Genomic DNA, 124,192 nt, shown 5'->3' on the forward strand with positions numbered 1-124,192 from the left:
TCAGACTATTTAACTGCAGCATTATTTAACACAGCACTGTGCCGATGTTGTTTTCCATTACAGCATTTTGCTAACATATGCTAATATCCATTACAACTTGTGTTTCATATTTTTTACTGCGCTGCATTTTTTTTTGATACTGTTAAACACTATGGAGTAGTACTTTTCATGGCAACAGTATTCTTATACTTTTGTATATTCTTATACTTTTGCACAAAGTTTAAGAAATATTAGAATTATTTCCAAAAATGGAGGCTCCATTGGCCGTAAAGGGTCAGTTCACCCAAATTACAGACACAAAACACACGCATTAAAACACATGTGCATGCACACTGCAGGGACGGCTAAAATAAAGAGTGAATTAATCATTTCTCACTCGTTCCTTCTCTTGTGGTTTTTATCCATCCACAGTTTTGGTGTTGAGGTTCAAAGTTCATTCGTTCCCGTGGAAGCAGCAGTTGAGGAAACACCATAAGGTCCATTTGGTTGCTGTTCTGTGGATTTTGATCATATCACATCACCAGCCGGCGCATCGGCAGATGGAGAGCTGTATTTCATCTTTTCTGAGCACTTTCTGCCTGCCGATGATGGAAAACTCCAGAAGGTTTGCGTTTATTTTTCCAGGTCATGATTTATGTTGCCACGCTAATTCAATTGAGGTGGATGAAGTTTTCCTTTCAGAAACCTGTCAGTCAAGATAATTCCCAGACCTCAACGTGAATTGTTTTCAGGGACCACCTTCTTCTGAAGAACTGCATCTTCTATCCATTAAATTAGTATAATGGAAAACATCTCTGGACAAAAATCTATGAGTAGAGCCACTGGAGATCAGAAAATGTTTTGTAATTTTGGTGATCTGACACTTTAATACACAGCGCTGTTTGGGCGAGGGACATCATCAACGCTCAGAGGTCTCAGCCGCCTTAAAGACCGTGAGTGTAATCGGTTATTGATCCCTGTGCTGCACGCCCTCACGACTCCTCTTTGTCTTTTGCCTGCAGTGGCGTGTGGGCGGTGCTGGATGAACCTCCTGTTAATGAGGTTGTAAGCACTGTAATTGACAGGAGCAGGAGATCATTTCTGCTCAGAGGTTTGTCTCTTGGCCAAACGTGTGATGGGGCCGGTCGAGAGTTCAGATGACTCATCTTGTGAGGACGTTAAGGATGGGGAGTGTGTGAAGTGTTGGGATGGAACACAGCCAAGAGCTGAGAGAGGAGGCAGACGGTGAGAATATACAAGGAACACGGGACTGACAGCAGAGACCAACCAAGAGAGTGAAGATGTGGGTAAAAGCAGGGCTGCAACTCACGGCTACTTTCATTATTGATTCATTGACAAACACACTGACTTTACACTTTAAGATCAGTGCAATTATTGCGTGGAGAGCTATTACTCAGCCTGTGCAGATAGATGTAGAACGTCTGGCAACAGCTGACGTCAGCAGGGTTATTGGCTCTGAGGCGGGACATTGGTAACAGGAAGCCTGCGCCACAAACCGGGGATGTAGGGACTGAAGAAAGTGGATGTTTCCCAGGCAAGGATGGATGAAAAGAAGCTCTCAAGTTGCATTTTGAGTGTTGTAGGAGCCAGTGTTTTTTTTTGGAGCTAAAGCCATTTAAGGATTGAAAGTCAGGAAATCCGAACATTCTTATTTAAAAACCAGCTTCTTTGCAGAGGTTCAACGCTAAATTGTTGTTCTTTTTTCATCTAAATACTCTTTTAAATGTGAAAAATGCATTTCACAATTTCACATTGTTTTGGCCACTCAGTCCCCAATGCAAATATTTAAACATTTCAATGATAACACACAGAGAAATGCATGAAATGATTGCATTTGGAGATGAGTGCCACCATGAGGTCAGAGTTTGTGGTCTCAGATTCGTACACATGACCTGGATTCATCAGTAGAATCAAAAAAAGAAAAATCCCTCAGGTGTGTTGTGTGTACGACTCAAGGACTTCAATGACGAACATGAAGTGTGGTTTAAATAAAAGCTGAATCTTGTTAAAAAAAAAAAAAAAAAAACTTCTTTCATGTGATGCCACTGACATTCAGAGCAAGGAGGCATACAAGAGACCTCTTTATTGAATTTATTAAGTTGTATTCAGACACTCAAAACTGATCAGCCCATCACTAGTAATGCTGTTTTATCATTAAAATTCATTGAGCTGTAAGAGAGACCACCAGTAAGGTTAATTATGCTACCTGCTTATAGCTGTAGGTTAGCAAGTCCAAGACAGTCTGTCATATAAAATCGAAGGGCAGTCATTAATTAAAACATGACCAACACTGTGCAATGCAATAAAAGTTCCTTTCAAACATGACCATGGACCATTTCTGAGAAAAGTAACAAGACACCAGAGAGGGAGTTTGTTAATAACACTACATATACCTAAAAAGACCACCACTGCTTAACATTTGACCTGTTTGTGACAAGGCCGAGGAGGAAAATGAAATAAAAATAAAATAAAAAGCAGACCTATATTGAACTGTACAATTGTTCGGAATCTCTAAATAATTTCCTGGTGAGCTCATCAGCTCTGCAAGCTGTACTAAAGGAGGAAGAAGACAACATTGCAACATTGCACCCTATAACAACATTAGAGTATATTTTTCCACAGACTTGTGATAATGGTAGTAGTCCAAATTTCTGTGTGTGCCGTCTGAACTCTAGTCTAGAAACAATCCCCCCTTTGATTGAGATCCCCCGAATTGATGCAGGTCGACTACTGGCCTGAACAGAAACAGAGCAGGTTAACAAAGACAAGAGTTTAACACAGAAGTATGTTCAAGTCTTTGCAAGACATCTCACAAAGCACGATGTTCAACAGTCGTCAAGTTTCCTGTTGGTTTTCTCTTCCACGCGAGGCCAAATCAGGGTCAGAATTTAACGTGGGACTTCTGTGATGGACTCGACGAAAATAAATAGCAAGGCCAAATCTAAAAATCCTGTCCTACCGGCCTCGTGTTGGCCTGAAGGTGTTGGTTCCTGATGTTCCCATGCTTCCAGAACTCGCTGTTCAATATGATGTATGGCAGCGTGACAAGCCCGTATCGCTCTACAGATGACCGCACATGATGGGAAGCCAGACGCGGTTTGTCTTCAATCCTCTCAAAAAGACTTTTTTTTGTGTGCATTTTCCAACCTTTCCAAAAAAACTGGACAGTGCCACATTTATTTTCCGCACTTTCCGTTAAGAGCCTTGGATGAAGATGCCGTCTTGTGTAACAGATGTGAGGAGGGAGGGATTCTTGGTTTGCGCAGCAGTCCTTTCCTGGCACCTTCTCCACGCACTGATGCCTCACGACAGACGGTCCGGGAAGCCAGGCGTCTCAAGATGGGAACAATTTGCTTTGCTCCTGATTGCGGGCATAATTTAACCCGCACGCAAAGAGTATCAGGCAACATCCAGCCGACCCTGTGAAGTGACAAATGAGGCTACACCTTCTCATCAGCAAATCACGCTTGGAAATTCGCACGCGACACAATCACACGTTCACAGGCGTCTCGCTCGCTCATCTTTCTGACATGGGGTTAGTCTCACAACTGAATAAGAGATAAAAATGTGTTGTTTTAGGCGTTGTAGTGATACATGCATCCATTATACTGATATACACTTCTTAAAAAAAGTTTAAAAAAAAAAAAAAAACATCAACAAAAAACAAAAACAAAAGGTATTAGAAATGCAGCTATACAGAGTCTTTTAGCTATTCCAGGGGAGTGAGGGTGACGGTCAGGTCTGACGTCAGGAAGCCAAGATGTCCAGATGCTGTTCAGCTGAGAGGAGGGTGGGGGGGGGGGAGCAGAGGGCGTGTGTGTGCGTGTGTTTATGTGTGTGTGTGCGGGGGGGGGGGGGGGGCGATGAGCAGGAAGAGCTGGGTTAGTTACTGCAGCAGGGACGGCTGGTGGGCTGAGCCGTCTCTGTCAGGTCCACCCCCCGGTTCCGCCCGCTGCTGGCTCCGGCCGCCTGAGGCTCATTCTTGGGTAACTTCTTTGCTGCAGTGACACGGCGACAAGATCAGTGGTGGCGAAATTCATTCTAAAGAGCAGCATCACACTAAATCCTTTGTTTGAGTCACTTCCTGACACTCTTCACTGACCCTGGACCCAGTCTGCAGTGTTCATTACTCGCAGTTTCAGTATCTTTGCCCTCTAAACTCCCCGTGACAAATCTGTGGCGTTCTCTGGGACCCCATGCCTCTGAATCACCTGTTATCAGTGTGGACAGTACGGAGTTGTAATTTGCTGAAACACGTTGAGACTGTCACTCTTTCATCTGCTACTCCTGTTGAAGCCTCATTAAGATAAACTAGCAGCTCAAACAGGGTCGAGCAGGAGGTTTTGAAGGCATGTTCTGAATCTGTGAAGGGGGCCATGCTTAAGCTAAAACAGAGTATTCAGCTGCTCTTAAAGATACTTTGTACATCATCATTTGGAGATATTAGCACAGTTTATGACAACAAATAAAAGCATAAAAGAGAGGAATAACACATAAAATGCACACCCACACAGAGTCGGTGCTTTATAAGAAATCAGGCAACATAAGTGAAACACCTGTGTGGGCGCAGTGTGGGGGTTTTAATTTATTTTGTGAAGAAATTGTGACCATGATGTATCCTGAGCAAGTCCGATAGCACTCTCTTGTGGACAAACTCTCCACTGGCACATTTTACACTGAGCTGACAGACCTCGCTTTGCAAGAAATCTCTGTGATTGCTTTATGGTAGAAAACAGTGTTCAAAACAACCGACAGGAGCTCTGACAGGAGGGCAGGCAGAAATAGATCCGCTTCAGTTTATGTCACATGGTAAATGTTCAAATCTTCATATAGAAAAGATCTGGGAGTTGAAGATATCAGAGAAACTTACCAATGGCCATGAAGATCTCATTCACGTTCATAGAAGTCTTTGCTGATGTTTCCATAAAAAGCAAGCTGTTGTCGTCTGCGTATGATTGTGCATCCTATGAAAGTGAAACCACCCACCAGGAAATCATTGGTCAAAATAACTAACCTCACAGTTTGCATTGGCAAAAACACAAGCAGACAAACAAGAAAGACAAAACTAAATGTGGAGGAAACAAAGCAGGTGTGTCTGAAGCAGCAGACAGGATGAGGACCAATCAGAGGCTGTCATTCTGTCTCATCAGTCTGTGAATGTTTAATGAAGCCTTCGACAACGACACAACATCCTCCAGTTAAACAATAAGGATTTAAAGAACACAAACCTGGAAGTCCAGTGCTCTCTTGTTTGCGAGATCAGCCTTGTTCCCAGCCAGAGCTATTACAATATTCGGACTGGCTTGTCTCTGAAGCTCTTTCACCCAGTTCTTCGCCCGTACAAATGACTCCTGGCAAACAAAACAGGGCGGGGTGGGGGGTGACTCAGTTAGTGAAAATAACAATAAGATCCATGTGATGGAAAGACGATGTCTGGCAAGGCTTCTGCTCATGTTTTGATCAAGGCCCAGAATAGAGACTCTGAAGAATATGAAACAAATGAAAATGTCCTCAGCTCAGGTCGAGTAACAGCAGCAGTGAGCTGTACTGTCACACACATATTTTACCACAGACTTTATTATATGGGGGATACATGCCTGTACTTTAAGTTCTGGAGAGAAAGGACTCTTATTCTATTCTTTAAGTGTGGACAAAACTGCTGTTGGCTTTGACACTGAGGAGCATTCGTAACTGATAGCAAAGCTGACATTAACTCTGTTTCCTCATTCCTATTTTTGTGACTGACTTTTTACACAAACAAGCAACCACAGTCCATCTTTGAGGCACAATTTACAAATAGAATATAACTACGTCAGCTACCGTCTTTAAGGCAGCTTCATTTTCAGTGTTAAGACCGTGAAAAGTGGACACTCGCTGTTTAATATGTCGACTATGCGGAGGTCAATGAGTCCATGTTCAACATGTTCTCTTTGTAATTAAAATCCCTCAGTGCACACTGTATAAATACAAATTTTTGAGTGCTGTCAAATATTACCTATTTGGAGTTAAAACTCATCTCTTAATTTGTCAAGACACCAAAATAAGTTTCTTTTTTTGACATGACTGTACTAAACGTCCGATGGAAAACCCCCACTATCTCCTCATCGCTGACAACAATGTTGTTCCAGCTATGGTTAGTGAAAACAGTGTTTGTGACAGCAACCACATGATAGAAAGCCTGGCACCTGACTCACCTCATTTGTTATATCATACACCACAATGGCTGCCTGGGCACCTCTGTAGTACATGGGAGCCAGACTGTGGTAGCGCTCCTGACCAGCTGTGTCCCAGATTTCAAACTTGACTGTTGTGTCGTCCAAACATACTGTCTGAGTCAGAAAGGCAGCTGCAGGGGCACAAAGCAGAGGGACGGATGACAATCGGGTCTGTAGCCACCGAGCTACGCAAAATGTGCTGCTGTTAAAGTAACAACTTAAGACCAATGCTGGAGACACAAACAGGAGGATTATCTGCTTGACTTGGTCCACATTTGGAAAATCGGGCCCCTGGTAATGTCAAACACGTTTTATACTGAACATCCAAAATCTGGACGGTTGCTGAGGCGTTAAAGTAGGGTGGGATTCACATAGGCACATTTGAGCCTTTATTTGCTCTGCGATGCTTCACTGACAGCAATGCTCTTATTTTTAGGAATGCTCTGTTAATATTCAGTCAGTTACATATTCAGACCTGGAAACTGCCCAGTGCAACTTCATTTTTGTCATTCTGGAGATCATACCACTGACCAACAGTTCACAAACCTTTTCTCTTTATGATTTTGTTTCCATCACTTTGTTATGCATACTAACACATATTGATTCATACTGGACAGATAAGCTCAGGTGTAACTTTACCTGTGCCTTGTTCGTACCAGCTCATCCAGTCTGAGCTTATTTACTTTATGTGATCAGTGCGCTCTGTGATCTATGATCAGTGCTGTCTAGGATTTCACAAGTCTACCAATGTTTTTATTTGATCTAAGGTGAGTCTATAAATAGCAATGCAATGAAATGGAAAGTCTGATATAAGCATCCAATATCCAGTCAGTAGTATGTTTGTCAAAGGGCAATAAGTTGAATATTATGTAAATAATGACAGAGTTCTTTAACCTCACGTAAGCTGCTGGACATACCAGGAACTAATGGCAGATGTCCAAGAATTCCCCTTCTTATATCCACAGTTCTGTAGTTCTTTCACACTCACAATTCTCCATCCTCAGTCGTAAACTACAGGCTCATTATTTCCTTGTCTTCTCAACTAAACCCTATGTTGTGTGCCACCATGATCTCTTCACTGTGTTAAACTTTACTCATTTCTTAGTCATATTCCCTGCACCCTGTCACCACAAAGACTAATTTTATTGTCACATTTTGTAATCCATTTACTGATGTAGATTTTCAGAGCTTATTCCAATGTGTGATCTCCTGCGAGTCTCTCTGTGACAAGAAGGTGGGTAAAAGTATTTCTCTAATATCAATCCTTGCATACAGTTTTGCAGGCCTGTTTGCAGAAAAAAAGCCAGGACACGGCCCCGTGAAGATGCATACCTCCGATTGTGCTCTCCTGGAATTCGTGAAACTGTCCCTTGACGAAACGAAGTACGAGACTTGACTTCCCCACGGCTGACTCTCCTAAAAGCACGAGTTTGAATTGGCAGATCTTGTTGCCTGCGTTTGGCCCATTGGGTCGCGTAGCTCCGCCTCTACTTGCCATGTCACACTGTCCGGTCTCTTCCTCTGGACGCTGATGAACTGCGAAAAACTGCGGAGAATACCTGAGCAGGAAAGAGAAAACGAAGTGTCACTGTCACATAAAAAAATCTGAATGAGTCAAAAATCAATGCTGGCAGATAATTTTGGTTAAAACTGAAATTCATTTCAATGAAACTCAAGCGTATGATTTGGCGTTTCGTTGTCAGCAACTACGAATCATGATTACGACAGGTAAAACATTTACTGATGATTTCTTAAATCATTTAGCTGCAGCTTTTGGTAGCATACAGCAGTTGCTACATAGCTACCTTATGATTTAAAGCTAAATAAGAGAAGTATTTTCTCTGTAGATAAAAGAGCCTGACCCGAGATTTCCACCGGGCACGTATCTGTGACGTCGTGTATGCAACGTGTATTTGCTCCATCCTCCACATGTCTCCAATCTCCACCATTGGCGTTTGGTCATTTTTGATTTTTGTGCTTCTACCATGAGCAAGAAGGCTTCGTAGTTAGAGGGTTTCTATTTTGTCTGTTTTGATTACATTTATTGTTGATGTATAATCAGGAGTCGGCACAGGGTGTTTTTCTTTTTTTGTTTGTTCTTTTTTATTTACCGGATTCTCTACACCTTTCCTGTGTCTGACTTCTGTGTGAGACTGATGCACCGTTCATCAAAAATAGACTCGGCACGTATTCTCTGTGGAGCAGAGCGTAAATACGCTTCTGAAATGGAGATGGAGTGAATTGCACTCCTGCCATTCTAGTCTCGCAGACGGAACGCGGCCGGTGGAAATTACAGTTAGACTAAAACATCATGTCCATAGCACACAGAACATAAAGACTGGACAACCAAACCCTGCTTTAACAGTGAGGTTTTTGGAGAAAAAATATGACTATGACAAACTATTTGTACTTTTAGAATACATGCTTTCAGAGACAATCGACTGAAAAGCAAAGTCATCTGTCAGAAACTAGAAGATTTAGGAAGTGTCGGCCTGTTTATAAACAGGGGTATGCATTCAGGAATTTCAATGTTATAGTTTTATGCTGCTGTTCTAACAATATTTCTTTAACACAAACAGTCCAAACCTGGAGGCCAAAGTATCAGAGATGACAAAAGACCATGGAAGGAAATTTACTGTCGTTCACTACATACCGAGTCAGGTTTCACTTTACCAGCCACCGTTTCTTTCCTTTCCAAACAATAGTTGGTAGCTTGCCATGACTAGCTGAGGAAACTGTAGCTGACTGTAACAGGTAAGGCAAAAATATGATAGGGTTCGGCAGATCTTGTCAGGAGAGTCAATTTTCTGTCAGACAGAAACAGTTTGGCAACACATGTCACATAAAAAGCACCTGAACTGCTGCTTCACTTGCCAAAGTTTCTCTTCTGACAAAAAGCTGATCAACTGGTACAGCTTTGAAAATATGCAACAGCAAACCTCGAGCAACTCCTGTCTGTAGCCTCAAGTTATGGGAGACACGCTGTCGCAACGGGGATTAGTATGACACGGTCTGGGCGCAGAAGTGGGAAAATGGTTCTGGGTGAAGTTAACTTCCAGGTTCCTATCTGCCGGTCTGGAGATTTAAGGAGAATAACAACATCAACCATATTAACAAGACAACAACAGATTCTCTCAGCAACTTGGACATTTCTCACTACCACCAACCGAGTAAACACAGAGCATCAGTCCAAAAATAATTACCGTCAGCTTCGTCGAAATCGCATTACGACACACAGTTAACCACAAATAACCTCTTATGTTGTTGTTGACTGGCTCGAATTAGCAGAGTAACGACTGCTAGCGTTAGCAACATAGCAAGCTTACATAGCAAGTTCAAAATGTTTAGCCCCAAACCGATCTCTACCTGGAAAAAAGCATTCTTTAGCCTGTGTAACGTTACTTTCATTTTGGATAGTATCGTACACACCAAGCTTATATGCGCTACATCTGATATTTAACGCCATTTAACTAACGTTTGAGAATACCAAGACAGATGATGCAGCTTTGGGTGTGTACAGCTAGTGACAGCTAGCTAACCTTAGCTGCATGACGTTCATTTAGTGATCTGCCTCATCAATCAGTGGAGGAAACGGAGTCACAGATGTTTGTTATATCATAGGTGGTTTACGTTAATGTGTTAATGGTCTAAACGTGACGGCTGATCCGGATTCACCTGCCGAACGACGTTAATGTGCTATGCTAACTAGCTTGGCCCTTCCAGTGTCGGCTAGCTAACGTTCGCTAGCCACATAATAGACACTTGGATGGCTAACACAGTAAGCGAGCGTTGTTTAGCTGTGGCCGCATCGGGAGGAGCCCTCCGGATAGCCATTAGCTAGCTAGCTAACGCTAATATTAGCTACTCACCTAGCAGAAAGAGGAAGCTAGTTGTAGTGAATGGTGTCTCCAGGACGATATTTGTGGCACTTCACAGTGTGTCGCGTACCCAGCCAGCTACTATAACGTTAGATTTCATAAGACTCCGCGATGTCCCTCTCCCACTTCTTTCAACTTCCCTTTTCGCATTGTACGAACGATGATGACAGATCGTATGACTGGAATTGACAATCCGCCTACGTATTGCTGCGACTGACCAATCATCTGTTAGGATTTATTCCTAATTTAGTGGTACGTGCCTTTCCATAGCAGTACAAAACAGCAAAGAAAGAACATCAACATTATCCCGAAAAGAGGGAATTTGTCCCACGTCAATACCTATTTATGTTTGTCAAATTTCTCACTGATTAACAGTTCACATAACTTCGTCATACAAATGTCACATTTCCGTCACCATGAGCTGGCATGATTTCACATTCCCCTGAAAAGTATTAAACCTGTCCGTTACAGCTTCATTGAATTCAGGGGTCTGATGTTGCTAGGCAACGCAATTCAAACAGGTGCACTAGCAGCGGCTAATGGAAGAATTTCGTGCAACTAGCTAGAAAGTTAGAAACTTTTCACAGATAGAGAAGACGAACGCCAGTGACTAAAAAACAAGGACTGCCTCTGTACCTGCTACACGTGGATTCAAGATCAATATGTCAGACGGACATACTTCTTACCAACTGACATATACTGACAGAGGTCCAAACGTACCGAGGGTAATTCAGCTTTAGCATAGCTAGCTAACGTTAGCTTACTCTTACTGTGCTGTGTCTAAAACTGTGGAGCATTTTAGCTAAATTAACCTTTGTTATTGGCGGATACTACGAAGCCCTTTGGACCCTTAGGAGAGTATTTTATTAAATTTTGTGCTCTCCTAGGGGTCTAGGGGGGCTCCGTAGGGTACTCCTGGCTGGATACTGTATATTTTATTTTATTATTATTTTTTAAACTTAACACCAGGCTGGAAAACTAATACCTGAAGGAGACACGGTCGAGACCTGCTTAAAAGAAGTGGAGGGGGTAAGTTCAGCTTTCACGTGTGAGCATTTTGACAGTGGGATGTAGTTAGGTGCTTAGTATTGCATCTTAATGTATGGAGAGCAGTCTATCTCTGGGTGCTTTGGCACAACTGAATGATATCAGCATTTTTATTTTTCAGCCCCCCACCCCACCGGTGGTAAGGAAATTCCGCAGCAGCATCCAGCCAGAGCTGGGGGTCGTCAGAGTGCACCAAGGGAAGGCAGATGATCCAGATGTTGCCGGCACCCTTGTTCATGGCATCAGCACCAAAACGTCCCACACTGTGAGTAGCACACACAAGCACACACACCACCTTGTGGGTTACAGTAAAAGTATTGACAATAAATAATTTATTACCCTACTTCTACTACTACTAATAATAATAATCACAAGCTAACTAGTCCTTCATTTTTATGTGGTTCGAACAGGCGGGAAGCTTGCTAAATCCTCCTCAGAAGACCTGGTTCCAACAGAGGTTACAAGAGCTCAGTGAAACAGTGTACGCCAAGAATAAAAAAGCACCGCTGGGCAGGTCCCATGATGAGCACGCTGGACTTCCCACCTGCTATAATGACAAAACTACATTTGGTGTGAAAACAGTTAGAGGTATGTTTATCATCAAATAAGGTCACGGGTGAAACAATTTTTGAATAAAGAAAAGAAAATAGGCTTAACTTGTACTTATGTTACTGCTCCTCAGAATGTTTAGATTTTTTGGAAATATTGTGTTTAATGTTTCTAAATAATTGTCGTAAGTGTAGGAATCATTTTACTGAAATGACAAACCTCCTCTCTTTTGAATGTCTCATGTTCATTTTTGTCCAGGCTTGACTGTGGGTGACATTATTAACCCTTCAAAAACCACAGAGGAGGTGGAGATGGAAGCTCAGGAGGGACACGAGGCTAAAATGCGTAGCCACAACGGCCATTATGTTGGTAAGAAGAGTGGAAAAATGTACATTATTGTCAGTCTATCTTGTCTTGTTTAGTATTTTGAAATGCAATGTCTGTGTTTCACCACAATGAAATCTCCTTGACTCCTCCAGGTGAGCAAATTGACAGGAAGTACAACTGGAATCACTGTAGTAAAGACAGCGTGTTTGGGATCCTCACACCTCATTTCAACGACGGCCGTAATGTTGGTAAAACTCTCCACTGGCTCGGGGAAACACAGAAGTAAGTCCTGCAACAGGTTGGCACAAGTGTTTTGTTGTTAATTTTCATAACACTGCATATTATTTTGCCACAGGTTTTACAATCCAAAGACGGTTTGGAAGAGATCTGGGAACAGGGAAAAGTTGGCGCTACAACTTGGAATAACGACCGTGTAAGTTTCTGTCACATGTCCTCTGACCAATTATGTGACTTCTGTACATACTTCACTAACTCATGTTTACCGTCACTCTCTCATTAATCCCATCGCTTCAGGAGAGGAAACACCGTGAAAAGTCCACCAGATCACACCGTTGGAATTCTCTTGCCGGCAGGTGAATTTGGCAAATTTTGCGTTCCACATAAGAAGGCTGAGTCCTACCCGCACTGGCCTGGATTTGAATCCAGTGTCCTGTGTCTCTCTACTATCAAATAAAGCAGAAATGTTGAAGGAAAATATGATTGTATTATATACATATTAGATATAAATTCACATGTTGGAACTATTTTAAGCCATCAGACATTTTGGCCTGCTACCTGCACAGGTGTTGGAGATATAATCCACTCTGCTGAGCCAAGGGCAACACATTATGACAAATTGTCAGTTAAATGGATTGTAATGTATCAGTTTATTTACTTAGATGCTGTCCAACCTTAACGTGGGCATGCTTTTCCAGAAATGCTCTGCTTCACATTCACATTTTTATGCATTTATTTCCACTCAGGACTCAGATACTGAATTGCAAATGCAGCTGGCTGATTTATCTTTTATGGTATCTCAGACTACAACACTGACATTAACTTGACAGTTAACATGACTAAGATTTGAGGCTGATGTACAGGTTATGTGTGAAGGTTCATTTCCTGGATAATTTTCTTTTTATCGTGTCTCCTGCAGAGCGTCAGACCAGCACGGCTCCTGCTTGCGTAGAGAGGGAACCTTCTTCAGAGTCAGCACAGCTTCCAGCCTGTCAGGCCTTGACTAAGCCTGAGGACCTGGAGCCTGCTGAGTCTGGCACCCCATTGAAGACCAACAGTACCCTGAGCCAACCCAGGGCAGTCCCAGACCACTTCCTGACCTCCTCCTCCCTCATTGGGGCTGTCGATGAAGGTCCAGCTACATCATGTAGGCCAAAAATAGAGATGTGTGGTGATAAGCATGCTGCGCACTAAATGGCATACACATTATCACACAGTGCCACATGTGTGTTCTGCGGAAAATGAAAGACAAAATAATTGTAGTGTCAATATTTGACTATTTCCTTTCCAGTCTGAAACCCAGAAGGAGGGATTTGTGAGTGACAGCCTATAATTGGGAGCCAGAATGTTCACAGTACAGAAAATAGGGGAGGTCAATGGTGAAATAACCAAGAGCAATATGCAAACACTCTCCCTAATGACACAAGCACGACATGTGTGGTATCACACTGCGGGAGACATGAAATGACTGATATACAATACTTCATTTTGTATAATCCATTCAATTCCATAAATCCCTACCCATTATGTGGTCTCTCTTCAACTAGGCAGCCACACCTTCGGGATCCCATCAGTGCGTTCTGACCTTCCAGCTCCACGCATAAGGAGAGTCAGTGACACGACCAACTACGGTGATATGTCCACGGTTAGAGATCTTCTGTATCCATCAGTTTATGCTGTTCTGGGTGTTCATGAGGAACACCTCTTCTGTCCTCGCAGCAAGAATGAGGTATGCTCGACAGTCCACAATCTGTATTACTACCTATCACACTGTTTCATTCCATTACATACACCACATTCATTTGGCGGACACTTTTGTCCAATGCAACTTATAACAGAGTATGCCCATATTTACTGTCAGCTCTGTCTGACATCAGACAGTTAGAATCTCCCCAGTTTTCCTGTATGGTTTCAAAATATCCTGTTTATTAAAAGAATGTAAATTCTGTATGAGATGAAAGACATGAAACATCATAGCAGGCATGATGTTCAAGGTTGAATGCCTGGTTGGGTGCTGAAGAGAAGCTTAATATAGCAAACAGTCTTTCCTGTTTGGGTTTTATTACATATTCAAAAATCCTCTGAACTTCTTTAACTTCGCTGAAATTTCAACTCTTACTGGAGAGCGTATATTTTTGAAAGAGTCCACTTGTGACCAATGTGGTATGAGACTTTGTTTTGGTAAAGCAGACGAGCCCTGCGGAATCAATACTCCATTCTCTGTGATCCCTCTCTGCCGAACTGTCACTCTTTTCTATTTGTTGATTATCTGTTGTTTTCTTTTATCTTTTGTCAAGGAAAACTTTTCCACCTTCACCAGTCTGTTTCATAATCACTGAGTTCTGTTTCCAGATTAGTCATTATTAGTCTCCCTCTGCTGCAGCATGGCCTCAGTGCAGTTACATAAAAATAAAAGATAAAAAATACATCAGTCTCTCCATTATAACTTGACTGTGTTTTCGTGAAATAGGTTTTTGATATTGACACTCTTCATCCTCTTCTTCACAGATTGCAGAGATCTTCAGAAATGTGGGTGTGAATATTTCTGAGGCAACGTTCGAGGAGGCCTGGAAACTGGCGTCCATGAAGCATCCAGCAGGGGAGGTTTGTGTCAAAAACTTCCATGACGTACTCAAGGAAATAAAAGCAATGTAGTACTCGAGATTTTTTTAGCGGCACAGTGTGTCCTCATCACACATCTGTGTCTGTCTGAACTGTATCTCTGCTGTCTGGTGAAAGCTTTGAGGACGTTTAAGTTTGATGGGAGGGAGTTTATGACATAATGAAGAATGGATTTCTGCAGCCCAAAATGTCACGCAGCAGTAAACACTCATCTGAAATATGCAGTAGATGTGCCGTTACAAATTTTCCACTTACAACCAGAATGCAAAAATCTGTTTACACGACTATTCTCAGTACCCTTAAAGTCAAGTAAAGCTGTTTTTAAAGAGCAACAAAAAGCCATTTCTAATGCAAACCACATTACTTTAATACTAATAGACCAACAGAACACTTTTTGTCAGTACACTGTTGTTTATATGAACATATGCGTCAGCTACTGGGATCTGAATGAACAAACTCAGTATTCAGTTTAAGCTTTGCTTTCTTGGAAATTATGCATTCCTACATTAACGTGTTAAATTTGAATCTCTTTTTGTGCCAATCAAGTCTCTCTGAGCTGGTAGGTGACCTAACTAAATACAGAGAATATCCTCTGCACGGAATTTGTGTGATTGCAAATTCAATTACTATTCTGCTTTTCTATTCAGTTGATGTGCCCTTTAGTTTCACACTGTTACTTTATCAGGATCGTCGTTATGAATCTGCTGAAATATTAAATACAGAGAGAGAGCACCACAAAATGAACCCCTTTTTGAATGGTTAACATGAGACTAATGTCTTTCATTACATGAGCCTCTTTCTGAACATCCTCTTGACCTATTTTTTAGATGAAGGTCTTTTGGATTTTTGCTGTTATTTCAAGAATTCACTGCAAGCTGCTTGACAGTTCCTGGTAGTGCGTCTAACCAATAGATGGTAATGTGAGGAGACATACTGTACACGCTACACAATTTAATATATGGACTGAACTGCTCCTTCAAGCTATATCTCCATTATTGTAAAAACAACCTATTAAATGTAGTACTAAATCCAGTGTTTGAAGGAGCCATTTTGCATCATGGAGCACACTGTAAAACAATACACAAAGTTTGTCTTCACTGTTCTTAGAATTCCTCAAAGAGGACATAATATCTGTCAGGTGCGTTTTCTTCTTAGATATACAGTAAACCAGCCATCTGCTGATACTGACCAGGTTCATATTTTCTTCCCCAGCAGGGGGCACATCAGCATTCAGGGAAATAACAGAAACGCATGTATTGATTGAACAAAGCATAATGTGTTTATCATTACTGGTGACTGTGATTGACTTGGTTTTGAGATCACTGATTGTTTTGAAGTAGTATCAGTCCTACTTGTTTTGACTTAAAATGTCCCTGGTCTGACTTGAAAATTCAGAGAGTTTTGAGAATCTTCTGCATGTGAGACTGAATGTCATAAAAAGAGCGAGTTTCACAACAACAAACAATGTACATTAATTTTAAAAGGCTTTTTAGTATGACTGTCAATTATAGGTCTTTAGTTAACATAACAACATGAGACACAATATTGATATCACCAATTCAGAGATGAACATGTCAGCAAGCAAAATAGGTTTTTATCCCTATTAGATGTCAACTTATAGAGAAACAATTTCTCTATTAAAATGAAAAAAATAAATTAAAAAATCGTGCACAGAAACAGCTCATTTGCCATGCCAACATGTCACCTTTCTTTTGTTGGAAGCAACATGTCATGTTTTGTTGGTACAAGTAAGCTGCTGTGAAACAATATTCAATGTTACGTTGATTTCTTTAATAACAGCCGATGTGACTGTTTCTGTGCTGGTGAAAGACCTGAGTATTACGTTTGATTTCCAAGCATATTTATCTTGTAATTCTATTAATCAACCTTAAAATGGGAGTCTGACAGAGATACCACAATTAATTTATGGCTTCCTGGAGCTGACACACATGTAGACATACAGACATGCAGACTCTCAAAGAGGTATGAGGAATTGTTTGCAATCTGTTTCGCTAACAAGATTAATGAAACAGTTTGGCACGTAGCCTCGACTGATCCACATGTCATAACATTACAAAACAGTAAAATAACTAATAAGAAAACCCATTAGCTTTTTGTACATTCTCCACTTGCTTTTGTTTTCTTGTTAATTTCCATTTAACTGAGTGATGCACAGGCGTGGTAAATTGTTTAATGTGCTCTCACCATATCCATGAGCATATTGACATGTGCTAAGCTAACCGCACTCATTTAATCTCATTAGGACTCTGCGAGATGCTCCACTGGAACCAAAAAAACCCCCACGCAAAGTTCCACAGACCACATATTACTATGCAGCAAAAATTAAAATAATCCTCAGCGTATTTCATTATGCATGAATTAGCAGCTGCTAATGACAGAATCCTCTCTGTTTGTCAGATATGTTGTCAACATTAATAATATTGCAGCAAGCTTTAACAGAATGGGATGATACGCAGCATTCAAGAGCCTGTCAGACGTGATGTTTTTGACAAGTGACACGTTTCTGGCAATGACCATTGGCTCAGACGCAGGCTGCATTTGAATTACTTAAACGGGTGGGGAATTTTCTGGTAGAATTTGTCACTCTTGCTTGCAGCGATGCAATACAACTATTTTCACTTGGTATAAGACTTGTGTTGTGATTTCTTGTTGATCCATAAAGTACTTTCTTGACAACCATGTACCAGAATATGCGCATCCTCCTGCTTACTATGGAAAATGGATTATCTTGTTCCCTGTTCCTTGTTATCACAAGTGCCACAACACTAATATATTTGGTCCCTTCTATGTTTCATGAATCATCCATTCATCCATCCAACCATCCATTTTCTTCCACTTTTCTGTGACTGGGTAATGGTGGCAGCATGCTTAGCCTGCTAGTCCAGACGTCCCTTTCCCAGCAACATATTTTAGCTCCTCCTGGGGTATCCCGGAGCTTTCCCAAGTCAGATAAGATGTATTATTCCTTCAGTGTGTTTTGTGTCTACCCCGGGGTTTCCTATCAATTGGACATGGCAAGAAAATCTCCAAGGGGAAGGCGCCCAGGAGGCATCCTGATCAGATGCCTGAACCACCTCGACTGGATCTATGCAATGCAAAGGAGCAGTTGATCTACTCCACGCTCCCTTTGGATGTCTGAGCTCCTCACCAAATCTTGTGCCCAAAAGTGAGTGAGCAACTCACTCCATGGCCTCATATTTGGAGGTGCTGATTCTCCCCTCCTCTATAGAGGACATGTTGATTGGGTTCTGAAGTTCTTCATAGTGCTCTTTCCATTGCTCCACAATATCCCCAGTCCAGGTCAGCCATTCTCCTCCTCCCAATGAACACAGCCACTTCCTGTTCCTGAGTCAACAGTTTCCCAGATGTTCCTTGAAGCCAACCAGAAGTCCTTCTCCACAGCCTCCCTGAACTCCCCCCACATCTCTGTTTTGGCAACCACCAAAGCCACAGCCCTTCAGGTCTCTCACTACCTGTCTGCTGCTTTAGGAGACCCCTGGGCCAACCAGGCCACAAAGGCCTCCTTTGTCAGCCTGACAGCCTCCCTCACCAGTGAGTTCTCTGGTACAACACACACGAATGACCTTCTGCAGCTCCTAATAGCCGCTGCCACGATGGAGGCTCTAAATATGGCCCACTCAGATTCTGTTTCCTGACCTTCCCTAACTAATTCTCACAGAGATGGGAGTTGAAGACCTCACGGACAAGGGCATCCACCAGTCATTTCCTATTCACTCTCACAACACCAGGTCTGTCCAGCAGTCTCCCCAGCCCTCTGATCCACCTCACCACCAGGTGGTTATCAGTCGACAGCTCTGCTCCTCTCTTCGACCGAGTGTCCAAAACATACTGCGGCAGATCTGATGATATAACCACCAAGTCAATCGTCGATCTTTGGTCTAAGGTGTTCCGTTACCAAATTATGAACCACTTTATGCTTGGATATGGTTTCTTCATGGCAATCTATAACTAGCACAGAAATTCAACAACAGAGCACTACTTGGGTTCAGGAAGGCTGTTTCCGCCCAATCACCCCCTCCAGGTTTCTCCATTGTTGCCCATGTGAACATTGAAGACCCCCAGCAGAACTATGAAGGACACCATACAGCAACTCCAAGAAAATGCTGGGGAGGGTCTTGCTCCTTTACAGAGTGAAACATAAGGTTCCGTCTCCCCTTACCACCCCAATCATTTTTGCAGTCCCTTCGTTTATCAGTGCAGCTTCAGAGGGGCATACTGTTGGTGTGTGGAGGAGGTGAGATCTCATAAGTGTTGATTGTAACTGGGGGTACGGCAGATTTCACATATAAATTAAAGGGTAAGGGGTCCAGTTTGGTGCCATGATCAAGCAATTTATTGATGCAACATACTGGCTTAAAAAAAACAGATATAAATGTCACAGTTCATTCTTGATTTTGGAAATCGTGGTCTCATAATATATAAAGTAAATATGGAACTCACATGACAACAGTGACCATACTCAAGCGCCTGTTGTCATGTAACCAGTTAGTTATCACCATGACAACTTGTGAAAGCTCAATTTGCGGAGGAGGACTGTGAGATGTGGTTGAAAGCTCTGGAAAAAGCCAGTGTGTGGATATACCTGGAGTGGAGTTTTTATCTTTTTTGTAACACGCTCAACAGATATTTGTAGCAAGTCTTCCTGCAAAATCCTCATCACTCCGTTCGCATACTGTATCAAACCTAAAACAGCCGACGAGGTTCTACAGGTGATTCAGAGGAGCTGTACAGTTTGCTGTGTAACTGTAAAATCAGTGGGGGGGGCTTTAAAGGCATGAGGGTCTGAGGCTGACTTCAAGTAGGAGTCACAGGACCATTTATGAAGTTCTGAGGTCTTCACTTGTGTGCACAGCTTCAGTGTTAGTGCTCTGCGTCCGTCCGGCAATCAAAAGTGAGTAGCAGATTGGCCAAGTTTCATGTCATCTTTCATGGACAAGGAAACTCAGCCAAATACCGCTCCCCTGTTGTGTCCTGGTGACTGACAAATGGCCTTGCAGCATTAAGCCCAATCACTCAGCTGCTTTCCAGAGCCAGTGCCAAACAGTGGTGACCATCCAGTCGGGAGAGGCTCCTCTCGTCAGCTCTCTGCGGAACCTGGAGAGAAAACAGGAAGACATGTTTGACAGCAGCTACGCTGGTTTACTCTCATTTTAAACAGCTCCCCAGACTGATGTAAATCATGCATACCCTGCATCTCCTCTATTGAAAATTCATGAGAGCTGCAGAAGAGCATCCTAAACTCTTCTTAGTATTACAAATGTATTCAAACTCCGAGAGGAAAAGGCGGATTGACGAACACTCAGCTCTCCTCAAACTAACTTCTTGTCTCACCTTGGAAACAGTGAGCGTCATTATCCTGCCAAACTGTCTGTTTGCTAGCCTCTGGGATAACACTTGAAGTGTAACAGGCTTTTTCAGAGGAAATCCTAAGACCTGAAACAATAGAAAAGAGAATCTGGCTAACTAGATAGGTGGGCATTAGGTAGAGTCGCCACATCATGTGTCCAGCAACTAACAGGATTACTGATTGGAAACGGAAAGAGGCTTTGACTGTTACATGTGCCGGGAGCGAAATTATTTCCCCTTCCTGTTACAGCAGCAAATCATATCAGCGGTGCTTTACACCCGAATCAGAACCACTGAAGTGATGGCAGAAAGAGAATTTTACATAATCTTTACTTATGGACAAATAGTCAAAGGTCCTTCTCAGACATGGAACATATAACATTTCTGGCGTCATGTAGCTGCTGAAGTGATGAAATGGGCGACTGTTGACGTTAATGACACGACAGGACGTTTCGGTGAAGCGCCACAATAACGCTTGCATGATATCTGGCACCTGGCGTGCGAGACGGAGCAGCGGCACAGCCGAGAACAGTGATGAGTTAAATAGATATCAAGGACGAAGAGCGCTTTTTGTTCTCTTGTGGGATGAGAGCCGATTCTCCTTTGTCAGACAAGACGTCCTGACAGGACTTTTTGTTTCCTGTGACGCGTTTTGCTGGATACTCAGGAATTCACCCATCCAGTTGGCATGAATGAAATTTTAGATACAAAGAGGGAGACAGCTGGTCTGATTATGAGTGAGCTGAAACATGGTCACAGGCCACTTTTGTCCCAGTCACACCACAAGAGGAAAAAAAAAAATCACTTAAACTAAGACTCAAGTTTGAGGTTTTTCATGTTTTATTACAGTGAAATTCATGTTTAACCTTTTTCTGCTGGAGGCTTTATGTTAATCTGATGGCATTCAGTTCAGACTTGTGCTGTGTTCAAAGTAATGTAGCTTTTGGGACTTTAGGGATTGAATAAGTCACTACTTGCACTGGCCAGCTGTGTGTCTGATGTGAAATTCATGATAAATTATTCGGGAAGCGTGCCTCACCGTAAACATGCAGATATATTAGAGTGAATATTTCCCCTGCTTCTATTTATTCTCCCAAACAGATCTGTTCTTCTATTAATATTTCGTACTTTTAAGTGTATCAGTGGCAGTCCTCCAGAGTCCTCCAGTGAAATAAATACGTCACTTTCACCGTTTTCCCAAATGAGGCATTAAATATTAGATAAACTCTCATCCGCCCACACATTCAGAGCATTTCTCCAAAATTATCCTTTACACGTATGTTTGAAAAACATTAAACTTGCCACCATCAGCTGTGGCTCTGTTACCCACCCAACAAAAACAGACATGCCATATGTTGGAAAGCCCGCAGGTAACTTTGAGCTTTTGCCAACATATAATTATCTCTCTAAGTAAATATTTGTACCTTTTAATTGTGATTCTGCACGCTCTATATGAGAGGAATAAACCAAACACAGATTTTGGCACATAACGTCTGAGCAAATTATGAGCTTTAAGTAAAAAAAGAGCCAGCAACACACTGCATGAAATCGATTTGAACATGTCAAAGCTGAATGAGGGACGATCTGATTGTAATCCATACGTTTGGTATGTTTGATGTGTGCACTGGACAAGCTGAGCGCTTACTCATAGACTGCTGTCACTATTTTCTTCTGTGGGCCGCCATCTTCACGAGAGGCCACTTTGAAGATCTTTGTGGCTTCAGGGTCATCAGGGCCGTCATGTGCTGACAGGATCCAAAACCTCATGACGATGAAGCACAGCTTCCTACCTGCAAGGACAGGGACAGAAATCAGAGACCATCCTGCAGACGAGTTGGCGGACGAGATTGTAATTAAAGGCAAATAAAGTCTTTAAAGCAGCTCATGTCACAATCACACCTGAAAGCTGGCAGTTGTATCTACAATGCTCATCAGGTGATCCTTCCCTGACCTCCAGCCAAAGGTGGAGGGCACCTTAAAGGGGGTTCTGAGGAAATGTAGCGTTTCTTCAATGAAGCCAATGAGGTCAAACATTAAATACATTGTCTTTGTGCTGTTTTCAGTTGAGTTTATGTCAGAAAACAATTAGCAAGTTATCGCATTGTTTTTTTTCAGGTTTTCCGCAGCATCCTAACTTTTTGGGATCGGGGTTGTACCTTGTGATCAAAGAACACGTTTTTTTCTGCTCAGATGCAAAACAGACGTTTGTGATCTCAAGCCCTGAATGTGTGCAGGGAGGCTCACATCAGCACCGTGTGAACCTGACAGAGAGGCTCCAGCTCTGAAACCGAGGTTAGGAGTCCAACCACAGACAGGGAGGACGGACAGCTGCATGACCTTTGACTGACAGCGTCTATTCCAAGAAGCACACTGTAACTTGACAGCATCTGATCAGAAGGAAACCCTGATGTGATGCTTTCTGCACCTTGTGCAGAAATCCCTTCAGTCATGCAGCGTTCTCAGCCTGTTGGTGACCTGCACGAAGCCTCATCGTACAAAACTCACCGTGTTGATCGAAGACGACAGACACGTCTTCCGGCAGCATGAATATGATATCATCCATTTTCACAGCTAGCTGCTGCCTCTGAGCGTTGGTGAGAGTCCGGCACGTTTTCTCAACATACTCTATCGTCTGAAATGACAGAAGAGATTAAACGGGACACTAACAGGGTGAATTAATCCTCAAGCGAACCAATGAACTACTTTTGATTGAGTTAAGTTTGGCCTGCAGTCCATTTTACTGCATGGTTCAGCTGAATACTCTGCTGAGGACATGATGTTCTTTTCTCAAAATGACCACAATGTCCCAGAAGAGTCTAATTTATCAACATGTGAAGGTTTGTGCTTGTGCAGGATTTGTTACCTCGTTGGACACTATTCCCACCAGCCTGTGGTATCTGCCGCTGGATATCAGGTCGGAGACATGGACCAAAGCCTGGGACGGACGAGGAACAAGAGGTGGTTAATTCTCCTGCATGGTGGTGGGTGATGTTACAGCCCTATGTCAATCCCGCGATCTCTTACATGAGACTGTTAACTGTGATGCGTTCAATGCAGACTGGGAACTTTTTGCTTCCTCTTCAGGCAGGTAACACCAAAACAGAATGTTTGGACTCCCACAGTGTTTGACACTCGGAGTCTTCTGGCCTCAAACAGGAATTATTTAATCAGGTTTAAAGTACAACAACCATCCATTTAGTAGTTTGGAAGTTTGAATTTCCAATAATTTATGTCCAGAGAACTTTAAGGACTCGAACCTCAGCTTTGAGCCAGAGAGTGCTCTGAAAAAAATGTAATTCAAACATCTACAAAGCCATGACAAGGAGGACAAGTCCATCTGCTGATGAAGATCATGTCCTGTGATGGACACAGAGCAGCTAGAGAAAAACCTTGAGGGGAGACTGATTTCTCAAAAGGAGCATTTTGTTTTGATATTGACTAAATTGAAGATGGATAAAGCTGCATTTAGTGAGCTATAGTTGCCATTGAGATACTTTATTTTACATTGTGTGGTGTTTTCACTCTTTTATATTGATTAATAAAAACAGAAAACTACTTTTACTTCCTTCCCTCCTGCTTTTCAACAACCTTCTGTTATGTTTGACCTCTATGAAACCTCTGGTGCTCCAATCAAAATATCAGTCTTTCAGGTTTAATTTACATCTGAAGAATCACAGCAGCTTTCAAACCATTTGCCACATAAAGTGAGACATTGAAGGGCACACGGGAGGCCTATCAGAGGGCTCATATGAAGAAATGTGACCGGGCAGTTTGTTACAGCTGCAGCAGGATTTGGTGAAGGGCCTTTACCTGCTTCACTCCTCTGTGAAACTCCTCAGAGTTGACGTCCACCTCAAAGTACAGTTTGATGAGAAATATGATGACTTTGCACCGGATCCATGTGATCGGGTCCGGGATACCGATCACGGAAACAGCGGGGTGACCGTCGGAGCTCCCCGGCGGCCCGTCGGCTCCGGGCTGGGAGCTGAGCAGTCTGTGTTTCTGACCGGCGAACGCGACCCTCCGGCGGCACATCCTCCGGCACTGCGCTCCGGGCTCCCCAGAGAAAGGACGCACGGAGCCCTGCGCCCACTGCCGGCGCACGGCCGGCTGCTTGTTGACAGTCGGGCCCCTCTTCCAGGCGCGGACCCCGGGTGAGCACGCCGCGAGGCCGCCGAGCTCCCGGCATGCAGCGAGGCTGGTGATGCGCTGCATCACGGCGAGGAGGACGCAGCGCTACAGGCGGTGTCTGGACCACGGACCAGGGCTGAAACGGCGACCATTGTCACAGCCGCCTTTAGTTTACTTATGCAACTCACCCCATGCTGTACCCATAATCCTTATCGTGTTCACGAAGTACACACACATGACTGCTGCCTTCACGTACCGTTGGAAATGCTGCATCAAACATATGGATTTATAAAGAGCCAAGGTGGTTTTATCATCCTCTTCTCTGAATTGAAGAACTGTTTCAGTCTTTGTTCTCTAGATTTGTATTTTTATTTTATTTTCAATTTAGTATTTTTTCTGAATACATTTTTTTTATTGCTTTCACATCTTTACCTAACAGATTGCTGCTGATGATTGTTTCATTTGATTTTGATGAAGTCGGAAACGGTGGGAAATTAGGCTATAGGAGGAGGTGTGGAGGTCAGAAGTTAAAATATGCATTTCACATTTACAGCTATAAACAAATGTGTGCTCTGAGAGGATGAGTCACGTGTTGTCTCTCATTCATTCAGCTCCTGTACACAGCAGGTCCAAAATAAAGTCAAACAGAAGCTTTCAAAGGACAACACCTGATTTTCTGTCTTCATGGTGGAGTAAACTCAAACTTACAGGGAGCACTTAAAGGCAGCAAAGTGGTTTTACTGTCAGACTCCAGTAGAGGGAGATAAATATCCATTTATCCGCCTCATGTGCGTTAAGAAAGTATGAGAAAACTAGAAAACAAACTTCCAGTGTGTCTGCCGCGCATGCATTATTAACACAATGAAAGAGAACATCTAAGGAGCCAGTGAAAGCGTCTGCACGCACACACACACGCGCACGCACACAGAACCAGTTGTGCCTCCGGGCCAACAGTTTCCGCCCAGACTTTGTTTTCTGCGCAGGTGCCCAAAATGATTGGGCGAAAATGTGAAATTTGATCAGCAGACCAAAACATCATTAAGTCCCCGCTGTTCTCGGTGATTACAGGTCACTCGCTCCGCGCGCGCGCACGCGGCATACACCTGCGCGCGGCCCCGCCCACCTGAAGTTCTCCCAACTAATTTTATTGATCAATAATTAGCAGAGCGGCACGCGGTTATTTGAAATTGCGCTCAGACACGGAAACCTTTCACGCATCACAGTAATTATGTGTGTCAGCTGAGATGCTTTTTACATCTGTGCGTCGGATGGAGCGGAATATTAAGGACTCCACGCCGAATGAGATTAATCGTTAGAGAATCTGCAGATACACACCGAGTGAATAAGAGTTAAGAGTCCAGGCGGCTGTGCGTGACACGATATGATCAAGATATGTAAGGAGAGAGGAGGTGAAGAAGGAGGGAGAGCAGAGCGAAAATCAGAGGAATGGAAGGAAAGATTGAGTCAGAAAAAGAGGAAAAGGCACAAGTTTCCAGGTGAAAACTTCCCCATGAGTCACATGAGGTGCTTGTTTTTTGTTCATGTGAATAATTAACTGTCAAAGTAAACTATCACATGCAAACTGACAGAAAAGAGACAAATGTATAAGTCAATATATCAGTTCAGCTGCATTTCAAACCACCTGTGAGGTTAATTAAAGCCCCAGCGGCTGCAGCTGTGGGCCACTGAGGTCATGTCCTCTGTGTTGTTCCTGCATGTGAGGAAGAGTTTAGTCTGCAGGCCAAAGTGCACGAAGGCAGTTTTCCCAACAATTCTCATATTCCTTTGTGTTTATTGGCCTATTTTTTAAATGTGACTGTATTTAATGAAAACACTGGTTGGATATTTAGTTTTTTTCACCCACAATTATGTGTAAAATGATTTAAAGTAGCAGTTAGATCATTATTTAGAGATAAAAGTAACAGAAGTGATGAACTAATTGAATAAATAACATAAAGATATATCAGTTTAGAGATTTTTTGGGGGGAGATTTCCTTCGTATCGTCAGTGTTGCTAAAACCCTGCAGACTGTGACCCTCTGCAGGACCCTCCTGCTGAGAGTGTCTCCTGCATGTATGTGTGAGCCGTCGCGTCCTCGTCGAGCTCTTTCCTCCGCTGTGCCACTGAAAGGCACTGTTGTCCACAGCTGAGCTGCTGGGTGACATCCAGATGAAGACGTCGAGGTGAACAAACCTCCAGAGTTTTGGGAGGCGGGTCACCGGTGGAGCACGGTGGGATTATCAGTAACGATGAGATGGCTGCATGCGTGAGACACGGTGCTGCTTTCTGCAGCTTTAAAGATGTTTGAGTATGAACGTGAGATTGCAGCTTTGCTGTTCGTGTGAGAATAACATGTTAACCTGGTGGAGGGCTGTGGCCCCTCGACCAGGGTACAATTAATAGGATAAGAAATCTCCACAGAGTTATGATTATCTAAGAAAACGTACTTTTTATTTACTGTACAGTGCACATTATTTATTATTGTTATTCCCCCAGAGTGAAAAAGTACAACCCCATGATGCATTTACAAATAGCAGAAATTCCAGCGGTGTGACGCTGCATCTACATCTGTCAATCAAATCAATCAAAATCTCAATTTAAAGCATACTGGAAAGCAAACTATGGAGTGTCTGTTACATAGTAGTGACTGAGTATTTTTAGCACATTTTCTCCTAAACTTTGGTTTTTCATGGAAATTAACGTGACTGTTTTCTCTATTAAAAAAAAAAAAAAAAAGTTGTTTCAAGTCACCAGTAGACAGTTTATTTCTTAGTTTTAAGGGTCAGGAGCCACAGAAGGTGACATTCTGTCCGTGATATACAACTATTCTACGTTTTCCCACAACTTGTTTGCTCTGATTCCAACTTTTTAAAATCTTCCACATGAGAGCGTTAATGGACTATTTCTTTATTATCAGGTTTATAAAATAACGTCAACTTTCCGCCAGAAAGGGACGGCATGTTAAATGTGAAAAACTGTTGTTTTTGTGAATTTGAATTTAATCTGGGCTACAGGTATTGGATTTTGTGTCTGCTGGCAGGGAGCCACACACAATAGCAGGCACAGGTGTCGACCAGGAAAAAAAAAAGAAAAGGCAAAGGCAGAAAGTGATTTGAATTATCATTGCAGAATGTATTTGGCATCTTCGCCGTGGAGGGAGCTTTAAATACACCCACAAAGTTTTATGTAAAATTGATCTATGGATATTTCCAAAATTTCTGCTTATCCATTTCCTCTCTCTCTCTCTCTCTCTCTCTCTCTCTCTCTCTCTCTGCTGAACGTTTCACTAACTCTCGATTCCAAAATGCCGAGCTTGCTGATCAAAAGTACAGATATCTCTGACTTGAGCGCGGGGTAATGAGAGAAATTAGCACAAATGATCTAAGTAATAGTTCCTGATTTTTTTTCAGTCACAAATTATTTTTCAACTTGTTTTTGTATCTGTGCATAAATTAAAAAATCTGCTGAAATTTATTATTCATCTGAGATGTGATTAATATGCAAAATTATGCAAATTAAGATGCAATTAGGCTCCAATTCTCTAGTGGAATTTTCCATTATAATTTAATACAAAGTAACAGAGTAATTGGTGTCACGTGTAATTACGGTTACTCAAGTGCACTTTCAGGCATGCAAATGATTCGCTATATGTTGGTTATCCTATGCAAATGTGCCATGTGGTGTTTTAACAAGTTGAACAAAACACAATGGGTGCGTGGTTACCCGGTGGGGTTGGAACAAGGTAAAGACGCCAGGATGCCTTTTTTTTTTTTTTTTAAATGAGAGGAGTTGGAAAACTTTCAGCGCTCAGATTATCACCAGTTACTTGTTTTGGAATTTTTGATGAATTGTGGCGAGGAGCAGACTTTCACCCATCACCAATCAATTAATGACAGAAAACTGCTCTTGGATGTGACTTGGGACTCCAGTTGGAGGGGGAAAGCAGGCGGCTTCCAACGTGAAACTGTTGCTTCGGTTGACATGATTCACAGGAAACATGGCGCCCCACCCGCCCCACCCCTCCTCGATCCAGTCAGAGCTTGTGGTGTCTTCGTTACAACTGTGCCCCGTTTGATCAATGACACTGCAAATGTCAGAAGCGATCGCAAAACATTATGCGAAGGGGGACAATTACGCCGCAGCTCGGCGTGACAAACTTTGCAGTCGGCGGCCGGGCAGAGAGAAGAAAAGCGATTATGTAATTGATATCTATTTAGATAGAATGAAAGTCCTGTAAACGCTCGGAGGAAAAAATGTCTCTCAGAGCAATTCCTTCTTGGGAGGCAAATTGATTTTAAATTGTTACATGGCTGGTTACATGTCCTGACATCTTGCTTTGCTCGCTCTCACACTCAAACACACACACACACTCTCTCTGGCATTAAAGACAGATACACTCATGCAGACACACACCCTCTGCTATCTGTCTTGTTCATGATCAACGCTCTGAACAAAGACGTCCTCCCTCCCTCCTCGTGCCCCCCCACCCGTCTCCTCTCGCTCGTCTCTCTCTCCGCCTCCACTCTTGTGCCTGCCTGCTTGCACAACTCTCTCAAAGAACATAATCCCTCAACAAAATGGAAACACAAAGGAAACTTGAGCTCAATCCTATAAACGCGCGGACACAGCAGACAATGCCTCCTCCCACCCGTTTCCCCCAATCCTCGTCCCCCCTGCCTCCCCAGCAGCCATAAATGCCCCGTGGCACAGATCAGGCTTTATCAACCCTCCCTTCCTCCTCCTCCTCCTCCTCCTCCTCCTACATCCATCCATCCCTCCCCCGATTAGCGCCACACTACCACCTCTACCCTGCCCATCTCGCTCCTGCCACCAGCAGCTCCCATACCTCCACATGGACCATTCTCGTGCAGCAGGAGGGCGGAGGGCCCTTTGATACACCACCTGAGGTGTCGTGAGCTGGCAGGCTAACATACAGGTAGGTGTCTGTCAGAAAGTTCAGGTAAAGCTTTGCACACATGCGAGTTGTTGTTCAAGGACTCACTGATGTGTCTGTCACTGGTCATTCAAACCACTGTTTCCAACACTTCTGTATCCTTTTCTTTGCTGATGACGTTCAATTGTCCGTAGGTGGTGCTCAGCCAGGATGAGCGCTAACCTTTCTCGTTAACCGTACGGAATTAAATTGTTCAATCCATGACCTCTGCAGTGTTTTCTGACCAGACGTCCACGTCTGCAGGAAGACGTCATTCGTCTGTGCCATCCACACACAAATCACTGCTGCAACACAGTCCCACAGCTGTCTGTGAAATAGCCATGAATTTTCATGTATGTGGATACGAAGTATCTTACACACCATCATACTTCTCGTTCCATGGTCCTTAGCAGTAATAAATATGCAATGTTGGGTTTTACTTTCGAAATGCAGCTTACTTTTGTTTTCCTGTTTTTCAGATTTAGACATCAAAACGTTAGGTTTTAGAAAAGATTGCGTTTTTGGTTTCTTCCTTAAAACAATCAAAGATGACTGTTGGTTTCATGCGGGAATCAAACCAAAGGACTGTCTCGTCCTTGTTGGTTTGAGAGCACCATGAAAACCTGGAACATGTGGCAATGTTATTGTCAACATTTGGATATAACGTAGGTTTAGCAGAAGATCCTGGTTTGGGTCAAAATACCAGGCTTAGGCGAGCATTACGATAACACACGGTTAAGGTTACGGAACAATCATGATTGATGGTCGAAACTGTGGGTTTGAAAGGGAAATGGACAACAGTCTCCAATGGTTTGTGGACTCATCCATCCACCCCAAACCTAAACATCAGTTCTTGGGAGCTCGGGATAACCCACTTCTTCTTCTTCACCACAGCACACAAAAACACACAACCTCCTGTCTGACAGTTTTCCCAGGGAAGACGTAGTAGACACAAGTAACCCAAAAACATCAAATCTATGAGAGCTACAGCCTCTGTGAGCCATCGTCTGATCTCATGTGACACAAGCAGGAAAGTGTGAACTGAAGATGGCTTGTGGCTTTGGTAATATAGGTCAGTGTCACTTTCCACGTTGACTGAACTGTTCTGCATTCGATTGTTACGAGAGTTGATCCAAACCAGCACCTGAGCACCAGCTGACGCCCGGTGTTCCCCTGAGAGTGATTCCTGCCCGGGGCCACAGCAGCGCTGCGGAGGGAGCCCCCTGGAGGTGGAAGGGAGGAGGGTGAGGTTTGATCTACTGTAATCTGGCTGTCAGTGGGAGGGGACGGTGTTGGGGAGCTGTTTGGCATCAGCGCCGGGACTTTCTGCGACTGTGTGGTCTTTAGAGAACCACTACCCGCCCCCGTGCTCTCCTCCAGTTCCAGGCTTGGGAAGGTAAGGTAGGCTCTCTCCCTCCTTAACCCCCCCCCAACCTGCTGATTAAATCAACCCTTTGCAGGGCAAAGTGCGATAACAGAGGCAAAGTAGGCCGCCTTCACTCGCTGTCACAGGAAGAGGAAGTGCCTCGGTGTGCCTTCACCTGTGTCTGGTGTCTCGCTGGTGTCGCCGCTACAACCCGCTGCACAGCTGGAGACGAGGCAGCAGGCGTGTTAGATCAGAGCGGGGAGGATCACGTGTCGCGTTTCCTGCTGCTGCGACTGTGCCGAGTGACCATCTGAGGCCTCAGTGGCTCTACTTTCACTCAAATGATGAACCGCCATCTGAAAGTGCGATTCTGTGTTCCTTACACTGAGGAGCAGTGAGTCTAAAACTGTAATTTACACTCTGAGTTTTACACATTTAACTCAAAATATTCTCTCCTCAAAGGAACACAGTGACATTCAAACACCATGAATGTGTGGATAACTTCATTTTCTCATGAAAGAAAAGAGTCGGGTAAGTTGTTGCAAAATGTGGCTCAATAATGAGCCTAAATCAATTTGAAAATTTAGCAACTAAGGTGGTGGAAAGAAAAACAGGTTGGGATTATTATATATATTTCCCTACGTTTAACATGCCAATGAGCAAATCCCACAAACATCAGAGATCTGGGATGGCGAGTCCTTCCTTATAAATTCTATAAATGTCTGGTCTCTTTTCATGGATTACTGTCATTTGCCATCCGCTATTGTGAGCGCCTGCCAGGCTGGCTTGCCATTTCTGGGCCTGTGTTTCCAACCTTGATATATTTGCCAAATGAATATTTGAAGCTGTAATTAAATTTATCCCACCTCTACACCTTCTGTAAGACGGCCACCTTGCACATTTCTCACATGCCATATTTCAGCTATTTTTTGTGTGAAAAAAAAAAAACAGCACACAGCTTGTTGCCGTTTTTTAATGATTTGGAATGAGGATATTTTTACTGGAATAAATCTGATTTCAGGACATTCATAATGGTCCTGCTTACGTATTCAGACGTAAATAGACATGGTGTGGCGAGAGGAGTCTTCAGAGCTGTCACCGGCTTCATGAACAAACTTCATAAAATGTCTATAAAAATGATGGGTTGAAATTACATTAGAATTTCATGCATTAAGTTGATAAACAAGCAACTATTTGCAGACAGACTAAAGAAGGCACATAAATGTGTCCACATGCACAAACAGAACTCTTCTCAATAACATATTAACATGTCTGCGGTGGAGTTTTGTCTCTTCTCACATTTAAAAGCTGAATCCAAAAGTTTATTGTTTATTTGTGTAACGGAGGGCACGAGTGAGCTCCAGACCGGAGCAAAGGTAATAATTTATGAATAGACTACATACAAGAGGATGCTTAAACTATTGTTCATCCTGAGACACGAGGCCTTGAAGCTTGCAAGGAGCAAACAAAACATTTGATTAATTCATGACGAGGAACCGAGCGGCTTCAACTCTGTATTTTTATGTTTTTCAGGCGCCACTTTTTTTTAATGTCACAGAAACAAGGGCACTTTTCTACAAAACCTTACATGTCACAGTTTAAAATACATCACGTCAGCCTGTTAATCTAAAGAAACAAGGATGTTAAGTCATGAGTCAAGAGATGTCTCCTTTAAGAATTTCCTAAGTACATTTCACTTCTTTCAGAGCGAAACAGTCGTCTTGTCCATCCTCTTTCTGACTGACGCGTCCCGTCGCCGCCTTCCCTCTGATTCCTGTTAGTTACACTTTAAAGGAGCCCACTCCTCATCATTAAAATCTCCAAGCCTCCCAATAATTACCACTGGTTCCCCTGCACTTTTGCATTGCACTTGTGGTGACATAATTCATTAGTGTTTGTCCAAAGAAATGATTTAGAGTCTTTAAAGTGCTCCTCCATGCAGAATAGCTATTAAAGCAGCCATATGCACATATGCTTGGAGCGTTAAACGGTTTGTTGAAGTCAGTCGGGGTACAAGCGATGATAAACATAAATTATGACTAATACACTGCACCAGTGGCTTTTTCGAAAATAAAAAATTACTGACACAGGGAAACCACTTTGGATTCGGCGCCGCGGCCCCCCTCATCCGTGTGTGCTGAAGCGAGGATGTAGAAAGCACAACACAAATGGCTCGGGCATCACCTTGAATATTCAGATGGGTAAGCTAATCGTTTATGCCTGGATACACCACCGTGATTACCTGGCTCCTTTGGCATCACTTCTAAGCTCTCTCAAGGCAACGCAGCGCGCCTTTTGTTTTCATTTGGTTCCATTAAAAAGTTTAGACCACACAATGAGACTCTATCGCTGAAGTTCATGCCATCAATTCCTACCAATAAATTTTATTTCCTTCACTCCAGCAGCCTGCGATTACTGCGCAAAGTGCAAACCAGTCTCCACTTTTTGTGACAGACACCCTCAGTGAGGAGCGAGTCTCAAATGACAAAGGAGGAAGATGATTTTATCACCTCACAACATGTGCAAATGAGCAGAATTTCAGTCAGTTGCTCTCTGTGCATGTTCCTATGTGTGCACATCTGTCTGATGAACACATATGAAAACACGAAACATCCAATTCAAAATTTAAACATCTTCATCTCCTGATTTTGGCTTCTTAAAAATGCTTTTATCGACATGTGAATTGTCTTTTGGAGAATTAGAGAATGAAATCAAAACAACAGCAAAAATGCAATTAGCCATAACAGACAATTAATAGCTGTTAATACAGGCTTGATTATGGCTCAGATAATTAGCAGATTAATCAATTAGCTGATGGTCAGAAAATTACTCAACATTTATGAAATAATTATTGTTTTCCAGACAAAAAATACTCGCATGTTCCAGCTTCTCAAATGAAAGAATCTGATAAGTCCTACTTTTGCTTGTTGATCTCTGTTTTTTTCTTCCTGTGTTGCAGCACTTGTACCTTGTTCAGCAAACTGCTGCTGAATATGGTTTTTATTGTTATTAATGCTGACCCGTCCTGCTGTCCCAGCACTTTCAGCGACGCCGTGAAAGCCTCCAGTTTGTGGAGAACGCGGCCTGATGTATTACCATACACCCTGCATTCATCACTTTGTTTCCCCTTTGTGTTTCTCCTTTTTTAAGGGAACTGCAGGAATTATTAGCGGCTTAGCACCGAGAGGCCCCTAAGTAGCTCTCGGGGTGTAAGCCTCTCTCCCAAGTCAAGGCCAACAGCACTCTGAGCCCCCGGCCCCATTCAGTGATAATGTACATGTCAGCAGGGACATGCAATGATCCCTCACTTCTCCATGCTAAATGATCATTTTCTTTCTTACACTCTGTCTTTCATTCAAGTAAATCCACTCCCCTCAAAAAAACTCCACAAAATATTAACACGCTGTCGAACAATAGTCCTCAGAAATCATGAATCAGCAGATGATTCCCAATTCCATGCACACAACAGGGGATTGTATTGAGAGTGTGTGTGTGTGTTAGGTTGGGTGGAGGGGAGCCTCTGTTAGCACCGACGTTCCCATCCAACAAAATTCCAAACCCCCGGCATCAGTACAGAGCTTATGATCTGTGGGAAAGCTGAGGCGAGTTGCGGAGCGGTGGAGCACCTCGCCCGAGTCTCCAGACGGCCTGATTTGGGAACGCCGTGAAATCCGTGGCACCTCTCCTGGCTTCCTGGCTGAACGGCTGCCATATCTTGTGATGGACTGAGGCAGGAGAGAGCGAAGCAGCCAGGGATGAATACGGCTTAATCTTTACCCAGGCCACATGTGTGTGCATGATAACATGGTTGCTTTCTTCCTGTGCAGGGTTATTCTCCGCCAGCTGCCAGGTTAGCTGCCTCGCACAGCCGTGTTTCGCTGCGATATTTGCCCGCTGTAAAAAGAACTATTGCACCTAAGGTGGGGGCTAATGCATGTTTTTGGAATTGGCGGTAATTCCTGACACATTTCGAGAGACAGATAGGGTGTCTTATAGCAAATGACAATATATGTAAAGACACCTAGCTTTTCCCCCCCTTTTAGTTCCTAATATTTTATTTGTGAGGAGCCTCCTCACGCTGGGGATAGAGGTTATTTTTATAATTAAATGGCTGTGTTGTGATCAAAAGCAGCTAGACGTGCAGCAAAATACCTAAACACACATTTAAAGTCTGGCTGTTCGTGCGCAGACATAAGGAAAATGCTATTTTTGTGAAATAGCATCGCACCAGGTTCCCATACAGAATAAATATAGAGCTAAATGCGTCTGATAGTCACTGATTTTTCCAATTTTGACGTCTGAATTTACAGACAACAAAGACAACAACATTAAAGCTGCTTTATCTCTGCTTCTTTACAATTAAAATGTCTGAATCTATGAATGTGTGTGTGTGTGTGTTTATGTGTGTGTGTGTGCGCTACATGCAGGTGCTCTTCACTCCATACATTTTCCCATCATCTACATAAGCTGTAATGCAATCACTCCAACAGCTTGGTATAAATTTCCCTCCTTTCTCTCCTTCTCGCCTAAACTTTCTCCCCCTCCGCTCATCTGCCCGGCTACACAAAGCCCATTTATTATGATTGCATTACCATAAATGATTTTATAACATCTGCTTGTCAATAATTATCGTACAAATTCCCGTGCCCTCTGACCCGTGCTCTGAATGAACCCCAGGTGTAAGGCACTGTCGGGCTAATGAGTAGCGCCACGCTAGCACATTGTCCCCACGTCACTGCACACAGCCACCCAGCCACTTCAATTAGAGCCTGGCACATGCCTTAATATTAGCCCAAAATTGCGGAATCACGTGCTAATTGAAAACATTGCATTCAAGAAGAGGCAGGCTGTAAGCAAATGGTGAAGATATTTGATCTAATATCCAGATGGATGCATAAATGGTTGTTTCTCCTCTACATGGAGGATATGGAGCGAGTATGATGTAGAGTATTGATACGGAAGAGCGGAAGTTGTTTTTTCTTTTCTTTTTTTTTTTGACAAACTGTGATTGTGGGAGGTCAAGAACGAACCTTCAGCATGTCGTTCAGAGGTCTGAATGTGTAGGATTCATTCATGTTTCGCCCTCATATCTCAACTTATAATGTAAAAGCAGGTTATTAAGTGTTTATATACGGCTAATAAATGCCACATAAGGAGGTTAAAATAAAGAGTTAAAGTTAGTGTTGCTTCTTTAAGACATTTTGCTTTGACAGTGTGTCTGAGTCTGTTACTTATTTACTATATTTCAATCATATACACACCTATCTAACAGGTGTGTATTTTTAGCCAAACAGAAGAAAACATTGTCAAGTTGGTGCTCACTTATAGATACTAAGGAGAAGAGAAGAAGCAGAAGAAGAAGCCGTTTCATTCAAAACCAAATCAGCTGTTTTGCTACATTTGCAAAAACTGCAATATTTTGCCAACATGGCAAAGGTAATATTTGCAAGTAAAACATAGTCAAATATCGCGCATGCACGTCCAAATGTTGAAAATTACAGCAGCAAGAGTGAGTAAAATTCATGTCTTCCAAAAGTCCCCGCCAAAGTAAAATGTAATTGAGTGGGATCTTAGTCCACGCCGCACAAATCACCCTGAACATAATGATAGCAACTATCTAATAGCAAAATTAAAACAAATCCACAGTACAATCACTTTAATGCCACATACTCACATTACAAGTGCTCGAAGACACTGAAGTGCATCAATCTACCACACAAGTCTTCCTCTCCCCGAGCAGCAGTGTAGTTGCTATATAGCAGACACAACTGCAGTGTCAGATGCGGCCCTAATTGAAAAGTTAATTAACTTTTTGAAGTCATCAGCTGTCATTCCTGCAAATCAGACTCCAGCCCGCCCCCCGGAGACCAACTGTATATCAGTCTTAATAGCTGGGGACCCACTGCTTGGCTACATGGGAACATTTGGTCATTGAAAGTGCTATTTATGGAGTATTGTTTAATTAAAGTCAAATTAAGAGAACTGTATGCAGAATTTAATTTCTGGTTTGAATTATTGTTGAAAACAGAGTGCAACTCAGATAATCAAACTTTTCATTATCCTCTCCTCCCTCCTGAGGTGCCTCCGTCGGATCTTTGTTGACGACTCCCAAAACATAAATGAGAGGAAGCTACCCACAATGCACTGCATGGCTACAAGTTTCCTCTCACACATCAACTTCTCTCTGTCAAACGTTTTTGCTTCTTACAAACAAAAGCTTCCACTTGCAGCCTTGTCTGGAGCAGAAAACTGTCTGAAAAGTAGGATATTTCAAATTCCATTGATGTTACGAGACTGAAACGGTGTCAGTCACCTGTGACATCTCTATGATAGCAGAATACGCCCCGATAAACCAGTAAAGGCTCACATAAAGCGTGATTTTTGAAGTGTGAACTCCATGTTTGCACACTGCAAATCAGGACATTTTCAGAAAAGTGAGGACATTTTTCTTCATCTGTTTGAGAAACTGAAAAAATGTCAGTCCACTGAAACTTTACTCCAGTTGGAACTCTTTTGGTGATATTTAACATTTCCTATAGTTTCCTGAAAAGGAGCTGATGTGTTCTCTCAAGAAATTCTCCTGAAACCACAGAACTGTGTTTCCATCTTTTTTCTCCACATTAGCTGGGTGTTACTGTCACACCTTCACTCTCCACTGTTTCGGTACGTTTCTTTCTGGCACCGTCTTCCCTCCATCACACAATCTTTCTTTCTCTTTTCCCCCAAACGGACTCTTTCATGCTGACTTCTGAATTCAGGCCAACGTTGTCAGATTCAGCAGGACGGGAGTTAAAATTCAGCCTCACTGCTGTCTCCTTTTAGAGGTTCTGTGGAGACGGATCCTCCCGTGTTGTTTCTGGGGGTCAGCGCAGGTTTAATTGATTCTCCTTCTCCCTCCGTCTCTTATTAGGGCCACAGCGCCTCTCCATGGGAACTGCTAATTGGCCCTCCCCAGTGGCCACTTGGAGACGCAGGCAGACGTGGCCCGGTAGACACTTCTGCCGGTCCACAGGGACGACGGCAGATAAGAGATTCATGGCGGCTACGCGGCTCTGTGGATCTGCTTCTTTAGGGACGACAGTCTGATGTCTCCCTCCTTCACCATCTGGACACCAGATTTACTGACAAGCCGATTGAGACCGGAGAGACTCGCCGTGATTTTTAGAAGATAACACCTCTATATGTTCAGGCGTATGTGTGTGTGTGTGTGTGGTCTTGTAGTCCTATCCTTGTGAGGACCACTTTTTTAGAAAGTGAGGACATGTTTGACAACTGAAGACCTTTTTCTTAAAGTGTGGGCATTTTTAAATGATAGGAGATTTTTTGAAAAGTGTGGACAATTTTGGAAACGTGAGAACAAAGGTTGAGACTTTTGTGGAAAGTGAGTAGATTTTTAAACAGTGAACACTTTTTTTGAAAGATGAGGACATGTTTCGAAAAGTGCAGATATTTTTGAGCACTTCACTGTAAAGAGAGGACAGTGTGGACAGTCAATGGGCTCTTGGAGGGGGAAGTCAGGCTTAGATTTAAGTTCGGGGCGAGGGTATGCAGTATGTTAGTGAAGGTCCGAGTGTGTGTGTGTGTGAGCGATGCAGTGTATGGGATGATTTGTGAAGTGTGTTGTGTTGTGTGAGTGTGTGATTGTGAGGTTTCATTAGGAACAGTTGTGACAGTTGTGGGGTCACTGTCTGTGTGTGTGTGTGTGTGTGTGTGTGTGTGTGTGTGTTTCTGCAGAGTTCTGTTAATCCAGGTGTGTTTTTCATTTGGAGGCAGTGGGAATTGTGACCATGTGAGTGTGTATGTGTCAGGTTAGTACACGCTTGCGTGCACGTGTGGTGAGTGAAAAGCGCATCCGTCGTCTGGTTTTATTTGTGCGTGCATGTGTAATAGGACATTTGCGTGTTTGCGTAACTGACCTTGATGTTTCTTACTCAGAAGTGAAGATGTGCAGATAGGCAGCAGCCTTTCACCTCAGTTGTTCTTCTTTTCTCGCTTCCCTTCAACCACAAAGACACAGAAGATGTTCCATTTATTCCCTATCAAACTGACGTTCACTCAGCCCGTGCATCCTGTCTGCGCTCAATATAAAACCAGCGCGTTTCCTCGAATATGACATTTAAATCTTTTTAGGTAAACTTCTGTAAGAGAGCTGGAAGGCAGCACAGGAGGGTTTTTTTCTGCCTCAAGTCAAACGGATTTTCTTTTCACACTTTTTAAAATAAACCTGTGCAACAATGCAATACTGAGAAAAGAAAACGGTTTCATATGCATATGCTGAGATATTCTCACGGTGCTGAAAGGCTGAGGATGCATAATATTTACAGTAACTTGAATAATATCAAAACATTCACACCATTGTGACTCAACAAGTGCCCACGGCTAAGGCTTCGTCTTTCGGTCTCTTTGTTGTGGCACGTGTTTTTAATGAAATGCCCCAAATTTACCTGAAGTGCTCGTCACCACTTTTTCAGTTTCGTTTTTTGTAGACCATCAAACGGAAATCAGAAGAGGAAAAAGGTTTTCAACTGTCTTCAAAACATCTTAAATAATTAAAAAAAACCCTACTTTTTATTGTGGTTGAAATATCAAACTGAGCACAGGAAAGGGAGTGTTTCAAAAGATATCAAGCAGAGAAACATCCTGTGCAAAAAAAAAAAAAAAAAAAAAAAGAAGATATATATATGAAAAGTCGCCAGTCATAACGGTTGTAAAACCACAACGCAGTTACAACTGTGCAGGAAGAGTGGAATTGAAAATGAATCAAGCGTGAAGTTTCTCAGCGTGAGCACTGACAAATCACAGTAGATTCCAGAGAGAGCCGGGAGTCAGGATTAACGTTTGAAGGCTAAATGGTGTTATCGGTTCTGATTAAGGAGCATGTACGTGGTACTCGCTCCACCTCTGAGACAGCCATGGATGTCAATAGGGCTAATTGGCTCATTAGACCAGGTATTTAACTGTGCTATAATCATTCTGTGTCATCACTTAAGCCCTGGTGGAGCACGAGGGGCTCTGGCGATTGAATACCCCCCTAACCTCTGAAATAATTTCAGATACGAGAGCTTGTCTGACAGGAAGAGTGCAGCTTAATTCATGATCTCTTTGGCTGTGTGGCTCCTCTGTTTTCCTTTTTTTCAGGGGAATTTTACTTTGCCCGTAAATATATGAAAGAAAAAAGCTGCATTTTCTTCAAACTTTATAGTTTGATGGTTTTGTTTTCATGATGTCCCGTCCGGATATTAATGCAGATCTACTGCAGTCACAAGACTTTTGCAGTGAGCGGTGAAAGTATTTCAGTGAATCATTAAAGCAGGAACAGAACAGGAACAGAAGACGAGACATTCCACGTACAGCAGCGGATTTCCCCTAAATTACACCAGTGTTTTAATCTTGACAGTCATGAAAAAGCACATTTTGAACAACTAAGTAATTACAGTGCATGGCATTGAATGACAGCTGCAAATCATTAGAGAGCTGGCACAAGGCAAAACCTCAAATCTCGTGGGAATGCAAACGTTTGCATATGACTCTTACGTGGACGTCTATATAAAGAAAAGCACATATCATTGATCATTCATGTTGCAGTCTGCATGAGAGAAGCAAAAAGGAAAAGAGGTAAAGAGAGGTGGACAACACAGGCAGTTTACAGAATGCGAGCAGTTTGTGTGGTCGGTCTCTGCGATGAATGACTCGCTGTATGAGTCACAGCACACCACACACTCATTTCTACGTTTATAAAGCCATGTGTTCGTAGGGTTAGGGTGATGTTTAGGGACATATTTTAACTTGAAATTGACTGGAACACAGTAGGTAATTAATGTGTGCTAACAGAATACTGAAGTCATGAATGAAGGATCCTGCAACTCTGTGACCGAGTAGCTGAGTGATGAAGATACACCACCGGTTGGCTGGTTGGTCAACTCTTGGAGCACTACCTGGGTCCTCACCTCGGTCTCACCTTGTGTATTAGTTGGACCAAGATAATCAGCTCCCAAAAACTGCTTTATCTTCAGCTGGTTGAAGGAACCAGGGGGCCCACAGCTAAGAGGGATGCACCTTTATTCACAGAATCTGAGTTACGGTACGTAACTAATGCTCTGTTTCGTAAAGACTTCTTCCTCTAAGCCTTTAGAGCCTCTAAACATTTTAAGATATGAGAGGAAAGTATTAAAGGAAAGTTGCAGATGAACATTTAATATGCAAAAATTAAACTGTAGACACGACCGCTGACTTTACATGTTCCAGCCAAACACAGGATTTCGATAAAGTCTTGTTCCGTTTGCTCAATGGTTTCAATTTTCTACCCCTCACACATGATGTGAATGGTCCAAGTTCCACCAGTTGGAAAAACGGTGGATGTTCAAAATAAACTGATCCAGAGGGAAAAATAATCCATAAGCACACCTGAACAGTAACTGGTCCAGACTGGAACAACATCTGTTCAGTGTGGTCCCATCATGGCGCTGAGTCTAAATTCACACAAGTGAAAATACACAAAGTAGAAAACAAAAATGCACTCACCCAACACCTCCACAGTCCCACTTGAGGTCTGCATGGGCCCACTTGGTTCTGAGGAATCGAAACCTGATCCGAAACCCGAGTTGGACCGGGCCCAAACTAAACTTCTTTTCGTCTAATCGTCAGGTAGGTTAAACTGATCTGTGTGTCAATATGTCTAAATTCAGAGTGCATCAGAGCTTCCTTAATGTGAAAGCTGATCATGTCTTATGTCATAATCACTGCAGGGGAAAATAGTCAACATGTCCTCATACCTGACGACTGACAAGGTTGATTGCCAGTGACTCCAAAAACAGCATATATGATCGTTGGAGAGTTCCATTGATAGGTGTACTGGACCTTCTCTATCACATGGTTAACATTGTGAAACGAATGCAGTTTGCTTCAGTTTAGGCACCAAATTACTTGGTTGGGTTTTCCGAAAAGATCATGATTTTGATTGAAAATGTTTCTGTTGTGTACGTTGCATAACTGAAGTGCATTGCATATGTTAAAATTAGTCAGCGTTGACTTTCGGTTTCACATGTGACATGAACAGCAGTCTCTTGGATGAAAGTCCTGTGTCTGTTTGGCCCATCCATCCACCTTCGTCCACGTGGACTTTCTTCCTCTTTATACCACCTATGCAGCTCAGTTGTATGTCACATCCATCTCTTTCTCTTTTCCCATGTTTCCTGGCTGGATCCACATGCGTTTTAAGTTTCTTCTTAGACATATCAACAGACTGAGAGAATCCTAATTTTGTCATAACTCTAATTGTCCTGATTGATGATACTTTTCTGGAGTGGACAAATATCTACTAATTTCCTTCAAGCCTACGAGTCTTCCTTGAAGTCTGTCGTCTGCATATAATATAAATCAAAGTCCAATGAAAAACAAAAGTGCAGAACAACTAAAATTATGCTGAAAAAGTTGAGGCCAAACACATCTTCCCACTTTGTTTGTTTTCCCGTCTGCACAGTTCCACACATCCGTTGGAAGCTCGTGCCATCACTGCCGTGGTCTTTGCTTAAAGGAGGGGGGTTGGGGGGAGGGGTTGGTGTCCTAAGGGCCTGTGGAAGCTGGCATGGTGCTGACCACGCCGCCGTTTCCTCTGAAAGGAATGTCTGGTGTGGCATCAGTCACTGCTGGCATTCTGGAGATGGTCTGCCAGGCCCTCATCATTGTGCCACTGCTGTACACACACACACACACACACACACACACACACACACACACACAGAAACATAAACGCGTCACACTCGGCTCCCACCCTGTGCATGGCAGTGATAGGCAGAGGACGAAGAGCACACATCCTTATCGACGCCAATCCAGATGAACCTACAGACACGCTTCCCCAACACCCCAGACCCACTCGCTGCACAGTTGGCCATCATTAGCCTTCTTTTAGCTATGACAGTCCTAAGGCTAAGGGGAGGGGGGGCAGCATTGCCAAGGTGCTCCCCTGATTTGCTACATTTCCCAGGGCTACAGGGCCTCTAGGCTTACTGGCCCATAGAGACATAAGCCCCGGCCTCCCTGGAGGCTCTCGGCCAACCCAGACGCTTGGCATGGACCGAACCGCCCAATGGGAGCCGTCCAAGAACCGTGGATGGCTATGATATGTTTCCACCGAGGGCAATTTCAATCATGTGGAATTTCGATGGATGAAAGGAATGTGTTTCGCTGGGGGTGGACTGAACGAGAGCAAGGCAGGCTGCTGCTTTCACACATTACCCATCGCACGGCAGAAGAAGCTCTTCTTCATCAAAATGAGAGTGAATTCAGGGCTAAAACATTAGGATTTAGAAGAGAATGACCACATATAAAAGGCACTCAAAGGTCATTTACCTAAATTACAGTTAAACCTATATTTTTTCTCTCTTACACATCCAGGGGAATATAACCATGCAAATAGTCTGGGTTTTATTTGTCCAGGTTTTGATATATCTGTCCAATATTCCAGTACAGCAAGGGTGAATGTAATTCAGTTTGTGGAGCTCAAAGCATTGAAAATCACACATTACAAAAATTCAACATCTCCTGTATCTCAGCATCTTTTTGTAGGTTTCTTTTTTAAAATATCAAATCTGCTTGTCATTTACTACATTCACATCACATGGAAAAGGCCAACTGAATCAGGTGTTGCTGCTATTACGATGCTCCACACACCACAGCAGACAACACTGATGTTGATTCAGAAGAAAACAGATTATTTGTTTTATGTTTATTCCTATAATATTCAAGCAAAGTGACTCCAGGATGGATAATGTTGGGGGTAGACTTTCTCTAAATGTACTCATATGTATGAGTGTTTTTTTTTTTTTACTTTTGAGAAGCACTCTTTGGTTTCTGCTCTTGAAATGTGCTCTATCAATGAAGATAATTACGTAGTAAGTGACACGACGCAAACATCACTGTTTGCAATGAACGTCAAAAATTCCCATAGTTATTTAACGTGTCATCCAGCATAAAGACTTCTGGCAGCTCGGTTCTGTCTGGAGTAGCCGATAATCAGATCATCTTCAGATAACGAAGATGAAAAAGACAACAAAGAACATTTTCAACAATCAACACACACAAACCCATCATGCCTGCATTGTAAGAGCTCACACAGCCGTTAGTGGTTTGCAAAGATTCGCCTTGCAGGTCACAGTGGTCCATTGAGAGTCTACCTGCTGCATGAATGGCACGCTACTTCCTGCACTGGCACTGAGCGTTATCACTGAATTAAACTAACGAAATTAAATTGTGTGCTATAGAACGTGAGAATGAGAGATTTGTCCAGTATGAAGAAAAATCCCAGAACTGCTGCACAGAAATGTGACGACATCCTTTGTTTGTGTCTTTGTTGCTGTATGAGTGATTCTGCTCTTTCCAAGTGATATGAATAATCTATCAATAATCTGGGTTTTATCATTCATAACGACTGTCATAATGTCAGACACATTTATAAAAGACGCCACACACCAAGGGTTAACGGCACACTGATGAAGGATTGTAGTAATTTTTAATCGAGACATGTTGTTTTTTTAATTCGCTCTGACTGCACTGCCTTGATGGTTTTGATTAATACGGTCAGGAAATGTTTGTGAGAAAGACATATACCACGATTCATCTGCAAAATAATCCAATCATTACCAACTAATGACGGGGAGGGGGTGAAAAATGATGCGGGCCCACCGTGGCTCCACAACATGCATCAGGGCCCCATCGACGCAGAGGATTGGAGGCCCCACCTGTCACGGCGATGCAGTAATTGCATTGTGGGCTCTCTCCTCTCCTCGGCTCGCGCTCCTCTCTTCCCCATCCACCGCCGTTCAGCTGCGCAGACAATGCTCGTCTTAATGAAGCCGTCTGACGAGGTGGCAATTACAGACTTCTGTCACTGTCACCAGGGGCAATCGAGGAGGAGGTGGAGGGAGGGTGGAGGATATCTCACCCCTGAGGGCTTCTCCACACCCGCAGTGTTATGCTGGATGGCAGGGTGGCTAAGCTGCTGTCAAAGGCAACTCGAGAGTGCGAGCTGGATTAGAGGTTTACTGTGTGAGTGATTGTTAGAAATGAAGTGATGCATCGCGGCGTATGGAGATGTCTCAGGATTGACGGATGATCCGGGGACACTTCCATGCACACTAAAGAATGAAGCGGTGCCTCCATGTGCACTAAAACGAATCACCCGACTGGGCTCAGACTTTTTGGTAGACTTTCTTAAAATCAGCTGAATTTCTCTCAGCAGTGTCAAAGGGTCAGTTCACCCAAATCAAAAACAAAACATGCACTTTTACAGACTTTTCGAGAAAGCCTATGTTGCAAACAGGAGGATACAGTTTTAAAGACGCAGGCAACTACCAGGCGGGAAGTGTGTGATGAAAGATACTTCTTAGTTGCATTATGGGAAATGCAGGATGAAGCTTTAATGGAGTTTGGCCCAAATTACAGACTTAAAATCGAAAAATCTTTCCTGCATCTGCATTTTGACCATTCTTTTAATGTTTTTTCATTCTCTTGTAAGTCACCCAACTTTAAGGAAGTGCAATAATAAATTGTTGGAGTGGTCCTTTAACTCTTGCAGCAGCCACATGGTTTCGGTTTAAGTTGCTCACATTTTGAGATGTATGTTTCTGAGATTCCCGCCTCTGCCTCAGTATCATAGAGGTGAATGAATTTCTTCAGGAACGAGTATTTTGAATCAAAACTCTGAAAAATGCTAAAAATCCCATTGACGTCCATTGTTTTGGGGTGACAGCCACAGATAATAAGTGTAAATTGGGTGAACTGACCCAGTGCTCATCACTGATTCAGGGTCAGACATGGTTGAACACACATCCACCACTCTGATGCATTGACTTACATTGTTGTTTTTAATCTGGTAATCGGCCCAGCGGTTACATTTTTAGCATTTGTTCCACCTGATCCAGTCACATTCAGTGGAGCTCAATGTTATAGCACGCTTTGTTCACAGCTTCGGTAACAGAATTAAAAAAGCTGCAACAGTGTGCATTAAATTGCACTCTCGAATCATGCATAGGTGTCATCATAACTTAGTCACCAAACAATGAATTACCATAAAGTCTTAAACTCACCAGACCTGCTGTGTCTTTCCTTGTACAGCAACAGACATTAAGAACACAATTAGGTTAGCCAAGCTTTGCTAAAAAATGTATGCAGAATTAGAGATTCCTCTGGTTGCAGTGGTATCAAAAAAGCCATGGTGGCTAAAAGGGAAATGTGCATAAGAGGCTTAAAGGCATTCCAATTCTTAATGGTGATGTGATGGATGCACCACTACAAAATGGCATTGCAGGCCTGGATAAATGGTTTAGTACAGATATAGCCCCGTTAAAAGATAGACACAAGGAGCCTCTATGCTCCATGTTAATGAAAACAACTGGAGAGAGACTTTTACCAAAGTTAATACTGATAATGTGAGCAAACTTTCCACTTTAAATGTTCTCACATGGAGTAAACGTATAAAATCAAGGTTGATTAAGTGACATGAAATTCTAGTTAACATGTTTATTTATACTACTTTCTCATAAAGAACATACATTTTCCTAAAATTCATTTCTGCAGACTCCCTCCCTCCCTAACTGAAGCTGCATAACAACGCTATGTGTTCCCTGTGTCCGTGATTATGTAGTCAACATACATTAGAAAGAATTAGTTAATTCAAACCTCTCCTGCAAACATAGTGTACACGGAGCAACAACAGCTGTGTACTTAACATTCATCACACAGCAGTTTAACACTGCTGTGCCTTTAAAGTATCTCTTACTTGGACTAAAGTTAATTGAATCAGAGTCTTAATGCTGCGCTTCAGTGTTTTGACATCTCCAGTGAAGCTGAAACTTCGACTGTGTTCGCAAAGACGTTGAGTCCACACACTCCGTCAAACACACACACACACACACACACACACACACACACACACACACACACACACACACACACACACACACTTCCTTTCACTCCGACACAGGTGTGCCCTAGTGCCTACAGATGTTGCCATGGTTACATCATGCCTACCTGCCCTATATAATTATGTGGGATACCGTGACATGGTACACAAAACAAAGTAGCGTAAATATATCTTCCATCCCTCCGTCTTGCTTCTTCGTTGGAGGAGAAATCGCTTAATCTGCTCCAGTTTGGACAGAAATGACAGCCAGCAGCAGAGTAATGTAAAGATTTCCATCTCTGCAACACGTCTTCAGGTATTTCTACCAAACAGAATCAAAATATTTAGATTCTTTGTCTGAGCTTTGTCATGTTAGTCATATCAGCTGTGGAAAATGTCTTTTTCTTTCCCTCGCTCATGTTTTCTTTTGCCAACTTCTTGGATATTTGGCCGAAATGTGCACATTTGAATGCAAAGGTGCCCCACCTGACATTTTTATGGGTCAGAGAGGTGGGCAGGCCGTTGAAGGAGCTCTGGCATTGGGGTCCTTTTTGTTGTGGTTTGACCAGTATGGGTTTCTGAAGACGTATAATGAAGCTGATATTAATATCTTTGACTCATCATTTTAGAGCCATCTGTGCTGAACCATCCCTTCACATATTTGTTCTCATCAGGGTGTAAAAACCTCTGAAACAGCATTCACACCATCACGTGATCATCACTGCAGCTGAGGCTACCAGCGACTTCCTGTCAGCAAACTGGTACGATGCTCTGCATGTTGCTGCTATCCACCTATTCTAATCTCATCATGTAGTCAGATAGAGCCATTTCTAACTTAAGATAGCAGAGATGGTTAGTGTGATATGACTAATATAGCAAGTTTAGCTAAACCAAAGATGCTCTGTAACAAAAGATGACACATTCCTGGAAATGGGCGTTTTTAACACTAACTCATTACCAATGGACTGTTGCTGGCTACAGTACAAATTTAGTGTTTTGCTGTTTTGCTACTCAGATCTCCACATATGGAGTGAGCATAGATCAAAGTTAATTTTCTCTAGATTTGAATGTTTGAAACATTTAATTTTAGTGTCAGATTATTTGAAAGATGTGTGGCTTTATAAAATCTGTCAGATATTTCTTTTGGTGACGATGGTGCGAAACAGTCGCTCTTAATCTCTGCTCACACATGGTCTTTTAGATGATATGTTTGGTTTGTTGTTGTTGGTTTAAGTTCATGTAGCCATGGGTTTCAAGGGTACTATACTGAAAGTGTTTGGTGGAGAAGTGGGCTCATTACATAAACCTTCCTAGACCAAATAAATATTATCTTAAACTCTTGCATCATCTTTGCTGCCACGCAGGGAACATGCTGATCTTGAACAGGGCTTTATTGTTACGCTCCTTAAGTAAGTAGTGCGCTAGTCAGCTGGGCGTGCTAACGTTAGCATCTTATATTAGAGCAGACAAACACACTGTTTGATACTCTTTGTATGTTGTACTATAGCCCAGTGGACACTGATTCAGCACAGGGAAAAATCCAAGGCCTGACTGCCAGGTGTGCCTAGTTGCAGTTGCTAAGCTGTGATTGGACAATCACCATTTGAGGGAGGAGTTTAGTAAATTGACTGAAAATACTTTAATTTATTCTGGGATACATACTGCAAGGTCTTTGAGTGAAGAGTCATTGTACAACAGATGCTTGGCCAAACAATTAAACGAATAAACAAAATGCGGAAATGAAATGAAATAAAAGTCCAGTTTTTAATGACTGCATGTAGATCATAGAAGAACCTGGAAGAAAACTGAATGACATGCAAAAGCCTGTTTATATTGTGGAAAAATAACAGGACTCAGCTATTTTCATGCAAAGAGGAAAGTTTGAATCGATAACTTAAACGAAACAAACTCAGTGAACTCTTTAAGAAACTAATGAAGGCCTCATTAGTTTGAATTGGCATTGACCCAATGACATATTGGAGCCATATTACCTGCAGTGGCTCATCAGAGCCCCTCAGTTCACTCAGACAAAGACAGACCATTGTTTTAAACAGCACTGCCCTGGATGTCTATGTTGCCTGTGATTGAGTAATGAGTGCACAATCAGACTCAGGAGACGCAGAGGGCAGAGGAAGTTCACATTTTAACTGAGTTTCAGAGATTCTGCATCTTTCTGCTACTTGTTTCCTCAGCTAAGTACTTCTGAGTGGCAAGTTATATTTTTTTGACAGAAAGCGTTTACACTTTATGGTGAATTGAAATGACTCAGAGTTAAAATCCCCCTGAAATATTAGCACACGGAGTTACTTTGGTTTCTCTCTCATCTCTCTGTCTCTGTCAGTGATTCATCTTTTACAAGTTAGTGAGAATTTCCCTGTTGCCTTCCACCTGGTTACAACTGACAGCCATAGCTAAATCCCACCCACATATCTCACACTAAATAACCAGTAATCAATCTGTTATTAGTCTTCACCTTTGTCCTGACACATCGAGCTTCATTTTCTCTTGACAGTTAGGACTAAACTGTGATTGACAAACTTCAGAAGTGGACTTGAAATGACGCCTCCCGCACATATTACTCACATGTTAACTCTGCAGCTCGCGAGGTGTGTGTTAGTGTGTAATAGGCGCTATTAATAAAGCCAAGCCATGCGTGACTCGACTTTCTCTCCGCAGCCGCGTCTCATGGCTGACTCCTTACCGAGGATTCAGTTGTGTGAGTTTGGATCAGTCTAATCACATTTGTTTAATTAAGCACAGCTAATAGACTCTCCAGGAGATAGGGTGTCTCACTGTGACGGTGGCGCTGCATTGAGATGCATGTCAAACACAGAGGCCTGGTATCGCTCTGGCTCCCATGGCTCTGTACTGGCTGACGTGCCCGACATCCAACCATGTTTGCAAGCCTGACACAAATAAGCTGGAGGTTAAATACTGAAGGTTAAACACTGTGGAAAGGATGGATGTCAGTGGAACGTCTAAGAAGAACTTCTCTTTGTAGCATCACTTGACTTTGCAATGAACTGCCATGACAGAAAATCAGAGAGTTTAATGTCTTTTGCATGCATGTAGCATCTCCCTTAAAGGGGTAGTCTGGACTTTTTTGAAGTGGGGTTACCTGTGCATAGTTTGTGTATTACCTACAGCAGATGGCGGTCGGCATGCCCCAGTTTAGAGAAGCAGCAGGAGTACAGTAAGCTAAGCAAGACAGGGTCAGCAGTAGCCCCCTGAAAGAAGGCTGACCTAAAAAATCAACATCAGCTGACGTGTAGGCTATATCTAGAATTTTCCGCGCTTCACCTTGAGAGACTTTATTTGACACTACATTTTCTGAAACTGTAGAACTTCCGTATTCCTACGCGTGAGTACAACAGTGCAAGTAAGTGTAACTGTGTGGTACGAAAGTGCTCCTGTGAGATCAGTCTGGTCACCACATTGTGTTCATTTGGCCTTCGACAGCTGTGGCTTGTTGCACTGATTGTAGACCTTAATGCTCCATGTGCAAGACTGAGACAGCTGCATCAAATAAAGTGAGGCACTCGCTGAAGAACACTGCTGCACTGAATGCCCACAAATAACTGAAACGACTTACCAAACAACCAGCACAGAAAAGCTCCAGTTTCCAGTTTCAACAGAAGCTTCCTCTCTCTTTCTTTTTAGTCTCCAACTGTAAAAGTTCTTCCTCTGCACACTGTGGTTCATCCTCTTGTCTCCACACTGAGTCGTGTTTCACGGTTGCTGTCATAATCACTCATTTTTATTTTCTTGTATTTGTCGTCTGTTCGATAAGCCACTGAAAGTCTGATCCAAACAGCTGATCTGCAGCTCAAAGTTACACTTAAATGTAGGAATACAGACGTTCTGCAGTTGAGAAACTGTAGTGCCAAAGGAAAGGGCTGTCTGACAGCACGGTAAAGCTCTGAAAATGTTCTGAATATGGCGTACACTTAAACTGATATTGATTTTTCCGCTGGCTAAAATACATTTTGCTGCTGACTCCGTCCAAACTGGACGAGTGCCAGCCACCATCTACTGTCGGTAATACACTGACTACAGATAAGTACCTCATACACCCTTTAAATGAAATAATCTGTGATGTTCACATGTAAAGAAAGTCTGCTCAGTAATTCAACAGTTGCATCCTCATGAAGTCAGCTCTGCAGTTCTGGATACCTGCTGTCTGATTGCTCCATTGCACACTTACAATTGTACATTTCAGGCTGCATCAGAGGCAGTTTGTTTGAAATGAGCTGGGAATTCACACGTGACGTCTGCAGCACGCGAGCACGACCGAAGCGTCCACGCAGTCAACCAACCAAGCAGCACTGGTTTTATTTTTTTTTTTGATATATCCATTTTCCCTGCTCACTGTAGCTCAATGTGCCCACAGTGACACCAGAAAGCTCATAGTGAAACTGGACCGGTGGTTCATTGTTAATAAGTTCACACCATTCACACAGTGGGATATTTGAGTGGTTTAAAATGACTGTTGTCGGAAATTACGCTTCACTTAGCATCCACGAGAAAAAAAACAACTCATAAAATGTGGGAGATCCTGTAATGAGTCTATGTCACTCTGTCTCTCAGAGTCGGTCTGGATTGTTTCAGTATGTTTAATAAAATGGATTTCTGTTCTCTAAGACAGCCGAAGGATGGCCGTCAAAAATGCTGCCGCTTTGAAATAACGTAAAGAAGACGAGAACTTTCATTAAAGCAACGGCAACCATGTCCGAACGCGCAGACACGTGCCAAAAACGGACATTTGTGAGAGTGGCAGGGAACGGCCCGAGAAGAACGACAGCAAGCGTCCCAAAATGACGCATGTTTGCGTTGAAATGACGATGCCCCCTAGTGGTTGTAGTACTTGACTGACAGGAGCAAAGGAGGAAGTCAAGTGTGTGCTGATAGGTGATAAATGCTGTTTTGGGAGTCTTTGGTAATCCACCTCTTCAGTCATTTAGGTGTGAGGATTATATATATTAGGTATTTGTGATTTAATTTGGAGGACTTGATGGGCAAAGATCCTGAGTACGAGGTCTGTGCTTGAGAGAAATCATTACATTAAGAAGGAAGAATTACTGCCTAAGAACTAACCAACCAAGTAAAAACAATTAAAATTAAATTTGAGGGCTACCGCTGTGGCCCACTAATGCAACACTTAATACATATCATCAGAATTAAAATCCTGTCACGACTTTCTTAATTTCTTTAATTTATCACCATGTGACACAAATTCACAAGCAGGTTCCGCCAAACGCTCAGATCCAGCGGGCTTAAAAAGTGATCCCTGTTGATCCACCTGATCACAGGACGTGTTTGTGTTCAGGAGGTAAGAATCTGAAGGTAATCCGGGCATAAGAAGGTTGGTTTCAAGGACGGGCTGGTGAGCAGGAACCGGCATCACGGTACGGCCCCCCTGGGTTTGACTGACAGGCGATCCCCGGCCAGTGGCTTTCAGATGTACATCAGCAGATCTGATGAAGGAATCCAACTTTGCCCTCACAGTGTCCTCTGACATCTGGGCAACTGCCACCCGCGTTCAGCTGACGCTCTCCACATGCAGTAATGTACTAAGTGACATTAAGCTGCCACAGCTGATGGGAGACTTAACACCAGACAGTAATTATACTTCTGGGCTGTTTTCTTTCGCCCAGCTGACTGACATTCCATTAACATCTGGAGGCGTGTGCACTTTGAAGGCGCTGCTGCGGGTCAGCTTTTATTGTTCTGATTGGCTCTCATCTCCACTGTCCTCCTTGGCAGCAAGCAAATGAGGATTAATAGTGTTTCATTTGAGAGGTGAGCCTGTGGAATACTTCCGTTTCAACTCTTCAGAGGGGTGCTGAATAACGAAGCGAGGGAGGGGACGAGGCAGAGAAATCCACAATTCAATTTCTGCTGAGGTGATCAGAGGAGGAAAAATCTGAAAATCCAGCGCTTACCCGGGATAAAGCCAGGAGACAAGTGTTCGCCTCCTCAGGAATCCTTGTTAATCTTTAAAAGGTGAGCAGTTATAAAAGAGCTGCTGAAGAAAGTTGCAAAGGCTAACCACAAAACCAGAGCAAAAAAAAAGTGGCTGAGCATTCCAGATTTAGACGAGACGTCTGTCTTTTAGCTCTTGGGCATCTTTCTGAGACAAATTACTTTCAGTAGTCAATAGCCTGTAATTAAAATATACCCACTTGATGGAGAGGCAACAGTGTCTCTCGGTTTAGTTATGGGTTGGAAAGATTAATTCTGGGGTGTATAACCCTTGTAATTTTCCAACTGCTGTTTATTGTTTTCAGAGGGGAAAAAAAAAAGTGCAGACGACAGAAACGTCTCAGCTCAAGGTCTGCTTTGATTTGTTTACACTTCACACACATTTGGGTCTTCCCTTTTTTTTTGTGCTTTACATGTGCCCTCTTTATGCTTCAGCGAGATAGATGCACATTATCCATTTGCATTAACGTCCTGGAACTCATCCACAGCTCTCACACGCTGCATCAATAATCTTCTCCGTGTTTGAACGCAGAGGTCAGGGCTCGCCGCTTCTCAATCAAGAGAATCAGAGATATTGGCACAACCAGCCGGATGACAACATGTTAAAAAGTATAGAAAGTGTCTTACAGAGAGGGGTCATCACTGGCTGCCCTCCTTTTCTCTCACTCTACCCTCCTCGTTAAGATTTGACTCACCGGTCCCCCTTGTGGTCGAAGTGACAACTGCAGCACATGTGGGCTTCGGAGGCAGCAACATGAATTTTTGGATAAAACACAGGCTGCATAGAAATCACCAGCTGTTGTCTGTAATGATGAAAACATCCCTAACTTAGCATGAATTTATAATTATGCAGAAAGCAAATTTGAATCTCTTTACTGGAACTTTTCAGTTCCCATTCAATCTCCCAGGAGAGAGCTGGTGTGAATCATATGCAGAGATTGTGTGTTTGTGAGTGTGATTTTTTTTTTTTTTTTTAACGCAGATCTCAGATGCTTCATAATGAAACTTTTGTGGAGTCCCAAAACCACAACAAATGAACTTTTCTGAGAAGTATTTGTAAGTATCAGCTTACAATAAGAGCCCTGGTCCTTCTGTATCTTCTCTGATAAATAAACTCAATGCACACAATCAGAATCGTTTTTGTGATTTCATTTCCTTCAGCTCTCACCTTCTGCTGTCTTGTTTCGGCTTCTTTTAGCTCTTTTTTTCCTCCACTAATTCTATTTTGAACCGGGATGTAAATTAAGTGTAAATGTAAATGGATCAGTGTGTTATTTAGCTAAACCCGGTAAGAGAAACACATTCATATTGCAAGTAAACAGCTGCATTACCTGTGGGCTCCTGCACACCTGCTAGTGCAGAGCAGTTAGCCTGTGTGCAGATGCAAACTGTCAATCACTTCGTGCACGCGCTCGCGCACACACACGTGCACAAGCACGCACACATGCAAAGGCACACACGCAGGCAACAAACGAGTGTAAGTGCGTGCAAGGGCGCGCGCAAATGCAAACACACACACACACACACGCACATGACACAAATAAAAATGTGCAATCAAACCACAATAAGCGACGCACACACTACACACACGCTCACATTATAGGCTCACACATTAACGCGTGTGTAGGAGCTGCTCACACACACACACACACACACACACACACACACACACACACACACACACACACACACAATGGACACAGACATGACAAAATCAAACAATGAGTGAAGGAGAAATGTTCATTCATGCATGAATTATTTCCTATTTTTTCAGTTTTGAGCATCTATTGTGGGAAACATTAACGAAGCCTTCAACATGTGGAGGAGTAATAACAGGTATCACCATGGAGAGACAGTAATATGTTCTTCATTAAGACTATTTAATTTAATTTATTCTCTGAAAGTCGAGATTTTCCCCGTCTAATTTCAGACTTTGACAGGAAAAACAGCGACTTATATTCTGTACCTTTCACACAGCAGCTAACACATCCACAGCTGAAAATCAATTAAAACAGCACAAATACATTTAGACACCGTGAGGGCGAAAATAAAAGCTTCTTGTTTTTTGTCCTCCGTTATCTGTCACTGTCCTGTGCGCCTCGGCTGATTCTGCATCAGGCTGTGTTCTTAAAGATGTCCAAGAAGAGGAAAAAATAAGAATAAAATCTTTCTGCTCTCCTCGTAAATTCAGACCAAGGTGTGTCCTGTAACCACATTTTTATTTTCATTTTTCGGATGGGCCCTCGAAATGATTTTTCAGTATGATGGAGAGGATGTGTGTGTGAGTGTGTGCGCGCGACGGCCGGAGTTTAACTAAAGTTGCAACAGGAAAAAAAGCAACAGCTAATTGCTGAAATAAAAGTGAATCTGGTTCAGTGACGATGCATTAAAAATGTTCACTGGCGAATAGTCATAATAATAATATTTTCCTGCTAAAAGCCTTGTTTAGATTGGAGAAATTAATGGAAAAAATAGCTTTCGGCAAACGCAGCATGAGAACAGACTGCAGCATCGGCCTCTCTTTCAACAAGCATTGTTCAAACTTAATTATTCTTGAAAACTTTTATTTTTTTTACTATAATTTTTTTTCACGCTTTCAAACAAATTAAACAAACAGCTCTTTATGCCGGTGAGAGCATCTGATGTATAGCAGTCTATACGGGGCTGTGCGGTTTCATATTCCGCTCAGGTGTGCGGGGAGGAAAGCTGGCAGGTTGCCCTCCGCTGTTAAAACAACAGGCTTTGACTCTATACGGAGCAAAACGCGCGCCGCTGCGCTCAATCGACTATTTACCAGACTTTTTCCCCCTTCTTCGTCTTCTTCTTGACATGCAAACATGTGGCGTGTAAATATGAAAATGAATGAGTGTGAGAGCTCTCCTGGCACTGACTCTCTCTCTCTCTCTTTCTTCCCCCCTCCCCCCCTCTCTCTCTCTCTCTCTCTCTCTCTCTCTCTCTCTCTCTCTCTCGCTCTCTCTCTCTGCGTCCCCGGAGAAAAGCGCGTCGGAGAGGAGCGGCTGTAAAAACCAAAGTGGGGCAATGAGACAAGCTGCGCCACAGCTGGCAAATCATCGATTTGAGCATCAGAAACGGGGAGGGGCGGTTCGTTTACCTGCCACCCTCTCAAAGCAGCCCTCCTCACATGCCGCTACTCTCCTCTCCTCTACTTCACCCCCGCAGCCCGCAGCGCACGGTTGCTCACATTTCTGCGCTCCATCCGCCGTGTGCGCTCCCCAACTTCAGCCTCCGCCTGTGCGGTTTCTGCGAGACGACTCCCCCCTCCTCGACCATAGGACTTTTGACTTTTTAAAGCAGTTTTTTCCTCCCACAGAGCAGTTGCCTATTTTTGGATCTCTCGCCGTGGAGCAGTGACAAGAGGTTGTTCAACTTTTGATGGAAAACAAGAGGTCGGGCGACTGCTGACTTTAAAGGTACGGTCCCACAGCGCAGCCTGCACTGTTTCTCCTCAGCCATCTGCCTTTGCTGTCACTCTGTCACATACCTCTTTTTTTTTACCTGCATATATTTTAGGTCACATTTATTTTACTGCATGGCTCATAAAAATAAAGTGCATCGCATTGGTTTTAGAAGGATGAATGACTCGCTTCTAAATGAATTAAAAGCAATTTGCAGACCTATTCTCTAAATCACTTAAAACCCACACAGACAAAAAAAGTGGCTGCTAGGAATTAATATTTCATAAAAAAAAAAAAAAAATACAGAATATGGATGACATGCTCAATTGTACCAAATATAAAAACACGCATTCAGAACTTTTTTTTCGCCATCTTCATTTGAAATGTACAGAAACAGGCCTGTCATTTCTGCACGAATAAGCACAGCACTCGTGATACTGGCGGGCTGAAGTACATCCATCTCCTCTAATTCATTAAACAACTTATTCAGCGCGCGGCAGAGGAGCCAGAAGTGATGCTGCCACCGCTGCTCCTGACCTGATGCTTTCAGGAACCTGGGATCTCTGAGTGGTGAACAAAGTTTGCTTTAGAGTTCTTAATTTCCTCTCTCCTTATGAGCCTTAAAAAGTACATTTTTGCATCTTGTTTGTCAGGACTGTGGTTAGTAATTCAAACCTTTACTTTCATTTTGACGCATTATGATGAAGTGTGTGTTGACAAACCGCAGTTGTTATCAAAGCGCTGACATGTCTGAATAGAAATGCTGAAGCTGTTGCTGCCCAACTGCCCATCTACTTTTACTACTTTTTATTAGGCCGTTAGAGCCAGTTCATTTATTCTCTCCACATACTTAATATTTAATTACGTGTCAACTTGCTTCAACACTTTTATTGTTGTAGCATGAAACACTTTGTGCAACTCTCAAAAACACACTGCACTGATTCCAGCAAGGTAAAAAAAAAGGAATAAAAAAAGGTGTGACAGACTCACAGGGAAGCAAACAGTTAATGAATTTATTGCTTTCTGTCTACCTGACTTGGTGTGAGGCCGTCAGATAGATGTGATGATACAGAACTGTTGTAGTAGCGCTGCTTGGTCTGCCTTGTGGCTTTTGTTACCGTGCTGCTAAAGTAATCTCAGGTACAGCCAGATGTGTTCAAGTGTGTGTGTTTGTGAGAGACAGAGAGCAGTTATGAGAAGACATATTGCCATCTTAAAAACTGCGTGGGCTCTGGTGCTCTGTGGTTTCCAGGTTTTTAAAGGTTTCGCTCTCTGCTCCTTTAGAAAATAGCTGACGCTTCACACAGCGGCATGGCCAGAGGCTTTCGCTCTCAAATTTGTGATTATTGTGCACAGATATCGGCACAAACACTCCTCTCAGATACAGTTTGTACTGTAGGAGTTATCTGTCATGAAGATTATTTGTTAATTTGGCTGCGATACACTAAAAAAAAAGCTGGAGTGCAAAGAAAATCACAACAGAATCTGATGAAGAAGTTTGCATTAAATCAGAAATTTGATCAGATAACGTGAGGGAAATTCTCCTGATGGCATCTTCAGCCTTCAGTGTCACCGGCTGTTTATTGTCTTGCTGTTGTTGCCAGGCTGTGTGCTTTGCTCACATGCGATTATGAGGTCAAGCGTGGCACCTCTGCATGGGAAAAAACAGGTTACGGCACAGCACCGGTGAGTTTTCTCCTTTTATCTTTGCAGATCTGTGGCAGTTCAAGGTGCTGTGGCTTATCTGGTCACTACCTTAGACAGCAATGACACACAGCCCTTTTCCTGTCTCAGGCTGCCATGTGTCACTTCTTGTAAAAAGTCCTCAGATAAATGAAAGCCTCAACGGCAGTTGAAACAAAACTTCTCGGTTTTACTCCTCAGCTCTCAGCCTTCATTGCACCCCCCCTCCCTTTTTTATATATATATATCAGCTTGTGGTTGTGAAAGTGGCACAAAAAAATGCTTGCACACAAATCCTCGGCAGAGTGTCGATCTGCCTGGCAAAATTTCTCCACTTAAACTTGTTTGGCAGGATGATTAGAATCAGAGTGTGAGGACGGTGGCGGCGGCAGCGGCGGCGCTGCGTTATGACTGCCAGGTCACACAGATCCAGCAGTAAAGCCTAGACATCTGTCGCAGCTTATTAGTGTGTAATTAATTCCTTTGAATGTGTTCTGCCGTGCTCACAGTTCTTACAATAACCCTGTGATTTACAATTAGGAAGAGATCTGGGAAAACACCTCAGTGTTTCCACCTTTCTTCTTCTAACTTGCAGGTTTAACCTTGCTGTACTCAGACTCAGGTTAGTTTTGTTTTCATTACAGCTAATCGAAACCAGTGCACACTGCATTTACTGTACTATCGTAGTGGGATAGCAGGAAATCAGCTCGTGATGTTGACAGTAAGGGATCTCTTGTCTTTTCCGTTTAAAGCCCAGTGACACCTTTGCAGCCACTTCAGGTTGCACGTAGGACAGGCGGGGGCGAGCAGGTCTGTGCATCACAGGTTAAACCTCACACCCCTCCAGCGTAGACCAGATGAGATGAGCAGCAACACAGCGGCTGCTTGCTGGTGTGCTGAACTCTCAATCGGGCAAACAGAGGCTGAAGAGCAGGTTGTCAGATGAGAGCGAGAGAGGACGACAAAGTTTGTCCTCTGACCCCGAGAGACCAATTAGTCTGCCCGCTGGAGAGCACAGCTCCTGATTTCTTTCTCTCTGTCTTTGCTGAGCAGCCTGCTCTGACATGATATCAAGAACGCTTCGACACTGATTTCGAACTGAAATCGGCTCTGAACCATCGCTTCTGTCGCTTACAAGAAAATAAAAATGTGCAGGGAAAAGTGTCGCCGCCACACTGAAAAAGAAACCTCTGTACGTCTGCAGCAGCTGCAGCAGATCTGAGCAAAAGATGCAGATTATTAAAACCTCTACCGCTGAGTATTTGCTGGGAGTTTAGAGCTGGGCTGTGCCTCACTTTGCTGAGACTGATATCTCGGCTAAAACCATTAATCGTCTTTCTTTACCACCTCGATAATTATCGCTGTAGCAAAATAACAGCTCAGCAAACAGTGAAATTATACCTGCGGTAGGGAGCAGAGTAAATACCTGTTTAGCTGCCAGCAAATGTATTTATTAGACTGTCGCCAGTAAATAAGAGGCCTGTCTCGTTTTTTAATGTGTGGCTCTTTGGGGATTCCACCCCTTCGCCTCCCCCCCCGTCCCTCCTCTGTATGAAATAGCTCTGTTATGATTGCTAATAGAAGAGAAAGATAACAATGATTCCCAGTGTTTTTTTCTCTTTTTTGATGGCATGTTGCAACTAGTTTGGAAAAAGAAAAGGTTGGTGTGTTAATAGGGACCGCTGCATTCCAGGGCTCAAAAATGTAAGAGAGCCCCCCCCTCCCGACGGTTACAGACATACCACCCTGGGTGAGTGCTTAGTGTGTGATTCGGGGAGTTACAGCTCATTTTGTCATTATCTGGAAAGTTCTTTATAAAAAAGAAAAAAAGGGGGGGAGGGGGAGTCGGGGGGTTATGTTGTCCCAGCATGTTTGACTGCATTTATTCTGGCATATGCTTTGCATACTGTTGATCCAGATTCCTTGGCTTAGCGATAAAAGCGTCACATTGTTTTTGGGTCCTGACAATCAGCCGCGTTTGTCGAACGGGTTGGCGTGTCCTCGCCGGGAGATAAAAAAACCCCAAAGTCCGTCAAGTCGGTTTTGTCACGCTTTTACAAAATGACATCCCTCCTGTGTTGGATTGTTTTTGTTGTTCGTGTTATTTCGCATGCTTCATGCTACCATGGCAAATATCATTTAAGAGAGCATATACATGTAAGTTTCCACGATTCAAATCACATTATTACAGGTCTCAATGTATGTTTTTTTAATTTATTTATTTTTTTAAATTCTCCAGAGGAAAAAACCTCATTGTCTTTTATTCCGATGCTTGTCTTTATCCAATCTGTGTAGGTTCTTCTGAATCCTTTGTTCAGAGGAAAAAAAGACAGCGATTTAGAGGAAAGCGCATCCTGCTAAGATCAGGTTGTTAATACCCACCCACATACTCCAATGAAACAATTTCAACAGATACTGTATTCTCTCTCTCTCTCTCTCTCTCCCTCTCTCACACACACACACACACACACACACACACCCTTGTCTTATCAACTGTTTTGTTCATCAGTGGCTGGATGATGCATCCTTTGACAAGGGATTAAATATGCAAAGAAAAATATGTAGATAAAGACGCACATCCTTAAGTCTGCACCTCTCATTCAATACTTCTGCCTAAGCCTCGATATTAAGAGCCGTTTTCCCCACATGCTCGTATCCTGTCGCTTCTTTCATCCCAGCGTCGCGTCACTTCTCGCACACTGAGGCCAGTAACACCATCCCATCACCTGCCTTCATTTCTTTAACACTCCCAAGAACTCCCCTTGAGGTGCCCTTCACCGCATCCCCCCCCCCAGCTCAGGAGAAACCCAGCAGGATGTGGGAACCTTTCTCACCCCTTCAGCCGGTCCTCTCGGTGCCACAAAGCCATCTTCAGCCTCGCTTTGTCCCTCCCACATGCACACAAACACTCCTGTCTTTCTCAATCTATTAATTGTTTATTTGTTGCAATCCACGAGGCAGAAATTAGAGTTTAATTAGTCGGTCATGTGACGACCGGAGTCCGGCGAGCGGTGACAGAAAAGTCATTTCTTCAGGATCGGCCCTGCCTCGGAGGCCCGTTGATTGTTCTATGACTAACTGGTTTTATAATTCGATAAAGGCAAAGAGGCCGCGTGAGGGAGGGGAGTGATAAACAAGGCGGCGGAGGGTCCTCTCAGCAAAGGCTGCAGTTTTGAATCTTTAAAACAGATCCCTGTGAGGGCCGAGCAGGCCCGAGCTGACCTGGCTTGGAGGTAATTACGGCCGCTGTCGACCGGATGACACCCACCGCCGGGTCAGGGTTCAGGCCGCGGCCCTGAGGGCTGAGGCCTCGTTCGGCGCGGCGCCACCGAGCGGATGTGTCTGCAAGCGTGCGTCTGCGTGGGAGTTGTGTACAGTGAACGCCACATAGGTAAAGGGTGGGTGTCGAGAGCTGAGACGTGTTTAACAAGGGGCTGGTGTGGAGCGGCTGTCTTTGAAGCATCACTGAGGAAGAAGAAAAAAAACAGTCCCGATGTTTGCTTTCTTTCCACGGCGACACTCAGACACACCGAGGCCAACTGGCGTTCGGCCTCGGTGTCAGCAGACCTGAGGTGGAGACCACTCGCTCCGCTTCTATTTCTGTCGGCTTCATGTGATTATAAAACAATTAAGCACTTAGGAGTCGACTCTCAGTTCATTACAACCCCCTTGTTCTTTCTTTCTCTCTTTTCTCCCTCCTCCCACACCGAAGCGCGGACATATGAAAACGTAGAAATCACCTTATTTCACAAGTAATTGAAAGCCACGCCGGCTGTATGAGAGGCTAATGGAAAACATGAAACTAATCTGATTTGGAGGATGTGTTCATTATGGAATATTTGGTCTATCTGTGCTCACCCCTTGTAACAACAGATTTTTCATGATTCCTGAGGTGAGACATTAGAGAGACGCAATCAACCCTTGCGTGAGCAGACTGAAGCGACTGACATGTAAGTGTAAACCCTGAACTCTGCTCAGAAGTGAACCCTGATGTGTTTTTGTGCAACAGTTGTGCAGAGATCAGTCATTTAAAAAAAAAAAGTGTCACTCAAACAAACGACTGCGTTTCTGAGAAGACAAAGAACAAAGTGAGACCTGTGTCGCCGAAGCGATGACACGCCATGCTAATTTTCTTACACTTTCTATAGTGTTTATTCCTGCAGAAAAGCTCGTATTTTCTTTTAGTTGTGCTTCTGTTGGTTTAGTTTGGAGACTGTAACACATTTTGAAACCCATTCGTCCGCATGATGTCCGGCCAAACGCCAACGGCCCTGAACAACCTCTGTGTGCCAAAAGTCAAAATCCTCCCCTTTTGTGTGAATTCATTCAGAATAAAATTAATGAAACCAGTAATTGTTAACATAAAATAATCTCCTTCTGCATCTATTCAGTGCCGTTGTTTAGACAAGAGACTGATTTCATGTTTGCTACTCATTTAACTGCTTGTTGCGTCTGCTCGGCATCCACTGTACACCACCCTGGCTTTCATTTTTCACTGTACGTGACATCTTGTCTCGCTGGGTTTCATCTGCGCACCCACACTGATGCGGGCGTGTTTTGACACGTTCCCCCGACGGATTATTAAAAAGCTTTGCAGCCTCTAATAATACCATTATGTTTATGTGTGTGTTTTTATTGTGGCAGACACTTGCAGAAAGAGCTCAAAGTCAAACCGGTGACAGCGCTTCCCCCTGTGCTGTTTGTGTTCGCCCAGACTGGATGCGCAGACTAATTTGTATTAGTAATCCAAATAATCGTATTAATGCCCATTAGAAGCAACACAAGTGGCGAGCATGAAGACATCACAACACCTACGTACAGTAAGTGATGGCGCCGGCTTCGCCTGACACAGTAAATAAAGACGCTTCTTGATGCTGAGCCAACACTGATACATTTTCTTATTCATATTTTCCCCCTTTGTGTGCTGATTATTAGTGTCTTTTTAAAGACATAGACATAATATTTAATTCCTCCTGAGACATAAACATGTGGTTTAAAAAGCAGCAGGCCAGATGTGATAGTTTTGATAACTGTGTTATGGTAAAAACACGCAGTACCTGTGGTAATACGCGCAGCGTGCAGGTGAAATGTATCTGCGGTGTAATACTATGACTCCTGACATTTAAATGAGGTGTCTTTGTTGCTGTTTAGCATCCAGTCTGTCATGTTTCTCGTGTATTTCATTTTTTTCTTTACAAATGCAGCCAACAGGCACAAAATCTTGCCTGAACAATTCCACTTGTGCACATGCATGGCGCACCACGTGCTGTATCTCCCCGACACAAAGCCACACAGGCTTGTAAAAACCCACCTTGAACAGAGCTAAATCTGCATTCAGCGCGTGATTATAACAGCACACAGCTAGTATTTTTAAACAGGCTTTCTGTATTTCAAAACCCATTTTTTCCCTCTATTCTGTGTGATACAAAACGGTATATGTTAATTGATAATCAGCAGTGTTGATTCAGTGGTGCATTCAGTGCAAATCTGTGCCCTTCTGGATGTCAGAGGGTTTTCACAGCCACGTCGGTGCCAACCTAGCTGGCAGTGCCGGCACCTGTTGGCGGTGCCAAGGCCTGGCAGGGGTTATCGATGCTCTCTGATGGTGCCCGACAATCACAGTGGAAATGACTGCGGCTGCTTGCGTCATGCCAGATAGAAAAGAGCATTTGCCGACAATGGCTCGCTTTCACCGTCGCTCCTGTTTTCCGAACACTGCTAACTGCGGCCAAGGGAGGGAAAAAAAGCAGAGAGAGAGACGGGAGCTGCAGCGACATCGTGTAAAACATGTCAACGTGGAAAACATGTCAACATGCAGAATGCTGTGCAGCCGAGCCGCGCAGGTCGAAGTGATCTGCTGAGGAGAAGGTTTGGGGCGTTTGGGGGTGGGGGGGGGGGGGCTGCAGCCTGTCTGTGCACGTCATGTTACACAGTGACACCAGTGAACCTCCACAGCAGGCGCTTTCTGGAAAAAAAAACAAACACTCTCTGAAGAGCAGCGCAGCCATTATTGCCTGATATTCTCGGCTTATTATTTAAAACTGACTTAAAAAAAAGCAGATTTTCAGGACAATTTCATCCTCCTACCTATCATGTCGCAAAGAGCTCAAGATAGACAGCAACTTCAACATGATTCATTTGTCAATTTTACTTTCATGTCTTCAGTGACTTTGTGCAAATCTCTGTCACATTTTTCAGAAGCTGAATAATATCTCATGTTGGAATGAATCTCTGAAAATATAGTAATTACGCCACAGTTTGGGTCCTTTATTCAGACACATAGCAGAGCCATTTAACCACACTGCACACCGCAGCTGTGTTTAGTACACACTGCTGGCAGCTCGCTGAAACCCCGAGAATGGTTAAGATAAGAATTGATCACTGAATCTGTGCAGCAGCCTCTGCTCATGAATTCGAGCATGTCGGGGTCTCACACTAACAGTCTCAACGACTCCTCCATTTCCTGTTGAAAAACCACAGCCGTGGGACCCTTTTAAAGTGCAGCCACCCCCTCAAAACTTACACCTCCTGCTAACTAGGTGTCAATATTACAAGACATTGTTCCATCGCAGGTTCGAAAGGTGAGTTTCATATTGTATTTTTCCGTTAAAAGCCTCTCTGCTGGCCTTCTGCGGTGAATTCCTAATGCAGCCTTTCTGGACACAAATGTGTTCTGAAAAGAGCAAACTTTTGACCTCACATGGGTGGGAGGAACAATGATTTGGTTTCACAACCAGGGGTTGAATGGGAGGTGTAGCTGCACTGCACAGTGACACTACACACCATCACTTCTTCCGTGATTGGTTCTGTGATCTGTTCCAGCCTTCCTATAAACGGAGTCCGGCCGTCTTTCCCCTAAACCTGAGCTGCATACACCTCCTCTCAATCTGAGTGATTTTCTTCATGTTGACTCCGTAGAGTTTTCTCGACTGTCGCCGTCACCTGACTGTGGTTCCTGTCAAGCTAAGCTGAGGAGCTCACGTCTGCGGTGTTGCATTGTTTATGAAACAACAGCTTTGTGTGAGAGGATGTACCATTACTGTATTTATGGTCCCACACAGTGGTGGGTGGGGGGGGGGCGGGGGTTTATGAGCCCTGCAAAGATTTAATAGTAAGCAGGTAGCTTTCTGTAGCACTTCTCATGCGCCTGACCTCCACGGTCGGCTCTCAACCCCTGGCTCTGTCGTCGCAATAGGTGCACACGTTTCCTGTTTTCTCTTGGTTTCCTGTTTTTGTTCTTATGCAATGTGGACATACATGCTCGTTCATTTTTCGTTTGATGTGGATTTTGGCCTGACGAGTCGGATCACACTGACCCACCCTGCCTGTTCTGTACCTCTAAAACGAAAAAAAAAAAAAAAAAAAAGCTTAATGTTCCATCTGCTTCGCAGTGGTGATAAATGAATGAATACTTCTTCGGTCTCACCTTCGACTGCTTTCATCCTGTGTACTACTCATGTGCTATCAGTATTATTATGTTTCACATGTGTGTAAAAAGCCGTGTGGTCTGAACTTTGCCTCACACACACACACACACCTCTCTGCCTCTTCACAGGACCTAAAGAAATGGGTGCTAAATACATCTACACCTCACACCAGCAGACAGCATTGCTACGCCTGTGTGTATGTGTGTGTGTGTGTGTGTGTGTGTGTGTGTGTGTGTGTGTGTGTTCACCAGATATTAGTCAGGCCTTTGCTCATAAAGTCAAAGTGAAGCGGTTATTATTAGGCCACCTTAAGGTTGGGGACAAACACCATATCAGGCCTTTATTGACAATATCAACAGAGATTACCTTGTCTGATATTTTTGCCGTTTGCTCCAGAGCAACAGAGCCCGCCAGCGGGGAAAGGTTCATGAAATAATTACAAAATAATAACAATAGCTCTCACATCAACTTGAGAAAACCTTCCAGCTTGCTATTGTTTGCAGAGATTGCGCGCCTCTCCAGCCTCTAAACATTCCTCCTCTCAGTTCTTCCTCCACTTTGACAGTTCAGGGTTTTGTTGACAATATCAACAGAGATTAGCTTGTCTAATATTTTGGTGTAATCATGTTTGACATACCCTGCTATGGAGGTAAATTTTGTGAGATAATAGCAGAATAATGACAGTGCAAAAGCTAAATGTTGAGATGGGAAATGTCTGCCAACTTTCCTTCTTGTTTACTGACAAGGATATATGTGCATCTGTGAGACAGATCACCAATATTCACCTTTTTATTTGTAGTTTATGAAGATTGTTTCTAGCACACATCAACACAAACTGACCTAAATTATGAATCAATAAAAGAGGAAACAAAAACCACCCTGTTGAAAACACATTTTTTCCCCTTTGTTTTAAGATTATATCATGCAAGAATAAATTCATTTTATTTAAAGTGCAATGACTCAATATTAGACTGGGAAATCCTCTCACTCAAGCTGCAACACAGGACGTAGCTCTCCACCTTCAGTAGAAAAGAGCCTTCCTACTTTTTAAAGTCAGAAATATTAAAAATTCAGACTTTGCATTATTGACAGTACTTCAAAGGATGAATAAATACCTGCTTAAATATACAGATATTTACTTTTTGTGTCATAGTCAGCGTCTAAGAGTGAACATGATGATTTAAAGGGTTTGTGATTTCTGATATTAATTCAGAGAAAAACAATAAGAAGTAAATTTATAACAAACTTTGATCAGTTTACAGGAGAAGCAGCCTTGAGATAAACTTAAATTGTGCCTGTATGTGCAAAAACATGCATTTTTTTGGGGTTTCCTTTAGTTTCCAGGGATGTTCTCAGTGATGCAGCTGCCTGGAGGTCAAACAGTCGCCTCAGCTGCTGCTCATCACTGAACGGGAAATATTTTGTCAAATAAAATGCATTGTGGAAAAGTAAATTAAAAACACATCATAAATTAAGGTATCTGGTGTGTGTGTGTGTGTGTGTGTGTGTGTGTGTGTGTGTGTGTGTGTGTGTGTGTGTGTGTGTTGCGTGCGCGCGCGAGCATCTGTGTGTAGCCGGTAATAAATGCAGGACCGCCTCACTCTAATCAAGCTGATTAAAAATTCCTGCGCGCACAGCCGGAAATCGCACCACCGTTCGTCTCTCGTGTGTGTGTGCGCGCGCGTGTGTGTGTGACAGCGCGTACATGCATGTGTGTTTATGTGTGTGTGTGTGTGTTTCTCTCCCTGTCCACTTTCTCCACTTTATTTGTCTCCGCCAGGACTTTCGGCCTGAGGTGCGGAGGAATCACGTTTTTTTTTTTTTTAAGGGGATTATTTTTCTCCTCCTCACACACTCTCCAGCCCCACACACACATTTCACACACACACACACCCCTCCTATCTTCTCTTTTTTTCTATTTTTTTTTTTTTTTTTTTACCCCCTCCACACGCCATTTGAAATGAGGAGGAGAAAGGGAAGGCACAAGCAGCGGCGGCAGCGAGGAGAGGAGAGGGGGGGAGTGATGAGTCAATACAACTAATAATTTAATGGGGACAGAGAGGGAGAGACGGAGTGAGAGGGGGAGAGACAGAGAGGGAGATAGAAAGAAAGAGGAGCTCCGTCCGGACGCCAATCCCCAACCAACAGGACACCTCCTACTCTCACTACCGCCGGCGGCTCTCCTGCGCGTCCGCAGCGAGCCGTATTGACGCTCGACATCGGAAAGTAAACCGCACTTTTTGACCCCCCTCTCCTTGTTTTATTCCGCGAACCTGTTCCGGCTGTCCGCGTATCGTCTCCACATCGCCTCGGTAGCCAGCTCTCACTGTCGGTTATCCTTATTTCTCTCTCTCAGTCTCTGCCGGCAGTCACATCCACAGACAGTAACGCATACTAGCTAAACCGACGTTAAGCTATTTTTTTGTGTACGTTGGTCCCTCACAGCGAGGGGTTCGTTGGGTCTCGGCGGCGGTTGTTATCGTTACAACTGTGTCCGAGGTGCTGTGCTGTGTGCTGGCGACGGCTAACTGAGCCGTACCGCTGCCCGTCCGCCGATACAGCGATTTGGATGTTGTGGTGCGAACTAAAGCAGAAGTCGCCTTCACTTGTAAGCGACGGACGCGGCTAACCGCTCACTTTGTGCTAAACGTCGCCGGTCCTAACGGCTTCGGTTGGCGTTTTTTTTTTTTTTTTTTTTTTTTTGCCCTCCTGTTGGACGGAATTAGCTACCGTTAGGGCTACGCGGACACCACACACACACACACAGACACACACACACACACAGACACATTACCGCTTACCAATGTTCGCCCATCGCGGTCCATCTCGACCTCGCCGTCTCTCCCGCAGACCCGGGCTGTTGTTTTTTCGCACCGCCTGTCAGACCTCCGCGAAGAGGAGCAGGAGAAAGCGTCTTTTTAAACACTGATTTTTTTTTTCTTCTTCTTAAAGAACCGCTCGCTGTCATGCACACGTAGAGAGAGGTAACGGGAGAGGAGTTGTTTTGGGGGGGGGGGGGTTTCTTTCTTTTTCTTTTCTACCCTGGCCAAACTTGAAGAAGACGCGTTTTCCGGGTGGTGTTATATGCTCCCCAGTGCTGAAGTGCTGCGTTTCAGGTTGGTTTGGAAGATTTTTTTTTTCCTCTCAACTTGTCCTCCCTTAACTCCCCCTTTAGAGGTAATGTGTCCATTTGAACTATTGCTCCTGTTTCTGTGTTTTAAGGTCATTTAAAAATCCTGACCTGGATCCGGACTGCATCCGGGTCTGGATTCCTTTGGCCCCTGATTTGTAGGGAATTAGTTGCCTCATTGCATGTTGAGAATGGTGGAGTTCATGGTGTTTTTGCGTGGGGGTGGTTTGTTTTTGCACTTTTCACTCTTTGACAGCAGCGTTTCAGTCTGTGTTCGTCAGCACCGTGCGTTAACCTGCATGCAGAACAACCTGTAATCACTTTTCCATTGCAGCCTCATAAATGAGCATGTTTTATATTATGAGTGATCAGAGCTTAAAGTTTACCCAGAGTTCAGATATTGTATGAATTGCCTGCGTCAGCCTCAGCGGCTTTGCCCTAAAGCACCTGTGGTTAAAGCTGCCATAGAGACTCCATCTTTCCTTCCTCATCTTATCGTTCTTAACTTTTGATGAGTCCTCATGAGTCAGCAACTGTTGGATTTGAAGTTTTCCTGCAGCCACTGTTGCAAACTTGCACTTGCACTCCGCTCTTGCATCATCCAAAAATAAAGTTCACACCTGGAAAGTCATGTAACCGATGGCGTGCATGTCTGTCACAGCACAGTGACGTTGCGGCCTTTCGCCTCCCTTTCCCTCCAGAGCTGCGTCATGAATGTGAAGCCACACCAAGTGAGTCAGAAACCGAGTTGCGTCGGTCTTCCTTCTCTGCGTGCGCCGCGGCAGAACCTTGTTCCTTGAACTGCACTGTATTCATTCAAGTGGAATCTCCCAGCAAATTAATGTGTTTGCACTAAAACCGGGGCTTGTTTGCCCCCTCTCGCATGGGAATCTCTAGCGGGACACCCATGCATAATACATGTGCTGAAAAATGGGAACATTACAGCGGCACGAAAACGTCACCGTGGCCCGAGTCGACATAACTGAGGAGAATTGACAGTTATTGCCGTAATGGGTCTGTTCTCAGAGGTTTCAGTTACTGAAAGTACATTTTTTTGCTCTATAAAAATGTCCCCTCACGTCTTCACATGTCAGGGACATCAACACGAAAGATTCACCTTTCAGCTGTTCATCCTTTTATGCCGCACACATTTCTCCGCTGACGGCTGAATCATTCCGTCTGTCTCCCCAGGTGATAGTGAGCAGAGGTGCTGAGAATGATGGACCATCTCAGCGAGGCGTGTTTGGGCAAGGAGAACTCGGAGCTGGTCAACAGCATGGCGGAGGCCAAGGCCCCGCCGGCCAAGCTGCCCCGGCTGGAGCAGAATGGCAGCCCCCTGGGCCGGGCCAGGCTGGGCAGCACCGGGGCCAAGCTAGCAGGGGTCCCGTACAAACCCACCAGCCACCTGCTGAAGACCTGCCACAAGAGAGGTAAGGAGAGGGAGTGTGTGTGTGTGTGTGTGTGTGTGTGTGTGTGTGTTGATCGACAAGAACTTAGTTTGATTTAATGTGTGACATCCAGTGAGCAAACATGCCAAGAATTTGCGGCTTTCAGCACCTCAAATTCGAAGATTTGCCGATTTCCTCAATTTCCCGATTTTAAATGGACTCGTTATTGGACAAAACAGTCAGACTTTATTTTAGATTCTGGGCAATGTGACGGCATCTCTCTCTGTTTTTGACAGAGCTGAAGTGATTAGTGGATGAATTTGACACTAAAATTCATTTTCCAAGCAAACACACCAAACATTTGCTCCTCAGATGTGAGTATTTGCTGCTTTTCTTTGTCTGTATGTGACAGAAAACTGAATATTTTAGATTTTAAACTGCCAGTGGGACAAAAAGAGTAAATTTAAATGTGCCGCTTGTAGCTTTGGGAAGTTGCCATGAACATTATTCCCAATTTTCTGACATTTTATAGGCTGTTAATCAAGAAAATAATGAGAATAATCATTAATTTCAGCCCTAATTTAGCACTGAAAGATGAAATAATTTGTCAAATAGCTGATTAAGTAATCAATAAAGGAATTATACAATAGTTGCAGCCCTTCATTGTGCAAACTGATTTCGAAACATATAGTCGAACTAACTTTTTGCATGAGTAACAGAAGAATAAAACGTGTAAATAGAGGAAAGCTACTTAAGTGCAGTTTAAATAGCCCCCCTCCCACAAACATACACACCACCTTCCACCCACCACCACCGCCCCCCGCATGCTCTCCAAAACTCTTAAACCTTTTTACAATGCATCTTTAGTCATCTCAGCACACACACACACACACACACACACACCCAGCACACACTCCCACTTATTTGCCCAGACAATAGCTAATAGAGCGCTGTGAGAGTTATTCGTGTCGTGCTGCATCGCGCTGTGTCACAGCTCCTCTCACCAACCGCAGCCCTCCTGCTCCGACGTTTGCTTATTAAGGGAAAGTTTCAGTCCTTTAAGAGCCGTTCCTGTTTAAAGGGAGCCTTTACTTTGAGATTATGACATATCTTTTTAATAAAACTGGTGTCGTCTGGTGAAAAACGCGGCGGGCGTAGCTATCCAAAACATGAACCTTTTTATGATTATGGTTTGTTTTTTGTTTTTTTTGTTGTTTTTTTTTTTCCTTTTTTCTTTTTTTTTTCTTTTTTTTATTTTAGTGGGTTGGAAATGAGTTTCAAAACCTGCCGGTTTGGAGTTGTAATAGTACTTGGCAGCTACGGCTCGTCTGTTTGTTTGTTTGGCTGGTTTGGTTTTCTTTGGGCAACAGGGACTCAGGAACTCTTGGAATGTGGCTGTGTGAGTGTCCTCGGATGGGCCGTTTCTCTTATTTGCTCCTTTAATCTACGTGTCGCACTCCAGCAGAGAGAGCCTAATTTTTCACCTTCATCATCTCTGCTTCTCTTGGCCTCCTACGACGTTTGTTCCTCCAAGCCTCCTCGTCGCCCTCCCCTCTCCTCTCACCGGTTTATTTTATTTATTTTTTTGGTGTCTTCCTGGGGAAAGGGTGAAGCAGCCGAGGGAGGCGGGCGGTCCGCGGCGGAGGCTTCGCAGAGGGCCCACAGTGGGCATTGTGTCCGAGCCCGAAACAATATTTACCGCAGCCCTCTCTGGGCTCCCTGGAAACAAAGCCAGTATTGATCCCCCAAATGAACCTACACAGCAGTCTTTATTGTTAGATCTTTATCTATTAAAATCAGGGGAGGAGAAAAGCAGCTCTTTCAGCACATTCCCTGGCATCTGTCGGCTTATTGATTGTTTTGCCAGAGCTGTGTGCATCTTCTGGAATGCCTGGGATTGGAAAATATTAGAATGTGAATCTTTTTAATCGGCAAGGACAATAAATGTACAGAAATTTGTTCAGATGACAGTACAGTGGAGACAGACTCAGAAAGTAGGGCATCAGGGCACCTCATAAACAGTGTACAGTGAGCTGTAGATACCTTCTTCATCAAATTAGGGATTTCTGCTGTTGTTTTCATTCAGGCGGAGACTTCAAAAGGCCAAGTTGTCCCCCTGCCCTTAAACTTTTTTAAATTTCAGGGATGTTATTCTAGAAAAAATGGCATATCGGATGATATTTGCACAGTGGCTCCCTTGAACATTCGGCAGTCTTTGGACAAGGATTGCTCATTCCACCTAAAAGCAGAGCCACTGTTGACACAGACTAGTAAACCTCAGGGCACAGAGGTGGCTCGGGATTTGCAGCGCTGCATCATGGGAAGATGATTTTGGGTTGGCAGGCAGAAAGAAGGCGAATGTGAGCCCAGATCCTTGATAGTGAATAAAAAGTTTCTTGTGCCAAAAGGAGGAGACATTTGAGCGGAAGGATTTTCGTGTCTCTCCGTGTTTGTTCACAGCGAGCCGAAGATGATCGCTCTTTCTTACGAAATATAGATTTGATTATTAAACTCACACAACCCATAGTGCTGCATCTCTGTAATATCATGCCATCATCTTGTAACCTGGAAGATGAACCTAAGAAATCCTCAAAGAGCTGATTAAAAAAGCTTCTTAAAGCAGGATTACAGATGGAGAAACCATCTTTGACAAACTGAGGAGGAGGATCGTGGAAATTAGGTGACAGTAAAGAGACTTTGTTCTGCCAAAAGAAGGTAGAACACGTTCAGTTTGTAAAAATGCGCAGCTCATTGTGCACCTTAGGAGTATTTGACTCCTTGTGTTGATGTGAGAGTTTGGCACTGAGACAAAGAGGTGAGGGTTTAGATCAAAATTGGCCTATAAAAGATGAAAAATCCCCTTCTGGTCCAGACTCACCCCTTCGTTAATTTCTGCCCAGAACTTCCACTCAGCAGCAATCTATTCACTCACTCATAATCCCTCGACGCTCACCCTCAGTGTAACTTAATCATCGGTGTTAAATACTAATCTCGTGCCTCCACAAACACAAAATCCTGAGAAGTTTGTATGTGAGGAACTCTTCCAGGTCTTAACTGTGCCCCTGTGCCCTCAGGCAACATGCTGCCCGTGTTTTGCGTGGTCGAGCACTACGAGAATCCCATGGATTTCGACAGCAAGGAGGAGCACGCCGAGTTCGTCCTGGTGCGTAAGGACATGCTCTTCAACCAGCTCATCGAGATGGCGCTGCTGTCGCTGGGCTACTCCCACAGCTCGGCGGCCCAGGCCAAAGGTAACCGCCGCTGCCACTCACTGCCTCTTCAGTCTGCCCTCTGTTCTGACTTAGTTTTCCCGCTTTATCTCCTTAAAGCTCATTAATTTGTCTTTACAGCGTTTTCTTGCTGTTACTTCTGCCTCACACACACACATGCTACACACACTCTGTGACCATTATAGCATGCCGCCAGCAGATCTGAGGCCACAGTAACACATCCTGACACTGATCCCAGACAGGAGATGCTCTCAGGGGTCACACACACACACACACACACACACACACACACACACACACACACACACACACACACACACATTCCCGCACAGATGTGTGCTCATTCACACAAAGTCTGAACGCAGAAATGTTTCTATGCACATTCACATACTGTGCATATAATCAAGTAGTGCGCGTGCGCGCGCACACACACACACACACACACACACACACACACACACACTCATACTGTATATATTTATACACACATACACTCAGTGACTCAGTAGGTGGGAGGGGCAGGTGGAGGAAAGGGTCTGCTAATTGCACTTGAGCACACGCAGGCCGAGGGTGGCTGTTTCAAGGTGCCTCTTAGCATGCTCTTTTATTATAGCCTGTCCATCACACTTACACACACACACACACTCTTCCAAGTCCACCTCTCCCATACGCTTACATCCTGTTGTGTGGGCTGCAGCTTTTTTTAAAATTCTTACGTGATTATTGTGATTTCAGCTACAAATAAAGTATACGAAGAGTGTTTATGGCACCAAAGTGCCTCTGGAGTGGCTTTGTTCACACTGTGCCTTAAATGAACCGAGCGTGCGAGCGAAGATGCTAAAGTGAACTTTGTGCTGATGTGAACTTTGCGCTCTTTCTGTGCTCGTGCTCGTCTCCGTTGTTGTGCTTTTGTGTGACATTATCCCCTCGTGTCCACGTTTACTCATGTTTTTATGTGTGTGCACGTTGCATCATCCAGGTATGATTCAGGTGGGGAAGTGGAACCCCGTCCCCCTGTCATACGTGACAGACGCACCGGACGCCACAGTGGCTGACATGCTGCAGGACGTCTACCACGTGGTCACGCTTAAGATCCAGCTGCACAGGTAAGAAACACACACACACACACACACACACACACACACACACACACACACACACACACACACACACAGGCGTGACATGTTTCCCTTGACAGTATATCCTGGAAGCAGATCATGCAACTTTTTTTGCATGCCTACCACCCACACAAGTGCAGTGTCATAACCTGAAACACACACACACACACACACACACACACGGCACACTAGTATTGGCTTTCATACATATAGAGGTCCTGTTTTACCTGCTAGCTTTTCCTCCAACACTCACACACACGGCACGTATTGTATGCCCAGAGGCAGGTGCCAATCAGCCGATGCCCTCTGCATGTTTGATACTGAGAATAGCATTATTACTCACACACAACAGGCTGACCTTTCCCAGGAAATGGGAAAAACCCATTTGAATACTGAAAACTTCCTCATTTCACGGTGCTAAAGAACCACAGAGACCAGTTTATTTGTCAATTTAACCGTTAAGCGATGGGAACACAGATACCAAAAATCACCCTTGAGTCCATGCTAACAGTTTAGCTTACACTGTGATGAGTGATCAAGTAGATTTATCTCCTGTAGCTGCTCTGTATTTAACTGCTAAGTGATGTGCAGATAACAGTGGCACGTTTGCATCGGAGATTGCTAAAACGATATGCGATAATAAAGCAGCAGTTTTTGAACCGAGCACTGCTTTAGCTCTTTTCATGAAAAAAGAATGTGGTGGGCAACTGGAGACTGCTCACGGCTAAAAATGACTCTGCAGAAGATGAATACAAGGTTGTTCACCTGAAATAGTTCCATAAATACAGCTGGCTGCACCGGCTATTTTAAGTGAAATATGCTTCTTCTGCATCTACATCACATTTAATAAAGAAGACTAACAAGCTAAAACCTTCTTTCACGCCGCACTGCTAGCTGTCTTGTGCCATCACTCACCATATTGTATGCTAAATGCTACTCTGTAGGAGTGAGGCTACGTTGTATTTATACACACAGCGCGAGCACACGAGCATTTATAGACATGGACGCAAACGGGCTCATATGTGCTCACACACACACACACACACACACACACACGCACACGCACACAAACAGCCGGGTGGCGCTGGTGTGGAGGCTTGTGCCAGCTGCTGTTCCTACTCTTTTTCCACCTCGCTCTGCCTCTTCCTCTCTCTTCCTTCTGTCTCCCCCCTCTGCCACCACCCACCTCCACCAGCGAAGTGCTCTCACACACACACACACACACACACACACACACACACACGCTCACTGATGTGAACTCGTCCACCAGCCAGAATACAGAAGGTTGTGTTTATTTCCGGCGTGCTCGCCCTGAATGCATGGATAGCTGTCTTTCTCCACTACCCCTTTCTGCCTCTCCCTCCTTCCCTCCTCTTGTTCACTTCCTCCTCCCCAGAGGCTCTCTGGCTGCTGGAGCAGTTTAAGGTGTTCTGGAAAATCCATTGTTTGTGTGTGTGTGTGTGTGCGTGCGCGTGTGAGGCTGTGTGTTTTCTTACAAGCAGATGTTAGCCTCGACCGTTGCACGCATCCTTTTCTCTTCCAGTGTTATCTCCTTGCTCGTAATGTTTCCAACACACTGACTGGCAGATTTATGGACACACTCGCACACACAGTGTCTTGTGCACTCGTACACTCATCATCCCTCGCTCAATCTCTCATCTCTCTCACTTCTGAGGTGTCACGGCAGGTTTAACGAAAAGTAATTCAGCGACACGTGCAACGTGGAACACATCGAACATATGTCTCGCACACGTGAAGTGTTCATCCACAGCGAACTGGGCGCTCTCACTGGTGATCAGTTCAGTTACTCCCACCCATCACGTAAACACATTTCTCATTTTCAAAACCCCAAAATCAGAGTGTTCCTCAGGTAGAGCCGAATCCCTGCGGCACGCAACCCAGCTAACGCCAGAGCCAGTCTATCTGATATATAAATCTATTTTGATTTTGCTGCATATTGTTGTCAGTATTGTTATTGTTTTGTATTTGTTTTTCCCCCTTTTCTCTCCCCGCCCCCCCATCCCTTCATCTCCCCCCCCAGCCCTGACTGCCGCAGAAATCTAGCCAGTAACACCTTAAATTGTTTTGCCGAGCACAACGAGCCAGGAAGGTAGAAGTAACACGAAATAATAGTCGCCACATGCAGCTGATGTATAATTCATGCATCAATCCAGCAGATGTGTTGTATAAAGTAATTAACTAATCAGAACAATCAGGAGAGAGAGAAAGAGGGAGAGAGAGGGAGAATATGAAAGAGGGAGAGGGAGTGAGGCAGGCAGAGCGGGAGTGAGGGAGAGAGAGAGACAGAGCAATCTCCAGATGCATCTGCTTGATGCGCCAAATGAAATCTGTCTGTCTTGGAGGGGCGCTTGCAGCAGGAAAAAAGAGCGGGAGCCCGTTTGTGTTCGGCTCTCTTTCCCTCTGGTTTCCTCGCTCTGTCTCTACCGCTCTGCCTATCTGATTGTTCCACAGATTTGGCCGATTCATCAATATATGTTTTAAACAGGCTTTGGCTAATATCGCAACCCTGTTTTAAGCCTCTGTTTTTGGGCGAAGTTACCCAGATTGACAATTCAGAGCAGTGCCGAAACAGTCATCGATCAGTGGATTGATAGAAAGTGTATTGACCAGTTTGATAAGTTAAAATGCCCAGCAGTCACTAGTTTGAGCTTGTCATGTGTGAGGACTTTGCTGCTTTTCTCTGATTTAACATTGTTGTTGTTGTTGTTTGGACAAAAACAAGCAGTTTTAAGACATTCTGGCAACTTGCGGTCGTCTTTATTCAAGAGTTACCTTGGCATAATAGAAAAATAATCCCAAAAATGAATCAATAATGCAAATGATTTACACTTGTATACATTGTTTAAGTGTGTAATACGTGTTCCCTTCAGCAGTCTCAGTCTTCGTTAGGATCAGGCTGTGTTTGAAGTAACTGATGCCGGAGGAGGAAGTGTTGCAGGCGGGATGCTGCAGGATAACTTCCCTCAGTCGCCTCAGTAGTTGTTTGGGTCAAATTTATCTCCAGATTCAAAGATTGGTGTTATTACCCCTTTGCTCCATATATCAGGGAAACGTCCAACCCTTGCAGTCAGATTAAACAATTTTGATATTGTGTTGCTGAATTTGTGGCTTGTGTGTTTTATCGTTTCATTCAAGATACCATCAGGGCTGCTGGCTTTCCTTTATATCTCAGTCTCTTCTCCATCTGAATTGTTTCTCATGCTCTCCCCTCGCCCCCTCTCCTCCCTCTCCCTCTACATCCCTATCTCCCCCTTCCCTCCCTCTTTCCCCTCCCTATCTTGTCCCCCTCCACCCCACACCCCCGTATGTCTCCTCTCTCTCTCTCTCCACAGTTGTCCTAAGCTGGAGGACCTGCCGCCTGAGCAATGGAGCCACTCTACAGTAAGAAACGCCCTCAAGGAGTTACTCAAAGACATGAATCAGAGCTCTCTGGCTAAAGAATGTCCCTTATCACAGGTGCTGAAGCCCAGTCTGCTTATTCCAAAAAAAAAAAAAAAAAAAAAAAAAAGGGTTTAACGCCCCACCCCCCAATACCATACTGCACAACAAAACAAACACCCCTATCTCCATCACCTCCGCCTTTTATCCTTTACTTATCAAATGCCCTGAGTTTGATCAAGTGGGAAAGAGAATCGGCATAGAAAATCCAAATCAATGCCTATTGTCATTTGTTTGCATGATTTTTTTTTTTTTTTGTTCCTTTTCACGCCCCTGACACACACACACACACACACACACACACACAGACTTGTATGCAATGGCAGCCAAAAAGCAGAGGTGTTGTTGAACGTATGGCTATTGTTAGATAAACATTGGCCCGAACCCAGAACGATCTGGAATGTTTTTGTTCCTTTCCTCATTTAGTTAATTCTCAACATTTTATAGCATCGGGCCGGAGATACGTGCGCCCGCGTGTTAGGTGTTATATTCTGTGTTTTGTTTTTTTTTTGTCAGCTGGGAGGTTTGATAGAAAGCACCAGTGCAGATATTGTATTAACAGGCGGTGTAGTCAGTATATCATGGAGGCAGCTCTGGAGTGAATGGAATGAAATGGCAGTATATCTCTCACAGGCGCCGATAATGTGTGTGTGTGTGTGTTACGGTGCGAGGGGTGTGCGCTTCTGTGTGTATTTGCCTGAGTATGTTTGTGAAATGTATATCAACGCGCAGGAAGTGCGTGTGAAAGTGTTATTTGCGTTTCGTGTGTTCGTGTTTAGATGCAAGCTTGTGCGTAGGTGCCTTCAGTGTGCAGCCAGCTCTCCTCCTAGGCCACCGTATGGTCACCTGGAGACCCTCATTTGCGCTGCATGCGTGTGTGTGTGTGTGTGTGTGTGTGTGTGAGTGGCTGCTCTCAGTGTGTGTGTGTTTGTGTGTTTAGCCGGGCATGAGCAGTGCGCTGATGATGTAAAGAGTCCCTGGGTGGCGTTCAGGCGGAGCCCAGCCCGGTCTGGTAATCACCCTGTTTACGGTCCATATGTGAAGACGGCTCAGAAGAGAGCACACGCGAGCTCTGAGGATCAAACACACAGCCACACACACGCATACACACTCTTCCTCAGACACACATTTGCTATTTTCACATACACACTAGTCTCAAATTAAACTGAAGATTGTTTTAGCTTTCCAGTGAGGGCGAAAGGAGGTGCTGTAAATATCTTGAACTGAATCTCGTCCTTTCTTGTGTGTATTTGAACGGCTGAGTTTGTCCTCAGTTCAGATCTTAATGGCGTTAAATGGCTTTGCGTTTACTGTCATGCACAAAATCTTGCCGGCCGTTGCAGATTCTCTGTGGCTTCAGTCTCTGCAAACGTGTTATCTTTCTTCCTTTCCAGTGTAGTTTCGTCGTTCTCTTCTTCTTCTGTTGTTGTGCATCTCTGCTAATAAATAGCTTAAATCAAAATAATGCTTAACCACACAAGTGAAACCAGTTTTTAGTACTGGCAGATTTTTTTCATCGTACAAACACTCAGTATGTCGTCTACAGACATCACATATAAACCCTGTTTTTATTGCTTTTGAGCCAAATCTAAGCTTTAATTTAAAAAAAACTTCCTTTGTATTTATTGTATTTATTTTGTATCTTGCCTGCACATTATTCTATTTATTTTTTTGCCATGTCTGTTTTTAAGGCAGCAGACTTCAAAATGCTAACAGTTTTTCAATGTAATTTAAAGAGAAACCGGCAGCTTTGCTATGTAGCATCTTCATACCCTGATGATCTACATGTATCTGTATCTGCCTTGTTCAAACATGGCTGCCATGATGGTGTTTGACATCTGTTACTCTGTGGGGTTTAATGTGGCCTGCTACACCCATAGAGCGGTGGCTTGTTCCTCCTAAACCCAGCTGGTTCAGTAGACCGGTTGTCACGTCTGAGGGCTGTCCCCACGCTGCATCGATGCACGCCATTCTCTGCCCTGTGATTAGCGATGTCGCCGCCTGCATGTAGTCTGACGAGAAGGTGAGAAGCCAGCCTCCCTCCGAGGTTTTGGAGTTGACCAAAAAAAAAAAAAAAAAAAGTGAAATGAGTGGGAGGGGAAAGGGGCGTCGCAGGAGGGAGGAGAAGATTGGCACCTTGTAAGGATTAGTGTTTCCTTGATATTCTGCTGCGTAATCCCAGGCCGAAAAGAGAGGTTAACAGATGAGAGAATCGCAGCAAGTGAGTGAAAGAGAATTAGCTCACCTCTGAACAGAGCTCTGAAGAGAGACGGGGAGGAGGGGGAGCAGAGCAGGGAAGGGAGGGCAGTGGGGGGTTATTTTGTGAAATGCTGCTTTTGTCTGGGGCCTTGTCGAACATTTAGTTTCATTCTTTTGTGGTGGGGAGTCGCGCTTTGTGTGTTTGGCCTACAAATGACACGAGGAAGCTCGGAGAGAGAAAATGCATTCACTCATGGTCATTGTCGCTCCGCCGGAGGAGCTGATTCTGACCTGCACACGTATGAAGCCACTTTAAGGATTCACAGCTCAGCTCGCCAAAATAAAACTTCTCTTGATTCTGCCTCAATCAGCTAATCGGGCTTATGGTTTTTTCTCAGGTTGCTACCAAGCTTAGCAACCCCCTTGCCCATGTGCGCAGAAACTATGGCAACAAACGAGACACCCCCCCCCCTCGACTCTTTCCCATTGCCACCACCTCTTCTTGCCCACCCCCTGCTCGCTCTCACTGAGCGGCCCCTGATGCACCAGCTGCTGCGTTGCGTAGCAGCAAATCGTCATCAGAATGCCATCTTTGCAGGTCTTCACCACCTTGGCTGCCATAGGCATAACCTGGTTGCCAGTGTGCGTGTGTGTATTTGTGCGTGTGTGTTAAATTGTCGCGGGGCATCAGCCATCAAGACAGCAGGCTAAGTCGGAATGCGTGTGTGCATGTATTTAATTGTGTATGTGTGTTAATCTGCACGTGTGCATTTGTGTAACTGCGCCATGTGTGTTTGTCTGCAGGGGTTGTACTTTGTGTGTGTTTGCATTTGCCAGTGTGTGCACCACACTCTAATGCTGGCAGCTGGGTGCCTACAGTACCTGCCTGCTGCACCGCTATTCTCATACACACACGCACACACACACACACACACACACACACTCCTTCTCTCTCTCTTCCTGTCTCCCATGATGGGGAGTGGAGTAGATGTTGGGGACCGATAGTAGCCCAGTGCCACTTCCTGGTCTTGCTGATAAGCTCTCTGTGCTGCAGATGGCTATCACTTAAAGGGTCCACACACATGCTCATGCACACACACACACACACACACACACACACACTCACACACACTGGCATGCGCACACACACACACACAGCCATGCTACCTGTTGACAAGCCCTAGCACAGCCCTCCCGCTGGCACCGCAGTGGCAGCAGAGGCTCTGGTTATCTGCTTGATTTCACTTAGTGCGTATGCGTGTGTGTGTGACAGAGCGGCAGGGAGAGCGAGAGGGAGAATAGGTGTGTGTGTGCGCATTGTTTCGTTCACACACACACACACGCAGGGCCCCCTGTGAGAGGTAGAGTGATGTATTGAGGGAGAGGGCTGATTAATGAGGAGCGTTTATTAGAACATCTGTGTCAAAGATGGCGGAGAAAGAGGGAGCGAGAGAGATAGAAAGATGGGAAGAGAGAGAGAGAAGGCGCACCGTCTTCTGCAGGCCTCTTGTTTGTTGCCTGGAGCCGCCTTAGCCCAGATATACTGTAAATAAAACATGTCAGGCTGGAGGAGAGGAGTTCATTATCCCGCCGACTTACAGCAGAATTCTTCTGACTTTAAATTTATGGTTTTCAGACAGAGCTTTGTCTTGGCTACTGGAACCAGGTTAAACTGGAATGTGTGGTTTGCTGCTTGGCTAATTGTCATAGCATTGTCACAATACTGTTCATTCTGATTTACACCGGCTTCTGTGCGTCATAAGGAATTCATTTTAGGACCAAAGACGGTTGAACTTGCAGTTGCTCTTTACTAATGCTAATATTGCATAAATCCAAAAGAAGCAGCTGCTTCATGCATAAATGTATGACCCATTAAAAGGTCCAAATCTGACTTCCTAACCCTAACCTGAACTCCATCAGGGTTTTCATTGAATGATGGCTTTTCAGCGCATCCATAAAAGACTGCTCTGTTATACCATGCAGTCCAAATGCAGGCCTCTTCACCCTCCTTGTTTTTCATCATGCCAGCACGATGCACCGCAGTGTGGCTGGCACAAATTCACAACCGTCTGCAGGGTGCAGCGTGACTCTCGCCTCACTTATATTTGACTTTGAAAGAAGAAGCGGCTAAATGGATGTGACAAAGTGCAGACACAGTGACTCTACCTGGTACGAGCAGGTGGGATGAGAGTCCACGATGAGGAGCGCTGACGATTAGTTCGTGACTTCTGTTAAAATGGAAAGAACAGCGGAATATATGAACTTTTCCTCAACATGTAATTGCTTTTGTTTCCTCTTAGTTGCATTTTAATACTGTTGCACTGAGACTCTGCATCCAGCTCAGTCACTGTCTTTGAGAACTCGAGCTTTTCTAAAGTCTTGTGTGGTGTCATTGGCTCCAGGCATCCAATAGGAATGTTTTGTCACATCAAGCTGAAATAATGCTGAAAGCTGACTCTAGTCTGATGAAGGAACCCTCTTTCTCTTCCTCCATTTGCTTGTTTGCCGTGTTCTGGTTGTTTGTGGTATGTTCAGACTGGAGTGAGGCCATGGCAGGAGGTGCCTACAGCTTTAACTCAGAGGTCATGAGTTCAGAGTTGGATGGACCTTTCTGACGCCGCAGCTGCTGTCCTTTACCCTCCTTTTGTGCAGAAAAGCTGGAGCCACAGAACCAGAATCATCCTGTACCAGTTCATTGTGCTCACGCCGCCATGCTGCTCTGCCAGAAGGTTCCCCCGCCATCCTCCAAGCGCATACATTATAAAGAAATGATAAAGATGGCAAACCTGTAATTTGAAAACAGATGGTTTGGTTCTTTTGAATATTTATAACAATCAAAAACAATTTCTCCTGCACCAACCTCGCTATTTGCCCGCAGGCCGGCAAGGTGTAAAAACATTCATTTTAATGAAACTAGAAGGGAAAAAAATATTGCCTCTTTGTTTTTCTGAGGTGAAGGAGGGCGGCTGAAGTAAACGCAGAGGGGGCAAAGAGTCGGCTGTAAAGGGGGAGACGGGGGCGCACGTGCGTCGGAGAACGACAAGCTCAGTGCGGCCGCGATCTGCTTGAAGTTGTTGTCTTTAACAGATTGTATAAATAAAGAGCTGAGAAATAACAGAGTTTTATCTGTTTACATCGCCGGCTCCCCAGATGCTGATATTCAATGAGCCGCCATCGTCGCTCTTTGTGAAGGTGCACATCTTTCCTGCCGCCTGCTCGTCATGTCAACAGACTCAGTTGAACTTCTAATTTACCCACTCTGAAATTTAAAAAAAAAAAAAAAAATGTTCAGACAAACTCAACGGCATTTGATAAAAAAGAACAGATAAAACCTTGTTTGATTTTATTTGTTTTACCTTTAGAAGAGGGGATCCAGAATTTCTGCATGATGCTTTTCATTTGCTTTTTTTTTTTTTAGTGCTGGGTTTTACTGTGTCCCTATCTTTTATTTGTTTTGACAAGCTACAGTGTTACTGCATGTTTCACAAGCTTTAATATTATGTCTGCATTTTCCACAATGAGAATCTAAAGTCTCTCCCTCGTTCTCTCTCCCTCTCAATCAATCTCTCTCTTTCAGAGTATGATTTCCTCCATTGTGAACAGCACTTACTATGCAAATGTGTCGGCGGCGAAGTGTCAGGAATTTGGGCGCTGGTATAAACATTTCAAGAAGACAAAAGATATGATGGGTAAGCAAAACGGAGGGGCGCAAAGTATGGCGCTCACACTTTTGTCTCTTTGCACACACACACACATTCACACACATACACACCAGTCGCCATTACAATATGTTCTCTAACCAACCGTCTCTTTGTCTTCCTGCCGTTGCGTGAAGCAGAAATACATTTTTATCTTGTTATCTAATAATTCAGGATCACTCCACACTGTTTTGCATTTGAACAAAGCGTTATCTCTGATTTATCCATTATTGCTTTAACCAAAACTAATGCAGGAGCCAAATTGAGGCCTCTGACTGTTTTTTTTTTTTTTTTTTTTGTTTGCCAGCGAGCATAACGCTTTAGTTTTCCATGAACAAAAGGCAGCGATGACTTTGACACAGCCACCGCCTAGTCTGAAATTCAATTAGATTTTCTTACCAACCCTCTAACAACACATGCTTTATATTATCTCAAAAAAATCCCCTTTGACCCACCAGGAAATGAGGTTATATGATACCAGTAGCCCCTTCGCTGAAGATAGAATTCCTGTATATTTTTATGTCTTTTGATTAAGCAGAACACCACTCTGTTGCGGGGCTCATAAGGCAGTGTAATGTTGAGATATTAGCTTTAACAATCTGTTGAACAATCTTTTTTCTTTGCCAGTGTGCTAGTGCTCGCCGTGATGACAGATGAGATATTATATCAAAATGTTTTCACAGCCTCCATGCAAATAGCGTGTTGTGATCATATCTTATCTGATGTTTTTTCTTCTGTTAAAGTGGCAACATACGCTGGGAACATTATTTACTTCAGACCTGCTGTACTTGTGTATTCTCCTGCATACTCCTACACATTTTCTGTCATAACTGTTTTCTCTCTGGTTTTCTTCTCCTCAAAAACGGGGCTGCTGCAGCTGCCAGAGTGGCCTTAGTGATGCTGCTGTTTTAAATACTGTGTTTCTGCTCAGCCTCACTGGGAGAGGAGGACTGTAGAAAGCCTTAACCTTATGTTTCTCTCCTCACAACTCCCGCTGTATGCTGTTTGTGTGTGTGTGCATGTGCGTGCCCTGCCCCTCCATCCGACTGTGTAGGCATGCGCCAACCCTCCCAGCTGGAGGGCTACCTGGGGACGTGTGTCCTCCGTGAGAGCCCGCGTGCCAATGCACTAGGTATGTCGCAACGTGGGCACACACACAAACACACCTCTGGTTATTTTATTCTGCCTTTAACATGAATTCACTCCTCAATCATGACCAGTGCACACAAACCTAATTGCTCCTGTACCTTTAACCCAACCCCAAACCTTAACCTAAAGAAATAGGAATTTGTAACACTGAAATGTGGTGCTTGACTTTGTGTGGACCGGGTTTTTGTCGCCATAACGTGCCCGTGTGAACAGATTGTGATAGATGTGGGACAAGAGTACATGAGCACACACACACACACACACACACACTGATTTGTCTAGGAGCTGCATACTTTCCTTAAGACCTAACCGTACTGCTTAAAGTTAAATGACTGTGTTGCCTAAACTGAATCGCAATTAAAATCTTAATCTTAATCTGAAACCCAAATAGCAGTAAAGTCAAATTAAAATGATAAATGACTTTCACTTAATTAGCTCATGCATTGGAGCTTGGCACCAATCCTTCCTTCACCCCTTCTCATCTCTACCTGTAACCAAACAACATGGCTCCATCCCTGACGTAATGTTTCCTTCTTACTTTAAAGAAGCTCGACTGTTAGTTTAAAGGGTTTTTTTTTTTATATCACTTTCTCTGTGAACATCAAGTCCCGATAAGAGCAAAACCACCAATGTACATCCACGTAAGCAGCGATAACATCTCGAGCTGTGCTCACACACCCTCATTCAAACTCCAGCACCCACGTGTCATGTTAGCCAAACCTCAGACACAAAACCTTTAGCGACAAGCTTTCAGGTGCCCACCGCATGCCTGCGGCAACTCCCCCAGCCTCAGCATTCAGCGCAGGCTGCTGTTTGCCGTACGTGGCCACAAGTGGGGAAATGCCAAGTTTGAAGGCTGGGAGAGAGCGAGCGGCACGGTTTTGGCATCGGCGTCGGATGTGACTCTGCATTTACTTCACCACACTGCGTTTAGCAAGCAGCTTGAGCCTGAAGTCAGTATGTACCTGGTCACAGGTGCTGGCAAGCCGCTCTGCCGCTCTGCCAGCTGAAGTGGTGTTACCGGCCTCCAGCGAGCGCCGGGTCTCTTCTTTTGACGTGGCAACGCTAGTGCAGGGAAGCCAACGCAGGAGTTGGGTCACTTTGTATGTCTCTCTTTCTCATTCCCTCTCTCGCTCACAGTCACACACACACACACACACACACACACACACACACACACACACACACACACACTCCCTCCCGCCCCTCAACCCACATCCCATTCCCATTGTGTGTTTAATCCGGGGCTCTTTTGTGGCAGGATTCCACACGAGGACTCCCGCTTCTGTGGCAGCCTTTTTCTCCCAGGGCCTGCCATGCTCTTCTGTCACCCCTTCTCTTTTCAATTTGCATGGAAATGCCTCCGTGTGCTTGTGTGTTTGTGTGTTGTGAGCATGCCCCCCAGCAGTCTGTGCGAGCGAGCATATGCACACACACACACACACACACACATTCACATATGAGTGAATAGACGCGCCATACCATCAGAGCCAGGGAATGCCAGGGATTATGGGAAGAGATGTGATTATTACCAAGATTTTTTTGTTTTGTTTTTTCCCCCCACATCATTTGTTTTCGACAAACGCTCAATAGACCCGTCTTGGCCGGGTGTTTTGTGCTTGCTGACAGTCAAGAAACAGGCAGCTCAAACACACGATTATTGTGGGTATTTTTGGAAAACATCCATGCACTTAATCTTTCATCTGGTGGAGAAAAAAAAAAAAAATCAGCTTGTTGAAGACCCCCCCCCCCCCCCCCTTCCCATTACAGCAATTTACTCTTTTCACAATCTCATACGACGCCTTTCTGTGGGATGTGGAGGCCGCAGCACACTTCTAAGGTGTTAATGTTGCCATCCGTATGAATTCTTAAACGCTGCCCCCTCACTCGCTCACTCGGCACGCAAAAAGCCTCAGCATATGCGAATTCCTTAAAGAGAGGCGTAAACCTGAAAACATTCAGCTGCTCCAAATGCTCATTCACTTCGCTGTGGGTAGTACTTTGAATGTTAAATCATTGTTTTCATCCTCTAAGCACATCATTTAAACCTGTCTTAAAATATTCCCTAGCAGCCATTATGGACTTAAAGATTCCCAAAGCAAGAGATGCTGCAAAAATCTCCAAAATGCCATTAAATGACGGCACATGGATTTTTTTTGTGTGTGTCGAGTCTGTTTTAATACGCTGAAATAAGGCCGTTTCTCAGGTTGCTCCCTCTGTCTGCGTTCACTGCTTTTTACATTTATATGCAGACATCCTCCTCTAAAAATGTCATATTGGTTAGCTTGTGTTCCTTATTTTAGAATTAAGGATGTAAAGAGAGAATCAGATTTATCAGCATTGCTTCTGCCTTTGCAGACACACACACACATTAATCCTGTACCTACACGTACACACGCTCCACTGTTTCTCCAAGATTTTGTTTCACATGATGAGGCCACAGACGTTCTGAGCTTAATTTCGAAGGCATGGGCTGTGGAAGACACAGGTCAAACACAATGAAGCTCTTTTATCTGTGTTTACATCCTCTCTTTTTTTAACCAGTCATTGGCTCATCAGCTGTTTTATATCCAATCAGGGAAGAAGAGGCCTGTATAGGGTCCTGGTTATGGAGGAGACACTCCTGTGTCTTTTTGTTCGTGGTTTGGTTGTTTAGATATGAGCGTGTGCTGGCTGCAGAAAGGCCTTTCTGTCCTGTAGCTCATAAAAGTAACCGTGAACGTTAGCTGAGAGGCTAACATTCACCAGAGGGCTTACATTTGATCTGATGCAGAACAGATCTGTTAAATTTCCTCCGATTAGAGACAGTAGCTGTGGTGACATTAAACTGATTTTGAAATGAAGGTTTAACATTTCCAGATTCTCCGGTGCTTGTAGTTTTGGTTTTTCTCTCTTCTGCTTTCTCCTCTGCTGTGTTTTCTTTGTGGTGTTAAAGACAGACTTCAAATGGAGAATTGACCCTGTCTTTTCTTTCTCTCTCCGCCCCCTCTGTCCTCCACTTTCACCCTCTTTTCCCACCTCCTCTAGAGATGGATGGCCTGTCCGACCTCTCTCCACCCGGCTCTAACCACAACCACAACCACCTGGGCTTCTCCCAGCAGCAGCAGCCCATCCCCGGCAGCACAGCAGAGCAGACTCCCTCCTCGCCGGTGCCCCCGCTGTCTCACGCTCCACCACCACACGGTGGCCAGACCGGCGGCCGACAGCCCCAGCTTCCCGGTCTGCACCACCCGGGCCTGGTGTCCACGCCCATCAGCCCCCAGCTGGTCAACCAGCAGCTTGTGATGGCACAGATCCTCAACCAGCAGTATGCAGTGAACCGGCTGCTGGCACAGCAGTCCCTGTCCCAGCAGTACCTCAACCACCCACCTGTCAACCGCAACTCCCACAACAAGCCCATTGAGCCACAGGTGGCATCGAACACAGAGGTGTCCTCAGAGATTTACCAGTGGGTGAGGGACGAGCTGAAGCGGGCCGGCATCTCACAGGCTGTCTTCGCCCGCGTGGCCTTCAACAGAACCCAGGTGAGGAGGGATGGGCGAGAATAACCGGGACCTAAAAACAACAACAACTAAAACGTTCCGTCGTTGGCAGAACTAAAATTATTTGCTGCACCTGTCCAGCTCATCCCAAAGCCTCAGTCTACTTGTTTGTGATAATGAAGTTCATGACTGCAGGTTGAAATCTCAGATTTAGCCAAATTAATGAATAATCCAAGTCAGGGGAATTGATGTTTGTCATGAACTTTGTTATCGATCAGATTCCATGTGATACAAAATGATCGACTTTAATAAATGCAGCAGTTATTTTATGTACATTGCTATTTAACTTTTATAATCATGGAAAGCATCCAGTGTTTGCTGCATCATTTAAAGTTGATATATGATTTAATTTATTTTTTGTATGATTTCGTTTTAATTTCATTTATTATCTATAACTTTATGCCCCAGTCTGACTCATATTAACAAGGTAATAAAATGTTTAGAGTACAAACGGTACTCATAAAAGCAGCACTTGAAGTTCCTGGAAAGCCGTGAATATTTGCTGGTAACATCATGCAGCACCGCTGAAGTCACAGGGAGAGGTGGCCGTCCAAAAACGTCTTACATTTTTCAACAATCCCGCGTTTGAAATCAAACACGCACATCCTGTTTGAAAAGGAAATACACCACACAAAGGAAGTCATAAAAGAATTTATATTTACGAAGAAGGGTCTGCTGCTTGAATTGGGTTATTTCCACAGTTTATATCTCATTCATAATTCTCTCTCCAGTAATGTAGCACCTCTACTGTACTTCAAGACAGCTGGCAGCCTGCCATGTGAGAGACCCAGGCTCGGTCATGGCGTGCGTTCTCTTCGTGCCAAAATATGCGGTTTCACTTCATAGTCAGAGGCCTTACACACACATATCCACACGAACACACCCACACAGAAGGCAGCGATAACGTCTTAAGATGTACCGTCTGTATTGGGGGGGGGGGGGGTAGGGGGGTGGAAGGAGGTGACAGCAAACCTCATTACGACTCCATTTGCTTTGAAGTTGCTGTGTATGAAAACGGGGAAAAACAGAAACTGATAAGGATCTATTAGAATTAGAACGTACAGCAACCCCACCCGCCTCCACCCCACCCAAAAAATAAATGTGTGTGTGCGTGTGTGCTCTGTGATGGAGTCAGACAGTGGTGTTTTTGTGCAGATTTGCGTGCTCCCACACAAACAAAGTCTTATCTGTGCCTGATATGAGGAATTAGCCCAGTGTGCCATTGGAGAGTTTCCCTTTGGAGGATTATTTATTAGGCGCGTGTTTTTTTTCTGCCAGTCTGCGTTAATAAAGGGAGGAGGTGGGGGGAGCGGTGTCGAGTAGTGACACGAAGGGCCCGCTGTCGATGCACGAGGTGGATCAGAGGAGGCGGGGGGAGGGACTCGGGCTTTTTAACAGCATTTTTTCAGAGGAAACTGATTGACCAACGAGATAAAGAGATAAACACAAAGGGTTTAAACATGCACACACGGAAGAACGAAGACACCGACACACACAGAGTCACAGGACCGGCAGAAATGAGATATGCCGCGAAGCCGTCCCCTCAACGCTTGTGTACATTAAGTGCTCCGTCCCCTTTCGCCGTAAAAACGTCACTCAGAGTCGGGTTTCATTCGAATATCTGTTCACACTTGTCTGGATGCCACAGACATACCTTATTAAACATGACACATAGATGTGCACATTTTAATAGTCAGATAAACGACACCAAGCACATATTTGCAGCTCTCCTCATTTCCCAAGAGGACTTGCATGCTCCAAAAAAATAAGAAGCGTGAGCATGTTTTCCCCGTCACCTTGTTTTATTACCAAATCACACCTATTGATGGTGAGAGAAGCGGAGCGATGGCTTGCACAGTGTGTGGCCAAGAGCTGATGAAAAGGCCCAATCACACATCTCTGATAATGGAGTCATCGCCGTCTCATAATGATGGAATTGAGCGCTATTGAAAAGTAAACAGAGGATACACTGATTGCCCGCCGTACAAGACTTTCGCATTTCAGGCGAGTAGCTGCAGCTCTTATCCAAAGCGACATACGGCCCTAAGAATATGTCCAAGATCTGCAAAATAACACAACAAAAGTGCGATGGGTTTAATGGCCACACAGAAGTTTCAGTGAAGTAGTTTTGTCACCCGAGAATGAACATCGATGAAGTGCTATAAACTGACAGAATATGTTTTTTACTGCAAGACCAAAGCTGTGCAGAGAGCCGTGAGGATACGGAGGACGTGAAGGTTACTTTGATTTAACAACAATGACGATGGAAGGTGCAGAGTGGCTGCAGAGAAAGCTCAGGCTGAGGGAAGTGTGGGGGTGCTGTCACAGTGAGGCGACACAGGAAAAGCCTGTGACCTCATCAGAAACACTGTATGGAGGAAGAAACTGTGGTCTAAATGGAGAAGCTAAAAAGTAGAATTAGTTTACAGTTAAAGTGGGTATAAGAGTGTCACATCTCCGTGGTCATTAGAGTCTCCATTTACAGTCATGGCTCTACTTAACTGTCTTATTTAAGAGTCCTCTAATGTGATAATTCCCTTCTTGCTTGCCATCCTGACCCCCACCACCCAACTGTTTTCCCTCTCTGGGAGCTCTGGTTTCTTTTTCTGTCATTCCTCCTCTGCTTGCTCCATCACCTCCTCTCCTTCTGTCTTCGCTTTCTCCGTCTCTCCTCCCGCCCCGTCATGCAGGGCTTGCTGTCTGAGATTCTACGCAAGGAGGAGGACCCTAAAACAGCATCCCAGTCGCTGCTGGTCAACCTGCGTGCCATGCAGAACTTCCTGCAGCTGCCGGAGGCTGAGCGCGATCGCATCTATCAGGAGGAGAGGGAGCGCAGCTTGACGGCAGCCTCGGCGATGGGCGCCGCTCCGCTCATCAGCACTCCACCCAGTCGACCTGTGCAGGTACCACAGATTCCATTCTATCCATGTGTTTATGTTGCAGATAACCTATTGTTATCTTACTCAGTAGGACTTCAATAGCAGAGTTTTTAGTTTTACAAACATTTCTTTGAGGCAGAGCTGCTCTATAAACCTTAATGCACAAAAGGTTTGTTCACAGTGGCGTTAGAATTTAAGTCATGCCGTAAAAACAGATTTATACTTCTCCATCATGGTGGTGCTGCTGTAGATGCCTACAGCAGGGGATCTGATTTACGGTTTGACCAATCGATAGTTGTAGCACCACTGCAGCACTAGATGAATGTGACATGCGTTGTAACCCAGTGCTAAGCATCAATTATGCACCTTAAGTAATCATATTTACATTCCTTTATTCACTCTTTAAAAGAGAACAACAACAGGGAGAAGAAGTGGGAACGCTTTTCCGAATCACTCAATACAGATTTGTCTGGTGTTACAGAAAGGAAAAGATTTGTTCATGTTCTCCGTTATCAGCACACACTCTCAGTGGTGGAAACGTGGTGAAAACAGAAGGCAGTCCCAGATGACCAATCACAGTTCATCATGTAGCCCAGATGTGTAGCTCTATTTCTGAGGGATGCACATCAGCTGCAGAGGGACCCTTTATGCAGCCTCGAAAGGGAGCCAAATGCAAACCATAGGCCATCGCGTATCATCCTGGTTTGCCTGCTAGCTAACTCGCCCAATGAAAAATTGTGTTGTTGGCTTCGCCCACTGAGGGTGCATGAGATAATTTCTCCCCTCAGAGCAGCTCTGATACAGAGAAATATTTGTTTAACTAACAAGACTTTGTGCACCAAGTCAGAATATTGGGAACTAAAAGTTCTCATGGCTGAAAATATGAGGAGTATCTATACTGGATGGAGGCCAAGTTTAGAAAGCATTCAGCAAAGAGAGAGATGACAACGGCTGCATTCATTCATCATAGAAGAACACGTGTGATTGGATCTAATCCCGTGAAATGTTTAGCTGGCCGTTTCCAGGTATTGTTGGTGTCGTGTGAATGTGTTTATGTCAAGGTGTGCGAGTGCGAGAGCAGGTTGGAGTGTTTTTAATAAGCTTGATTTTCTGCTTGTGGAGGTGTCATGGACTGACTCTGGACATGTGTAACAAACCCAGTGACGTCATTTTGAAAGGCTCTGCGAGACGTTAAACAAAACGTCAGTCCTGTCATCCCATGCCTGTTAGAGTATAAACAGCGTGTATCCATGTTTTTGTGTGGATTCACACACGTCTCCACTGCACGAACACACACACACTCGTGCACTGTACTCATTAGCGCTCTTTGTTTACATGTGACGTCAGCAAGCGTGCGTACAAGCGCCACCCGAGCATGCTGTTTTGCTACACACCTCACATTCCCCTCCATTGTATCAGGCTACAACCTGTCTGGAAAAACGTGGAATAAATAAAAGCCCATTTGGTCTGTCAACGTGCGCGCTAGAGAACATACTTTACATTCTCCCTGCATGTAAATGAGTTCTGCATCATCCCCGCCCTCACCACACAGGTGAGAATGGTGCACAAATGATGGATAATTTTTTGTGCTAATTTTGACCTTTTACCATGCATTAGGAAGCATTAACAGCCCTCCCATTTTCAAAATAAAGCTCACTCAGTGATGACAAGCTCCACGAAAGATCAAACATCGTTTAGTCAGTCCCTGCATACCACAGCACAACTTCCCACCCTCACTGCAAATCATTGTCCCTCATTTGAAAGGTATGTGGCAACTTTCTACCACTTAAGCCCATTTGAAGTGCGGTCAGCTGCATCTGGGAGGTGAGAGGTGCGGACAAAGGCTCCCTCTGTCCAGTCCTCGGTGAAGATTTGGCTTTTATTTAGGCGAGGAGGAAAGACAGACAGGCACATGCCCACCCATCTCCAAATGGAGCCTCCCCCTGAAAGGGCTCAGCATGATTGCAGTTACTGTCTTTACATAACTAAAAAGAAAGAGTCGCATTCTGAAGCAGCGGTGCTGAACTTTAGCGGGGCCACTTCGCAGCTCACAGCTCGTCTTTACAATCGGAGGCTGTGTCAGTGCGGCACACAGATTCAGAGTTACACAGCGAACTTTTGCACATTTTGTTTGGCATAATAGCCCACTGTTAATGTTTTTATTAACAACCCAGAAGCAGAGATAAGGATGTGGACCTACGAATTTTTAGATTTTCAATAATCGCATCAGTTGAATTAGACTGAATGTACTGAGGGCCTTTTAGCACGTCTGAGACCAGCTTACAGAGCTGTAGAGATGCATCACAAAACAAATAGATTTGCAAGATGAACAATAAACACAATGACTACTATGCTGCGTACAAGCTAACTATTTCAAACCTGACCCAAAACCCAAAGCCTCTGGTTCGTGGTTTTTATTTTCACATCACTCAGATAGTGTTGGCACATCAATAGAATATCTTAAAGCATAATATACTTCACCTGTATGACTGAAACCCATTGACATTTATCATGCAGACCTGTTCCTACACAGCCAATTCTCACACGCACGCCCACAAACATGCACATGCGTTCGCACGCTCGTGCACCTGGCCATCTGCCAGCCTCTCCTATGGAGCAATGCGGTGTGAATTCAAGCACATAAATCAGCCAGGGTGGCAATTGAGCCAGAGACAGAGGAGGGTTTTTATTGGCCTCATAAAAACAGATGCAGAGGTATGTTTCTCTCACGTGTGCTGATGGGTCGGCTCAACTCCCCCAAAGCCAGTTAGTGCACGTCCCAGCCTTAACAATTAGCTTGACATGGTAACCTACCGCTCAGACTGACAAGCCCACGTCGAGCTGTCGTTAAAAAAAAAAAAAAAAAGGCAGGATGAAAGGCCCAAAGGATGAAATGCTCCAACATTCCAGTTTCACCACAAATTTCAGGATTATGTTTTTCACACATAAAGGAGCTCGTATTAGGTGTCTAGACCAGTACTTGAATATATATGTTTTTGAACACAGGCTGTATCATGATTTAGTCGCTGTTGGTGTTATTATGGTTTATTTGAATGCCATGCACTTGTACTCATCCCCAACCCTGTCGATGTCTCCTTTGAAAAGGGCTCGTATGGAATGATTCATATGCTAATGGTTCTTGGGTAATGCTTTTATTAGGATACTTGTTACCTTGTCAAAGGATTTTTGTCAAGATGCAACAAGCCGCTGAATGAGGATGATTTGATTTCACTTGACTTGCATTTATTTTTTAATCACCAGCTTGACATAAGAATAATAACATTTCATACAACACATCTAAGTGTTTTTGAGCAAAGTAACGCTGGAGCCGTGTGTGGGTGTAATCTACACTCCAGTGTGTGTGTGTGTGTGTGTGTGTGTGTGTGTGTGTGAGAGAGAGATGGGTGCATGCATGAGTGTGTGTATGTGTGCTGGTGTTTAGCCAGATTACCTTTATTTTTTCTCATGCGAGCCTGAATAAGTACTGTTGTGTTGTGCTCCCGACACTGCAGCCCCGGAGGGAAGACTCCAACTGCCTAAGGCCCGAGGACTGGAATCCCCGAATCCCCGTGGGCATTTCCCCTGTGAGCAAATAACTCCACCCACCTCTCTCCTCCACCACCAAAACCGTCAATCTGAATGCACACATTCTTATAGACAATGCACACATTAGAGCTTATCATTTCCCAGCATGCAGTTCATTGCCGTTTCAGTATTTACATGTTTGTGAAGCAGGAAACAGTACGAAGTAAGTACAATGCTAATATTAGCATTTTCATCAGTTAGAAAGATATAGAGATATAGATATATTCATATAGAATTGCAATAATACATTGATTTATATTATTACACAGCTTTAGATTTTAATTACGTCTAAATCGAGGTTTGTGTTTTTAACCTAATTTGTTGCCAAAAAGTCAAATGAAGTGAAAACACGTACAGGCACAGTGTTTAGTTTACCAACTGTCACTCATGACTATTAATATTACAAAAATAATCTTCAGATGAACCAATAACTTTTGTAACATCGAGAATTCAACAAAGTATAGAGTCTGAAATGGAAAGTGTGTCTGGTTTTGTGTAGGATTTTCAGAATTTCCCTTGTATTCACTCTCAACCAGGTGAAACCGTCGCCTCTGCCCAGCGAGTGGAACGGCAAAACAGAGAGCTGCATCCTCAACATCAACTCCTCCATCTACGACGAGATCCAGCAGGAGATGAAGAGGGCCAAAGTTTCCCAGGCACTGTTCGCCAAGGTGGCTGCCTCTAAGAGCCAGGTACGAAAACACACTAAACACCTCGCTGGATTGAAAAAGGAGGGACGTTCGCTGCATGGCCAAAGCTGCGATGCCACCATATCCAAACATGTTGGTGTTTTCTGTTGGCGTCTTTCATCGTCTTCCTCCAGAAACCTTAACTGACCATTTTGGTTCTAGTGCTAGTTTCAAAATACAAAGAGCTTTCTTTTCTTTCACCACTGGAGCTAAAAAAATCTTGATCTTTATTCATCATCCAAAATCTTAACATTTTGTCAAACAAGGATGTCGCTGACCTACTGCAAAAAAAAAAAAAACAGCATCATGTATAAACTCTGTTACTCATTTCACGTGATAGTACTTAGTACTACAGCTCCTACTGGCGTGTTGACGGGCCATAAATCCAAACCTGAATTTCCTGCATACGTGCTCGCTCATGACTGTTCACACACATACACACATACACAAGCACACACACATGCTCATTGACACATGGCTGATGGATATCTTGCAAAAATAAAAGCAAGAAAATAAAGATCCTTCAGCTCCAAGGCAGTCCTGTTGATGTCCAATCCTTCATCTGAGGAGCATCTGGCGCACTTGAACTCTTAATTCACACACACACACACACACACACACATACACAGTCAGTCTATACAGACAGCGTTAAAAAGATTATAAAACATTTGATACTGGATGCCTTCATACAGTTAAAGGCAGAGAAGTAGGAATCTGCCCGGCCCCATCAAACCTCACCTCAGCGCATCACTGCGATGATTTATCGACATAATGACACATGTCCTCTTTATTGTGGGTTTGGAGTTTAGCAGTCGACACTGTTTCAACACCAAACAAACCTGTTTATATTAGCTGCGCTCTGTAAGACGATGGGGCCCCTGTTATCTTCTCCCAGAGAGCACGGCGCTCACACACTACAAGCTTGTGTGTGTTGGAAACAGGGAAAAAAACACAGCACCAGTTTAACTCTTTATTAAAAGTAATTTAAAAAATGTAGCGCTAAGGACTTATTATTAAAGGTTTTCATGTGTCTGTCGGAGACAGAGTGGGGAAGATTTCCACAATTGTGCTTGATGAAGAAGATGGGGGGAGAAATAGATCACCAAGGGCGGAATAATCTGGAAATATCTGCAAAGGCTTTATTTTTTTCTTGCTGATTAGGATGATTATACCCCCAGATAGCTTTGTTTTACCAAATTGCAGTTTGATGCACAAACCACTGTTTTTGTTAAGGAGTTCAAAGACTCCTTGGAAGGATGGAGAAAGAGAAAGGGGGAGAGCGAGGCGGTCGCAGCATTAACTCGCACATGTCTCTCTCTTCTCAAATGAAGGTTTGTCTGGGAACTGGTTTCCACCCTGCCTTCTCCACCTCACTCCCATCTCTCTGTCTTGCCCCTCTACCTCTCTCATTCCCCCGATTTCTGCCTCTCTTTCACGTTCCATTCATGGCAGGCGGGTGTGAATGTGAATTGAGCAGCAGATAAGAAGTGTGCTAATTATGCCTGTGAAAGGGGGCCTGGGAGAGCACTTATCTCTGGCTCCATCTCGTAATGGGCGCTCCCCGGGCAGCTGGTCTCCCCCCTTACTACCCAGCCGGCATTGCCACAGCTACCAGCACCGCCAGGCCAGGCCTGTTCCTCCCCATCAGGACCCCTGAACTGTGAAAATCAGAGACCAGCACCCACTTTTTAGTTGCTCTTTCCACACAAATCTTCTAAAAATCCAGCATTTGCCTTATTGCTTTTTTTATTTAAAGTGAGATGAGATTGTAGTTTTACTTATTTTGCTGCGGGCAGACAATTCTACAGCATTTCAGTTCCCAGAATTCATGTCAGTCCAACAATATGGGTGGAAACGTGTCCCTCAGTGTTGTCTTTTGTCCCTGCCACACATAGAGTAGAAGCCGTGAGATTATATTTTGTTGACAGCAGAGCTGCAACAGTAACCTGTTAATTAGAAAATTCATCTAGAACCATTTTGGCAGTCAAACATTTGAGTTACTTTACGTTTGTTCTTAAATGTGAGTATTTGCACATCTTCTCATTGTTTCTCACTGTGAATTGGACATGTCTGGTTTTACGGTACCTGATATTAGACATGTCTTTTCAATGGCTGCACAGGTTATCTCCTCATTTCTGCTTGTTCCAGAACAGGCTTCAGTGCCGATGCTGGAACTAAAGAAATTATTACGTCAAGTGACAGGAAAATTTTTGTTGATAAAGGAAATTTTCACTGGGATCTGACACTGAGTCTTGACTACGTCACTGTTCATTATTGGTGAGGTTATTACAGTGTGTCAGCCAGGAAGAGTGGCAGAATATGTATTAAGATGACATGTTGTAAATGACAGCTGAAGTCCAGAGAGGTTTGCAGCCTTGCAGGAGGAAAATAACCACCGTCCAAGCCTTGAGTAGAGCACCATGCCAGCAGAGACTGCTGGTACTGAGGTTGGAAGCGCAGTGTCGATATGGTTGGTGATCAGGATGGAGGATGGGCCGGACTGGCAGGATGCCCATATGGGGTCCAGGGAAATAATCGTGGGGGGAGGGAGTGGAAGAGGCCTCATCGCTGAGGCTGGCACCATCCTGTCAGCTTGGTGTGCAGTTCAACCTCTGCCTCTTCAGCTCAGCTTAGGATTTCCCAGCATGCTGACGCAAGCACAGGATCAGGTGACCAGGATCTGTTGGTACCAGTCCTGCATATGTGTGGGTACATGTGCACCGTGTAGCGGGTCTTAGTGCATTCAGAATCAGTGTGCAGCATATTTGCCTCATTCACAGGCAGACAGATGATACAGTGAGAAGGCAAGAAGAAGAGCGGTGGAGATCTGAAAGGAGAGAAATGTGGAGTTGAAGGAGGTCATAGGCAGTAGAGCTCCTCTGGGTAAAAAAGCAGTAAACAGGAGTTTGCTCATTGGTATACGATGCTTAGGTGTGTGCATACACTCTATATAAATGTGTGTCTGTGTGTGTGTGTTTTCTGTGCATCAAATATGGTTTATGTGCAGGCACATTTCAGTGTGTATGTTTGCGTCTGTTGGTGTGTGTGTGTGTGTGTGTGTGTGTGTGTTGGGGGGGGTTCCTGGATCGCAGCCATCCTGTCCTCTCTTAGGGCTCGTAACCACAGCAGGCCTCAGCCACCCTTTAACTGCCCCTCCTCTCTCACATATTCAATGCTGCATTTCAATCACTCTTTTACTGCCACATATTCAGCGTAGTAACCATAGAGCAGTGAATCTCCCAAGCCATATTACTTTATCAGATTAATGGTCGCCATTCACTTCAAGTCTGGGCATACGTTTTTTTTAACGTAATCCATGCAGCAATTCTGATTTATTAGGACAGATATTACATTTACTCTTTGATAAAATCAGAATCATTATTCATGATCCATTCCTCAATGATTCAAACTGATCGAATGCTCCATCTCCATTTCGCTTCAGGAGATGTCAGACTTGGAGAAAACAGCTGCGTGCAGCTGGTTCAAATCCAGCGATGACACTGCCAGAAGTAGCTATATTCGCCAAACGGCCCATTTCGTTTTCGCCTGCAGAGGTGCAAGCTATGATCTGGATAGCGCGGAGTCGATGTCAACATTATTAACTGGCCCAACAGGGATAGAGCGCTCTCCAGTAAGCCACCGTGCTTTGTTTTCATTCCCGTTAACAGGGGAGGCTTGCTGTGCTGGCGAGCGCGGCAGAGGGGGCAGCTCATGTTCAGTTGAGCAATGGGAGGTTAGCTGAGGGTGGGGCGGAGCAGGTTGGGGGCATTCCTTTGACACGACTTCTATGTCTAAACATCCCGACACTTCCTGAGAGGAATTGCGCAATGGATGGAATCAGAGTCCCTGCTGTCATGAAACAAGCACCCTGGGAGCCCTGCGCTCGGCGGGGCTCAAAGCCCTCCGACTCCTCAATGACCAGAAGAGTACAGAACCCAGTCACCGCCACCAACGCCGCCCTCTCTCCTCATCGCTCTTTCTCTCTCTGCCTCGCTCTCACTCGCTCATTCTCCCCTGGAAGAGGCTACGCTAATTAGCCAGGCTCTAATGAGACAGAATGGCACTGATCTGGTCCGCCGCTGCGCCACCGGGGGGGCCGGGCAGGGGGGCTGGTGCAGTAGGGGGGGAGAGGGGAGAGTGCAGGGGGGGAGGCTGGTGCATGCCATCTGTCACCCTGCGCCCGCCTGGCACGGTAGTCCCTGGAGTGGAGGGTGGGGGCTTGTGAGGGTGGTGATGGTGGCTTGTTGGTCTGGAAAGGTGGGGGAGTGGGTGGAGGTGGGTGGGGGACGCTGATATGAGTCAGAAGGGAGGGTGACAGAATAACTGTAACTACTTCATGTTTGGAAAATGACTAATTCCCTGTTAGATGTGGAATCTGCTTTGTGGTGTTTTATGGGGGCTCCAACGCTTTTCTTAGCTTTAATCTCAAATATCTGGCACATGACCCACCTAACCGGAACACACACACACACACACACACACACTCTGCTCCATCCAATGGCTGCTTAACAAGAGGGGCAGATGGCTGACCTTTTGGGTGTCTGTTTCTGGATCGTGGCCGTTCAGGTTTGTGTGTTACTGAGAAGCCGCTCGGGGTCAGCGTGTTGGAAGTCACGTTTTGCATGAGGAGTTCTGTACAAATGGCATTAAGTGGCATCCCAGGACAGTCAGATTGATCAGGCAAAGATGCTATCAGACAGGTTTTAATATCAGGAACAGCTACTGGCGATGTGATGGAGCGGCTCGAGTTGTGCTCCACTTTTCCTGAGTTGGACTTTGTTTGCTGGGCAGGTATCAAGATGTCTTCATTTTCTGTTCTCCACACCTCTCTCTCCCTCAAATTAGCAGATCAGAGCGAGCATATCACAACCCCAAGGGATCTAAAAGGGCCGTGACTGTTTATTAATTGATTTATTTATTTATCTCCTGTGCCTGCTTGGTTATTAGGTTGCCATGGGAAACAGGCTAGGCCAGATCCTCTCTATTATTAAAGACACAATTTCTTGAACTGGAGACCCAGCTGTCTGAATAATTAATTTAGCGAATGAATTATCTTGCAAACGGTAAGTCTTCCCCTCCCTCTGAAATGAGCCTTTCTCTTATTGTTTAATGGACAGTGGAATTCCCACCAGCCTGTTTTCTCTCTGCTGCTTGTTTCATCGAACCCTCCTCCTCTTAGCAGGAGCCCGGGGTCTCACTGAGCATGCCCAGAGCACTTAGTGTCTCTCTTGCCATCTCTCTCACTTACGCCTTACATGCCACCTCTCACCCCATCTGTCTCCAATTGCACAACCCACTCCCTCCTCCTCGCCTGCCTCCTACCCTGCAGTCCAAACTAGGAATCTGCCCCGACTGTCAGGACTCCAAATTGTGTCTTCGTCATCACCTTTGATGCATTATTATATGACAAATGTTTTCTACTGTGGAGCAGGTGTTGGCCAGCTTGCTAGTTAACTGAACCAGCATTTCTCTAGCAGTCCACTAGACCTCTCTGAATGAACAGTTCAAGGCCTAACCAGTGCTTATCCTCCAAGCCACATGCCTAACTTACTACTCCTTAGCCTGTGCTAGCTTATTAGCAGATGCTACCCCAGTCCCAGTGACAGGCACAGCATTTTGCTAGCTCTTTCTTCACTACAAATGTTTGCTAGCTAACCCTCTCCCACTGTCTCCACTTCTCCTGACAGACCACACAGGGCTTGTTCTGAGGCCCATTCTCGCTAATCTGATCAGGCAGGCAAATACGCCGGGAAAAGCGCTTTAATGATCCCCCTAATTACCTCAAGTCAATACCAACTGTATTATTAGACTCGGGGAAAATATTCCATTAGGGTGCCCCCCGTGGGAGTCCCCCCTGCGCGCGCTGATGTCACGCGCTGCGCGCCCCCTACGCTTGTAATTAATTTTATTTACACACTCAGGAATGCACAAGGTCGCACCTGCAGCCCGGAGCCGCCCGACTCGGCCCGCCTAATCAGATCTGTCATAATTATCATTCTGCATGCTTCTGACACACGCCGGGAAATATTTCAATTTAACTACAGCCACTAGCTCCGGCAGATGCAGTCTGAGGGGGAGAGAGAGAGAGAGAGTGTGTGTGTGTGTGTGTGTGTGTGTGTGTGTGTGTGTGTGTGTGTGTGTGTGTGTGTGTGTGTGTGTGTGTGTGTGTGTGAGAGAGAGAGAGAGAGAGAGAGAGAGTGTGTGTGCGCATACAGGAGTGTGTGTGACTGAGTGAGGGGGAATTGCATGGGGAGATATTAGGACCGATCCAAGTCCTCGTGCTGGTGCTTGTGTGCACTTGGTTTTGCTAGCATTATTTGCTCTCTCTCTCCGCTCTGTCTTTCACAATCTACTCTCTGTGTCCTAATCTCTCTCTCTAAGGGGAAGCTGACTCTTCCATCCTCATCACTCTGTCTGCTCTGCACTCACTATTTTTACAATATACTGCATAAGCCGAGCTTGAAGGAGGACATATAAGTTGCCTTGTCAGCCGCGTACAGAGAGACATTTGAGATTTTGTGTTTACTTTGTTGCCACTTGTGTAAATACTCTATTTTAAGTTCAAGATGAATTTCCGAGTTGAACAAGACACGCAGCCATAGCGCAGAATAAACAAGCGCATGTTAAGACTTCTATTTCAGAACACTTTTTGGGGATGAAAATTTGTTCAGTTTCATTAGTATCTGAAGCAAACTTGTAGGCCAATTAAGAACACTTATTTAGCTGACATAGACAATTTGCAGGTTCTCCGCTATTTCAATCCCTAATTCAATAAGATCAGTCATGATTTATCAGCTTAATTATGCTTTGATATTAGCAATTAAACCCCAGCTTTGAATTAAATCTCAATCAAGCTCTTATAATTGATGGAATCAGACTCCATGTAGGTGCTTTCTGTGTTTGTAATGTTGCTGCCGTTGTTGTTTATCTCTGGTTCATCTTCAGCGTGTTTGTTGTCTTCTGTGCATTCATCCTCCATCTGCCTCGACAGTATTGAACAGAGAAGATTATAAACAAGAGGTAAATTCGTGGTGGGAGAACAGTGTTTGAACATTCAGTGTGCCGTGCAGGCAGTGCTGGTACCCAAATATCAGCCCACCACCAGGCTAAACTAGATTATGGTGCAATTTCAACAATACTAATATTTGATACAAAGAGGCACATGTACTGTAGCATCATCAGTGACTTGATTTTCAGCCATTTTGTACACATAAACAATCTGAAGTGCTTTAGTGGACAAAGGCAACACAATTTGACAAAAATGTGATATCGATTGATATTTAAAGTGAATTTTTACATTCCTGAGAGGTCAAAAAGTGGACAAATACCAAACGTATTCAAACTTCCTTTCCATTTATTTTGTAGATATTCAAACGCGCCTCTCTCTGCTCCTGCCCTTGAGCAAGGCACTCCTCCTGCCGAGACTCAGACACATGTGGGCTGCGGTTGCACCGGGGAACTCCCAGGTTATATTATTGTTAGTGTGTTATGTGCAGCTGTGTGTGAAGACCAACTTTACTGAAAAAGAACAAAACGTGCAGTCAAAGGAAAAAAAACACTGTAACCACACAGATGTTTAATGTGCTCCATTTTAGATGGACTGGTCATTTGCCTTTGGCTATTCTTTATGCTCCATCTGCCTCTATTTGGTTGCTTGAAAATTCCCTGCACACTTTATTGGTTCGGCAGCCATGACGTAAACTGCCACACAAAACTGGTTGGTATTGTTTCTTTGAGCAAGTGCTGACACAGAGAGGGCCATTTCCTGCACAGTCATGCCTTCTGCCACAATGTGTGTCGTGTTAGCTGTCAGTCTGTTATTGTTGTCAACTCGCTTATTGTATCCGGAGAGGTCGTGACCCCTCTTCAGAAAACGTTCGCTGTTTGGCTAAGACTTCTCCGTGTCGCAGCTCAAATAGAGATTAATTGTTTGGCATGTTTGATTCACACTGGCAAATTTCTCTCCTGAAGCTCAGCCTCTGACATCCTCACATAAGAGGATAGTGACACAATCTGGCAACCGCAATCTGGAAAGCGTCCACTCTGACAAGATATCAGTCATATCAAAATTATTTAATGACAAAAAAAAGGCATTTTTTTAAAAGGCTAGTTTCAGACGATATAGGTGACTCAGTTTTTAATCCTCATAAGCTTAAGAGAGGCGCAGCTTCATCGTTGGTACATACGAGAACAAGAAATTTCATCATCCATCACCGGTCGCAGATCCAACCATCCTTAGGGCCTATCTGTCACTTCAAAAAGACGTCCATACGATCCATTTATTTTGTAGCACGCTTCCTCACGAACGCTAAGGACCAGAGTGTGAAGTGTAATCAGTTGGTGGGGTTCTGAAAAATCACACAGAGGAAATTTCAATGTGGCCTAATAATAAATTCCACTCTTTGATCGCCATATGTTGAACAGCCGCAGGCATGATGTAAAAAATGTACATATTTATAGAAAAATGTTAAGGTCCTTTTGTTTGTATCTAATTCCATTTTTCTTTACAACCATGCTGCTTAATGTGTGCATACTCTCTAATGGAAGCTGTTAGCGAGGCAAGCTTGTGACCACTGGGTCACTGGTTTGAATCCAAAGAACTGATGGGAGTAAAGGTGGATTTATGCTTCTACGCTGAGCCGTTTCTGATGTTCTGGAGCGCTGACATGGTCCTCCTTAAAAATGTATGGATGTACATGGAGCATGTTGACAAACGCTCAGTAATCTTCTCAGTAATGCTAGATAAATGAGTATTTTGTGATCTAGCAAAGCCACATCCAGCGCGAACCTTCTCCTCACTGTGCTCTAAGTGAATGAAAGAAAGCAAACGCGATTACTTTGGGTATATAATGAATGCACAGCTCAGTAATCTTCTCCTTTTCTGTAGTGTGGCAAATTCGTATGTTAAGATCTTGCTAGCAGTCATTTTTAGTGCAAACCTTGCCCTCGCAGTGATGATCTCCCTATCACAGAGTCGATAAAGGAATATAAACATGATTACTAAGGGTACATAATGAATGCACACCATCGTTATTCATCTAGTGTGCAGTGGTGCAACGATAATCAAGGGGTTAAACGCTACAGTGAAGAATAAATTATCTCTTACGAAGCATTGATGGTGGGGCCAACGGAACACTTGTCCCTTCATTAAAGGACTAAATAGACTTTTTTTGGGCAGGAGTTTGGGCTTTTGCTTACCTGACTCATTATCTGTTGATACAAATGGCACCAGTTATTCGCTCCCTCCAAATGCTCATGATATCCCCATAACGTACAGCGTATAAAGGAATTGCTGCAGGAGGAGCAAACAGCTTTCACTGGCTGCTTAGACGCTAAAGGAGAAATTGAATAAAGACAGTAATGGACAAATAAATATGACTTTGTGGTGTTATGGCAGGGTACAGGGGTTTTTTCGCACATCATTACTGTCCTTCCAGTTGCTATTGCAGTTCAAATAAGGCTGCTGACCCCATTTTTATTGCCCTGTCTTCCTCACAGTATGCCAAAGATGATTTGTAGTCACTCAGAGCTGTTCTATGAAGACTTTTTCTCCCCAAAAATGTCTGGCCCTGAATTGTGCAGTCAATTATTGCTTATTGTTGCGGGAGATCCGCATATGCCCGAGCATCAGGAACCTTTCAACACTCCACTGTCGTCAGCAGATGGGCGTCCACCAGTGGCGTCATGTTTTTACAACACCGCACACGTTACCTTACGTGCACGTGCAGCCGCCGGTTTGGCTTTCTCAGGGAGGAGAAACATGTTATCGGCTGCATTTATCTGCATAGTGTTGTCTGCCAGTGCTGGGCCTCTGCCAGGTTCAAGGAGGAGGAAAGACAATAATGCATTGTCTTCCCCCTACTTTTAGCCGTCTCTCTTGTTCAGACACAGAAGAGGTTTGTCTGGTTGCCTCTGAAACAGTCCCGTCCTCCAACCAGCCCGCCACAACAATGGCCGCAATCATTTCTTCATCTGTAATTTTTTTTCTTCATTATTTGATGTGTCATCGAGGCCTTTTTTTGTCCAAAAGGCCCAAATCCAAATGTTAATGGATAGACTCACATGGTCTGCTTCTGGGGTTGAAACTGCGGCGTTATATTTGGTCAGGCAGTAATCCGAGAAAGGAGGGGGGAAAAAACTCAAATGGAAAATTGATGGACATCTGTTGGTTTATTTTATTTATTTATTTTTGCAGTGGCCGAGGTCAGCCTGATGAGGCTGATAACAAGCAAATGTGATTAGAGGGAAGGTGTCGGCCAGGCCGCGCGACAGACCTCTCTGTCCGTCTGTCCCTCTGTCGATCTGTCTGTCTGTCTGCTGTCACTGTCTCACAGCAAAGCCAGTTCATGTACGTCCCTCCGAGCCTCCATGTTGGGGGTGTTAGCAGTGGTAGTTTGGTGCTGAATGGGTGAATGGGTGGGTAGGTTGGGCGGTGAATACCATGCTGTTCTCTGACAGAGCAGGCCTATGCTCTTATTGGCAGCTTGTGACTGCAGTACTCACATACACGGTGTACCACATTGCATAGCTGGGTGAATCTCATGCATGAATTCAACTATTGTGTTGCGAGGAAAATATTTTTATCAGAACACCCATTTGCTATTTTTACCAGGACTATACAATAGCCTGCTGAAGAGTTTATTACCCTTTTAATTTGCCACCTTATGACCCCAGAGCCCCATGAGCCTCTGGTCAGATCCGTGTCTGCTGTAAAACAAGAGAAGGCTGGTGGTTCTTGATTGCTAGTCCTGTTGTTTGAAACTAATTAATAATTAAGCAACGATGACCTAGAGGCAGCGGATTATTGTGTAATATTGTCGCAGGTGTGTGCCAGCATAGCAAGATAATCCTATGCCTGTCAGTGCTTATTGCTTCGATGAACATGTTTGCAGCATCTGTGAGTTCAACTGAGAGATCTGTTTAGCATCATAAATAAACTGGTTTTCTAGTTCACTACTTGGTGGGTTATAAGACCCTGGTTACACCTGGCATTATGTGATCCAATCACAAGTGGACAGCTCTAAATACAGGTGTGAACACACCCGGGACGCATTGAGGACCCAGTGAGATCCAAGAAAATTTTAACTGATTTCACCAGTGGATTACTAAGCCTAGTGTCCACAGAGCCCTAGAAAAAAATACCCAATTTGGAGAGAAAATTCATAAACTTTGCCAAATGACAACGGCAAATTCTTAATCATTTGTGTCTTTTTGTAAATTCAACATTAAACGCATACACAATGTTTCTTTCCTTATATCATTGTGTCAGTTTGTCGTGGCCCGTCAGCTACTCTTTGTTAAAAGATGGGTCTAACCTGCCAACATTTAGCAGTAAACCATACAGTCAGGTGGCCAGACTCCCTTAAAAAATGTGCAGTTTTGTGCATTGTTGAATCAACGTAATTTTTGAAACTTAGTGAAAATTTTGAAGTATTTGGGACTTTGTGCGAAAACCATTGTGCCCGTTCCCCAGCGTCTTGGCTCGTACTGTTGGACCAGAAATGACGATGCAATCTTTGCAAACAGAAATGATGCACGTTTATTGGTGGCCACTCGAGACGCATGTGGAGAAATTGTAACGCTCCCTGTGAGCTGAGTTGTGCGTGATCAGATCTCCCAAGATACATGTTAGCATTGGTTAAGATTGGCTTATCACTATTTCTCTCTTTCTTTTGAGCAGTTTCATGAGGATGTCTCACTGTAATCTGCCAAATAAACGACACTGTTGTGAAAGCTGTGTTTAAAAATAAGCACTAGGTGATTTCTAATACCGTCACTATTATACTTGCAGACCTATTAGCAGCTGATGGATAATTTTCTACCAGTGGCACAGTGAATGTTATCCACTGTAGATATGGATCTGCATTTAGTGACGACTGTACAATTATAATTTCAAGAAACTTTTTTTGTGCCATTATGGTCTAAATTAGGACTGCAGTTATTTTTGCTATCAGTTAATTTATTGGTTATTTTTATAATTAATCTATTAGATGCACAGTCTATAATATCTCAAAAAATGATGAAAAATTGCCATTACAATTATTTCACTTGACTAATTAATTAATAATTTTGTCCATAAAATATAAAGAAAATGCTGATCAGAACTTCCTAAATCTCAAACTGACGTTTTCAAATTCTCCATTTTGCCCGATCAACAGTCCAAAATTCAAAATACTGCATTGACAGTGATATCGAACAGATAAAAGCAGTGAAGCCTCACATATGAGAAGCTTGAAGCAGCTAATGTTTGACGTTTTTTTTTGTGAAAGAATGAAAATCGTTGAAGATATATTTTTGAGCATTGACTAATTTATCAGTGGGATTTTCTATTAGACTAAACAGTGTTTGATGGGCCTTTTTCACCCCAGGTAAAATTTAGTGGGAAGTGATCTCAACATTAAACTGCCAAAATAGGTCTGATAAACTTTCATCTTATGAAGTTGTTACGGCTAACGTGTTAGCAACAATTGTCTACTGCATCATCCAGCAGACACATGGGCATCAAGACCGATATAGGTCAGCTGTTGTCTTCTTAGCCAGACCCTCGTTCACTCCGCCTGCCCGCCGTTTAGTGCTGAGCTACTGGCTTGTCTGAGGTGGTTTGCTGGAAATGGCTGCCTGTGGTTTTGTGTGGTGAGATTTGAGGAGAGGTGTGAGATTTAACCTTACATTCCTACATTTATATATATATATATATATATATATATAAAACAGTTTCTGATGAGTGTTGCATCATCACCAGTCTGCTTCCTGTCTGCAGTGCTTTGAGGCCATGATGGTTGAACCAGGACTTGAGAAGAAAATTTCTTGACTGAACAGGAGTTGTAGTGGGAAACAGGGAGTGCGAGCTGTATTCTGTGTTGGCTGACAGCTCGGCCTGTTCTGCACTACCTGTTCTATTTATTTATAGAGAGCCCTTAATGATCTTCAACAAAACACAGAGTACACTGGATTGAAGAGCCCTAGATTTTTGTTTTCTGGACCGTGTTGGAACACTTTAGCAGCAGGGGCAGCAAGTTCCATGATCCAATCAAGAGCGGTTGGTGCTTGTCAGCTGCGGTGGAGAGGCTCAACAAATTGCATTAAACAATAAAGGGGAAAACAGATTTGCAGCAGTATGATAATGTTGAACGGGAGTGCCCAACATGAAATCTTGATGGTTTAGTAGTTCTTAGGAAAGGTATTGATATATAAGTAAGGTTTATATCAAACAAACTGCTTTACATTTTAGAAGAAATATGTTTTATGCGTTCATTATATCTCTTTTGTACTTATTTTTTCAGTTTACTGACATAACAGCAGTCAAATCACTAACTTCTGTCACTCTCTCTCTGTTTCTCACCGTCTCTGTCTCTCCTGCCTTTATCCCCGCTGCCTCTGCCTGGCCTGTGGAAGCAATGCAATTAGACAAACACAAACAAAGCTCTTGAAAGTGCCATGGAAAACGCTGACTGTCCACTGTCCACAGTGCTGGCCGGGAGCAGCCCTAAACGCTGTTTGACGCACATCACATAAAAAACGTTTAGCGAACGTCCGTTTTCCTGATTCTGCCTCCAACTGCTTCTATAAAAGCTAAATATCAGTTTGGAAAACTACAGAAATGCGGGCAGCAAAGTGAAACAAGCCACACAAACGAACATTCACACTTGTGAACTAATAAACTCTCTGTACTTTATTTCATCAAATGGACTTCCTGGCATTGAAATGGAGTTCACGTCGTGCCTTTGTTTGATTGGCTCTGCTACTTTGGGTTTAATCCTGCTGGTTTGGGGAGTGTTTGAGTTGGATTACTCCATCGTTGGGCCGGGGTACTGTTTCTCTGGCTTTGACAAGATGGTGTGTGGTGGTTTGTGCGCGTCTGTTTGTGTTTTGCGGGGTGTGTGAATGTGTGTGTGTTCTCCCTCACTACCGAATCAGCTGAAACCACAGACAGCCCAACTGGAGCGCCGTCCAAATCCCTCTGCATGCAAATTAAAAACGCAACAATAAACGTGGCAAAGGAACAAGGTGGGCACGCAGGCTTTATGGCCCCCTCTACCCGCCCTCCTCCCTCTCTCTCTCTCTCTTTCTCCCTCTTTATGTCTCTCTCTCTCTTTCTCCCCCTCTCGGCTTCCTCCAAAACCCCTCCTGGGTTTGATGTGGCTTATGGGAGGAGTTGGAACAGGGGACAACCAAACTGCTGAGTTATCTCTTGCATGCAGTGTGGCGGCGTGGCTCTGCCCTCTGTGTGCATGCTTGTGTGTGTGTGTGTGTGTGTTTGTGTGTGTGTGTGTGCGGACCAGCAGCGCGGTGTAATCCTGTGGAAATGAAAGGTGCTGCCGCGCACTGGCCGGGAGATTACAGCGCCGCTCTGTCACGCTGCCAGGACGGACCCGGCTGAGCGAGTAGCCCTCTGTAACACACACACACACACACACACACACTCACACACACCTCGCTGCTTCTCTTTGACGCCACGTTTCCTCCTCACTGGTTTCACTCCCCGACCGTCCCTCCTTCTTCATCCACTCTCGTCCCTTTACAGCTCTCTTGTCGATTCACTACAGCTTCATCCCCCTCACTTCTCTCCCACAGAGCACTGCAGTGTTATTCCACACACACACACTGGCCTGCTGAGGTTGAGGTCGTCACGTCACTCGACCCCTGCGGAGTCCTTCTGTCTGCCTCAACAAACACACTTTTGATTTACAGTAACTGTGAGAAGTTTCTGCTCGATCATTAAATAACATCTAACTCTCATCTATAACCGTTAGCTCTCATCCTGAACTGATCCCAATCCTGACCTCTGTCACACTCCTGACTGAGAAAGTTCAACTATCAACTGTGATGTCAGAAAATTGTGAAAGTGAAGATTATGAATCCTCAGAGACTTGAGGTAACGTCTTCAGAGCCAACAGTCCAAAAACCCAAAAAAACACTTTAGTTAACGATCATATACAACAAAAACAGCAGCTGGAAGTTGGAAATTTTGTACATTTTGGCTTAAAATGTGTCTGAAACAAGTGATGGATTATCAAAATAATCTCTAATTGTTTCTGCTCCTTAATATTATCTCATATTCATACAAATGCAAATAAAAAGTTTTACATTTTAAACAGTGAAATTTTGTGAAAACACAGCTCGATCATATCTCCATGCCTCATCTTACCTTAGTTGCACTGTGCTCATGTGTAATTCTGCGGTCTTTTATTATATAAAAACAGTCTGTAACACTACAAGTGAGTTTGTGCCGCCTTCCGTCCTGCGCTTTCAGCGAAGTGTCAGCCTCATACTGAATCTTTCAGGCAGGTCACACTCATTGTGCTCCCATTGTGCTGATGAAATAAAGCCCTTCGGATCGTGCTGCTCCTCAGCTCTGTCTTCCATGGCCCTCTGCTGGAGTGTTTCAAACATGGGAGTCACCGTCTTCCTCCCAAGGGTGCTGCACAGCATGCGAGTGTGTGTTTCTCGTCACGTTAAATCGTCCCTTCCTGCTGTGCTGCTTGACCTTGGTTAATTCACGTCTTCATCTTCAGCTGTGGGAGGAAAACATACTGACTGCAGGCGCAGATCTGGTGAAACAATGGGCTGTTCTGTGTGTGTGCGTGTGTGTGTTTTATTTTAGTGCTGGAAAGTGTTTTTGGAAAACAGTTTCTTCGTTCATTTTGATGACTTAAATCATTTGAAATGGTGTTACATTGGATCTTTTTCTTCGCACTGCTTTGATGCTTTGGGTGTGTTTCTGTCGCTCATGTCTATTTCAACACCACAGAGGCAGATTTAATGATGTGGTTCTCCTCGTAGGTAAAGCTCGATAAAACCGGTCGACTGTTCTGAACTCTTGGGCCTAAAATTAGTTTTTTTAGCGGTTGAAACCTCTCAGTGGTTCTTTTTTGACCTGGGCTCACATACGAGTCTAAACACCATGCTTTACTGACCTGCCCTCTCCCTCCGTCTCCCCCCATAATCCTCCCTTCAGGGCTGGCTCTGTGAGCTGCTGCGCTGGAAGGAGGATCCCTCCCCGGAGAACCGGACCCTCTGGGAGAACCTCTCCATGATCCGCCGCTTCCTGAGCCTCTCCCAGGCCGAACGCGACGCCATCTACGAGCAGGAGAGCAGCGCCGGGCAGCAGCACCACAACGAGCGGCCGTCGCACTTGATGCACATCTCTGCCGACCAGCTACAGGTGAGCGCCACCGCAGGTGTCCTGACTCGGCCTCCGGGCAAGGCACTGAGCCACAACCGGCTCAGGCAACACGCTGCTCTGGATCATCAGTTTGGACAGTGAATGTTTGATGAGGCAAACCGTAAAACATGATGTGGGTGTGTGTGTGCGCGCATGTGTGTGTGACTTACATTAAAATGCACAATTATTCTGTTGCAAGTTTCTAATAAAATATGAAAACATGACCTGACATGTAAAAAAACAAAAGATGAACAAATACGCGCCACGTGCAGAGAAATGGAGACGTTTATTGAACAGGAGGAAGCATATATGCATTAACACACACACACACACAGACACACACACACCCACACCAGCACATTAGTTGATCAGCACAAAGTAAATCAGCGACTACTCTGACTTTAACATTTCCAAACTGATCAACTGTTGTTTTGCTGCTTTCTTTGTTTCATCCGACAGTAAAGTGAATATATTTGGTTGTTGAACTGTTGGTCGGACAAAAGCAATTTCAAAACATTTAGGACATTTTCTCTGTTTTTTAAAGCCTTTTCAGTTTGTGTAAACGAGCCGCATGTGAGACGCAGAAACAAACACTCTCCTGATAAAACTCTGCTGACTGTATTTGTGCATATTTCCTCACTTTTTATGGAGTTTCATATCAAAAACAAATAAGTAAAAAACATCATTTTCCCCTCGTTTATTTAATCTTAACTAATTTTCCAGGAATTTGTAATAAACAACACTTTGGAGTTTTATGAATTCTTGTTAATTAGAAACACAGCAACACTTAAAAGTTCCTGCTTTTCAGCAAAAGCCATTTTCTAAGATATCATTAGCCTGAACTTATTTTAAAGAGCTGCTTTATGAAAGACATCTGGCAGATGAATGCAGAATAACACGCAGGCTCGGATAACGGTCGAAATATCTGAGTGAAGTACAATAATACCTCTATTAAAAGTCTGAGCCACAGCTGAGTGGTTGATTAGTGATGTGGAGACGTGGCCAGTGTTTCACAATGGCTGCCATTTACGGGATATACGGTAAATAATTCTTTTACAAAAAAATCCAGCAGCACACTTTGCATGCAAACAGAAGTGGTTGTTGATTGATAAAATAGAATTACTGCTGATTTAATGGCGCCGTTCCACACTGTCCATAAGAGACCAGTCTTTAAATATTTTGTGCCAGTCCTTTACTAACACGATACATTAGCCAAATTAGCTCCCATTCGCTCAACAAGAACTATCATAGCTCAGTACATTGGTACAGTAAAATCACATCTTTGGGTGCATTTATGCAGCTGGCAAACAAAGTCCCAGCAAAGTGCTGTTTTGCAAACTTGATTATGAAACACCTATTCTACAGTGTCTGACTCAGAAATGAAAATAAAAGAGCACCCATTTTGCGGGGTCAATAGGGACCACGAGTTGCCCACTCACTCCCTCTCCAACCACACAATGAGACATTTTACGAGTAATGTGTCATGTGTTTACACTAACGGGGTTCTGACGGCAGAGTGAAAGCCATCGATAGCATTCTCACACTGCAGCAAATCAGCCAGACCATCGCAACATGAATTGTGCACAGGGAGCTTGTTTATCACTGCCTGGCAATAGAGCCTGATAAGCAGCAGAAGCTATAATAGAGCGGCCAGTTTCCCACTGTGTGTAGGGCTGATTGTGTCTTTTCAGTTCATGCGTGTGTGCGTGTGTGTCTCTGCTATTGCTGTTGCCTCTACCCCCACAATGAGAGACACTATCTCCCACCACCAAAAAGGAAAAAAAACTCCTATCTGCAGAACTGATTACATTCAATGAGATATTACATGGAAAATTCCTTCAACCAAGTGCCTGTTCTATACACAGCGGGCCCATTTTTCCCCACAACTCAATTGATTTTAATGAAAGGCCTTATTAAGGCGCCGATAAGTGTTCACTGATAACATCCCTGTCTCCTTTCTCTTCCCCTTCTTTCCCACCGCAGGCTCAGCCACCCCAGTCCCAGCAGCAGCCCTCCCTGTCCCTCCAGCAACCCTCCCAACCCCTTCTGTCCCAGCAGCCTTTGCAGCAACAGCAGCCAACCACCGGCCCCCGGTTGCCGCCTCGCCAGCCCTCCACCGCCTCTCCAGCTGAGATGGAGGACGAGGGCAGCCGCGGAGGAGGTGTCAAGTCCCGCACCTGCGGAGGGAAGATCTCCCTGGAGGCTCTGGGCATCCTGCAGAGCTTCATCCAGGACGTAGGCCTGTACCCCGACGAGGAGGCCATCCACACCCTGTCGGCACAGCTGGACCTGCCCAAGCTCACCATCATCAAGTTCTTCCAGAACCAGCGCTTCTATGTCAATCACCCAGCCAAGGCGCTCAAGGAGCCCAACAACAACAACAACAACAACGGCACCGCGGCCACCACCAACATCAACACCAGCAGCAGCAGCAGCAGCAGCTCGGCCTTCGAGGAGGAGCTGACGGACTTCAGGGAGAGCGGAGAGCTGCTGAAGGAGCTGGACGAGAGCACGCAGACCAACAGCACCATCTTCTCCATCAAGATGGAGGAGCAGCTGGCCCGAGGCGCCGAGGCCCAGTCAGAGCTGGAGCACGAGGCCAAGGAGTAGGACTCTCCCGCCTGAACGTGTACTGAGAGTCCTCCTGTGCACACACACAGACTGATGACTGTGCTAAATGTAACGCTCCGGCCGACACAGAACCACCACACCGCAAATACAGAAAAGTAGTGTTTTTAATCAGTGCTGCGCCCGGACTGTATGAGGAGTGTTTATATATATGAGTTGCAGACCGACAGGCTATGTGAAGTGAGTGTTCACACACTGGAGAGCCCGTTTCAGACTCAAGTACTACTTTTTGGATTTTGTAAAACTTGTATTATTCACTGTAAAGACTGATGCATCATTTAAATAATCTGCACAAAAAATTATTCTAAGTATGTTGCCGTGGATATTTGCTGACTGCACTCTGTCTGTTGTTTTACACTGACTTACTTTATCTTTTTTGAGCTACTGATTATATTTAAAAAGAAAAAAAGTCCCCCTGGAGTTTGCTAGGACTTTGATAGGTGTTTACGTACGTGATGTTTAACTGGATTTTTTAAAAAAAAAAATAGCAAATGAAATCAAGGACCAAGTGGTTGACAAGGCCTTAAAAATGAGGTATCGAGTCTGGAGCCTGCTGGCAGATCAGATATTCTTTTAAAAAGCGCATAATGTGATGATGGATCACTCCAACCTCTGGAACGCGATCACCCAGCCCAGGTGAATCTCCGAGAATAGCTCAGTCTTTACATATTATTTGTTAGGGAGGAAATATAAATATATATATATAGACATTATATTGTAACTGTAAAAAAAATACAGTCTTAAAGAAACTATGCCAACAAATGCCTTGTACTATACGGCACTGCCGATGTTAGATTATTTTGCAAAACCTTTGTCACTGTAACTTTCTGAATTGCCACAGTTAGAAATGTGAATTACACCATGTTTATGTTGTCCAACATTATTTATTTGCAGTTCATGCAGTGTTTCTGATGTAATTACTTTTTTTTTTTTTTAAGTTTATGTTGCGTAGAGCTTTTTTAAAATTCCACCGATCTTTTTTCTATTTATAAATGTAATTTCGATGGGCAGTAAAAACAAAAAGTGTCTTAAACGTTTTAAATGGAGAAATGTGCTTTAAAGGTTGCCTATAAAAAGTGCTGTACGTCAACCAACTCATGCTACAAGCTTCACAATTAATGTTGTATGCAATTTTTACTATCATGCAAATAAGCTTAGGTAAAATGACTAACCTATAGAACACCTTAGAAAGAAAAACATATGCAATCTGTGTGAAAATCGATGTCTGCGATGTGTCTTCCTTTGGTTAACAATCCAATTCAAAAAGCTATTCCTGTATAAATATTCTGTATAAAAGTGTTTCATTTTTTTAATGAGTTTATTTCAATGAGAACACCAGTTATTTTGTTACGACTGACTGTTTTATAAGTGTTTCTCGGTTCCTTTCTGCAGAAATGTTCTAACTAGAAGTGGTTATTGATTGTTAATTACACAATTAAACTGTTTGTATTGTACCACAGATTTCTTGGCATTAACTTGACCAGACTCTTTTGACACCAGAGCAGGATTTCCTCCTCTGCGAACGAAAGACGAAACAATGTGAATTGTTTTTAAATCAGCTCCAGTTACTGACTCATTCAGCTGCAGTCACTGAACACGTTATTTGTAATAACTGTACATATCACATCTTATGAATCATTGATTGTTTATTATTGTAAATATATTTGAAGTTTGTGCAAGAGCTCGCCGTACAAAATTGAAATCAACGTTCTGTCGTGCCTCTTCCTCTCAAACCGACTGTACCTGAGCTCTTCTACTGCTGAGTGTATCTGAAGCACCTGTGAAATCTGAAATAAATAAATGTTAGGTGTGAACACCTGTAACAGCAAAGCCCTCTGCAGGGAGTGAAGATAGAAAACAGCACAGGTGTCCTGACCTTGCTGTGAACCCCAGGTGAGGCCAGGTGTCTGCACCTTTAGGAAATTACCCTCACCTGTTAACACCCTGATATATGTGCCAGCCAGACTTGGCCAGCGTTCCCTTGATGTTCTGCTCTTTTTTTTTTTTTTTTTTTTTTTTCATGAATAAAAAGCCAGAGTGTAACATTGTGTGTGTTCAAAGGAAAAGAAAATCACATAAAACACCATACAGAAGTGTCAAACAGTGGCAGTGTGGGGGTGTGTGTGTGTGTGGGGGGGGGGTCATCGCTCGGTTAGAGGTGGAGATCAGGAGGTGCACCAACACGTGTCAAGAGGTAAAAAAAGAAAACACATGACCGGCGCCATTAAGCTTCATTATTTCCTGATTTTGACATTACAAGTGACTTCCTCACTGACAAACAGAGGTGAAGGCACCAACAAACAACAGGAACTCCAGCTAATTCTCCTCCTCATTATCACTGTTTTCTCAAGGATCAGCCATATTTGCCTCCGCCTTAGAAAAGGTTTTTCCACACAGATGGCTAATACTTTTCTATAACAGTGGTTGTCGATCTTGGAGGTGGTCACAAGAATATTTGTGAAATGATTTCTATGGGGAAAAAAGGAATTTTTAAAAAGTTTTAATTGAATAATGAAGTAAAATATCCCCAAAAAAGGGGTTGGGGAGGCATAAAACAGCGTCCACATGCAGCTAGAGGAGAGTTTTGAGCAGACACAGCTTCATTTCAGTGGATCACGAGCTGAAAAGGATCATAATCGCTGTCTCCTAACCAGAAAGCTCTAGTTTTGTGCTGAACGCTGGAGTCTCACCACGGGTGGGTGTCACGGGTGATTGCTCAGAGAAGACTTGCAGGCACAGAACAGTTTTTAAAACTCCATCTCCATTAGGCTGTTCGCCGGCTCTCCACAGCATCAAACACACTTCAAAGACTTTCCCCAGATGTCAAAATAGAAATCATAATCACGACAAGAATGGTGACTGATGAATCATCGACTCTGTTATCCCGGCCTTCTCATGCTGTTGCTTATTTTCAAAATTAGCAGGCTACACGAGACAAGTTTCCCAGAAAGCACTCACAGACGATGCCACATCACGCCGCGGTACGCCACTTTAAGAAAAAAGGCCCAGCAGATACAGTATCTGCTTGTGATATTTGTGGAAATCCTCAATGTCATAGCAAATAAAGTTTCCACATAAAGGTTGTGGTTGACGCACACGGCTCGCTGAGGGTTGGGTGGCGCCACTGAGGTCAAACTGCTAAATAAAGCTTCCTTTTAACGCAGCGAGATTCACAGATATGTACTTTTGATAATATTTAGCTGTCAGAGAACCAAATGTGAGTAGGAATAGTCAGAGGATCTGATGGGTTGCATTTAAAGGAAAAATAATTTAGGTAATACAAAAAACATAACGGTGTGAGCTTTGCTTCATATTCATAAAAAGCATTGCTGCAAGCTGCATTCAGCAATGCTGCAATACAAGAATACTTCATTATAAGTTGATGGCTGCATTCAAAACATAATGTCAGTAAAAGGACATTAAGAATTATTTGCAACATGTACTTAAGTGTCAAAATAAAAGTACTTATAATACAGAAAGATGAGCGTTAAGCTATTAAATATCAAAAGAGTGCAATATTAATACTGATGCACTCATGCATAAGTAGTATTTTAATGTAGCTAGTTGCAGCGGAGCTAATTTTAAGTGTTTTATGTACTTTTGAGTTGTTTAAAATCTTGATCTGTAAAGCAGCTCGCAGCTAAAGCAGTGGTAAAGTGAAAAGTACAACATTACCCTTTGAAATGAAGTGGAGTGAAAGTAGCATGAAATGGGAATACTCAAGTAAAGTACCTCAAAAGTACAGTAAATGTACTTCGTAACAGTCCACCACTGAAATGCTAAAGTGCTGATTTAAAACAGAGCTGATGAAATGTCACATTTTATCACTTCTAATAGGTGTAAGTTAATCTGAATATGTGCATTTCTTATTGCTGGGATGCACATCTGCAGGACAGACACACTTAAAGAACGTATAGACGCTCCACTGAACACAAACCCCCAGAGCGCTCATGTAGATGTCAATCAACGGTGCGCATTAACACTTCACAGACGACTTGAAGGAATCCTGCAGACACACTGGCTCGGGTTTTACGAATGCAGATTTCAAGTGAGCATCATATTTTGTTTTTACCAGCTTGTTTTGTACATCACTTAACAACTCAGAAAAGGTGGTCTGAAACTCGTAGCTCTGCCAGACTGTCAAGTGTCTCACCAGGAGAGGAACGGCTCACAACTTGGCTCAGTCCCTCACAGTTTTCTGTTGTATAATCCATTACATGTGATACTTAAGCCAGCATTAGCACTCATCAGCCTAATACACAACATTCAACAACTAGTTTAAAAAAATACTGAGATTTTTTTTTTTAGAATCACGAGGGTGTATGATTTTATTTCTGGTAGCTGAAGAGGAATTGATTATCTAACTTGTTCTACTGTTTGACAGAAAGAGGACATAAAACATGAGATGAAGTGAAGAAGAGCTTAAAATGTCGAGCTTTTTGTCCCAAAGTGTGAAGATGAAGAGCGTGAATGTTTAAAAAAATCCCAAATAAGAGAAGAATTTTGGCTGATATGCGATCAGTTATAAGATCCACAGTTGTGTATCAAGGGTTCATTATTTTAGCTTTTAAATATGAGTGAAAGCAATTTTTGCAGTCGATTTATCCCCCCTTTTCTGAGCTTTTAGTGTTGAAACGAGATCCTGATTATGATGGCGATCATTGCACTTCTGCAAATTTTGTGTAAAAATCAGTTGAACCAGTCTGGTCTTGTTTAAGAATTTTCCTATTTTTCTTGTAAAAAATAGCAACAGCAACAACAACAATAAAAAATAATCAGGTAGAACTTAAATCCACTCAGGCTCATCGTTCATCATGCAAATATTTAGTACTTCAATACAAAAAGTGTCCGAAAATCTGAAGATTTCATAGTTTGGTGCCATCCAGTGGTAGAATGAAGAATGACACTTTATCACCTGGGACCAAGAAGCATCTGGTAGCAGCACTTCAACCTTCACTGTCAGGATTTTGTTCTTGACCACACGTTTACAGACATTTTACAAATTAGACATTTTCCTATACGTCTTGGCCTCTCGTTCACATGTAAACAGCGTTTTACGTCTCACAAACAACAAGACAACAACAACGGCGGACTAGTGGCTAGCTTACATTTGGTTCGCACTGCTGGGCCGTGTGCCAGAAAGGTGTTACCTACAGATAAAATAAATAATAAATAGTTTTTGTTTACGTGTTACTATCGCCAAAGGAAAATAAGCTCGCTGCACATGCTCCGAATGTTCCACTTAAAACAATCCAGTTAATTACAGCCAACTCAAAAAAAACTCAAAAACAGAATCGAATCATCTGCAAACAGTTTTAGCTCACGTAGTAATCTCCTTTATCCAATCATGTGTTCACAAAGTGGTGAACCTTGGTCCACGACTGAGCCTTTCCAGGATGCCCCTTTCATACCCAATCATGATACTATCACTTGTTGCCAATGAACCTGTTCACCTGTGGAATGATCCAAACAGGTGTTTTTGGAGCGTTCCACATCTTTCTCAGTCTTTGAAAGGTGTTGCTGCATCAAACTCAGAATAAGCAGATATTTACAAAAATCAATGAAGCTGATGAGGTCAAACAGTAAATGTATTGTCTTTGTGCCGTTTTCAGTTGAGTTTATGTGAAAAAAGGATTAACAAATGATCACATTCTGTTGTGTTTATGTTTCACAGAGCGTCCCAACTTCTTTGGACTGGGGTTGTAATTCAGTACCAGTTAATGCAGCCCACATTTAAAACATGCATAAATAAGTTCATTATCACTTGGCGAAACTCCAATGTGACGTGGTGCATCTGTGCCCCATGTATTTCGTGTGTGACAGCAGATTCCTTAATCATGGCCATGGCCATACCCAGAATCCTGTGCAGGACCACGTGTGGTTGTTATCTCTCCATAAACACAAACATTGACACACCAATGAGAGCACACGCTGCAGCTCGAGGCCTTAAAGAGATTTATTGGGCAGCACCTTCGTTATGTTTCTGCTACGTTTAGCTTCAGATTAATAGGGACGTTACACTCAGGTTGCTGCAGCACAACATCGGCAGGTCTGGCTCGTGCAGGGGAGCCCTCCGTGCCTACCCATGAGCCCTTGGGACTGCGCAGTAAATCAAACAGGAAATGCAGCAGAAAGCCTAATAAAGTTATTCTAATGATAGCAATCTCTGAGGAATCACCCCAACGTAAATCGAAAACGTCTCTCCCTCTCTCTCTTCTGCCGAGCTGCTTGGTAAAAGCCAAACATTTTCAGAAAAAAAAACACAGTTTCTCAACCTCCAGACGTGGAGAGGCGGAAACAGAAGGTTAGAGGTGTGGAAATTAATAACATTAATCACTGTGTTGCTTTCCACCCTCCTCTCCTGCTCTTTGCCTTCTGGATTTGAGGAGACAAGATTAAACATGAACTAACTCAGGGGGGATTGAAACCGTCCTTCTGATCACATTAATTCGGCAACATCACTCTTACATGAATATGGATGCTGATTTCTGGAAAAAGTGGCACATGCATCTTGTCTTATCCGGATTATTAACATGCTCTAATTTTCATCAGTCAGGTGAGTCCTGCAGCTGCAGCACGGCTACAGGCCTCATCTGGCCAACAGTTTGCAGACTTCACCTCAAAGTCTCTGCCTTTAGCTCGTCCTGAGGTGGCTCAGCAGTTGAGTTTTGCATTCCAGGTCTTGGATTTATGTTTGGGGCCGACACCTCTCCGCCTGGCCTTTCATTCCGTCTGAGACATAACAGCTTTTGTTCGGATTTTGGAGGCAGACACAACAACACAGCCGTGGCTCCACAGCGCTCAGACCTTCCACCTCTGTTTACAATTCAGGCATCTCAAGCATAATGTTGTGAAACGGACAGATGGACCTACTGAGCTTCCAAAGAATTCTGTTATCTTCAAAGTTTGTGCCAAAGCCCGCAGTCCGTCCACTCGGCTGTGTGTCTGAAACAGCAGAGATAGATTTTCCTGTCAATATTAGGCTTATTTTAAAAATGCATTTTTGTAGGACCCTTGAAAGGAATGTTGCAATGAAATATACAAGTTGGTGTTCAGGATCAGTCCAGAAAGAGCTAAAATATTAATAGATGTTGGTTTTGTAGCCTCTTGGTCTAATGGTAAGGAATTATACATAACTGAGCATGCAGCCTGCAGAGAGAGGCAGAGGAAAAAAATTACAGCGAAAATCAACTCATCTGTATTTATTGAGTCTGCAGCCTGTTGTTCATGTTCTAGGAATTTAGCTGAAGTGGCCTCTTGTTATTTGAAGTACTAATTGAACCCATTTTCCTTTTCCAAACCTGTCTTACCACTTTCATTTTAAAGCAATAACTCATCGATGAACAACACCACTCAGCAGACGCCACTTGTCACAATGGTTCCACTTATGCATTGACCAAAACAGACTCAACAGCCAAAGTTGCATCACAGAATTTTCAGGCCGCTAGCTCGTCAAAGTACCTCACCACTTATCAGTCTGAATTGTAGATAATATATTCAGTTTTGGGCTGTTTTTAAAACCGCAGAGCTGAGAGCATCCCGGCAGATAAACTGGCGGATTGAAGGTATGTGCGTTTTCGCAAAATTCAGCATTTTTAGACTTTTCACAAACCTGCCCTTGGAGGTTTACACACTGGGGCCTTTCCAATAAAATTCCCAGACAAGAAGGAGAGGAATCCTATTCAGTCTTTGTCTTTGATATTCCTAAATGTCCCTAAACCACGTAGAACCTTTGCAATATTTGAACCTTATTGAACTTAATTCAGCGGATTTAAGTAAAGCATGCTCGCATCTGTGGCAGTGTTTGTAGATGTGAGTTGTGATCTTCCAATCATGGGGATGCTGATCCAGGAGAAGTTGACACGTCCTGGTCGGCAATCTGCATGGGAGCTGAGGTGCGGATATTTCATTCAGGCACTTCTTTCCTCTGATCATAATTGCACAGCGACAGATGGGCAATGGTGGAGCACGCAAGTATACAGCGTGCATAGAAATGTGCTCATAGCTCCGAACAGAAACAGCTTTAAAGCAGTCAGGTGTGGGTTTTTTTGACACTTGCCTACGTAACACCTACTTCTCCACAGCCGGGACAGAGTTGCATAAAAATGCTCATAAGTTCCAGGCAAGATGCAAGTTTGAGATACGGAGAGTTATAAATCTTTCCTGTTACAGGTGAATGATGGAAATTGTGGCCATTTTTGAATCAGAGAGCTTCTCTGCCAGGATAATGGAGCCGTCGCGAGGCCTCTTGCCACCTTTCCCTCCTCGACAAGTAAGCATCAAGAGAAAAAAGGGAGAATGGAGAAGAAGCAGTTAAATTGCCTTAACAGCTGTGCAGGGTATGAATAACTCGTTAGCTGTGTGCATTTTAAGTCATCAAATCCCGATACCCCCCCTCATTTGCAAAGGGGACAGGAGGGAGGTGCTAATTAAAGTGATAAAGAGAACAAATCTTATCAAATCTGGTGCTGGATTTTTTTTTAGAGGGTGGGGTGGAGGTGTTGGTGTATGTGGAGAAAAAAATACAGGGTTACATCTGTATTCTCAAACACTCTGGGAAGGTGCTATTTCATGTTTAATTAATTAAGCAGTCTCTTTAAATGTATCTTGACAAATGTGATGCCAATTAGATAGTGAGGAGAAATTGTTTATTGCTAATGAATGGTTGATTTCAGGGGAGAAGAAGTTAAATCCTGTGGTACCTTACCTTTTCCTAACTGTTACAATACATAAATGAGCATCTACCTGCTGCTGGATGAGTGGATGGAAGCAGGATGCAACAGAGCAGAGAAGGTTATCATCAGTCCACCTTAACTCACGCTGTGCACAAAGCATCAGTCACTCCATCACACTTTTATTTTAAATTCTCAGCGTTTGCATTGAAATCAGCTGTGTCGGACTGAATCTTGTCTACGTAAAGATGTAGACGTGTGATCTACATCTGCAGCTTAAAACCTGTCTTGGGTTTGAATATTTCTCTCCATATAGCTTTAATTTGATTTTCGTATCTATTTATTTAATCTTTATTTAATCAGGCAGCCTCCTTGAGATTACGATCTCTCTTCGAGAGAGAGGAAGAATCATTCACAAGAACACAATTAGCAAACAGAAAGAACACAATTACACAATAAGGAATTAATAAAGAGCGGATGGAATCATAGAAAACATCAGATAATGAAGTTTTAAAATCTCCAAGGACTCCAGTTTGAGGGCAGTTTGCAGTTGGTTCTATTGAACTGCGCACAGCACCTGAAACTGGCTCTACCAACATCAGTGAGTGCATGAGGGACATCTGAGGTTAAGTAGCTACTGCATCAACAAATGTAGAAAATGGTGTGATATTATAGATGTGAAGGGAATATTAAGAGGAGAGGAGTTGGATTAAGCTCCAGTGAAGTCACTGGAGGCCAGTGAGGGTACTGCAACACTTCAAAAGCAAAAGCCACAAGAGAATTGATTTTACAGCTGAGAGTCAGTCAGATCAAATCCCTTCATGCCACCGTTCAGAAAAATACACATGATGCTGACAGGACATACCGCTGAGCTGTGGTCAATGTTCAGGTCACATGTGAGCTTGTAGAAAAACAACATACTTCTCTTTCTGTGGCTGATGTAACATCATAGTTTAAGTCAGTAGTTCAGTTTACACGCAGTTTGAAGGCTTACTTGACAGAATGAACAGGCAGATTGTTTTAAGTTCCACATTTGTGGCGACTTGTCAGATATTACAGATTCTGGCAGATTTTATTGACCCTTTGTTTCGTCTAATTGACTCACCTGATGACTGAGGACCTGCAGCTGTGAGGTGGTGGGTGGGTCAACCATATAAATACTGCCACACAGCAGCCTGAAGACGGCTCCGTCCTGCAAGAGCTGTGCCAAAATGTTTGTGATCTTCTCTTTGTTAACATGAAAATGTCAAGCAGTCGTGCTACAAATACATAGATAGACAGATACTTTATCGATCCTCTGAGGGGAATGGCAGTGTTGCAGCAGCAATTTATTTCTCACAAAACACACATTACCTACACTAAGTTGACATGAAGTAGGTAAGAAAAGCACTGTATTAAAGATACAAACACGTGTGCATACAAAACGCTGTGCTAGCTAAGAAATAAACAGATTAGCATTAAGAATTAGCATTAAGCTAAGACAGAGCTCAGAGTGCAAATTCAAGTGTGCAAAGCTGCGAAGCTGCAGAATCCACGTCTGACGAGAGCATTTGGTTTGGATT

The 124,192-nt window shown here is 43.8% G+C and overlaps 4 protein-coding genes across 11 annotated transcripts; 2 read left to right on the forward strand and 2 right to left on the reverse strand.

Annotated features, from left to right (window-relative positions):
* Positions 1–2,075: 2,075 nt before the first annotated feature.
* On the reverse strand, positions 2,076–10,283 carry rab5ab (RAB5A, member RAS oncogene family, b). 2 transcript variants are annotated; one of them, XM_076736890.1, is made up of 7 exons: positions 10,085–10,283; positions 9,155–9,290; positions 7,548–7,774; positions 6,195–6,346; positions 5,229–5,351; positions 4,871–4,964; positions 2,076–3,998 (listed from the first exon to the last, which is right to left on the reverse strand). In XM_076736890.1, the coding sequence occupies exons 3-7, from the start codon at positions 7,711–7,713 to the stop codon at positions 3,883–3,885; spliced, it is 651 nt and encodes a 216-aa protein (XP_076593005.1). In that variant the 5' UTR covers positions 7,714–7,774; positions 9,155–9,290; positions 10,085–10,283; the 3' UTR covers positions 2,076–3,882. The 2 variants fall into 2 exon arrangements, with proteins under 2 accessions (XP_076593005.1, XP_076593006.1); XM_076736891.1 differs by lacking the exon at positions 9,155–9,290.
* Positions 10,284–10,603: 320 nt separating this feature from the next.
* On the forward strand, positions 10,604–16,513 carry efhb (EF-hand domain family, member B). Its single transcript, XM_076736889.1, has 11 exons — positions 10,604–10,818; positions 11,063–11,122; positions 11,262–11,405; positions 11,551–11,728; positions 11,948–12,058; positions 12,169–12,298; positions 12,372–12,449; positions 12,551–12,609; positions 13,173–13,400; positions 13,801–13,982; positions 14,762–16,513. Exons 1-11 carry the CDS (start codon positions 10,756–10,758, stop codon positions 14,906–14,908), a joined length of 1,380 nt encoding a protein of 459 aa, XP_076593004.1. The 5' UTR covers positions 10,604–10,755; the 3' UTR covers positions 14,909–16,513.
* Positions 16,514–19,224: 2,711 nt separating this feature from the next.
* Positions 19,225–24,597, reverse strand: LOC143324066 (m-AAA protease-interacting protein 1, mitochondrial). Its single transcript, XM_076736265.1, has 5 exons — positions 24,074–24,597; positions 23,127–23,198; positions 22,769–22,895; positions 21,909–22,053; positions 19,225–20,011 (listed from the first exon to the last, which is right to left on the reverse strand). Exons 1-5 carry the CDS (start codon positions 24,476–24,478, stop codon positions 19,927–19,929), a joined length of 834 nt encoding a protein of 277 aa, XP_076592380.1. The 5' UTR covers positions 24,479–24,597; the 3' UTR covers positions 19,225–19,926.
* A 31,268-nt stretch (positions 24,598–55,865) lies between these two features.
* On the forward strand, positions 55,866–116,001 carry satb1b (SATB homeobox 1b). Of its 7 annotated transcripts, none has more exons than XM_076736438.1 (13): positions 55,866–56,004; positions 69,421–69,659; positions 72,692–72,868; positions 73,827–73,953; positions 77,319–77,442; positions 83,201–83,312; positions 84,376–84,453; positions 87,498–87,994; positions 90,703–90,915; positions 94,404–94,475; positions 95,013–95,168; positions 111,124–111,330; positions 113,314–116,001. In XM_076736438.1, exons 2-13 carry the CDS (start codon positions 69,446–69,448, stop codon positions 113,938–113,940), a joined length of 2,604 nt encoding a protein of 867 aa, XP_076592553.1. In that variant the 5' UTR covers positions 55,866–56,004; positions 69,421–69,445; the 3' UTR covers positions 113,941–116,001. The 7 variants fall into 7 exon arrangements, with proteins under 7 accessions (XP_076592553.1, XP_076592552.1, XP_076592554.1 ...); XM_076736437.1 differs by lacking the exon at positions 55,866–56,004 and adding an exon at positions 67,803–68,215; XM_076736439.1 differs by lacking the exon at positions 55,866–56,004 and adding an exon at positions 67,803–68,215 and having other exon boundaries at positions 113,320–116,001.
* Positions 116,002–124,192: the final 8,191 nt, after the last annotated feature.

Source organism: Chaetodon auriga, chromosome 8 (assembly GCF_051107435.1).
Source record: "Chaetodon auriga isolate fChaAug3 chromosome 8, fChaAug3.hap1, whole genome shotgun sequence".
Lineage (NCBI taxonomy): Eukaryota > Metazoa > Chordata > Actinopteri > Chaetodontiformes > Chaetodontidae > Chaetodon > Chaetodon auriga.

Excerpts from the sequence above, each read along its gene's own strand:
- rab5ab (XM_076736891.1), bottom strand. The coding sequence starts at position 7,713 with ATGGCAAGTAGAGGCGGAGCTACGCGACCCAATGGGCCAAACGCAGGC. Across the intron at positions 6,347-7,547 it reads CCAGGAGAGCACAATCGGAG|CTGCCTTTCTGACTCAGACA; the intron begins GTATGCATCTTC and ends GTGCCCCTGCAG. Across the intron at positions 3,999-4,870 it reads TGAGATCTTCATGGCCATTG|CAAAGAAGTTACCCAAGAAT; the intron begins GTAAGTTTCTCT and ends GTGTCACTGCAG.
- efhb (XM_076736889.1), top strand. The coding sequence starts at position 10,756 with ATGTCAGACGGACATACTTCTTACCAACTGACATATACTGACAGAGGT. Across the intron at positions 10,819-11,062 it reads GAGGTCCAAACGTACCGAGG|GCTGGAAAACTAATACCTGA; the intron begins GTAATTCAGCTT and ends ACTTAACACCAG. Across the intron at positions 11,123-11,261 it reads GCTTAAAAGAAGTGGAGGGG|CCCCCCACCCCACCGGTGGT; the intron begins GTAAGTTCAGCT and ends TTTATTTTTCAG.
- LOC143324066 (XM_076736265.1), bottom strand. The coding sequence starts at position 24,478 with ATGCAGCGCATCACCAGCCTCGCTGCATGCCGGGAGCTCGGCGGCCTC. Across the intron at positions 23,199-24,073 it reads TTCACAGAGGAGTGAAGCAG|GCTTTGGTCCATGTCTCCGA; the intron begins GTAAAGGCCCTT and ends CGTCCGTCCCAG. Across the intron at positions 22,896-23,126 it reads TGGGAATAGTGTCCAACGAG|ACGATAGAGTATGTTGAGAA; the intron begins GTAACAAATCCT and ends CTGTCATTTCAG.
- satb1b (XM_076736438.1), top strand. The coding sequence starts at position 69,446 with ATGATGGACCATCTCAGCGAGGCGTGTTTGGGCAAGGAGAACTCGGAG. Across the intron at positions 83,313-84,375 it reads GAAGACAAAAGATATGATGG|GCATGCGCCAACCCTCCCAG; the intron begins GTAAGCAAAACG and ends CCGACTGTGTAG. Across the intron at positions 90,916-94,403 it reads CACCCAGTCGACCTGTGCAG|CCCCGGAGGGAAGACTCCAA; the intron begins GTACCACAGATT and ends CCGACACTGCAG.